Source organism: Cervus elaphus, chromosome 2 (genome assembly GCF_910594005.1).
Source record: "Cervus elaphus chromosome 2, mCerEla1.1, whole genome shotgun sequence".
Lineage (NCBI taxonomy): Eukaryota > Metazoa > Chordata > Mammalia > Artiodactyla > Cervidae > Cervus > Cervus elaphus.
In genome coordinates, this window is record NC_057816.1 from 41,495,942 (window position 1) to 41,640,120 (window position 144,179).

General features: G+C 41.6%; 1 long non-coding RNA gene and 1 other non-coding gene across 2 annotated transcripts; both read right to left on the reverse strand.

Moving 5' to 3' along the window:
* Nucleotides 1-16,106: 16,106 nt before the first annotated feature.
* On the reverse strand, nt 16,107-93,380 carry LOC122676827. The gene is made up of 5 exons (XR_006335645.1): nt 93,212-93,380; nt 86,955-87,180; nt 57,008-57,187; nt 21,470-21,623; nt 16,107-16,509 (listed from the first exon to the last, which is right to left on the reverse strand). It is a non-coding gene; the product is annotated as an uncharacterized LOC122676827 (long non-coding RNA).
* LOC122677507 lies at nt 50,500-50,605 on the reverse strand. Its single transcript, XR_006335816.1, has one exon. It is a non-coding gene; the product is annotated as a small nucleolar RNA U13 (small nucleolar RNA).
* Nucleotides 93,381-144,179: the final 50,799 nt, after the last annotated feature.

Below are 144,179 nucleotides of genomic sequence, written 5' to 3' on the forward strand. Positions count from 1 at the left end.
TGAAGCTCAGCAGAAATGGTGGTTTTATGGGTTGAAACTCGACTCCACTCTGAGCAGGCTCATCTTACAGTTGATCCATTTCACATTTCATAGTTCACTGGTGCATGGGGGCCCTCCATAGCACCCCAACTGTTTGAAGATGGCCCAGGGATCAGTTTTTGCCCAGGGACATGCCAGGCTCCTAAAGGGGATACTCAGAAAGCCTGGATGGCTTCCTGTTTAAAAACGTATTTGACTATTCCCTTGAAAAAAACAAAGGCGCTGGAAAACTAAAGTCTATTAGATATGCCACAGCAATGGCAACAGAACATGTCACTCCTCAGACTTCTGAGACTGATGAAGATGCATTGATAACAATAACTGGCATCGGAATCACGAGCCACCTCGTGAAACAGAGCAATGCCACGGGCCTGAAATGGGAAGGACTATTCTTCTTCCTTTATGTTTCATTCTGGATCAGAGGCCCCGGTCTTTATTAAAATACCAGAAAATGACGTCTCCATCTGTTATGGACTGCATGCTTGTGGCCCTGCCCCCAAATTCATACACTGGAATTCTAACCCCTCATATGCTATGAGGAAATGAGGCTCTGGGTTGCAATTCGGTCCTGAGTTGGAGCCCTCATGAATGAGATCAGCACCCTGTAAGAGGATCACTTAAGACGTAACAATTTGTCCTCTGCTACTTGAGTAGACAGTGAGCAGATGGCCATCTACCAACCAAGAGGGAGAACCTTCACCACAAAGCGGTGTGTCCTCACTTTGATCTTGGACTTCCCAACCTCCACTACTATGAGAAAGAATGGTTGTTGAACCAACCCAACCTATGCTATATTGGCTGTTAACAGTCTGAACTAAGTCACTGCCCCTCTTCTAAATGGATACTGTTTTGAGGGAGTGCAAATATTTCCCCTTTCTACTCACATCTTTTGAGTATTCTTGTTAAGACTAGCAGACTCATAAAATAGCTTCTCAGAAAACAAGGAGAGACAGAGGTGAGGAATAGTACATTATACACGTAAGGTGGCGCAGTAAATGTTGGTTGAATGAATAAATGGTTGCAAGAGATGCTGAACCCTAGGCACTAGGAAAATGCTGTTGATGGGGGTCAAGGCTGGCAGAACACTCCTGGTAACACAAGTTAAGACTACAGGTTTAGTTTTATATATATTCTGAATTATGAGTATAGAAGAGTATGGATATAATCCCATATGGGATATATGTCCTTCAGAACATGAGAATAAAGCAGGCCAGCACAAGAAATTGTGATTGGATCTGTGTTGCTGCTAATAATATGAGGAAGGTATTCCATTAGTGAAAAAAGTGTTGAAAGCGTCAGTTGCTCTGTTGTGTCCGACTGTGACCCCACAGACTGAGGCCCACCAAGCTCCTCTGTCCATGGGATTCTCCAGGCAAGAACACTGCGGTGGGTTGCCATTCCCTCCTCCAGGAGATCTTCTCGACCCAGGGATTGGACCTAGGTCTCCTATACTGCAGGCAGATTCTTCACTGTGTGAGGCACCAGGGAAGCCCTGTACATACGGAAGTCCTGGAACATACGGGCTGCGAGAGAAACCAGGCGACACCAGGCTCCTGCCCACAGGCAAACAGGAGGCTGTGGTGCAGGCAAGATAAGCAAGAAGAACAAAATACCCAGACAGACAGAACATAAGCAATCTTCCATACTTACAAAAATACAGAAAGAGGCAAATGACCAAAGACTCAAAGGAAGAGTGGGCCTTTGTTTATGACAGAATCCCTCCAGATGTTTGGAAAACTCTTGAAAAGATCTATGAGATGTAATAAGACAAGACCATTATGAAACAAGAGCAGAAAGCTAGAAGGGAGAATCTGTGAGAATCATCAACCCCATACCATGAGGATGATTTGTAAGACAAGTGGAAGTGCTGAAGAAATAAGATGAGGAAGAACAACAAGTAAAACTGGGTAGCAAATTAACATGCACATGGGAGGCATATGTATTTCTTAAAAAAGAAATATGAAGAAATGATACAGATATTAAGGAATTACATAACAGAATAGGATTGAATCCAAGAGCCATTTCTTTGAAAAGAAAAAGAAAATCAAACTTTTGAAAGTGTCTTTTGAGAGAGCGAAAAAAGAAACAAAAAGGACTTATAATAATAAACAGAAGCATTTAAATTCTGAAAAACACACTTTATAAAGCTCTGTGACAATAAATTGGAACTTTGGTGAAATGGATGAATTTTGCCTGAGAAAAGTGTTTTATTAGACTGACTTAAAAACAAGTAGAAAATTTGGATATATCAGCAACCAAGGACTAAATGGATGAGTTATCAAAGAATTACCTTCAAAAATATTTAGATGGTTTAAAACTTTGAGGAAACAAATGATTCTTTTGTAATCTACCATTATTATGTATACTGTATAAAAGCTTAGAAAAATATGACAAGATAACCAAATCATTTTATAAAAATACCATATGCTTATTCACAATTCTGACAAACAAAACACAGGCCAAAAAAAAAAAAACCTTTTAAAAATGGACTTGGGTTTCCCATGTGGCGCTAGTGGTAAAGAATCCTCCTGCCAATACAGGAAATGCAAGAGACATGGGTTTGATCCCTGGGTTGGGGAGATCCCCTGAAGTGAGAAATGGAACCCCACCCCAGTGTTCTTGCCTAGAAAATTCCATGGGCATGGAGCCAGGCAGGCTATAGTCCACGGGGTTGAAAAGAGACAGAAATGACTTAAGAGACTAAACAACATCTATAATTTCTACCCCAAACAATTTGTTTTTTACACTCATCCTCTGCTGCCCCCTTCTCCTCCCACCTTCAATCTTTCCCAGCATCAGGGTCTTTTCCAATGAGTCAGTTCTTTGAATCAGGTGGCCAAAATATTGGAGTTTCAGCTTCAGAATCAGTCCTTCCAATGAACTTTCTGGGTTGGTTACTATTGACCAGTTTGATCTCCTTGCAGTCCAAGGGACTCTCAAGAGTCTTCTCCAGCACCACAATTCAAAAACATCAGTTCTTCAGCATTCAGCCTTCTTTATGCTCCAACTCTCAGGTCCATACATGATATTGGAAAAACCATAGTTTTCACTATACTGACCTTTGTCAACCAAGTGATGTCTTTTCTTTTTAATACTGAGATGATTGGATGGCATCACTGACTCAATGGACATGAACTTGAGCAAACTCTGGGAGACAGTGGAGGACAGGGAGGTCTGGTATGCTGCGGTCCATGGAGTCGCAGTCGGACATGACAGCGACTGAACAACAATCAAAAATTTCAAACAATATTAGTTGGCTCTGTGATAGCCTATATTCTCAGATTTCCCTTTACCTCTGTGTATCTTTCCTATCTCCTTTAAGGGTCATCTCATTGTTGGAATGAATGTATATGATGCATAACCTTTTGATTTTCTTTGTTTTCAAGATAAATGCACAGAAGGATGGCACTGAAGCAGTGGAGTGGTCACTACTGCTTCCAAACAAGGGAGCATGAGATTTAACATCGGACACTTCCAATTTCAGAGTCTGGCTCTGCAGCTTCTGAGTTCTGACCTTAATTATTCTCTCAGCCCATTTTCCCAATCTGAACTCTAATATGTTTGCAGTGACAGTAGTCGACAGCACTGCTATCCACCTTACGGGTGTTTGGAAGAGTAAATGCTTCCCAGGTGGTGCTAGTGGTAAAGAAACCACCTGCCAAGGCAGGAGACATGCGATGCAGGTTTGATCCCTGGGTGGGGAAGATCCCCTGGAGGGGGAAAAGGAAACCCACTCCAGTGTTCTTGCCTGGAGAAGCCCATGGGCAGAGGAGCTTGGCAGGGTGCAGTCCACAGGGTCGCAAAGAGTTGGACATGAGTGAAGCAACTTAGCCAGCACACACGGACATTAAATGAGACAGTGTACATACAGTAAGTAGGTGGGTGATTGGTAACTAGTAAAAGATCTATAAATGTTTATTAAGTAAAGATAAAAGTAAATAAACTCTTCTAGGACTTGAAGGATAATCTTTTTGTTATATACTGATGTGTTCTCAGATTGATAACAGAGTATATCACTTAAAGTAATATATAATGTGGAAAATCTCCAAGCTGCACTCTTTGTCTGAAATACATTCTCTTGTTTTTCCTCTCAAAGCAGTTTTCTGTTTTCTTTGAAATTTACAGATTGAATCCTTAGTGAGGGCGTCCCAGATATCCTACTCTTCTGGGATAGATAGTCAAAGCTCTGAAAACAAAGGAAGGAATGTCTGGAGGAGAAGAGCTATGGTGCTTGCTGCCTGAGGGAAATCTTCCCCTTTTCTTGGCATTCTATGGCTAACAATGCTTGTGAGTCGCATTTCAGATTCTGAGTCTCCTGAGAAGACACAATGCTTCTGAGTCTTTCAGGATTGAAATTAGGCTGTCTGCATCCATGGTTCTGTGATTTATAACAGAAGACATAATCAGACATGGAACAACTTGGGTCTTCTTGTTTAAAAATTTCATTTATTTTTGTCTGCACTGGGTCTTTGTTGCAGAGGGCGGGCTACCTAGTTGCGATGGCTTCTCTCATTGCAGAGGGGCTCTAGAACACAGGCTCAGCAATTGTGGTGCTTAGTTGCTCTGTGGCATGTGGAATCTTCCTGGACCAGGGATTGAACCTGTGTCCCCTGTATTGGCAAGCAGACTCTTAAACCACCGGACCACCAGGGAAATCCCAATTTGAGTATTCTTGGAGGGCTGTGTGCCAAGGATCTTTCAGTGTCCAAGATGAAGGGAGGTAGCAAAACCCCAGATAATGAAGACTGTACATTCATGTATTCATTCAACAATCACTTACCAAGCACCATCTAGCCAAGTGCAGGTTACCAAACTATTACTGTCAACATAACCTGCTTTTTCAATGATTTTAGAAGACAGATTTCCTTTGACACATCCAGCTCAGCCTCATGGCTAGGGATAACAGAGGTGTTTAACATTCTGCAACACCGCTGCCCTCTTGCTGCCAGAGAACTGACCATGACCCAGCCAGACCCTGCTTATGATCTGCCCCTCACCCTCCTTCCTGCAACTCTAAGTAGAGACTCTAGCATACTTAGTATATCTGTATATGTAGTATATCCAACATGTAGTATATCTGTTGCTGCTGCTGCTGTCACTTCAGTCGTGTCCAACTCTGCGACCCCATAGACGGCAGCCTACCAGGCTCCCCCGTCAGTGGGATTCTCCAGGCAAGAACACTGGAGCGGGTTCACTGTAACCCAGCCCAAATAACAAACTGTATGGTGGTGTCTCCATAGTCTAGTGCTCAATTCATGTGCTAATATTTGCGACTTGAGTTTGAGAGCAGTGATGAGTTCACTAAAGAAACTCCATTTGTGTGTGTGTGTGTGTGTGTGTGAGTGAATCTGGTATGATTGCATAATTGTGCTTGTTTCTTTCAATTTTTTAATGTATGAATGTCTCTGAAATCCCAACTAGATTAATGTTCTTTATGAATCTGGATCATATTATAACCTCAAATTTTGATGCCTCCTGCAGTTATCTACTGTGTTTGGAGTACATTCAGCTGCATGATTCATACATGGTAGGCACAGAAATATCCATTTAATGAATGCAGCAATGATTGATTCAATTAAAAAAGAGAAAACAAAAGAGAGAGTAGGAAATAGGATGGATATAAAGTCGAGGTGTGGATAAGATGGGAGAAAGTGATAGCAGGAGCTCTCAATTAGAAGGTGGAGGTCAGGGAATGAGGAAGATTTTCCTAGTGTTTCCAAGTCATATCTTGGATAGTGAAGGTTGGGAAACACAGATTTAGGGAAGAAAAGTGTATTCTTAAGGAACTGGAATTCTCACACACCAATCACTTCCACTAAGTCTAGGATTCTTAGATCTTAAGAGGCCATGGTACATAATTTTAAGACATGACTTTCAATAAGACATTGCCTGTCCCTATTACTGGACCAAACGTGGAGTCCTGAGCAGCTGGAGGGAACTTGCAGGCCCACAGATCCTGGTAGATGATTGCTGATCAGTAAGTTCTTCTTTAATGGGTGGACCAAGGATGCTGAAGGGATGCAGGCAGATATGAAAGTACTCTGAAAGCAACTTTCAGTGTTAACCTTCAATCGGTTGACTTGGGCAATTATCAGTTAACTCTTTCTTCTATACGTTGCTCTTTCATCACATTGGGCTGCCTCTGTCCATCAATCAGACTGGACTATGGGTTAGGGGCAGATAATAAAGAATTTCTACCCACAATCCACTGCCATTCTGTGGTCTTAAACTAGCAACCACTCAGACACTAAGCAGCACTAAGAACTTAACACGGATTAATGCATTTTATTTTTGTGAGAGAAGTGCTACTGGTATCTGCACTATATAAAAACAAACAAACCCACAACCAACACTCAGAGGGAAGTAAAATTCGACTCTTTTTAAAGATTTTTGTTTGTTTGCTCGATGTGGACCATTTCTAAAGTCTTTATTGAGTCTGTTGCAATATTGTTGTCTTCTGTTTTGGTTTTTCAATCTCTTCCATGTGGGATCTTAGCTCCTCAAGCTGGGATCCAACCTGCATCCCCTGCATTGGAAGGCTAAGTCTAACCACTGAGTTACCTTGATTGATTGACTGGGAAGTCACCACTGGAAGTCACCTTGATTGACTGATTCCAGGGGAAGTCTCATTGATTCTTAATCATACCCAGTAAGAGACATAACCTGTTGGGAGATAGTTCCCCATGGTCTTCTATGTGTTTGTTCATCTTAGGAGCAGAGGCACTGATTGCCTCTGTTCTGGACTATCTTTTCCAGGATGTCTGTATGGGGAAGAGCCTTGAAAGATAGGAATTGTGTTCTTCTCTGAAATAAAAGTCAGGCAGGCTTACTATCCAGCATAGTAAAGTGAGTAAGACAGTGTCTCCCTTTGGACGGTGGGCCAGGCAAGCTTACTGCACATTATAAAAGATTTGGGTTCTCACACCCAGAGTCCCTCTCCTGTAACACAACCTGTTGTGTATTCAGGTGTGAACAGACTCTCTATCACCCCATGGCAATTGGGGCTTAGAAAACTGACAAAAATGTTAATACTCTAACAATTGCTGTTGCTGTGAGTAGTAAATTGGCCTTTGTCTCTGATACAGGAGTCTTATGTTTCATACCAATACCCGTTAAACTGTGACCAGCAAACTTACTAGCTTACAAGTAGAGTACAAATCTCTGAACCTTCAGAGCTATATCAAATTCACTTCAGTCCGACTCCAAAACCCATAGCCTTTACCATTGCACTTTTGTGCTAGCTGTTGTGTGCTTAGAGGTAAAGTGATATAAGCTGAATAAAATTATCTTTTCTCCTTCCACATTGAACCACCTTTTTCATTCAAAATACTTCCAGAGGAAAATGGCAGTTTTGACTCTTAAGCCAGCTCTGATTCTGTTTTCCTGTCCTTTATACCACTTTTAGAAGGTGTTTTGGACTCTGACAGTGAACCCCCTTCAGTAACTAGATTTGGGGTATGGAGGAAGGAGTCTGTGGTCTGCTGACTCTGTGGGGATAAAATAGAGAACTTTATCTGGGGTCAAGGTGGGGGCAATTACCAAGCAACCTGACACTCATCTTACTTGTCCTTTACACACACACACACACACACACACACACAGCAGTAAATTACAGTTACTGGCTTATATACCCAGTAGTTTGCAGTCTACTGGCCTATCTGAACTTGTCCTATGAGCTGAATTTACCAGCAATAGCCTGCATATATATATATAATTCTTCACTATTAACCAATTACAAAAAGACAAGCATTAGTTGTCTATTTGAGCATAGTAATCATTTTATAAGGTTCAGAGAGGTTAGGTGACTTGCCCAGAGTCACACAGTTCTAGTATTAGAACTTGAACCAGATCTACTGATTTCCAGCTTAGTGTATTCTCTGCAAAGATCTCTCACTGAATTTTTTTCGGTACAAACTGGCCCTCATACCCTTTGTAAGGATGTCCATACTTTAACAAGAAATGAGCCCTCAGCTAATCTCAAATGAGCAACAAACAAGATAATTTCAGTCTATAGGGAAGTGATAAAAATCTTGCCTCTCCAATATTCCAAACTAAAGGAGAGCATGCAAGGGCAATTTGGAGGTCAAGGAACACACAGTAAGTATTCAATTTATATTGATTGAGTCACAAATTAATGGAATTTCTCTCCATAGAATAATATACACCATCTCTGTCTCCCACCTTCTTATTATTAGATAAGTATGGATTCCCAGGTGGCTCAATGACAAAGAATCTGCCTGCTGATGCAAGAGAGGCAGGAGCTGCAATTTCAATCCCTGGGTCTGGAAGAATCCCTGGAGGAGGAAGTGGCAACACACTCCAGTACTGCCTTTTTCTTTCCCCCCAATTTCTGAGAGAAAATTCTTAAATAAGTTAAAACGTACAGAGACCTATATACTCCCAACTTAAACTATTCCAAAGTTACAAAATTTATAAATAAATCACGGGCAAGCTCTGAACTACATGTACCACAAATTCACTCCAGACACAGATCAAAATACCAGGAAAGCTGATTCACACGCAACAGACTTAAACACTAGAGGACACGTGACAAACGATACCAGCAGGAGACGCAAGAGATGACCTGACCCCATAAGGTGAAGCAACTTCGATGAAAGCTGCTGGGTTGCATCACACTGCAAGTCTCCAAGTGCCAGGGCCCAGGTTACATGGTCACGGCCCTTGGTGCAGGTGGATGGTCAGGACGGTGGCTGCAGGGCACACTGTCCCCTGCCCCGACGGGGTTGGTAAGTTTTCTTTGGAGTCAGGTCCTGCGAGTCCTGCCAGCTCCACCCTCGGGCTCCTTGGCACCAGCCTGGGAGAGGCAGGGAAGTGGACATGCCCCAAGGGGCTGCCTGCTGACGCGCCCTAGCCCGGTCACATACTTAAATCCAGGAACTGGACATTTCATGCCTGGATATGACGCTGGCTCCAGACCCAGAACAAGATGCTCTTGGGTGGGTATGGACTGGTTCTAGGGCCTAGGAGTCGATTCACCGCTGCTCGGCGTCTGCTCGGAAGCCCGTGGTCCCCAGGTCAGCTGGGTCCTCTCGAGGGCCAGCCTCTCGCTGAGGACCGTGCGGAAGATGTTAGCTTTGCCTGCAGAAGGCGACGGGAGGCGTCCCAGCACCGCCTCTCGCGGGGTCGAGACCCCGGCGTCCCGGGGGCGTGTGGGCCGGCTCGGTCGTCAGGGGATGGACGCCGTCCTAAATGAAAGCACGTTGAGGGCGGCGGCTGCACCTCCTGCCAGCACAGGCGGCCCTCGCGCGTCAGGTCCGGAGCTTCTGCATCACGTCCTCCCGGCTCTGCCTGTCCGTCACCAGGGACGGCTGTGGCAGCGGCGGAACGTGCACTCGGCGTCGAGGTCGTGCTCGCGCGGTACGTTCCCCGCCGCCAGTGAGGCGCCAACGACGAGGCCTCGCGGCGCAGGCGCGCAGGTCCTCGCGGCGCAGGCGCGGGTGGCGCGCCAGATCGGCCGAGAGCACGTGGCCGCCGCCAAGCGCCTACGGGAGGGAGTGGCGGCACAGCTGCCCGCGGCCCGGGGCTGGCCACGGCCACGGCCCCAGAAGAAGCCCCGGTGGAGATGGCGGCGGCGGCGGCGGCGGGCGGGGTGGCGGGCACGCGAACGAGTCTTCGTCCACTTGAGCGCGAAGCCAAAGGCCACGTGCTCGTTTAGCCAGGCCAGCATGGCCGGCACCTTGGCCGTGAGGCTCTCTACGCGTCATGTGGCCCGGGCGGGGGCAGCAGCAGGTCGCCGCGCCGCGGGGCGCCCAGCCAACCACACACTCTCACACACAGGCACACACACTCTCTCAGTCACACATACGTCATTAGAAATTTTATTTCTACCTCATAGAAATGTCACTCAGATAATTTTCAGAGCAAAACTTCCTCCAGATATGCCAGTGTCTTTAAGAAGTGTTCTTTACCTTTATTTTCTTTCTAAATTCCTCAAAACTTTTATGTGAAAGTACTGTTTTAGTGGTTGAGGAAATGAGAATGATCAATTAAAAAACCACTTCTTTCATTGACTATTTTGCATTCCTGAGGTGATTTCAGAAATACATGCAACCAGCTACAACTCAAAAACAAAACAAAACAAAAAGCATGAAAGATGACCGTTGCAGAGAAAGGGTCAAGTCATTCCATGGGAACAGATAAATGTTAAATGATGTCCAGTCAGTGCTGCTGGTGATGGGTTTATTACAAAGACGTGTTTGAACCAACTGAGTTTTCCTGGGTGGGTAGGGTTTTGGTAGAGAGGAGACCATTCCTGGTAGAAGGAATAGCATAGACATAAGGGATGGAAAATAAAAGTGAAAACTAAATTATAAGGAAACGTAGAATTATGGAGTTTGGGGGAAAATATAATGGACAGTGAAGATAGGAAAGTAGGACAGGGTTAGAGTGAAGAGTTTTCAATGACATTTGTGGACACAATGCACGTTAATTTATAGTCTTTGGCGAGTCATTGAAGTTATCTGGGGAGAGGTGTAGCATGAATCATACTCTCCACACCACGAATTACATGTATTGGCCGCATTTTGCAGAAACAGAAATGGAGACTTAGAAAAATAACCATATTGGTGACAAAGCAAAGCTTCCATCCCAAGTCTTCTTTCTCTTACATGGCAGCCTCCAGCATGGAAAATGACCACTTTTGTAGTCCTTTCCATCACTATTAAGAAACAAAAACAGAGTGCTGAAGGTAAATGGCCTGGTATAATTGCAGTGGGGATAACTGGCAGTCTCTTTTCATTTTCTAATTCAAGGATTCTTAAATTTTAGAGTGCACACAAATGACCTGGGATTCAGATTCAGTAGGTGTGGGAAATCACCTGAGATTCTGAATATCTAGTAAATTTGTTGGGAATCCTGGTGGCTTTGATTCTTGAACTAAATTTTGCACCGCAAGGCTCCCCAATGTGCCTCTTGCCTCCTAGCCCTATATTGAAGACACACATGCACTTCAAATTTCACATACCTTGCCCAAAATGAGCTCGATAACATTTCTTTTTGTGTGTTCCTCTACCTGGGTTGTTTCTCTGGCTTGTGAAGGAGAATTGAATTTGTGAAGGAGAACTGACTTTGCGAGAGCACCTAGTACTGTCTGACCCATTTGAGGAGCACAAAAGCTTGGCTATCCATGTTCTTATTGGTAATCCCTCCTTTCTTTTGTAAGGGAGGTCCCCAGCCTTTTTGGCATGAGGGACCAGTTTTGTGGGGCAGGATGGAGCACGCAGCGTAGATCCCTCATGTGAGCAGTTCACAGTAGGGTTCCATGCTCCTATGAGAATCTAGAGATCTGACTGGAGGCAGAACTCAGGCAGTAATGTGAGCCTGGGAGTGGCTGTAAATACAGAAGAAGCTTTGTTGGCTCCCCACCTGCTCACCTCCGCTGTGTGGCCCAGTTCATGACAGGCCATGAACTGGTACCCAGAGTTGGGGACCCCGGCTCTATACTGTCTACAGCTCACTCTCTTCTCTCAGTGATTCCTTCCAAATGAAAATACAGATTAATTATTTTAGGGGAAAAATCAATGAAAAATTAGGATTTTCTTTCGAAAGTTCAAATTTAAAGAACTTTATGAATTACCATTTCTAAGCTGAACTCACTTGGTGATTTAGAAGTTCAGAAAATAAGCTATGATGCTCTAGGCAGTGTCTGCTTTGGAAGATCTGAGCCCCGTTCAGAGCGGCCTCGGCCCCGCAGGTTTCTTTCCGCCCTGGATCATCTCTATGAGTTCTGAGAAGCAGGTCTCTGGGCTGATGGTCCCAGCAGCATCACGGTCTCAGCCTTATTTGCTGTCTGCCATTAGACTCCATTTCTTCTGCAGCATCCTTTCTTTTTTCCTCTCTCTCTCTCTGCACTTTTTTTTTTTTTCTCTCTGCACTTTGAAGCCCGTCTCATTATTTTTCTTTGATCTCTAGTTTCCCTAACTTCTTTCTATCGTCTTTTTGTTGGTTGTCACATAGGAATAGTATTAGTTGAAAGGGCCAAATCATGAGGCTATAGGCAGACCTAGTCTGTATTCAAACATGCATGGAATACTTGTTGCACCTGGAGAAAACTAAGTGATCCCTCATCACTGACCAGTGCTTCTTGGGTCAAAGAACAACAACAGCTAAACCTCAAGACTTAGTGAGAAACTGACTTTTTCAGAGAATCTGTCTCCTGACTGATTAGACACATGAACCTTAGTTTACGCACGTTCCTTTATCTTCACTGATACGGAGATGAGGAAACGCTGACAACCATGGATTCCTTAGAGTGCACCAGATGCTGTGAAAGGTAACTTACATCTATAACTCATTTTAGCCACACAAAAGCTATGTAATGTGGGAATCACTGTTTCTGTGGTACAGAGGAAGAGACTTAAGTTTCAGAGAGGGTAAGTGGGTTTCTTAGAGCTGCTCAAACTAACCAGTGGCAGAACTAAAGTGAAAACCCCAGGCTATATAATAACAAATCCATAGGAATGATAAAGATTAAATGGAGATCAATGAAGAACAAGGGAACAAATAGCAGAAAATATCAACAAAAGAAAAAGTTCGTTCATTAAAAAAAATCGATAAGCTTCAAGCCGGGTGAGTCATGAAAAAATAAGAGAAAACACAAATGATCAACATCAGAAATGAAAGAACAGGCATCACTAGCAGTGCTACATAGATAATGAATGCATAGTAAGAGACTAGCATAAATAGAATGCCCACAAACTGGATACATTAGATGGAACTGATAAGTCCCTTGTGAGATACAAATTATCCAAACTGACACAAAAATAAATCCTAAAAGTGCCCTGTACTTATTAAAAAAATTGATTTCATAGTTAACAATCTTCCCACCAAGAAACTCAAGGGCCAAATGGTTTCACTGGTGAGTTCCATCAAACATGTAAGGAAGAAATAATTCCAGTCTTATATGAACTCTTTTAGAAAATATAAAAAGAGGTCTACACTAACCTGATACCAAAAGCGACAAAGATTAGAAGAACAAAAGCTACAGATCTATATAACTCATGAATGGGGATGCAGAAATCCTCAAAAATATGTTACCAAATAAAACTTAGTAATATATCACAGGGAGAATCTATCAGGAAGAAAAGCAATTTATTATGGAAATTCAGGTTTGTTTAATATTTATAAATAAATCATTGCCACTCAATACATTAAGAATAAAAGACAAAATATTTTATGATCACTTTAGTAGATGAAACATTTAGTAATATGTCATACCCTATGACCCTGCAATTCCATTTCTGGGTGTTTACCAAAAACAAAAACTAAAAACATGTGACAGGTCAAAATAAAAGCCTTGTGTGCACACAGAAGAATTTGTATATATATGTTTGAAATAGCTTTCTTCATAAAAGCTGAAAGCTGCAAAAAGCTAAGATGTCCATTAACAGGTGGACAGATGAACATGTTGTATATTCATACAATGAAATACGACTCGGTTATAAAATGAAGCAACGTCTGATGAATTCAAGAATGTAGGTGAGTTTCAAACATACACAGAGAGAAGCCAGCTAAAAAAAGAGTACATACACTTCCATTTCTATAAAATTCCTGAGTAGGTAAAACCAAGTTACATTGATAGAAAGCAGAGCAGTGCTTGCTTCCAGAGAGATACAGTGATTTGCTTGAAGTGACAGGAGGGATCGTTCTGAGATAATGGGATGTTCTCTTTTGATAGGTATGTTTGTTATACAAGTGTATGTCTCTATCAGAACCTTCCAACCCACATACTTAGGCTGTGTATATTTCACTGTTTGTAATTGCACCTCAGGAAAAAAACAAATCAAGTTATTGTCAGCTGAAACATGTCACTGGTTAGGTAGACCACATCAAACCTGTTAAGGAAAACTCTTACTTTGCTAAAAGAATGAAATAAAGTGTAGATTCAGTGATGAGCAGATCTATTGAGAGAACTGCTTCCAAAGGTATGAGAAATATGGATGCAAGGGAAGAACCGAGGGAGTGGGGGAAAATCAGACTGCAAAGAGGGAGAAAAGCAGATGGTACATAGGACTGAGTAAAGGGCAACTCTAACCGTGGAGAAATTTAAACTTCTTGTTAAATCTAGTCCCTCTGGTGACTCAGATGGTAAAGTATCTGAGTTTGATCCCTGGGTTGGGAAGGTCCCCTGCAGGAGGGCATGGCAACCCACTCCAGTATTCTTGCCTGGAGAATCCCCATGGACAGAGGAGCCTGGCAAGTTGCAGTCCAGGAGCTGCAGAAGAGTCAGACATGACTGAACGATTAAGCACACATACACACACACACCCTCCTCAGGGCTTGCTTCCCAGGTGGCTCAGATGGTAAAGAATCCACCTGCCAATGCAGGAGACACGGGTTCAATCCCTGGGTTGGGAAGATCCCCTGGTGAAGGCAGTGGCAACCCACTCCAGTATTCTTGCCTGGGAAATCCCATGGACAGAGGGGCCTGGTGGGCTACAGTCAGGGGTTGCAAACAATCAGACTCAGCGACTAAACAACAGCATCCACCACCTCCGGGCTCAGTGACCTGTCTGTAAATATAGCATGCTGGGACAGGTGAATCTCCTTTCTCTACTGTTGATCTCACGGTCAGGAAGGAAAGAGATGATTCATGGGTTCTTCCTGCTCTACAGGCTGCGGAGGGTCCTCCCCCCGGATTGTGTTCATTGACCAAAGCATATTGTAGAGGAGGACATCTGCTCACTTAGCAGACGCTTATTGAGCTGCTGGTATATGCACAGTGCTCGTCAGGGAGCCGAGGATACGACAAAAACAATCAGGCAAAGTCCCTGTTTTCATGGAGAGTACCTTCCAGTGAAATGTAGAGACACCAGTCAGCAAGCAAGCGAACGTATACATACTGTGTGCGAAGCAACCAGGAGGTTTCTGCCTCCAGACTCCAGGGATCCAGGATGCGGGGAGAAGGAAGGTTGAACGGGGGTGCAGGGGGAACAGACTCCTGGACTGGTGCCTGGGGCTATCTGGCAGAGCCTGTGTGCTGCCCCAAAGGGCAGGGGGAGCCCGGAGGATTACTGGGCCATTTACCATCCAGACGGGTTCAATCTAAGAGTGAGGTGGGAAGGAGGAGTGTTTGGGGATTGCAGTCCTGAAGTGAGGCAAGTAGATTTCGGGAGTACCTTGTCATGCTCCAGGCAGTGGGTTAAGCCCTTTTTGGATTATCTTAGTCTCCATGGTGACTAAGTCTCCAGGTACTATTATTATCTCTGTTTTTACAGGTGAGGAAACCGAGGCACAGCAAGGTTAAACAACTTGCACAAGGTAACACAGCTATTAGGTGGCACCGCTGGGACTAGGTCCAGTGTGGGCTGGCCCCACTATCCATGCTCCTACCCACGTCTGTTTACCGCCCTCTGGGTTAGGGGTAAAAGCATGTGTCTGGACTTCATGTGAGATCTGAGTTTCCAAGTAACCACGGGCATGCTGGCTGAAGCACAAATATTAGCAATCATTAATTTCTCTGCAGGGAAGAAGAGAGCAGGGTAACCAACCCAAGTCCTACGCGATACAGTTCATTGATCTGTTGGCCTCTGTGCTCATCTGCCCAGTTACTTACTGATACCTGTTGAGCACTCACTTCATGGCAGGTGCTGCTCTGCACATTTTTCATGTCATCTCATCAGTTATCACAGTTCTATGGGGTCTCAGTGTGGCTTACCCCATTAAATAAAATATTTATGTATTTATTTGGCTGCACTGGTCTTCATGACTGTGTGTGGGCTTTCTCCGGTTGCAGAGAGTGGGCTCTGTCCACTAGCTGCAGTGCTCAGACTTCTCACTGCAGTGGCTTCTCTTTTTGCAGAGAACAGGCTCTAGAGTGCCCGGGCTTCAGTAGTTGTGGCACATGGGCTTAGTGTAGCCCTGCAGCATGTGGAATCTTCCCGGAGCAGGAATCAAACCAGTGTCCCCCGCATTGCAAGGCAGATTCTTAACCACCGGACCACCAGCAAAGCCCTGGTTCACTCAATTTTATAGAAAAAAGGAGACATTGTATTTTTACCTATGCCCAATTCCAAAGCCAATGTGTTTTTTAAAAAGTACTATGATATTTACATTCAAAGCTTTATTTCCTCATTTTCATTGCTCTAGTTATTCTAGGGGGTTGTGTTGGTGGAAGGGCAGAAGCTGGCAGGACCCTCTATCAGGTAAGGGCTCTATTAGCAGTGACAAGATAGGAAAACATCCCGGGAGGCTGTCTGGAATATGGAAGGTGAGTATGATAGATGACAAGCTCCTGAGTCTTCGCCAAACACCGCTGAGAGGTGGCCGCGGAAGTCGGGGCGAGGTGAGCTCCCCGGGCCATTCATGTCCCTGATAAATCAATACCTGTCAGGGCCCGGCAAGAAGGATGGAGGTGCTGCAAGGAGGTCGAACTTCTCAAGGTTCCCTGAAGTTTGCAGGCGGAGCTCTCAGCGGCAAGGATGCATTTTACAGCTCAAGGACTCAAGGATGCTGGGGAGGGAAGCAGACAGCATTATGACTTCCTTTCCCGCCTCCACAGTGGGGTGCAAATGGAGAGAAATGAGGAAAGTGTCCAGGACAATCGCCTCTCCCAGCAGCAAATATCTAGCCTGGGAAGGGCGGCGGCTGATGACCAGGAGGCTCATGTCTGTTTCAGGATGTTGCTCAGGGTCACAGTGATTCTCAGATGGGGGAGGGACTTCATCAGGGTGTGGGGGAAGAGGTCAGGTAAAGCCAGAAAACCACACAAGAAAATGACTCTCCCCGCCACTTTTCTGCCCTGTTTCGCTTCCTCTCTACCCTCCCAGCCAACATACTGTTTTCCCAACCATGCTCTGCATGGCCCTGGGCATCCCCCACTTTGTCTCCAGGCTATAGGAGTGACAAATGAAGGGAGGGAGAAGCCAGGAGGGCTCCACCATCACCTATCACCAAACAGGGAAGCTCCTTTTTGCTGGTTTGTGTTACCTATTATGGGTTACGGTTTCTGAGGTTTGGTTTGCAAAAAAGCCTTTTTGCTCTCCAACACCCATCTCCCAGCAAATCCAACCCAATCATGTGGGTTATTTGGGGGATAATTTTATTTATTTAGTTACGCTTGGTTGTGCTGGATCTTTGTTGCTGCATGGACTTTCCCTAGTTGCGGTGAGCAGGGTCTACTCTTTGCCGCGGTGCGTGGGCCTCTCATTGCGGTGGCTTCTCTTGTTGGGGTGCACAGGCTCTGAGAACATGGGCTTCGCTAGCTGCAGCACGTGAGCTCAGCCGCTGTGGAGCACGGGCTTAGCTACTCCGCAGCGTGTGGGCTCTTCCCGGACTAGGGATCAGACCCACGTCCCCTGCATTGGCAGGTGGATTCCTACCTGCTGTACCATCAGGGAAGTCCCAGGTGGGTTATTTTTGCCTTTTTGAGGGTATGGCACCTAGCGGGTACTTGGTAGTTGGTAGCCATTATTCAGGGCTTCCCTGGTGGCTGGACAGCAAAGAATCCACCTGCAATGCGGGACACTTGGGTTCGATCCCTGGCTTGGGAAGATCCCCTGGAGGAGGGCATGGCAATCCACTCCAGTATTCTTGCCTGGAGACTCCCATGGACAGAGGAACCTGGAGGGTTGTAGTCCCTGGGGTCGCAAAGAGTCGGACACGACGGAGCGACTAAGCACCGCACAGCACGTAGCACCGCCATTATTAACCACGGTGCCTCGCAGCGCCTGCCCTCCGGCTTGCCGGCGTCCGAGGACACAGACGGCGCGTCCCTCTTCCTGTTTCAGGAGAAGCTGTGCTGGGGTGTGCTCACACCAAACCCTCCCTGCTGTCTTTCCGGAAGAGGGTTTATACCCCTGCTTGTTCTCTGTAGCCTGACTTCCAAACCGAGTCTCTCCTATCCAAGGAGCAAACAGCCTAGGATAAGGACAAGACTCATGTCAAAGTGCTTTTTCAATTGCAAAAGACTAAAAATATGTGCACTTGTCACCCTGATTGTGTTTTTAGGAGGAAACAGACTCACAATGAATACTACTAGTGGGCAGTTTGAATCCCCCCAGCAGACCTGCTCCGGTTCTCAAGAGCAGCCTATGTTCCCCAGACACTTCATTCTGGGGCACTGACAGAGATGCTAAGAAGCCGGTGGGACAGGGCCATTGCCTCGAGAGCCCCAACTAGAAAGCCACAATTAACCAGACCCTTCCTGGCTGTGCCTTCAATTAAACAGAATGACAGTACTTTTTTTTTTTTTTTTACACTTTTATGAAAAAGGTAAATGCCAAAATGACATTATTACTTATTTTTATTTTTGCAAAAGTTTATTTTGCAAGGGTAAATTTAGGGTATGCCCCGTGGTAATTCACTGAGTGCACGTTTATGAGGCTGCACTATGACCAGGGCGTGGAGACCGGAGGGCGTCTGTAGGGTAAGGATGGAGCTCAGACCTCGGGGCAGTCTTCGGGGGAACACAGACATGCAGGAAGACGGTCGAGTGCAAAAGGATGACAAGTGACATACAAGTGGTACAGAAATCACATATTAATTTTTAAAGTAGGAATCGGAGTCATGCAGAGAATGACGTTAGGATGTTGCAACAGTGAGGGGTGAAATAGCTACTTTAGATACGCTGGTCAGGAGAGACCTCTATGAAGAGGGAACATCTGAGCAAAGACCTGAATGTAGGGATGTAGGTCCAGTGTTCCAGAAACAGGGAATGTGCAAGGACCTTGAGGCAGAAGTGAGTTTAAAGTCTGAGGAGTAGAAAGAAAGGCAGTGCGTTACAGAGGAGTGCATGAGAGAGAAAGCACCAAGGCAGAAAGTTAGACAGGCAGATGGGATTTTGAACTTTGATCTTAGTGTGATTAAAAAACAAACAACTCTTATCTATTCATCATCTATCTATCCATCTATCCAAAACAGTCTTTGAATACAACCTCAGATCCCAGTACCATTCCAGGTACATAGCAAGTGCTCAATAAATAGTGTCTGTTGACTAAGCAAGGGTCAGATCATAAACCAAAGTTATAAAGTCCTGATGGTAAATGAACAGGCATTTCTGCCGGGAGCTAGAAGACTGGAGGGGTCTTCCAAGTGTCCCAAGGAACATCCTGCGAAATGGCCACTGTCCATAGACCCCAAAGACATTCACCTTCTCCCCCAGCCCTCCTTTGTGACCCCATGGACTGTAGCCCACCAGGCTCCTCTGTCCACAGGATTCTCCAGGCAAGAATACTAGAGCGTGTTGCCATGCCCTCCTCCAGAGGATCTTCCCAACCCAGGTAGAGATGCCTTGTCTCTTAGGTCTTGCATTGGCAGGCAGGTTCTTTACCACTAGAGCCGCCTGGGAAGCAGACTATGACTACGCTAAGACACGATAGATTTCTAAAACATTCAGCACTGGTTCACACCCCATATGTAGCCAGGAAATTGGACTCTACTTTTTGGAAAGATTTTTCTTTTTCAGCCAGAGCGTTACAAAAGGGGTGGGGGATTTCTGCCTATTTAGACGTTAATCCGAATATCCAATTCCAGGACAATTTCATTTGATTAAATTTCATTCCATTTAGGAAGGGAGGGAGGAGGAGCACCTTAAGAGTTTGGGTAAGTTATTTTCTCAGTCTCTCAGGCTTCCCTGGATGAGACTGTTCCAGTCCACCAGCTTGTGGGGGCAGCGGGAGAAAGGCTCATTGGCATGAATCTGAAGTTTACAATGGCCCAAGCGAACCACATCTCTGGCATGCGATTGACCATTTGGAAGCAGACCTTCTGATCATTCTAATATTGCAGAAACTGTTGACTGGCTTGCTTCTGAGCCACAGGTAAGTGTACATTGATTTTAAACATTAGTAAGAACACGAATTCTGGCAAAGAGGCTGTTGTTCCCACAGGATGTTCAAAGCTTCAAAGGAACAGATGAACATTTGCATAACCTTCAATGTGAAGATGGCAGCTAGCACTAATTTTTAATTTATTTTCCCCCAGAGTAAGTATCTCTTGGTAACTCTTGGTCAGGTAGACAATAAGGGTTTGGTAAAATTGTTTAAAAGTCAGGAGGAGAAAAAAAATCCAAAGGTGCTGAAGGTGAAGGGAAAATAAATACCCACGGATGGACTGTTTTCCCTCTAAACTCAAGTGTAGAAAAATGAAAGTTGCTCAGTTATGTCCAACTCTTTGTGACCCCCTGGACTATACAGTCCATGGAATTCTCCAGGACAGAATACTGGAGTGGGTAGCCTTTCCCTTCTCCAGGGGATCTTCCCAACCCAGGGATCAAACCCAGGTCTCCTGAATTGCAGGCAGATTCTTTACCATCTGAGTTACAAGGGAAGCCTGAGGTATATAAATGGTACAGAATTCGGTTTGCACTGTAGACTTTATGGAGTGACACTGTGTGTTTGAATTTGCTGAGTTTTCTCTCTTGCTTTGGTATAACACTATTTGTTATGGATTGAATGTTTGTGTCTGCCCCAAATTCATATGTTGAAATTTAATCCCCAATGTGATGGTATTTGGAGGTAAGGCCTTTGGGAGGTGACTAGGTCAGGAGGATGGAGCCCTCATGTTCAGGACTGATGCCCTTGTGAGAGCACAGAGAGCTAGTTTGCTTCTTCCTGCCATTCAAGGATACAATGAACAGTCTGCAGTCTGTACCCTGGAAGAAGAGTCTCAACGGGAGCTGACCATGATCTCAGACTGCCAGCCTTCACAATTGAGAGAAATAAATATCTGTTGTTTATAACTCAGTCTATGAGACTTTTTATAGCAACCTGAGCTGACTTGGGCATTATTCCATGGCTCATTTAATTAAAAGAAAAGAACTATAACGATTGGTATAAAATGACTATAATGAGGATGAGATGGTTGGATAGCATCACCAATTCAATGGACTTGAACTTGGGCAAATTCTGGGAGATGGTGAGGGACAGGGAAGCCTGGCATGCCACAGTCACAGGATCGCAATGAGTTGGACATGACTTGGCAACTGAACAACAACAAGAACTATAATGATAGGTTTTTAATTACTTGAAGGATACTGTTGGTGATCTTTCCTATCTCTTATTATGGAAATTGTTTCAGATTTTTAACATAGAATGAAGGATCATAAGACTATTTCATGGTTTTGGCTCCTGGGTCTGTGCAAATAACTGTTTTGGGGAGGAAAGATGGTATATCTTAGCTTTTATCCTGGGAAATTTCAACCAACCACCATCTCACTACCAAATGAGTACTAAGTCCTGTCAACAGGGCCATGCAAATATTAATGACAAATATTTGTTTAGTGATTTATCATTTAGAGTATACATTTGTTTATGGTATCCAACCTCAGCAACACTTTAAGAAAACATCATCACATGTTGAGGAAATAATAAGTAATAGTAATGACAGTAATGATAATAATAATAATGAGGAAGAAGAAGAGGAGGAGCAGAAGAAGGAAAGAAGACCGTGGCTTGCCCTAAATCATACAGACCTGAGGGCACAGCGAGGATCCAAACTTCTTTCTTCTGATCCCAAATTTAATATTCTTTCCACAGTGTTTGTTTTTAGAAACAAGGGTAAATATGTTAGACTGATTACAGAATTTCAGAATTCTGATTCACAGTGTTGCAAGAAACCTTAGGGACCTAGAAAAAAAATAGCCAAAACCACCTTAGGAAGATGGAGATGAAAAGAATCAACACTTGCACCTGGACCTTTGGTGGGAAAGCCTAGTCTTCAAGCAAAGCTTCTGGCATCTGGTTTGGTGTTCTCATTGCACTCTCTCCTCCTCCCAATTCACGGCACATGGCAATACATGTAGGTATGCACTTATTAGTTATTTTTGTGCTTGCCTATTTATTTATTTTTCTTCATTACAGTAAGTGCCCTCCATATGACAAGTTCCATTCCAAGAGTGCGTTTGTAAGTCCAATTTGTGTGTAAGTCCAACAAACTTAGCCTGCATACCCAACTAACACAGTCAGCTTTGTAACACTGTACTCTGATAGGTTTATAGTACTTTTCACATAAATAATACATAAAAGTAAACACAAAAAAATAAAACATTTGAATCTTACAGTATAGTACCTTGTAAAGTATAGTAGTATAGCTGGCATAGAGGGGCTGGCATCGAGTGAACAGGCAAGAACAGTGACTGACTGGAGGGAGGAGAGGAGGTGGGAGATGGGAGAGCTGAGGGATCGTCAGCAGCAGAGACGAGGGCAAACTGCGCGTTCACTCACGCCAACTGATGCATTGATGCCTTTCAATACTGATGCAATGCAGGTTCGAACCTGTGAAAGTCCAAAAGTTGAAGGATCATACGTAGGAGACTTACTGTACTGTTTTACTTCCCAGTTGGTCATTTTCAGGAAGCCAGAATGACATTTTCCAATAGAAGACAAGGCCTTACGTTTTTTTATCTTACATACTTAACGTGGTACAGATTTAGGTTTTAGGTTGGGACAGGCATCATTTTCCTATTTTGGCTAAGAAAATGAGGTGTCAGAATTCTCTAGAAATTGTTTTCTTTATTCCTGTCCCACTTCCCCTTTTCCTCTTGCATCCCTGCTCAACGTTTAAACTTTTATTCTGCCGAGGTTTCTAGTAATATTCACATAGATCATGCAGGGTGCCAAATGTGAGTCAGTAAGTAAGGAAAAAAAATACATGGGAAACTGGCCAATTTGTGGGGTAAACAAACAGCAAAATACTTTCTTTTCTTTTTTTCTTTTGGTGTTGGGATCAGCCTGAATGCACTCCAAAGCTGGCTGTGACTTCTTTTCCCAGCCGAGCGACAGTATGTTAGTCAAGGTGGGAATGATGATTTATTGGAGTGGACATGTTTCAAAATCAGTTTGGCTTTAGAAAATGTTGCTGTCCTGTACTGTCATAAAACACACTGTGAAAATTATTAAGCTGGGTCCTGCAGAGATTTGAAGAAGGTACAATGTGAGGTAGTCATTTCTACCACAGGCCAGGGACCCTCAGGGCTGAAGAGTTACTGCAAATCTTTCACATTTCCACAGACTGAAAATATAGAAGTTGTTCATCGAGATGACAGGCTCACAATCAACTCAGGCTGCTTCGCCTACCCCAGCCTTCTCAGGTAAAAATTCTTGTATTTTGGTCTTGCTGACCCTGGTCGTGGTTCTGCTCAGGGAAGTGGAGAGAGCTTCAGCCCAGAAAGGGACTATGTGGGGACTCGATTCGGGGAAGGAGAAGGGGAGGTAGCCAGTGACATTGAGCGACAAGGGCAGAGACAGAAACAGCCCCTGAGGCTGAGTTTGGAGCAAGTTTGGGAAGTATAGAGACAGAGTAGAGAGCTAAGGCGAGAAATAAACAGAGTGAAGAGGAGAAAGCGATTTTTAAGATGACTTGCTGCGTGTAGTTAATGGCTCTCCTATGACTCGTCTCATGGAGACTTTAGACAAAATTTAAATTGCTTTGAACAGATTCTGTATTTTTCAAGCTATAATACCTGTGTTTTGAATCTGAGAACATCCTTGAATGTACCACTCAATGTGCAGATCATGACACACCCGACACTTCTCAAAAGTATGTAGATATTCTTGTAATTAATAACATAAAGTCTATTTAGAAGTGATCTTAAAATCACAATAGTCCAATATCACTATGTATTTGCTGAATCAGTATGTACTATACTTCTACCATGGGGGGAGGCGATGATTTTATTTTATTTTTTTTGTCAAGAGTCCTCCTGCACTAAAAAAGTTTTTAAAAACAACCATGATAATGGCCATGAGATCAAGTTTGCAAATCTGCAGAGCCGTTTGTAAAGACAAAGCCTTCTTATCATCAGTCTTGATAATATTTACTTCCTTAGAGTAAATTCAGATGCTAGAACCCATGTTTAAGAAAAGTTGTCTAATTAATCATAGACAGTGAGTTATAACTATGAAATGGGTATAAAATACTGTGGAAGGAAGAGTCATTCTGTCAGAGGTGGCCTCACCTTCAGAGAAGAGACAAGACCAGAGTGTGGTCAAGTGGATGGTGGATTCAGGAAGCAGACAAGATAAGTGGACAGTCTAGGAGAAAAGCTATAAGCAAACGTGGAGAAATTTACCCAGGAGGAACACTGTTTTTGCCATGTGGACTACTGAATAGCAATGCAAAATCCTACCTAGAGGCTGTCATACAAAGTGAGCTAAACCAGGAAAACAAATATCTTATATTAACGTATATATGTGGAATCTAGAAAAGTGGTATTGATGATCTTATTAAACAGAAATAGAGACACAGAGGTAGAGAACAAACGTGTGGACACCCAGTGGGCAGCTGGAGTAAACTGGGAGACTGGGATCGATGCATATCCAGTATTGACACTATGTATAAAATAGACGACAAATGAGGACCTACTGCAGGGCACAGGGAACCCAACTCAGTGCTCTGTGGTGACCTAATGGGAAGGAAACCCAAAAGAGAGGGGACTTATGTGTGTATACAGCTGATGCATCCCGACATCTGGCCCTTTAAAGCCATTTTGCTGTTGTTAGTTGCTCAATTGTGGCCGACTCTTGTTGATACCCATGTACTGTAGCTCACCAGGCTCCTCTGTTCATGGGATTTCTCAGGCCAGAATGCTGGAATGATTGGTCATTTCCCTCTCCAGGGGATCTTGCTGACCGAGAGATCGAACCCATGTCTCCTGCATTGTGGTGGGATTCATTACCACTGAGCCATCTGGGAAGCCTTAGACAGCGTATTAAAAAGCAGAGACATTACTTTGCTAACAAAGGTCCATATAGTCAAAGCTAGGGTTTTTCCAGTAGTCATGTACATTTATGAAAGTTTGTCCATGAAGAAGGCTAAATGCCAAAGAATTGATGCTTTTGAGTTGTGGTGTTGGAGAAGACTCTTAAGAGTCCCTTGGACTGCAAGGAGATCAAACCAGTCCATCGTAAAGGAAATCAGTCCTGAATATTCATTGGAAGAACTGATGCTGAAGTTGAAACTCCATTACTTTGGCCACCTGATGCAAAGAACTAACTCATTGGAAAAGACCTTGATGCTGGGAAAGATTGAAGGCAGGAGGATAAAGGGATGACAGGGGATGAGATGGTTGGATGGCATCACCAACTCGATGGACATGAGTTTGAGCAAGCTCTGGGAGTTGTTGATGGACAGGAAAGCCTGGTATACTGCAGTCCATGGGTTCGCAAAGAGTTGGACATGCCTGAGCCACTCAACCAGAGAAGGCAATGGCAACTCACTCCAGTACTCTTGCCTGGAAAATCCCATGGATGGAGGAGACTAGTAGGCTGCAGTCCATGGAATCGCTAAGAGTTGGACACGACTGAGAGACTTCACTTTCACTTTTCACTTTTATGCATTGGAAAAGAAAATGGCAACCCACTCCAGTGTTCTTGCCTGGAGAATCCCAGGGATGGGGGAGCCTTGTGGGCTGCCATCTATGGGGTCACACAGAGTCGGACATGACTGAGCGACTTAGCAGCAGCAGCAGCAGAGCGACTGAACTGAACTGATGCTAAAGCTGAAGCTCCAATACTTCGGCCACCGAAGAGCCTGCTCACTGGAAAAGACCCTGATGTTGGGAAAGACTGAAGGAAAAAGGAGAAGGGTGCAACAGAGGATAAGATGGTTAGATTACATTGCTAACTCAATGGACATGAATTTGAGCAAACTCCAGGAGGCAGTAGAGGACAGAAGAGCCTGGCGTGCTGCAGTCCATGGGGTCATACAGAGTCAGACATGCCTTTGCCATTGAAAAACAACAACATAGCTGATTCACTTTGCTGTGCAGTAAAAACTAACACAATATTGTAAAGCAACTATACTCCAGTAAAAATTAATTTTTTTAAAAAAGCAACATCCTCAGCAGAAAGGACTGTCTTGATGAAACACCTGTAGGTATCCTAAGGAGCTCAAGCCCTCAATAGGGAGCTTTGGTGATGATTGGAGTAACTGAATTATCACACAATCCTTGGGGTGGGGACAGGAGATATAATTGATGGAATTACTGTGAACAGCTCATTTAGTTATATTTAGTAAATTTAAATATATTCAAACCCTGTGTTATGCACTTCTATTTCATTTTTCCAGAGGACACGATACAAGAATCTTTACTACGATATTCATGATAATACTCAAAACCTGGAAAAATTTCAAATGTCCATCAACAGGAGGACAAGGAGGTAGACTGTGCTATCTTCTTTTGGTTAAACATAGTTCAGTTCAGTTCAGTCACTCAGTCATGTCCAACTCTTTGCAACTCCATGGACTTCAGCACGCTAGGCTTCCCTGTCCATCACCAACTCCCAGAGCTTGCTCAAACTCATGTCTATCGAGTTGGTGATGCCATCCAACCATCTCATCCTCTGTGGTCCCCTTCTCCTCTTGCCTTCAATATTTCCCAGAATCAGGGTCTTTTCGAATGAGTCAGCTCTTTCCATCAGGTGGCCAAAGTATTGGAGTTTCAGCTTCAGCAACAGTCCTTCCAATGAATATTCAGGATTGACTTCCTTTAGGATGGACTGGTTTGATCTCCTTGCAGTCCAAGGGACTCTCAAGAGTCTTCTCTAACACCACAGTTCGAAAGCATCAATTCTTCAGCACTCAACTTTCTTTATAGTCCAACTCTCACATCCATTCATGACTACTGGAAAAAACCATATCTTTTGACAGATGGACCTTTGTGAGCAAAGTAATGTCTCTGCTTTTTATATGGTATTTAGGTTGGTCATAGCTTTTCTTTCAAGGACCAAGCATCTTTTAATTTCGTGGCTGCAGTCACTGTTCACAGTGATTTTGGAGCCCCAAAAAATAAAGTCTGCCACTGTTTCCACTGTTTCCCCATCTATTTGCCATGAAGTAATGGGACCAGATGCCATGATCTTAGTTTTCTGAATGTTGAGCTTTAAGCCAACTTTTTCACTCTCCTCTTTCACTTTCATCAAGAGGCTCTTTAGTTCTTCAGTTTCTGCCATAGGGTGATATCATCTGCATATCTGAGGTTATTAATATTTCTCCTGGCAATCTTGATTCCAGCTTGTGCTTCATCCAGCCCAGCATTTTACATGATGTACTCTGCATATAAGTTAAATAACAGGGTGACAATATACAGCCTTGAAGTACTCCTTTCCCAATTTGGAACCAGTCTATTGTTCCACGTCTGGTACAAACTGTTGCTTCTTGACCTGCATACAGATTTCTCAGGAGGCATTCGACTGAATATAGACAGCAGTTAAATGATCTGAAACTATCGTCATCATAGTTAAATCTCAGGAACATAGTATGTAATGAAAAAGCAAATTGCAAAATGACATGTACAATATGATGTTGTTTCTATCAAGTTTGAAAGTCTGAAAACAGTGTAACATTTTATTTGTAGAGGTGAACTCACATGACGATGGTATAAAAATATACAAAGGTCTGCAGAATAGCAATTTTTGCAGGGAGGGAAAGAATAGGAATGGGATTAGAAAGTATCCCCAAACTTCAACAATATATTTTTAAAAATCTGCCACAATTACATGAATTTAATATATGAATTCTCTACCTTTATATGTATGATTGAAATAATTTAGAAAAGAAAATTAGAAAACATTACATACTGCAACCTAATTATTGAAATAATAAAAAATTAAAAAACATTAAATAATACAAAATGATTATTAAAGTAAACAGTCCTTGGTTCTTCTCCTTAACATCCCTATTTCTATTCCCCAGAGGTAACTGCTCTGAAACTGTTTTGGTATTCATGTCCATATTTTTGAATCATATGCTTTTACTGCTATTTTTTCTTTATAAAATGTAGGCATTATCTACTGTTGTCTCATCTGTGACTGAAATTTAGCTTCCGCCTTCAGGTTTGCTCCTCCTATTCCTTTAAAATAAATACATGCTTCACAGTTTGGGATTAAATCACTAGTCAATGTTTACTTTATTGCGATCACATAATTAGTGTTTATGGCTGAGCCCGGTAGTATTCATCTATAGTACTATCTTTTATTTTGAGCAAAAAGTGACTCTTGTTGACTTATATTATGTACCAGTTTTCTCTACACCTACTGGTAATTTTCTCAATAGGCTTATAGAGTGCCTCTTCATAAATTTTCCAAATGCTCTAACAGACAAAATAATTTTTAAAAATATTTCCCTGGAGACCCTAGAAGTCTGTATTCTCTGTTCCATTGGGGATTGAACCCAGGTCTCTTGCATTGCAGGTGGATTCTTTACCGTCTGAACCCACCAGGGAAGCCCCACTAGGGACTAGTGTATCTCTAAGCCTGGTGCATAGTTCCCTTAAAGGGGCTGCCCTAAGCCCAGACTTTCACTGGAACTCTTGAGTCCCGGTTTTTCTGTTCTCCGTCTAGATTCATTCTTCTGATTTGGTGTAGCAACTTTTGACTAGTTTCCTGAGTAAAGATACTTACTCATTTGATTGACAGCTGGATAGCAAACTCCTGTGAGAAATTGTTTCTCTTAGTATACTTTTTTAAGATATTGTTCAGCAGTCTTATAGTTACCATGTTTGCTGCTGGAATATCCACTGCAATTTTGTTTTTGTATTTGTGTGTGTGACTGCTTAACCTTGGGTAAATATTTTAGAATCAATTCCTTACTCCTGGTTCTGTAAACTTTCACCATGATGCTACTCGACATGGACACGATTCATTCATGTCAGATACTTGTGGGCACTTTCAGCTGCAGACAAGGGAAACTTGTGTTTTTTTGTTTGTTTTATAATTTCCTCTCCTCTATTTTCGCTTTCCTTCTGGAATTCCTGTTCATTGGATAGTGGACATCCTGGATCAATTCTCTGGTTTTCTTAACTTTATTTTTCTCTTTTGTACACTATTTCATGTTTGCTATTCTTCCTGCAGATTGTCTCAATTTTATCTTCCAATACTTGTTTTATTTCTAGTATTATTATTATTATTTCCAAGTTACTTTTCATTTCATTTTTTTAAGGTATCTTTTACTTGTTTCATAATGTACTCTATCTCTGAAGATGATTTTTCTTATTATTCCTGTATTATCTTCTCTTCCTAACCAGTCAGCCTTTTTTTCTTTTCCCTTGGTTTTGCATGTTGATAACTGGTGATATCAAATATTCTTACTAAACAAAGAGACACTCCAAAGTTATGAGAATGCCTCCAAATGTGGGGAAGATTTATTAACAAGTGGGTTCACAAGGCTGGATGGCGTGTCAGCCTTCCCAGGAGGCCCCTCAGTGGCGGCATCTGGAGATCTTTTCCTGGGCATGACTGCGTTTCTCCTGGCTCCTCCCTTGGGGATTCAGTCTTATAAACACTCTGGTGTCAGGATGTGTGCGGGAGTCAGTGGCCCGTTTCTGTCCGTCAGCCCTGCTTCTTGCTTGTGTGTCTGACTCTAGCTACTAGGGCCCACTTTCTCAAGCCCATGCGATTCATTCTCCTCCCTGACCTGGAACTTATTCGTGCAGCTGAGAAAAGGTGTGGACTGGGGCCCTGGCGTCCTGTTCTCAGGCTCAGCCTTCACCACTTCACTGATATTTCGTACCTCCAACTCCGGAGCAGCCCAGAGTTCTGCTGGGGTTTCAGCTTCTTTCTGTATTATGCCTAGGAGTCCACATCCTCTGCCTCACAGTCAGTCACCTTACCCTTGTCGAAATAAAAGACAGACAGACTTGACATCTCCTATCAGCTGTTCTGTCTTACCTCCTTTTCTTTGTCATTAGAAATGTATACCTTTTTCTTTTCTTTTCAGTGGGGTTTCTCGAAGGAGTGGAGATAAATTCACATGTTTAATAACAGAGGTGAGTAAAGCAATTTACTGTTCCTCAGCATCCTTTTATACAGGATGGGAATATAGCATCTACCTCAGAGTCGTGAGGAATAAATGAGTTGCAGGTGTGTGTGCTAAGTCACTTCAGTAGTGTCCGACTCTTTGCCACCCTATGGACTCTAGCCCACCAGGCTCCTCTGTCCATGCGATTCTCCAAGGCAAAAATATTGGAGTGGCTTGCCACTGCCTTCTCCAGGGGGTCTTCCCGACCAAGGAATCAAACCCACATATCTTATGTCTCCTGTTGGCAGGTGGGTTCTTTACCACTAGTGCCACCTGGGAAACCCAATAAATGAGTTACTACAGGTCAAATGCTCAGAACAGTGTTAGCACATGGAACATTCTCAGTATTTGCTACCATATTTTTATTAGTATTATTATTCACTGTTTCTTACTCAGCTAACAATTTCTTAGTTGGTTCCTTGCACCTCTCTTGTAGCACACATGACTAAAAAACAAACAAAAATGATGCACTGAGAATTAGAATATTTGATTAAAAAAACTAGAATAGTAGATAAAAAACTGGAACAGTATAGAACACATAGTAGGTTCTCAATAAATGCTTGCTAATTCTGGATCTGTATCTTTGTTTTCTCGTCCCAGACTCTGATTGACCTTTGTATATCCCAAGGGCCCGATTTAGTACTTAAGCTTATAAGCCGTTCCCAAGGCTATATCAAGTTGAACCAAACTGAATTTGTATTGGCACCCATTTTGGGAAACAGAAATATACTACAAAACCTGATTTAGATGTCAATAAGTTGAGTTAAATACAGATTTTTTTAACCAAAATTTTAGTAATGCTGCCTCAAAAATCAACATATTTTGAGGGAACATTTTTATTACTTTATTTCCATTCGATGAATGTCATAAAAGAATTCAGCCAGCAAAACATTGCCTTGTGTACACTGCATTCTTTGTTTACATTTTATGAATTTCTTTGGATGAATTTGTTTCAATGCTGCTTACCCATCATAATGTTGAATTTTCCCTCTTAGATGAATTATCTTTAGCAAATTTGAGTCTGCGACAGTGCTGAAATATTTCCTTCTAAGCTTTCCTGATTTGGGACATTAAATCAAGATTCCTTCTTCACGTATTCTTAGTAGACAGATGCTGTTTGAAATCCCAGCTCAGGCTTCCCTGGCCGTCCAATGGGTAAGACTTTGTCTTCCAGCATAGGGGTGTGGGCTTGATCCCTGGTCCAGGAGCTAGGATCCCACATGCCTTGTGGCAAAAAAACCCCAAACCCAAAACAGAAGCAATATGGTAGCAAACTCAATAAAGACTTAAAAAAAAAGAATAAGTCCCAGCTTAGTTCCCAAGAAGACTGTTACTATGTCATGAGCGTTTTACAGAGCGAGCCATGTGGTATATACTAGGGCCAAGGCAGATCCTACCCTTCGGACTCTCACTAGGGACACTGCGGTATAATGTCAGACAATCCAAGGACGTGGGCTCTGCCGTCTCAAGAGCCAACAGAGGAAGGGAACCTAAGGCCGTGTGCTACCGTCCGCGAAGGTCACCAGTGACAGGGAAGGATCCCGCACGGGCCTCTGTTTCCCTCACTGAGTGCCAGGCTTGGTATGCCTTTTCATTCCTCTCCCCAGTGTATGCAAGATATAAACCAAGATACAAAATTCTCTTTTTATAGCTAGTTTCAAAATGTTTGGACATACTTGCACATCGTTCCCCTGTGAACTTGTATTTGATAGCTGTTTTGTTGTTTGTTTTAGTCGCTAAGTCGTGTCTGACTCTTCTGCAACCCCATGGACTGTAGCCCTCCAGGCTCCTCTATCCATGGTATTCTCCAGGCGAGAGTGCTGGAGTGGGTTAGCATTTTCTCTTCCAGAGGATCTTCCTGACCCAGGGATCGAACTCGAGTCTCCTGCATTGCACATGGATTCTTTACCACTGATCCACCAGGGAGAGCCTGAAAGTTATCTCAAATTGCTTTAAAAAAATAGTCTTCTTGTCTTGACTGCTTTTCATGTCAAGTAAGGTTTAGGGCAACTGATGCCAGAGAAACTCATATTTGGGAGAAAAAGAAATAAGACTCTAGAAGCTAAATTCTGCAGTTTTAAAAAGAGCCCAACATGAGCCTTTCTCTGCCTGCATTTGAAAACTGTACCAAAATATGGCACTCTTCTGCACAGGGGCGCTTTCTGTCACTGGGCTCAAGTCTGCCTGAGCAAACCATCTGCATGACGCAGGAGGCCAAGCTGCCTAATGCTTCTGACAGATCCTCTAACAAACATGCTCTCATATGGGTCCCCCTTTCCTCTGCTCTGAGGGTAGCTTTAGGCTGCAGGAAATAAAGCCTGAAATGATATAACTGGCATATTGGTTGTGAGACTCTTTGATCTAACAAAGTCCCTTTGGAGCCAAATAAAACAACTCAGGCTCATTGTACCTGAGAGGGGCCTTAGCTTTCTCATGAAGTCTGTAACTCTTAGCTATCCCAGCGTGATGCTAGAAATATTTTCACTTTGAGTTTCTGGAACCAATCCTGACTTTAAGACAAGTTAACCCCATTGTAGAGACCTGGCAAAGAATGCCTGTGCCTATAATTTCCTGGATCTTTCCCTGGAAAGATTTTTTTCCTTGGTTGGTAAGTTTGGGAGAGTAAACTAGAAACCTGAACAACTAGGCCATGTGGGATGCACTTATGAAGGTATAATATTTATTTTTAGGCCCAGTTATGCAAATGTTTGGCACTGTATTCTCCCCACATAAAAATAGACATAGAAAATAAGCTATGGCACATTTCAAAACAGTGCATACATCGGCTATTACCAGTGGGTAACACTGGCATACAAGGAAAGAATCTCTGCCCATCATGAATCCATGGCTTGAACTGGCAGGGCCTGTGTGCTCAGAGGGAAGGCTGACCTGTTTTTGTTACTCAGAAGAAATGAACTGTTACCTTTTATAGATGCATATTTTAACAGGGGCTCAACAGAGTGGCAACCCACTCCATTGTTCTTACCGGGAGAATCCCAGGGACGGCAGAGCCTGGTGGGCTGCCGTCTATGGGGCCACATAGAGTCGGACACGACTGAAGTGACTTAGCAGCAGCAGCAGCAGAGAGGCAGACCTATGCACTGACGTGGAGGCAACATTCCACAACCCCAATAGAGGATAAAGGATAAAGCCACATGTACCCTCACTTATTTTCTGATTTCGCTTTCTCCAAAGACTGAGTATCTTCAACATTATAAATTACATTAATATTTCTGAACAAACATAAGATCGATCGGTGTGTGGGATTTACACTTATTTTCTTATGATCAAAGGGAGCTGAATGCTCCATGTTAAATACAAATTACTGAAGTATGAGAGATGTATCCAAACAATACATATCTAATGAAGACTATCCATCACATTTCAGATCAAAATTAATGTCTGTGCAACCAATCTGCAAGTGTGTAATATTTTAGAATCCCTTTCAACGCTAAGCCCTACTTCACTCTAGCATTTGTTCCTATTTACTATATTCTTAGTAAGAAGTACTTCATTCTTCGTGTTTCAAATAATCAGTAATGGAAAAAGAAAAAAACCCGTAAGAGTTTACTCTGTCACTCAAGGAAAGGCAAGGGACAATATCTTTCTTCCTATGAAGAGGTTTTTTATGCTAATATCCAGAGATTACTCAATAATCCCATGGACCTTCCAAACACTAATAGCAAACGTTCATGTACTCAATATTCATATTCAATGTGACACTTGAATTAAGCTAATTTATTCAGCACAAACATGACCTTGAATTATAGCATATTTTAATGTTGTGCTTAGGAACTTAAACCACTGGGAAGAATTTTAATGAGGGGATAAGAAAAGGCACTTAGTTTGGTTCATTGACTTGTTGCTGTTCAGGAAATAATTGGCACCGTTTGCTCACTGTGTGGAGGGTTTCACATTAAAGCATCATTCGGACAAATGGATCAAGCTATATTTTAGAGTGGGAGTAAGTGAGTCTGAGATTCTTAGTTCTCTTGCTCATCTGTGAATGAAATTAAACAATGCCAAAGGTTTAAAAAACCCTGTTTGAAAGCATATCTTTGGTAGAGATCCAATATTTTGCTGCTGGTTTTTTTTTTCCTTCTATCATTTTCAGGACATTCACATTCAATAAACTATCGAAAAGGAGTCCACAGGTCTCACTGTTATTTTCAGCCTACCTGTTCATTCAGAAACATTTTAAAGCTGTTTTAGGGTCTCCTCGGTACTGTCAGTAGAGTTTTATTGTTTTGGAGCATGGTAGTTAACCAGACCACCTTACCTCTCTCCTGAGAAACCTGTATGCAGGCCAAGAAGTAACAGAACTGGACATGGAACAACAGACTAGTTCAAAATCGGGAAAGATGTATGACCAGGCTCTATATTGTCACCATGCTTATTTCACTTCTATGCAGAGTACGTCATGTGGAATTCTGGGCTCTAAAATCACAAGCTGGAATCAAGATTGTCGGGAGAGAAATCAACAACCTAAGATATGCAGATGTGCAGATGATACCACATTAATGGCAGAAAGCAAAAAGGAACTAAAGAGCCTTTTGATGAAAGTGAAACAGGAGAGTGAAACAGCTGACTCAAAATTCAACATTCAAAAAACTAAGATCATGGCATCCAATCCCATCACTTCATGGCAAATAGACGGGAAAAAAGTGGAAACAGTGACAGATTTCATTTTCTTGGGCTTCCAAATCACTGCAGAAGTTGACTGCAGCCATGAAACTAAAAGACACTTGCTCTTTGGAGGGAAAGCTATGAGAAACCTAAACACTGTATTTAAAAAGTAGACATCACTTTGCTGACAAAGGTCCATAATAGCCAAAGCTATGGTTTTTCCAGCAGTCATGTATGGATGTGAGAGTTGGATCACAAAGAACAGTGAGCACCCAAGAACTGATGCTTTTGAGTTGGGGTGTTGGAGAAGACTCTTGAGAGTCCCTTGGACCTCAACAATATCAAATCTGTCAATCCTAAAGGAAATCAAACCCTGAATATCCAGTGGAAGGTTTTTGTTGAAGCTGAAGTTCCTATACTTTGGCCATCTGATGCAAAGAGCCAACTCACTGGAAAAACCCTGGTGCTGGGAAAGATTGAAGGCAGGAGGAGAAGGGGACAACAGAGGACGAGATGGTTGGATGGCATCACCGACTCAATGGACATAAGTTTGAGCAAACTCTGGGAGATAGTGGAGGACAGAGGAGCCTGGCGTGCTGCAGTCCATGGGGTCGCAGAGTTGGACAGGACTCAGAGGCTGAACAACAAGTGAGCAAGGCATACCCCAGTCTTCCAGAGGCTTTCAGCCTATAGAGAGAGACTGACGTAAACGGACATTAAAAAGCAGTCTGTGATAATGGGTGAGCCAGATTGCTGTGTTCATCTCAATATATCCCAAATAAGGTAAAGTCATGCATCTAAGATTATTTTAAATATCTGACTGGTTGTGGGTTTTAAAATAATTATTAAAACTATGCTTATTATAAAGTGTAAATTTCCTACTGATTGTGGGTTTTAAAACAATTATTAAAACTATGCTTATTACAGAATAAAGTTTAAATCTAGAAGAACACTGGAGAAGGCATTGGCACCCCACCCCAGTACTCTTGCCTGGAAAATCTCATGGATGGAGTAGCCTGGTGGGCTGCAGTCCATGGGGTCTCGAAGAGTTGGACAGGACTGAGCGACTTCACTTTCACTTTTCATTTTCATGCATTAGAGAAGGAAATGGCAACCCACTCCAGTGTTCTTGCCTGGAGAATCCCAGGGACGCGGGAGCCTGGTGGGCTGCCGTCTATGGGGTCACACAGAGTCGGACACGACTGAATTGACTTAGCAGCAGCAGCAGCAGCTAGAAAAACACTGGGGTTGCATCATAAATGTAGATAACTCATATAAATTCAACCATTCCTTTTTACCATCCTTTTTAGGTCTCACAAATATTTTCTTTGCCTTCCAATCTAGAGGGAGAAAACAGACTCTTCACAGGGCCTCATTCCCAACACTATGAAACCTTTCTTTCAGTGCTTTTGCTATTGAGATAGTTTTACATTAATCTGTGAGATTATTTGGTTAATGTCTACTCCCTATGCTATGTTATCAAGCAGAGGCCCAGTCTTTTTTCAATTTACTTCTGTGTTCAGTGAAAGTGACATCCCTCAGTCATGTCTGACTCTTTGCGACCCCATGGACTGTAGCCTACCAGGCTCCGTCCATGGGATTTTCCAGGCAAGAGTACTGGAGTGGGCTGCCATTTCCTCCTCCAATCAGAGTGCCTTGCAAAGTGCTTGTTTCATAGTGACTATTTAGTATTTGTTGGATGGATGGATAAGCAAATATATAAAACAGGGTACAGAGGTAGAACCCTGGTGCAGACATCATGGTGACCTAGACTAGAGAAGTGACATTGGAACTGTGGAAACATGGATGGATTTAAGAGATAGGAAGGTGATGCAGAACTTGGTTATTGATTAACTGTATGGAGTGAGAGAGAAAAAGGCGACAAGGACGACATGCAGATATCTGGGTGAGTAATTGGTAGGGTGGTAGTGGCCTTCCCCGAGACAGACAGATAAATCACATCCCAGTGCACCAAAAGGACTTGCAGATGTAATCAAAGAACAACTGTCAGTAGCTGGTGAGAAATGAAAGAAAATGAGAACCGTACTGAAACACAGGGATCAGATATGTTCTGAAGAGCCTCTGGGAGAACTGCTAAGAAACTCTGCAGCTTGATTTAGTCAGACATTTAATAAATCCACTTGTATTCATTTCCTAGGGCTGCCATAACAAATGACCACAAACGTAGTAGCTTAAAACAAAAGAAACTTGTTCTCCCACAGTTCTACAGGCTAGAAGTTTGAAATCAAGGTGTTGGCAGAACCGTTGTCACTTTGCAGGCTTTAGGGAGAAACTTTCCATGCCTGTTCCTGCTCTGGAGCCTTGTGGCAGCGTGACTCCAGTCTCAGCCTCTACATGCATCTCCTTTCTCTGAGTGTCTTCTTAGAAAGACACCAGTCACTGGATTTAGTCTGGACAAAGACACCAGTCATTGGATTAGAGCTCCAAGCTCTGATAATTTGGCCACCTGATGTGAAGAGCTGACTCACTGGAAAAGGCCCTGATGCTGGGAAAGATTGAGGGCAAAAGAGAAGGGGGCAGCGGAGGATGAGATGGTTAAATAGCATCATCGACTCGACGGGTATGAGTCTGAGCATACTGTGGGAGATAGTGAAGGGTAGGGAAGCCTAGCATGCTGCATTTCTTGGGGTCTCAAAGAGTTGCATACAACTTAGTGACTGAACAAAAATCCAATATGATCTCATCTGACATAATGACATCTGAAAAGATTCTATCTACAAATTAGGTCACATTGTCAGGTTTTGCATGGACAGAGGTTTTGTGGGGACAGAATTTAGTCTACTGCATCATTCAACCTATTTCTGTGAACTGGAATTATTAACTGATATATTTGTCAATTATTTTTAGTGATAATTCAATCATAAATGTTTATTATTTTTACCTGACAGATGGAAAAAGAATGTGAGTGTAGTAAAATGTAAGGAAGCCTCTTTAAAAGCTCTTTGTTGGCTATGTGGCTTGGGCAAGATACACATTCACATTTCAGACTAGGTAACTATAAATCTCTGTATTCAAATACCTAGAGATTCTGAACTAAATATAACAAAGAGCCTTTTAACTACATAGCTGAATTCATAAACAGGAGAAATTGCATGGGGCCATAAATGAAGAGGAAAGTGAAAAAGGTTAAGTAGGTGAGCCCAGAAGCCCGGGGTGTGGTTGTCTGAACCAAGCAGATAATCAAGCTTGGTAACAGAAGGGCTTAGAAAAGAAGATAAAACTTTCAGGCATATGAGGCAGGCTGTTAAAACTGAGACCTCTCCCTGCCCACTACCCCCACTCATCTCAGGCCATCGAAGCTGCTACACTTTAACTGAAAGGGTAGATTAAAAAAAAAAAAAAAAAAAAAAAAACCTCAACAAAGCCTCCATTTGGAGTAGCAAAAAAGTATCTCTGAGAATTTACAATAACTACCCTAAATCTTCTGTGGGTTGAAGTGGTCTGAGAAATTGATATGGAATTGGTCAGTGATGACCCTCAGGTGCCTAGAAGAGGCAATAAAAAACACATTCTGTACAGACAGTATTTCAATGCAGGCTATGAAGAAGTACCCAAGATAAAGTCTTACTGAAGATTAATTTATAATAAAAAATGTGAAACTCTCAGGAAAAGTCAACTATGAATAAGAATGAAAAGACACTCAAAAAAATGACATTAGACTCCTAAACCCTTTAGATAATGACATAATGCAATAGAAGCTATAAAATACATAGTCTATAAATACAATTTGAAATTTAAGAAGAGTTTTAGAATATATAAAAGTTGTGAGTATACTATAGAGAATTCCCATAGACTGTATACTATATCCTCTACTAACAATATCTTATATCTCATCAGTATTGATGTTGACTTTGATCACCTGGCTGAGACAGGTAAAATTGTAGAAGTCTTTTTTTCTCCTTTTCACGCTCTCCTCTTTAGAAGGATATAGTTGTATACAGAGCACATTAAGAAGTGAAAAGTTACATTCTACCCCTTTAACAGCAGATCACTCTTTTGCGTGGAAAATTTGTTCTCCCTCATTTACTTATTTATTCATTAAATTATATCAGTCTTGACTCATAGATATTTAATCTATAATTCATGTTATAAACAAATATGGTTTTATTTCTTCTTTTGCTCTAATTCTTCCGGCTTTGGCAACTGGAAGCTCTTTCAGCTGATTCTGTGTCCCTCTGGCATACTCCTATCATTGTGGGTCTCCGTTAATTTTTTTAAAGCAAGTTCTTCATTTTTGGTCCTACAAATGCTCCAGTATTTCTTATGTTTTCCTGCCCCAGTCCTAGAATCAGCCCTTTCTCTGAGAAGCCTTGCTTTCTTCAGTTGCAAATGACACTAGAAATCACAATCTTGATGCTAGGTGGGTTCATTACTCTGGGGCCGTCATTGCTTCTAGACTTTTCAGTTAACAGAACAAAGAAATATATGTACACTTACCTATGTGCAGACACTACCTACCAATATTTATATGTTAAGCTCTGCAACCACATAAAGCTAACCATATGCTCACATTGATGCCTCCACCTCTAATCCACTGCCACAGAGATCACTCTTGTTTCCTCCTTTCAAATAGTTATCCATATCTGGCGGGCATACGTCTGGTGATATCAGAACTGTTAACCTGTATCCCCCTGGGAAACAATTTTATCAAGTAAGACTCAAGGCTCATGTAGTTTCGTTAGCTAAAATACACACTTTAAGTGACTACATAAGTAAATATATTAACATATAATAAAAGAACAGGACATCATAAAAGTAATACACTGTTTTGAAAATAATCAAATACAAATTCTAGAAATTAAAAATACAGTCAATGAAATTAAAAACCTATTGCGTGCATTCAACAGCATATTAAACTCAGATGAAAAGAGAATTAGAAGTGAAAAATAAAAGAGAAGTTCAACGACATCGTGAATGGAATAAGAAAATTCGCTATGTGTTTATAAGGAGCTTCAGAAAGAAAGTACAGTGAGAACAAGAAAGAGAAAATATTTTACATTATAGTAAAGACTTTGTCCAGAATTTGTGAAATAGATGACTTCTCAGAAAATGTAAGCACATTGCAAGCAAAATTCATAAAAAGTAAGCTTCACCTTGACACACCATTATAAAACTGAGAAATACCTAGGGGAAAAAACCCTAAATGCAATCAGAGAAAACGACAATTTACTTAATAAAGAAAATAATTGTTCATCAGTCATCTTTTCAACAACAGTGATAGAAATAAAAATACAATGAGAAAGATTTTCAAAGTGCTGAGATGAATAACTGTCAGTGCAAAACTCTATACTTCAATGTGAGGTCAAAATAAATACATTTTCAAGTAAAAACTGAAGTGGCTTTCCATGAATAGATTATTGTTGGAAATGAGTCTACAAAATTTACTTCTTTTAAGTGGACTTACAAAATGTACTTCAGGAAGAAAGAAACTCAACTCAGAATGAGGAATAGTGAAGCAAAGACCTAAGTGTGGGCATTTACAAACATGAACCCCCCAGTCTCCTCTGTCCTGCAGTGGAGGAGGTCTTCCCAGGTGGTACACTGGTAAAGAACCCGCCTGCCAATGCAGGAGACGGAGGAGACGAGGGTTCAATCCCTGGGTCAGGAAGATCCACTGGAGGAGGGCATGGGAATCCACTCCAGTATTCCTGCCTGGAGACTCCCAGGATAGAGGAGCCTGGCGGGTTACGGTCCATTGGGTGGCAAAGAGTCAGAAACTACTGAAGCGACTTAGCACCCAGGCACGCATGTTAAATAGAGAAGATTGTCTAACGTTCAAACATGGAGGAAAAGAGAGGAATAAACTAAATGTGATCTATGCAATAGGAGATTAAGAAGAAACAGTAAGTAAATAAGGCACAAAATAAGATAAGCACACAGTGGTAACACTACAGTTAAAAGGATTTAAATTAACAGTTAAAAGATACAGATTATCAGAGTGAAATTAAAGAAAAGCTACTACTTATAGCTTATAGGAGACTCATCTAACTCATAAGGATACAGAACAAAATGAAATTTAAATGATAAAAAAATTAAACCATAAAAATACCATCCCTTGTATCTGAGGGATCTGCATGTGTGGATTCAGGGAGCTGACTGTACTATAGCATTTTATATAAGGGACTTGGCCATCTGCAGATATCGGTATCCATGGTGAGTCCTGGAACCAAAACCCTGCAGATACTGAGGGAGAAGGATGACCATACTACCTGAAAGAAAGCTGATACAATTATATAAATGCTAGGCAAAATTTGTTATAGCAAAGAGGGTGTATTCAGGATAAGGAGTGATGAAACATTCCTTATGTGCACATCTAATTTAAAAATACAAAGTGCATTGTGTATAAAATATTATACAAGTATTTAATATATTTTACTTACATTTTAATACACATACATTATGTATACACTGGATCATCAAAAAAGCAAGAGAGCTCCAGAAAACATCTATTTCTGCTTAATTGACTATGCAAAGCCATTAACTGTGTGGATCACAATAAACTATGGAAAATTCTGAAAGAGATGGGAATCCCAGACCACCTGACCTGCCTCTTGAGAAACCTGTATGCAGGTCAGGAAGCAACAGTTAGAACTGGACATGGAACAACAGACTTCTTCCAAATAGGAAAAGGAGTACGTCAAGGCTGTATATTGTCACCCTGCTTATTTAACTTATATGCAGAGTACATCATGAGAAACTCTGGGCTGGAAGGAGCACAAACTGGAATCAAGCTTGCCGAGAGAAATATCAATAACCTCAGATATGCAGATGATACCATCCTTATAGCAGAAAGTGAAGAGGAACTAAAGAGCCTCTTGATGAAGTGAAAGAGGAGAGTGAAAAAGTTGGCTTAAAGCTCAACATTCAGAAAACTAAGATCATGACATCTGGTCCCATCACTTCATGGGAAATAGATGGGGAAACAGTGGCTGACTTTATTTTTCTGGGCTCCAAAATCACTGCAGATGGTGATTGCAGTCATGAAATTAAAAGACGCTTACTCCTTGGAAGGAAAGTTATGACCAACTTAGACAGCATATTTAAAAGCAGAGACATTACTTTGCCAACAAAGGTCCGTCTGGTCAAGGCTATGGTTTTTCCAGTGGTCATGTGTGGATGTGGGTTTGACTGTGAAGAAAGCTGAGCACTGAAGAATTGATGCTTTTGAACTGTGGTGTTGGAGAAGACTCTTGAGAGTCCCTTGGACTGCAAGGAGATCCAACCAGTCCATCCTAAAGGAGATCAGTCCTGGGTGTTCATTGGAAGGACTGATGCTGAAGCTGAAACTCTAATACTTTGGCCACCTCATGCGAATAGTTGACTCATTGGTAAAGACCCTGATGCTGGGAGAGATTGGGGGCAGGAGGAGAAGGGGATGACAGAGGATGAGATGGCTGAATGGCATCACCGACTCAACGGACATTAGTTTGAGTAAACTCCGGGAGCTGGTGCTGGACAGGGAGGCCTGGTGTGCTGTGATTCATGGAGTCGCAAGCAGTCGGACACAACTGAGTGACTGAACTGAACTGACATATATATATATATATAAGATATAAAATTTGATAAATCCATTATCATACTAGTAGATTTCTCTCATAATTGGTAGTGACAGGTAATATTTATTAAGATTTTACTGTGTCATATACTAATTGCTTAATATGGGTCAATATATTTAATAGTCATAACTTCATAGATATATGTTGTTTTATAATAACTTTGTACTACTTTAAAGTAATAATTTTATACAGTAGATACTAGTCACTTCACTTTGTAGATAAGAAACTCGAGGCATATAGGGGCTAATGTAGACCATGTTATAGGACATGATTAAATTAAAAGTCAGTAATTAAAAACTGGGCTTCCCTGGTGGCTCACTGGTAACTAATCTGCCTGCAGATACAGTAGACATGGGTTTGATCCCTGGGTCAGGAAGACCCTCTGGAGAAAGAAATGGCCACCCATTCCAGTATTCTTGCCTGGGAAATCTCATGGACAGAGGAGCCTGAGGACTAGAGTCCATGTGGTTGCAAAAAGAACTGGACACAAATTAGCAACTAAACAACAACAAATTAAAAACATTGCCAATACAATTGAGTTTTTAAAATACATATTGCTAAGAAACATGTAGATCAAAGAAGGAATCATTGGATTTAAAAATATTTAGATGGAAATGAAAATGTTATCAAAATATATATGACTACATATACTACATGTAAAACTGTTACATTTATAGATATTATACATCAACTGATTGTAGAAAAACATTCTAAGAAAATCACTGAAATCCTTCATATAAAAGAAAAAAATCTAAAAATTAAATAAGCTATAAAATATCCAACAAACTAAACTGAAGAATTAATGACATAAAATAGAGCATGTCAAGAAATCCAAAAGCTAGTTTTTCCTAAGACAAATAAAATGGTTAAAACTCTGTCAAGATTGATCAAGAAAAAAAGGAAAGATATTTAGATATTTTAAAAAATCATTAGAAAAGGTATTAACAATTTAGTACAATAACTTGGAAATTTGGATATAATGAGTAATGTCATAAAAATATTAATACTAAATATATTTAATGATAAATAGAAAACCAAAATAGACCTCTGATAATTAAAGAAAATATGTAAGTTTTTAAAAATTCTCCAATCATCTTCCTTTCAAAATGCACCAGACCTAGATGCATTTTTAGGTGCGTTTTCCCAAAGATTCAATCTCAAGCTCATATACAGTTTTTCCCAGAGGATAGAAGAAGAAACACTCCTAACTTATTTATGAAGTAATATGTCATTAATAATTTGTTTCTCTTCTTTTTGGAAACATGAGAAATCTAAAAAAAAAATTATAGTAGAAAAAAATTTAGTAATGTCACACAATTATATGACATTAATTGGATTTTAAGCACATCACAACAAATAAATAAAAAATATAATCTGTGAAACAACCAAAACTATTTTTTAAAAATCTAGGATTCGATCTAAAAAGCATTTGCAAGGCTCTTAAAAAGAAAGTAAGGCACTGATGAAATAGATAAAAATGAGCCATATTAAATTTAGAGAGAAAGCACTGACAAATTGATGCTTTTGAACTGTGGCGTTTGAGGAGACTCTTGAGAGTCCCTTGGACTGCAAGGAGATCAAACCAGTCAGTCCTAAAGGAAATCAGTCCTGAATATTCATTGGAATGACTGATGCTGAAGCTGAAGCTCCAATACTTTGGCCCCCTGATGTGAAGAACTGACTCATTTGAAAAGACCCTGCTGCTGGGAAAGACTGTAGGAAGGACGGGAAGGGGACGACCGAGGATGAGATGGTTGGATGGCATCACTGATGCAATGGACATGAGTTTGGGCAAGCTCTGGGACTGAGAAGCCTGGCGTGCTGCAGTCCATGGGGTCACAAAGAGTCAGACATGACTGAGTGACTGAACTGAACTGCATTGATCATATTCATGGATAGGGAGACAATATCATGAATTGATTAGTCTTAAAATTAAATCGGAACATTAAGTAAAATTTCAGTAAAAACATACAAAGTATTGAATTATTTTAAATGAAGTCAGTAAATATAAGGAAGAACAAATGTAACAATCAGTCATGGCAAATGTGATGGGTCTTGCTTACAGAGTTTAATAAGACTGTGTGATATATATGTGGATATATATGTATATGTAACTATGACATGTATGAAAAGATAACTAGATGACTTTAGGAGAATAAAGAGCACAGAAACAGATCCATCATGTATGAAAACTTTGATTATAACATAGGTTGCCTACAAAGCAGCAGGAAGAAAATAGGTTATTTAATGAATGGCCATGAAACACTGGAAAGGAAGTTTGTTGACTTTTGTTAACAGTTTGTTAACTGGAAAGACATGAAATTAGAACTCTACATTTTTCCCTCTGTACAAATGACTTCCAAGTGGACTGAAGACACAATGAAAAGTCAAACGTAATAAATAGAACTCTCGGGGTACAAGATATAATATCTCGATAAACAACTAGAACAGAACATTTAAAATAATGATAAATTTGACTCCATTAAAATTTAAACCTTCTATGTGGCCAAGACCTACAAAGTGAAAGCTAAACCACAGATTTGGAGAAAATATTTATGATGCATATAACCAAGAATTAATATTTAAATGCATATGTAATGACTGTAAGTAAAAAATTTTAAAAGACAAACAACCAGAAGGAAATTAGAAAAAGGGATAGAACATTTCTGAAAGAGAAGAACCAATGTCTGATAAGCAATAATAGTCAGGGAAGGACAAATGAAACCATGAAGTTATACCATGTTACTCCAACAGATTGGAAAATGCTAAAAGACTGAACATACAAAGTGTTGGCAAGAATATGAAATAATGGGAGCTCTCAAACTTTACTAGTGGGTGTATAAAAATGTATAACACTTTGGATTTGGCAATATTTAGGAGTTAAAAGTAGGGCTTCCCTGATGGCTCAGATGGTAAAGAATCTACCCACCATGCTGGAGACCCAGGTTTTATCCCTGGGTAGGGAAGATCCTTCGGAGGAGGAAATGGCAACCAACTCCAGTATTTTTGCCTGGAGAATTCCATGGACAGAGGAGCCTGGCAGGCTACAGTCACGGGTCACACATAGAGTCAAATACGACTGAGTGACTAATACACACACAGGCGTTAACCGTGGTGTATACCCTTCAACAAAGCCATTCCACTAGGTCTATATTTTAGATTAGAACCATTCACACATGTGTAATGTGATACTTGCATAAGAATATTCACTGCAGCATCATTTGCAAAAACAATATAGAATGCAACCTAAGTACCCATTAACAGAAAAATAAAAAGACAAAGTTGATACTGCATACGAAGTCATATTAAAATGATAATGGATATACCAATGTTCCATGTATTAGATGTATTTCAAAGATCTAATGTTTAGTGAAAACAAAGAAAGTTGCAAAATGACATTTAGTTTGAATATGTGCAAAACTCATTTTATGTTGTCCATTATGCTGACTTACATAATAAGTTCACATAAATATATCTGGCAATAATACAAATCAAATTCAGGATACTTTTTGGATTTAAAGGGGAATTAATCACATCTGTTATATTTTACTTTTTAATGAAAATATATCAACTCATGTTCTACAAAGCTATGAACCATGTATAACATATATATTTTTTTGGTAAAGAAATCCTTTGTAAAAAGGTAAAAAATATTCTTTGAAGTATTTCACAATAAAGTATTTTAAGGGAAAAAATGATGCTTATTAAATGAATATAACAGTGAATAATGCGGGCTTGGAGTGTGGATGGGATTTTGCGGGCCGAGAGGGAGAAAGAATTCCAGATCTGAACAAGGGCAAAGGCACGGTGGCAGGGACAAGCTGGGCGGCAGGAGAAATCCTAAGCTCTGAGAGTGTGTGCAGTGGTGGAGGGCAGGCCCTAGAGTCGGGGACAGCCTTGCTTCTGCGCCCAGCCCCAGTGTCCACGTCTGTGGTCGTGTGGAGACTGAATCAGGTCCACAGGAAAGGTCTGAGCCCACACTGACGCCCCGAATGCCCCCCACAAGTGGCCACGGGGAGGGAGGGGGAGCACGCAGGAGGGAAGCCCAGGCAGCTTGGGCCCAGATCCTCAGCCTCGATCCTGAAGACGGTGGAAAGCCACTGGCGGCATCTCAGTAAGAAAAGAAGCTGAGGACACCATGGTGGACACGCGGGGGTGAGGGGATAGGGGACAGGAGACCTTCCTAGAGGGGGCAGTCAGAGTTTCACGACAGAAAGGGAGAGGGGGAGGCTGGCCAAAGATGCCGGCATTTTAAGCTTAAATGGACGAGAGGTACGGTGCTGTTAGCACGGATAAAAAAAGAGCATGGAAAGTTAGTTTCGATGTAAAATCTGTTTCACAAGACATGAAAGAGTTCCACTGGTCCAGTCCAGCCATCAGTAAAGCCTCTGAGTCCTCTCATCGTTTCAGCTTTCCATGGTAGGCGCTGTGTCCCTGTGAATGGTGTATGACTCAGGTAGGGAATATCTGGATTTTAAATCTTGACTCTGCTAACATAGTACCAATCTCAACATGTTCATCTGTTGAATGGGGATAATAACACCTCCTTTGCAGGAAAGATGAAGTGCATTTTGTTCCAGGCCCATGATTCTGCTTAGAAATGTGTGCTGGGTCTTAAATCAGAGAGGAGGATGAACTGTTGCCAAAAACTCTAAAGTGAATGGGCTCCCAGCTGATTGCAGGTTTACAGAAAAATGATGAAAATTTCTGGCTTAGACAGTAACGAAGAGGTTCAAAACAGCAATTCTTCTTTCACACAAGGTAGTAATTTAGCTTGAGTAAGTTAAAGCACCGGTGAATAATTGATTGCAAAATATGCGTTATAATGTGCATAATTTAGTCAAATAAAAGCTCATGAAAAAGTCAACTTCAAAAAGAGGCATATTAACTCAGGCTATAGGCACAGTGTTTCTATCTAGAACATCCTTTGAAATTTTAGAACATAAGTGGATTCAGGGAAATTGTCATTTACTTACTTGAGAAGAAACAGTTTTGTGTGCATGTGAAAATATGTACGCTACATAATTAAATACTATTATATATTCTATTAGCATAGACACCACATGTCCAATATATCATGTTGAATAGTTACCTTATCGTCAGTAGAAATCATATTTTTGTAAATACTATCTGTGATATGTGTGAGTGCCAAGTGCCTTGGTCGTGTCCAACTCTTTGCAACCCCAGGAAGTTCAGCCCACCAGGCTCCTCTGTCCATGGGATTCTCCAGGTGGAGTAGGTTGCCATGCCCTCCTCCAGGGGATCTTCCCAACCCAGGGATCGAACCCAGGTCTCCCGCATTGCAGGTAGAATCTTTACCATCTAAGCCACCAGAGAAGCCCATGAATACTGGAGTGGGTAGCCTATCCCTTCTCCAGATGATCTTCCCAAGCAGATTCTTTACCAGCTGAGCTATCAGGGAAGCCCCATCTCGATAGATACTATACATTAAAATATCTACTTGGTATATAGAAACCAGTGAAAACATATAAGTAAAAGCATTTTACATGCTTTAAGACATTACATCCACCTTACCATGCATATTATATGTACAAATCCCAATCTGCCAAAAGACTGTAACAGGGAAGAACAAATCTGAATCTATATTAAATCTGTTTCTTTTTCTTTAACCTTTGTGCTCTGTTGCCTGGGCTTAATCTGCTGACTCTGCACCGTTTGTAAAAGAATGTTGCCTATTGCTTGAAATACACAGAATAGCCCATTTTCAAGCTCTGACCTTTAAAGGTATAACACTCTTCCATTCACATAGAGATAAAAATTTGGAGAAGAGAGAATAACATTTGTCTTGCTGGAGGTTTACAGGAACATCATGACCTGACCTACCTGGACATCTTCAAGAACAAAGGATTCTGACATTATGAAGTTTGCAACCACTAATAACACACTCAAAGAGATAGGAATACCAGACCACCTTACATGCCTCCTGAGAAGTTTATATGCAGGTCAAGAAGCAACAGTTAGAACCGAACATGGAACAATAGACTGGTTCCAAATCGGGAAAGGAGTACGTCAAGGCTGTATATTGTCACCCTGCTTATTTAACTTATATGCAGAGAACATCATGAGAAACGCTGGACTGGAAGAAGCACAAGCTGGAATCAAGATTTCCGGGAGAAATATCAATAACCTCAAATATGCAGATGACACCAGCCTTATGGCAGAAAGTGAAGAAGAACTAAAGAGCTTCTTGATGAAAGTGAAAGAGGAGAGTGAAAAAGTTGGCTTAAAGCTCAACATTCAGAAAACTAAGATCATGGCATCTGGTCCCCGTCACTTCATGGCAAACAGATGGGGAAACAATGGAAACAGTGAGAGGCTTTATTTTCTTGGGCTCCAAAATCACTGCAGATGGTGATTGCAGCCATGAAATTATTATGACAAAACCCACTGAAATGTTGTGAAGTAATTAGCCTCCAACTAATAAAAAAAAAAAAAGAAAAAAGAAAAAAAAAATAAATAAAAGAGGCTTGCTCCTTAGAAGAAAAGCTATGACCAACCTAGACAGCATATTAAAAAGCAGAGACATTACTTTGCCAACAGAGGTCTGTCTAGTCAAGGCTATGGTTTTTCCAGTGGTCATGTATGGATGTGAGAGTTGGACTGTGAAGAAAGCTGAGCACTGAAGAGTTGATGCTTTTGAACTGTGGTGTTGGAGAAGACTCTTGAGAGTCCCTTGGACTGCAGGGAGATCCAACCAGTGCATCCTAAAGGAGATCAGTCCTGGGTGTTCATTGGAAGGACTGATGCTGAAGCTGAAACTCCAATACTCTGGCCACCTGATGCAAAGAGCTGACTCATTTGAAAAGACCCTGATGCTGGGAAAGATTGAAGGCAGGAGGAGAAGGGGACGACAGAGGATGAGATGGTTGGATGGCATCACCGATTCAATGGACATGAGTTTGAGTAAACTCTGGGACTTGGTGATGGACAGGGAGGCCTGGCGTGCTGCAGTCCATGGGGTAGGAAAAAGTCGGATACGACTGAGAGACTGAACTGAACTGAACCACACCCCTTCCCCTTTTACTATAAAAGAAGCCTGAATTCTAACTTGGGTAACAGGGTTCTTTGAATCATTAGTCCGGTATCTTCTCAGTCTGCTGGCTTTCAAATAAAGTAATTATTCCTTGCATCAACAACTCCTCTCCTGATTTACTGGCCTGTTGTATGGTGAGCAGAATGAGTTTGGACTTGGTAGCAAGACCAGAAATATATAGAAGAATTATATACTAGGGCTTTTAGTATTAGTCGCTCAATTGTGTCCGACTCTGCAACCCCACGGACTGTAGCCCGCCAGGCTCCTCTGTCTGTGGGGTTCTCCAGGCAAGAATACTGGAGGGGGTTTCTGTTTCCTTCTCCAGGGGATCGTCCCAACCCAGGGATTGAACCCGGGTCTCCTGCAGTGCAGGCAGATTCTTTACCATCTGAGTCACCAGGGAAGCTCTTATAACACATTTCCAATATAAAAAAGTGATCTACTCCCCTCTTCACAATTATTAATTTGTCAGGGTTCAAAATCTCCAATGAACCCCATCTACGGATCACAAATATTCTGATCAAAAGCAAATAATTTTTTTTAAGAATATGAATTACTTTACCAAAACCAAACTTTAAAATTTTTTATAGTTTATAGATTTTTTTCCTTTACAAATGTTTATTAAACATCAGTAATTTTTACAAAGCAAATATTCATAGCTAGAGGCTGTTACAAAATTTTTGCAAAATATGTACACATGTAAAAAGCCTTGATGACTAGTAACTCATTTTATCAAATCAAACCATCCTTTCTACTTTCAAACCTCCTGTAGAAATAATTTACTGCCAATCCTGAACTAAAGCACAGACAGAAAAAAAAACAAATTTACAACAGGATCAGATGATGTGCTCAGTTCCTGGAAAGTTATAAAAAGATATATGTATAAAAAATCCTAAGCCACAAATACTTTCATATAGAGCTAATATAAATCATGTTTTGTTAGGTATAGTATCTATGAGGTTGATCAAACTTTCATATTCTTTTATATATTCTAAAATAGCTAAGCCAAAAGAGGCCTTCTCAGAGGATTAAAATGCATGAGTTACTGCATGTGGTTAGCATTCCTGGGTCATCATAACCTACAGAGTGTTCCAAAGTCCCTCTAGTAGGGGCTGTCCTTCCCTTCACCTGCATTCTGCTTCCTGGGCCCTGGATCCACCGTGGACACACAGTCTGAATCTCTGACGGGTCAAACGTTCATGGCGCTGCAGGGCTTTGTGTTCATGGGCTTCAGTGACAGGCTCTCTGAATAAGAGACCATAGTAGATATGCCTTACGGACGGATTGTCAGGTAGAACCACCCAGTTTGAGAAGGCTGAGACCCTTCACCTTCAGCCCCAGCCTGCCCCTCCTGTGGCAGCATGCAGTCTTGTTTTCTAGACCTGGGATTGCCATGGAAACAAATGATCAACATTCTTTTTTTTTTTTTTTTTTTTCTTTTTTTTTCTTCGTCAGACAGGTAATGTGCCGATGTCGTAACAAGGTTTGTGAGGGAGGCACATGTCACGCAGCAGCGTGAACACCCAATCATCATGCTCATGAACTACAAAAGGATCTCAACATTCTTAAGAGGTGATGGATGGCAAGGGATGGTCAGTAGCACTTCCCCACTTTACTGTAATTGACATCATGTCACAATACCAATATTGTGTGTTTCAGAGTCTTTTCGTTCTTCTCCAGGCGCCTGAGTACTTGAATTTTCAGCTCTCCAGTACATGAACAATTACATTTTTGGGTAAGTGGCTAACAGTTAGTGAACACTGGCATTGCAGTAGACATGGTGGTAAAACCTGGGAATACAAAGATCAATACCATATACAGACTGTGTGAAATTAAAACAAAACTCATAATGTAGAGAGGGAATTAATGCAGAGTTAACTACAATATAAATGTGACATATACAATACTAACGTTGCAAGGAGAGTAATCAAGCACCAAGGGAGCGCCGCGGAGCTCACCACGGGAGAGAGGGAGAGACAGCATGCCACGGGAGCATCAAGGAGAGTAAGCAAGTCTATCTGGAAGACTTCGCAGCATCCCTGAAGGACGGTTGGGTTTTGGTGAGTTAAGAAGGGAGAAGTGATTATGCAAGGCAGTGTTAGCGAAGCGTCCGGTAGACTTACAGGGCTGGACTGCAGCAGGCAAGAAGGGGCAAAAGATGAGCAGAACAGGTTGCAGGAGATGGGAAGGAGCCTAGTGCGGGTTTTTCCGATACACTGTGAGGAGACTCGAGTATTTTGTGAAGGAAGGCGGCAGGAAAGGAATTCCGGCTTCCCTGGTGCTCTTCCATTTGGAAAGCAAGCTGTACTCGTCCCAGACTGACACCGAACACACAGGCAGTCCTGCACAACAGCACCCTCTGGATTAGTAGCTCCAAAGAAGCGAAGCCATAGAAAGGAGCTGCCGGCAGCCCTGACATCGCAGGTCTAGAGAGCTGGGGACTCCTGTCGGGCCTTGGAAAGTAATCACTTTGATGTTAATTGATGCCAATTGCAGAGTATTTACAGTGATTTGGAAGATCAAAGAAGACATATTGAAAGTAATTTTCGAGATCAGACCACATGACGGTTGTAAGGGAGAAAGAAATCAGTGCCCTTGGATTTAATATCAATCACTATTACACTTACTGTGGGGCTTCCCTGGTGGCTCAGTCAGTAAAGAATCTGCCTGCAACGCGGGAGACCTGGGTTCGATCCCTGGGTCAGGAAGGAATGGTCATGCCATCCCTGGGCAGGGCAACCCACTCCAGTATTCTTACCTGGAGAATCCCCATGGACAGAGGAGCCTGGCGGGCTATAGTCCCTGGGGTCGCAGAGCCGGACACGACTGAGCGACCAAGCACAGCACCCTTACTGTGGGGTCTGATAGTCACTGAGGTCATCTCCTCTCAGGGCCCTCGGTCAGCAGGCAAACGCAGCTCAGGGGTCATGGAGGGCACAGAGAACCCTGCTTCTGAAGTCAGGGAGTCAAAGAAACCTAGTGACAGAAAGTACCAGAACCCTCCTGTCATCCTGTTTCTGACAAGCAGAGGACTACAACCACAGGCTGCAAGGGAAAGAAGGCTTAATTTCCTTGCCGGAAAGCCAATGATAGTGGCGGCAGACTGTAAAGGACAGCTCTATCCTCTCACACCGCATTTTCCAAGTAAAAATGCCAGGACTCATCAGTACCATCTTTCCAGAGTCCATACATATGCTTTCATGTACGATATATGTCTTTCTCCTGTCTGACTTCACTCTGTGTAACAGGCTCTTAGGTTCATCTACCTCGTGAGAACTGACTCAAATGTGTTCCTTTTTATGGGTGAGTAGTATTCCATTGTATATACGTACCGAATTTCTTTATCCATTCATCCATCAATGATGAAGCTATCTGCAGGGAAGCAACGGAGAGGCAGACATAGAGAACAGAATCATGGACACAGTGGGGGGAAGGAGAGGGTAGGACGAACTGAGAGACTGGCATGGAAACATGTACATCATGATATGTAAAGCAGAGAGTCAGTGGGGATTTGTCGTATGATTCAGGGAGCTCAAACCAGCGTTCTCTGTCAACCTAGAGGGGTGGGATGGAGAGGTGGGACAGGTTCGAGAGGGAGGGGACATACGTCTACCTATGCCTGACTCATGTTGATAGATGGCAGAAACCAACACAATATTGTAAAGTGATCATCCTCCAATTAAAATTAAAAAAGAAAAGGTCAGGGCATGTACTCTGACAAAGAAGGCATTCCAACTTGTGATTAATTTTCATGGGAAAACAAAGGGAGAAAATATTTGCAGTGTGAACAGTCCTAAAAAATCCACATTGAAAAGGAATGCATTGTCTTAGGAGGACAGGGATCTGGCCACTGCAGCTGTTTCAAGTTGCAGCCCCACTGTTTGAAGGGATAGGAGTGCCAGCCACAGCAGGACAAAGGTGAGAGGGTGATACTGCCGAAAGAATGCATTTACTACGTACTTATTACTGAATAAATAGCTACAGACTGTGGGCCGTCTAGTCAAGGCTATGATTTTTCCAGTGGTCATGTATGGATGTGAGAGTTGGACTATAAAGAAAGCTGAGTGCCAAAGAATTGATGCCTTTGAACTGTGGTGTTGGAGAAGATTCTTGAGAGTCCCTTGGACTACAAGGAGATCAAACCAGTCCGTCCTAAAGGAAATCAGTCCTGAATATTCATTGGAAGGACTGATGCTGAAGCTGAAACTCCAATACTTTGGCCACCTAATGCGAAGAGCTGACTCATTGAAAAAGACCCGATACTGGGAAAGATTGAAGGCACGAGGAGAAGGGGATGACAGAGGATGAGACAGTTGGATGGCATCACCGACTCAAGGGACATGAGTTTGGGTAAACTCCAGGAGTTGGTGTGGACAGGGAGGCCTGGTGTGCTACAGTCCATGGGGGTCGCAAACAGTCTGACACAACTGAGCGACTGAACTGAACTGAACTGACAGACTGTGGAAGGCAATAGGTGATGGGAGGAGCAGATAAATAATCCTGTCCTCAGGCTGTGGAAAGAACTGCAGGCCTGCTCTCAGGCCTTCCTACTCAAAATGTGGGCCCTAAACACCAGCAATGGCCTGTTCCAGGAATTTGTTAGAAATTCAGAAGTTCCAGCCCCACACAGACCTATTAAGTTATCCTCTACGTTTTAACCAGCCTCTCCGGTGATCGTATGTCCAGTCACAGTCATTAGAAAGGAGAGATGCATGGGACACAGAGTCATCCGAAGCTAATCAGTCACTGTCTGCAGGCTGCGAGGACAGGCAGTCACAAACCACAGGTTTCATGAGGAATGAACACACACCATAGGGACGGACAGAAACACTCACAGGCTAGAAGAGATGATACAGTTAGAGATGACGTGAGAGACAAAGCAGGCCTAGGAACAGAATAAACGAGAACTGGCTAATGTAAGGGTATATATAAATCTTAAAAAAAAAAAAAATTGAATTAAACATTTCCCCTGGACTTCCCTAGTCCACTCAAGACTCCAGGCTTCCGCAGTAGGGGGTGCAGTTTCCACCTCTGGTCAGGGAATTAAGATCCTGCTTCCCATGTTGCGGGCTTCCCCAGTGTCTCAGATGGCAAAGAATCTGCCTACCAATGCAGGAGACCCAGGTTCGATCCCGGCGTTGGGAAGATACCATGGTGAAGGGAATGGCAACCCACTCCAGGATTTTTGCCTGGAGAATCCCATGGACAGAGAAGCCTGGCGGGCTACAGTTCATGGGGGTGCAAACAGTCGGACACAACTGAGTGACTAACACTTTCACATGCCATGCGGTACAGCCAAAAAACATTGAAATCAATAAATGACTTTATAAAAAAAAGAAAACAAAAACACAAAACATTTCCCCTGGTGCCAAAATTGAAAAAGAATTCCTCCTCCCTTTTCTTTTAGCATTCTTTTTAGAAAACTTGACATTGGAAATGCTTTCTCTATTTCCGATGCATTATACATGCTAACCTTTTTAAAAGCTAAGTAAGCCTGTGGTCAGTTTTGTCTCCCAAGAATGTGTTCCTTCAGTGCCTCCTGGCAGTCTTTGCAAAGTAAGCATGGTGGGGGGGGGGGGGGGGATGTACCCTTTACCCCTGTCTGTGTGGGAGTTTAGCTTAGACACCCAGCTCCAAGTTGTAACTAGCTGTTTTGTCATAAAGTTTTATTTTTCCTTTGGATAAAGATAATTTATATGTATGTAATGGGTTGTATGTGCCTTGCTATATACAAAGATGGGGTTTATTTCTGTCTTTGCAACTGTTTCATTCTTTTCTACGCTTTTGCAGAGGATTCTTTTGGGCTGGCAGGAGGTTTTATTTTTAAATTATTTCTCCATCACCAATCACAAAAGGCATGAGGATTGGGAGTGTCTTCGCCACCAACTGTGACAGGTAAAATGACTCCCATCACAACCGCAGGGAAAGGCAACAGAATCAAGGGTGGATTATTTGATTTGTATTTGACAGCTTAGAATATATAGTTGCAGGTGCTTATTATAGGAGTTCCTGCTCAGTCGCTCAGTCATGTCCAACTCTTTACGACCCCATGGACTGTAGCCCGCCAGGCTCCTCACGTCCATGGACTTTTCAGTTGCTATTTTCCTCCTCCAGGGGATTTTCTCAACCCAGGGATTGGACCTCATCTCTTAAGTCTCCTGCATTGACAGGCATATTCTTCACCACTAGTGCCACCTGGGGTATTCATTACATATCTTAAAATGGAATTAGGACCGTGTGACAATGGAAAAACAGGAACTGTTTTTAAAGCTGAAGTGCAAAATCCTGAAAGCATAAATTTCTTAAAACCCTTTTCCTTAAACTAGCAGAGAAAAAGCGGTCTAGTTCTAAACATCACAAATGATGATAGTGTGAGAGGAAAACCTGAGCAGTCTGCCTGTCCCACCAGAGACCCTGCCCACGAAGGCCTGGAATCACTGACTTTCCCGGGGGGCACTGGAGCCCAGGAGGGTGTAACTGGTCCCACAGCAGGTCCATCTACTTTAAAAGATCCCCACAAGTCCACTTACTTCATTCATTCCTATCCCCAACATTTATTGAACATCCGAGGGGAAAAGTTTCATCCCCAAGTGCTAGATATATAATCTGATTAAAGCTCAGGTCTTACTCTCAAGGAGCTTATGGTTTGTCGAGGAAGAAAAGACCCATAAAGGAAAAGGATTATAGCAGAGGGTGATAAAGGCTGCGACTGGAATCTGCACAAGAAGTGAAAATTCTGAGGATAACAGAGCCTGGGGGAGGTCTGGGAAGTCTCTGGGAAGCTGGGAGTCCAGCCTCTGTAACTGTGGCTCTCACATTTCTTCCCTTTGGTCTGGCAAATTCCTAAAACCTAGATCCTGCAGGTCTCTGCTTATGTGGCCTCCACTAGGGAGCCTTCAGGGGCCCTGCGAGGCCAGGATCGTGACCCATTACAGCATTAGTCTTCACTGTTAGCGCTCATTCACTGGTCTCCGCACACCGCGGGCCCCTCTAGGGCAAGGGCTGTGCCGTATTCACCTCTGCATCTCCGCGTCTAGCATGGTGCCTGGTGCAAAGGTTGCACCTGTGAAATGAATGAATGTGAGGTGAAGGGCAGTCATCAAGGTGGGAGAGAGAGGGAGTGGGAGGCGGGGAGAGGCATTACTGACAGTCCCAGGAGAGAGACTGGAGAAGGAAACGGCAACACACTCCAGTACTCTTGCCTGGAGAATCCCATGGGCAGAGGAGCTGGCAGGAAACAGTCCATGGGGTCGCAAAGAGTCGGACACAACTGAGCGACTGAGCACCAGTATGGAGAAGAGCATGAACATATGAAGGCGGAAAAGAGTTAAGTATTGTGATTAAAAAATGACAAATATTTTGAAGTTGCTGGATCATACATTGAGAAGGAGATAATGGCAGGAAATAAAAGTGCAAAGCTAAGCAGAGACCCTGCTTCAGTCTCAAGGTAAATGGAGTCGAGTGCGCTTTTCCATTGATCTCTGTTTCCCTTTGGCAGGGTCTCAAGGACTGCTCACTGAAATCAACGTTTGTCTAATATGAACATGGTACAGACAATTCTCCCTACCACGGGATCCACAGAGATGCAGTATTTATAGCAGTGGAATTCCAGAACAAATACAGCCCTAACTACAGCCCACTGTGAACCTCCTCTGGCAGACCCTCCTCCAGCAAAAGAGCTGGCCACCTGAGAGGGAATCCTCACACAAACCGGATCCAGGAATTGGGAACGACATGCAGGCACAAACATCTAATTAGTACCTGACGTGTGCCAAGTTGAAGAATGTCTAAGAAGCCCCTGCATGGCCACTAGGAGTTTTCAGCACAAGCTTGTCAATGGGTGAGGTCCACGGTGGTGGAGGGTAGGAGGCCAGCTGTGGGTTAGTATCTTTGTATCCCAGTCTGACTCTGTTTCGGGGCTCAGTACCATATAATCCTCACTGAGATGAGCACTGACCTCAGAGATGGTCTGGAGAGGAATGATGGAAATCAGTCAGCTCGCTGCACTGGGATGAGGTTTGGCTGAAAGGTCAGAGGACCTGAGGTCTGTCCCGTGCTGTGTCTCAAACATTTCGTGTGTTCACTAGCAAGTTTACTCCGGCTTTTGAGAATGCAGTGAAAGCTGGGATGCAGAACTCTAGAATAATAAACAATTATAGCACTTTATTACTTATAAAAATCTGTGCTGAAACTTATCAAGTAGTCACTACAAGCCCATTTAAATACAAAGGCAGGAGGGAATACAGAAAACTTTCTGTTCCTACTCTCAAGGTTTTTTTTTTTTTTACTTTGACAGGCAAAGACAAAATTGACATACACATAATGGAGAACAATTAAGCACTGATTCTTAAAGCAATCTGAGTTCAGACGAGAGGAATCATTGAAAGAAGGAATTTTTGAGGTAGGCTTCAAACTGAATGGACAGAATGAATTTATCCTCTCTTATCCTCTCCTTTCGTACCCTTTCCTATTCCTACATTAAAAAAAAGACAACTTTCTACACTTATTCATCATAAAAGCTCTCAGTAAGCTAAGACTAGAAGGGAACTACCTTAATTTGCCAAAATTCACTTATGAAAAACTGACAGCCAATATTATATCTACTGGTTAAATTCAAGGTTGTCTGCTTTTATATTTTAATTAATACTCCGCTAGAAGTTCTAACAAGGCAATGAGGCAATGGAAAGCTAATAAAAATAATTAACAGAACTATAATAATACGTGAATTCATCAAGGTTACAGGATACAAGGTCAAGATACAGAAATTAATTGTAGTTTTATATATTAGCAGCAAACTTTTGAAAAATGAAAAAATATTCATAGTAACTTCAGCGGAGGAATATAAAATATTTAGGCATAATTTTAACAAATGTATTCAATATCTATACACTAAAAATTACTAAAAATTGCTAAGAAAAACAAAGACTTAAATAAAAGCAATACATACCATATTCAAGGTTTGAATGACTCAATAGACAATTTTTAAAAATTTATTTAGAGTTCCAAAATAGGAAATACTAATCTAGAGTTGAAAGAATTCAGAACACTTTGGAAGGGTAAGACTGAGAAAAGACACAAGGACATTTTCTAAAGCTGAGGAACTAGTTCATGTATTAATAAGAATGTGAATCATATAGAGGTACACACTTGTCAAAACTCGAGAAATTTTATATCCAAGATTTTCATGTGCACTGAATGTAAATTTTATCTGAGTAAACATGCAGTCATACTGACCTCTAGCAAGTTTGCTTTCCACTGTGGTATGGGATAGCAATTCTAAAACTACTCTTTGCGTATTATAAGCTTGAACAAGTGAGTAAACGTAAGGAGAAAATGGAAATCAGGTTTCTCACTATTATGGGTATTCTTATTACTAGGCATTTGTGTGTATTTATACATATTTATATATTATATATAACATGTACATATACATATAATCCCTGGATATGTCCACTGAGATAAAGCCGTAACACATCAGTGATCTTGAACCCAGATCTTGATTTATAACCATCGTTTTCTAGGACTTCCCTGGTGGTGCAGTGGGTAAGATTCTGCCGGCAAATGGAGGGGACACAGGTTCAGTCCCGTCCGGGAAGATTCCCCATGCTGTGGAGCAACCAAGCCCGTGTAGCACAACTACGGCGCGCACGCTCGCAAGTCCTCGAGTCACAGCTACCGAGCCTGCGAGCTGCGCCGACTGAAGCCTGAGGGCCTAGCGGCCCGGCTCTGCAGCCGGAGGAGCCACTGCAGTGAGATGCTCACGCGCCGCAATGACGAGGATGCCCCGCTGCCGCAACTAGAGAAAGCCCGCCCACCGCAACGGAAACCCAGTGGAGCCAAAAATAAAAATACGTTTTCTATTAAATGGAGCCAAGGCGTCTTAAAGAAGTAAATGACTCTAGGACTGAGGGAGGGGAATTATGAGTTGATCCTAGAATATCTTATTTTGCCAGAAAGTAAGGAATTATTCAAGGACATTTTGCGGGTTTTATAAAGGGACACCAGAGAGGGATTGAAGCAGCTCTCACCGAACAGATATGGGACAGTTTAGCCATCAAAATAAATAAATAATGTATTTTTGCATAAGACAGGATAAACCCAAATTGAGAGACATTCTACCAAATAACTGTTCTGCTTTCTTGAGAACTTTCAAGATCAAAAAAGATGAAAAAGAATGAAGAAATGATCTTAGATGAAAGTAAACTATTAAAGGGATGTGACAAATAAATGAAATTGTATGATCATGGGTTGGCTCCTTAACTGGGGGAAAACAGTTATAGGATATATTGGAGCAGCTGATAAAATTGAAAAATGGATTGTGGATTATAAAACAGATTCTGGGAGTATTAATTATATTTCTCAACTTTGGATAACTGTATTTGATTATATAAGAAAGCACCTTTGTTCTCAGGAAATACAGTGATCTTGTTCTTTGAAAATAGACATATTTAGGGGTAAATGAGAAAAATGTCCCCAAGTTTTCTCAAATGGTTCATAAATGATACAACAAATGAGCAAAATGCAAACAAATGGTAAATCTGGGTAAAGTGCATATAGGATTTCTTTGTACTATTCTTGCAATTTTTTGTAAGTTGAAATTACATAAAAATTAAAATTACCCAAACGCTGGAGGATGACTAAAAGAAGTCAAGATGCTGGTTATATCTTGAGGGAAAGGGAAGATGGGGAGATCCTACTGGGGAAGAGCATGTTAGAGCATATGGAGATATATCATGTGCTTGGAATTTTCTGTTTCCTAGTCTGAATAATAGATATATGGTTATTTTTCTGATTATTATTGAAACTCTGAATATATATTTTATGCCTGTTTCTGTAGGTATGATTCAATTAATAATAGAAAACGAGAATCTGAAAGGATAAATAAATAACCATCCAAAATGGTACTATTTATTTACACTGCTGTCAGGGTTCAGAGGGTTCAATGGCACCCCACTCCAGTACTCTTGCCTGGAGAATCCCATGGACGGAGGAGCCTGGTGGGTTGCAGTCCATGGGGTCGCTGAGAGTCGGACACGACTGAGCAACTTCACTTTCACTTTCACGCACTGGAGAAGGAAATGGCAACCCACTCCAGCGTTCTTGCCTGGAGAATCCCAGGGCCGGGGAAGCCTGGTGGACTACTGTCTATGGGGTCACAGAGTCGGACATGACTGAAGCAACTTAGCAGCAGCAGCAGCAGCTGTCAGGGTTAAAACCCAAATCTTGGATTCCCATCAAGTTCATTTCTCTGCCAGGTGACAATGTTGGGAACCATGATGGGGTTAATATGTGCTGGGCTAGAGGACTCTCAAATCCTGACCTCACCTGCCATTCCTCTCCACGTGGTCCTAAAGGGAAATGTCCTGGTGACGGACAAAGCAAAACTTCAGCACTAAGTCCCTGATCTCTAAACTCAAGGCAGTCGCTGGTGAGTAATTTGGATCAAGTAGAGAACTTCTCTTCAGACTCCAGGTGGCCAGACCATCACAGCAGGCTGAATGGCCTCTTTATCCACCCTCACCAAGTACACCCAAGTCTCAGACTGTGTATGAACTTATTGGTGACAAAAGTTTTCACCAGGGCAGCCCAGCTGCTGAGTAGAAGAAAAAGCCTCTTTATGTGTAAATACTTACTCATATCCTGCTCAGGTCCCATTTAGTAAGAGCTGCCCAATCAGTATTCTTGCCCTCAACCAAGTAAAAATGATACTACTTACCCTTGAGAAAAGAGGGGAAAGTGAGTTGTGAGCTTGTTCTGGTCAACAGATATTGTCATCTGTTCTTATTTTAGGTTATCCTCAGGGTTTGATTCCTGGGTTGGGAAGATCCCCTGGAGAAGAAAATGGCAACTCACTCCAGTATTCTTGCCTGGGAAATCCCGTGGACAGAGGAGCCTGGCGGGTTATAGTCCTTGGACATGACTTAGCGACTAAGCAACAACAACAGGGCCAACAAGATCAGAGAGGCAGGTACATATTTGAGACCCACTTGTCTTGTGAATATAGACAACTAAAGGAATTCATGCCAGTGGCAACTTGTGAGCAAGACCAACCACAGTATTTCTTGTCTGCTTTCCTATTACATGACTATAAAAAGATATCCAAAAATACATTTAAATTTGCCTGTAGAGAGGAAATATGCAGATCATAATGAAGGTAAGAAAATGCTTATAACCATATGTTTGTTCTCACACACAAAAAAATGTGCCAATATAAGAAATGTTCCATTTTGAAGTTTCCGGCACCATGTGGTGGAGGTGGGTTGAAACTTCCATGGTGCGGTCTTTTGGTCTTTTCTCCTCCTCATATTATATATTTACACTGTACAATCTAAAGGTTTCTAAATACCACCTTCTCTGTGCCTCCTTCCTCCCTACCATCACCCTCTCCTTTGTATTAAGGTGCAGCCTGAAAACACATTCCAAACAATGTCATATTCCATATACTTAGAGACAAAGGATGTGGTTGCTTAGCAACAAGGCCCTGGTAAAAATTTTGAGCATTCTTTTACTTTCCAATTTAGGGCAATGCTCAGGAAGCTGTTTGCAAAGAGATCCAGGATTAGTAGAACTCTGTCTGAAACAGAGGGAAATAGCAAAGGAGGAAGAGAAAGAGGAGGCGGAGGAGGAAGAGGAGGAGAAGGAAGGATGAGGAGGAGGGGAAGAGGAGGGGGAGAAGCATTAAGGTCCTTTCATCACAACCGAAGTGTTAGACGAACGGGAGTGGAAAGACTTGGCCAAAGCGGAATGGAGCACTTCAATTATCCATGTCTATTCTGAGTTCCCTGATGTTTCTAAACTTAATCCCAATCCATCAGCTGAGACTAGAAGGCACTCTTAGAAAGGGACCAGCACTCGCTCAGCAATTCAAAGCTATCTGATCTTGGGGACTCTAGGCCCTGCCTGGGAGTGGGAACAGCTGAAAGTTTGTTTTGACTTTTACTAGCCCGCCTTGAGGGCTTCCCAAACGGTGCTAGAGGTAAAGGACCGACCTGCCAATGCAGGAGGACCTAGGAGACACAGGTTCCATCTCTGGGTGGGGAAGACCCCCGGAGGAGGGCCTGGCAACTTGCTTCAGTATTCTTGCCTGGAGAATCCCATGGACAGAGGAGCCTGGTGGGCTACAGTCCACAGTGTTGCAGAGAGTCGGACACGACTGAAGCAGGCCTCCTTTAAAACAACTATCCGGCCTCTGTAGGCTGACAACTGTTATAGTTCAATTGATTTTCTTTCAGGGACACTTTCCCACATTATTAAGTATTTTATGAAAATGTGATTGTTCAGAAACTTCTGCTGTTAGGTACCCCATGATTGGCCTTTGCATCCCATATTGTACATTTAGTTTACTCTGAGCAATATGCTTCCATTAATGCTGTTTCTATGAATTTACTCTTCTATAACTCTGTATCTCAAAATTTCTGTGGGATGGATGACTAATAGAATTGGTAGATTTGAAACTATGTTAAATTCTTAAAAATTTTGAATATTTAAAACAGTCTTGATATTTATAAACTAATTGCTTCTAGAAAACTTGTACTAACATACCAATAAGTGTTTTCTGATTTGATGGGAATTAACACCTTGATATCAGGTTTATTTAGCTATTACTTAGTTATTAGTTAGGTTGTGCACGTGTGCTAAAGGTTTTATATATATATATGAAAAACTTGGTTTATACACATATATGTATATTACATACGTACATATACACATGTATATTACATATATACATATGTATATATGTATATACACACAAACATATACATAAATATATATTACTTGGTTAACATATATTATTAAGTATATATATATATTTTTTATTTGTTTAGAGTCCAATTTTAAGTCTTTCTTCCTGAAACTTCTGATCATGTTATTATCCATTTACTTCCTATTTGAGTGTTGTCTTTTTTCATTGATTTTTGAAAACTCCTTAGATGAACAAACACATAACACACTTACACACACATGCAAATGTATTCTTAATACCATGACTACTGAAATAAGGATGGAGTAAAAGGACTAATATAAAGGACATATCAGTTCAGTTTAGTTCAGTTCAGTTCAGTCACTCAGTCACGTCCAACTCTTTGCAACCCCATGGACTGCAGAACTCTATGCTTCCCTGTCCATCAACAACTCCTGGAGTTTGCTTAAACTCATGTCCATTGAGTCAGTGATACCATCCAACCATCTCGTCCTCTGTCGTCCCCTTCTTTTCCTGCCTTCAATCTTTCCCAGCATCAAGATATTTTCCAAAGAGTCAGTTCTTTGCATCAGGTGGCCAAAATATTGGTGTTTCAGCTTCAGCATCAGTCCTTCCAATGAATATTCAGGACTGATTTCCTTTAGGATGGACTGGTTGGATCTCCTTGCAGTTCAAGGGACTCTCAAGAGTCTTCTCCAACACCACAGTTCAAAAGCATCAATTCTTCAGCGCTCAGCTTTCTTTATAGTCCAACTCTCACATCCATACATGACTACTGGAAAGACCATAGCCTTGACTAGATGGACATTTGTTGGCAAAGTAATGTCTCTTCTTTCAATATGCTGTCTAGGTTGGTCATAGCTTTTCTTCCAAGGAGTAAGCATCTTTTAATTTCATGGCTGCAGTTACCATCTGCAGTGATTTTGGAGCCCCCCAAAATAAAGTCTCTCTCTGTTTCCATTGTTTCCCCATCTATTTGCCATGAAGTGATGGGACCAGATGCCATGATCTTAGGTTTTTGAATGTTGAATTTCAAGCCAACTTTTTCACTCTCCTCTTTCACTTTCATCAAGAGGCTCTTTAGTTCTTCTTCATTTTCTGCCATAAGGGTGGTGTCATCTGCTTATCTGAGGTTATTGATATTTCTCCCAGCAAGCTTGATTCCAGCTTGTGCTTCCTCCAGTTAAATAAGCAGGTGACAATATACAGCCTTGTTATACTCCTTTTCCTATTTGGAGCCAGTCTGTTGTTCCATGTCCAGGTCTAACTGTTGTTTCTTGACCTGCATACAGATTTCTCAGGAGGCAGGCCAGGTGGTGTGGTATTTCCATATCTTGAATAATTTTCATTTGCTGTGATCTACAAAGTCAAAGGCTTTAGCATAGTCAATGAAGTGAAGTAGCTATTTTTCTAGAATTCTCTTGTTTTTTCTATGAGCCAATGGATGTTGGCAATTTGATCTCTGGTTCCTCTGCCTTTTCTAAATCCAGCTTGAATATCTGGAAGTTCTTGGTTCATGTGCTGTTGAAGTCTAGCTTGGAGAATTTTGAGCATTACTTTGATAGCATGTGAAATGAGTGCAGTTGTGCAGTAGTTTGAACATTCTTTGGCATTGCTTTTCTTTGGAATTGGAATGAAAACTGACCTTTTCCCATCCTGTGACCACTGTTGAGTTTTCCAAATTTGTTGACATATTGAGTACAGTACTTTCACAGCATCAGCTTTTAGGATTTGAAATAGCTGGAATGCCATCAAGTACACTAGCTTTGTTCAGAGTGATGCCTCCTAAGGGCCACTTGACTCCACACTCTGTGGTCATATTTATTGAAAATACTTCTCTCAATTTGTTATTTGCCTTTTATTTAATGGGATTTTTAAAAATTTTGTTTTTTTTTTAACTTATTGACATATTGAAATATCAATATAAGTTTAATATTTACTAGGCCAACTCTGACCTCATCATTTTCAAAATTCTCCTATCTATTTTCCAGCTGTGAAGTCGAGCAAGTGATTATATAAACCATTTGAATATGCTAAAAATATCATTGGGATTTTGAATAAGATTACAGCAATCTATAAACTGATTTGGGAAAACAGATACTTTTGAACTATTTTGTTTCTTCTTTTACAAATCCTTCATATATCTCAATAGATTTTATTTTAGTTTTTTCACAAAGTTTTCCACACATTTCTTAATATTCTTAGCAGTTGACATATTTTTTACTAATTATAAAAAGAATCTTCTCCCCTAGAACAACTAGATATAGGAGGAAAAAAGCAACAGTGATAGTTCTTGACTCAACCTGAACTTTTTCACCCATAGGCTCTCTGTGTATACTTTTTGTAAGATATTTATCTGACTCAGGAACTACTTGCCAAATGGCATTTAAATCTGAAATGAGAATACTTGTTTCTAAAGGTTATTTTTTCCTAGTCTAACCAATTTTTATAGTGTCCCAAATGTATGTATGGTTTACTTGCAGACATGGGAATGAACCCTGTTATAGAACTGACGTTGGAGAACTGATTCAATGGCAGCTGTGATGGGTTCTAGGGAGAATGACTGGGGCTGGAGATGAGGGTCTAATCTGAGGTTTGACTTCCCATGGGACCACAGCAGGTGATCTCTAGGAAGTGACATTTGAGCTGAGCTCTGAGAGACGAGTAGGAATTAACTAGGCAACCTATGGATGCTTCTGACAGAGAAGTAGACCAGCATGCAGGAAGCTCAAGAAATTAAGATAGGATTTCTGTGGCTGTCACATGGAAACAGGGAGAGAGGTGGGAAGTAACATTAGACCAGAGAAATCACTGCGTGTAGGGTCACAGTAAGGTTTTTAGCCCCAAGAGGAAAACAGAAATCACTTGTAAAAAGTTAAAAACAGAAAAACTATCAAAATTTGGAGTATCATATATATATTTAAAATAAAATCTTATATAAATATACACACTATTTATCTTTATATATTCCCTTGGAAACCAGGGTTGTTCCCATGGTTATATTGCCATAGTCCCTGAGAAAATAGCTCTGTGGCAATTATTGTTCTTTAGCCTGGAGGGAAGAAAGTCTAGCTTCTTCAAGATTTCCAGACAGAGTTTGTTGCCATAAATGAAGACCAACCAGGCCTGTGTCTGCCGTGAGATGGATAGGTGTTGAGACATTACTGACTGATAGTCCTGTTTGCAGTTCTCTTGTTAGTATTGTTGTGAGAAAACCACCACCCGTTTTGTAAAAGTATTGGGATGGCCAAAAAGTTCGTTCAGGACTTATGGAAAACCTGAACAAACTTTTTGGCCAATTCAAAAGTTTTTTGTGGAATAATTGTATGGGCCCTTTTGCGAAGCTGCAGTCTGCTAAAATAGGTTTATCAAATAGGCTTATGGAATGTTAAATCACCCGTAGAACCTGGAAAGTTTGACGGTAGTGTTTCTCGATTTTGGACCAGTAATTATTTGTCTTGGGGGCTGTTCAGTGCCTTGTAGAGGGTTTGGTAACAATATCTTGGCCCTTACCCATTAGGTACCAGTAACACTCTCCTCTAGTTTTCACAACCAAATGGCCTCTGAGGGGCAGAATTGCCCAGGTTAAGAATCACTGAGTTACAGAAAATAGTAAAGTCATTCTTCCCAGTTAAAACTATTATACTCATTTTAGCGTTACCATGAATTCACTCAGACACTAACATTTAACAAATGAGATTCAGAATTATTATTAACAGTTAATTCCTATACTGCAAAAAGCACATAAAGAGTATATTATATTCTTTGAATATAATATATTGTTTATTCACTTATTTCAGCAAACATTCATTGAACACTTGCTTTTGAAGCCACTATGCTGGTTGCTAGAGCCACAAATTCCAATGAGACAACTCTGCAAGGAGTCTAGTCTACAGGGAAGACAAAAATAAGTGAATATATCATGGAAGCCTGATAGAAATTCAACAGAAGTTTACTGAGTAGAAACCCAGGTGAGGGGAGGAGCTATCAGGGAATGGTAAGAATTAGGAAGTGACACCTGAAACATGATATTTTTTAGGCTAATGGATTTGGGAAGTGTTTGGAGAACAGTAAGACTTACAATAATATTCTAAGGCATATATTATGATCCTCTTTTAAGGATGAGAAAACCATTTAGCTTAGGATCATTTAGCTAAATAGCAGCAAAATTAACCTATGAATTTAACCATTATCTGGATTAACAGTATTTGTCTTTTCAAGTTGAATACAATGGAATAAGAGAGATTCGGGGAACATTCTTGACGAACAGATCTCTTAAAACTATAGTGACAAAAATAATACTCCCTTATATGAATACGGGACTTCCCTGATGGCTCAGAAGGTGAACAATATGCCTGTAATCCAGGAGACCGGGGTTCGGTCCCTGGGTGGGGAAGATTCCCCTGGAGAAGGGAATGGCTACCCTCTCCAGTATTCTTGCCTGGATAATTCCACGGGCAGAGGAGCCTGCTGGGCCACAGTCCATGAAGTTGCAAAGAGTCAGACACCCACTGAGCGACTAACGCATTCACTTTCCCTTCACTGTATGAATGCATCTCACAAGACACATTCACAGAAATGATCCCTTGTGATCCTTCCGTCAATCCTGTCAATTTGACAGTAGGCATGCACATCACCTCTGCTTTCTAGAGCGAAAGCAGACACTCGGGGAGTTTGGTTATAGAGCTCACAAAGTGTGTTGCCCTTCTCAGCATGGACATGTGGTTCCCAGAGGGCAATGGAATGCATCGTTGTATTCTAGCTTGTCATTGTATTTTAGCACCAGGATGCTGCCATCTTTTTTTGCTATACTTGAAAGCAGTTCAATTTCTGCACTTAGAGCTGAAATTACAGTGTCTCAAAGCTAAATTTAAAAGAGCAATTTACTGCAGTCCCTATGAAGAAACAGAACCAATCAATGTAATAAAAAAAAATTAAGATCATTCTGTATTTTGTATGGTTGCTATTGTGGTCGTGTGACTCATAGGGAGCAGCAAAATGCCTGTCGTTATGGAATATTTAGAAAGCAGAACAGTGCTTGGCTTGAGGTAGGTACTCGGGAAATTTATGTTAGAAGGATGAAAATGAGTGTTATTTGGTCAGTCCTGTCCGACTCTTTGCGACCCCATGGACTATAGCCCGCCAGGCTTCTCTGTCCATGGAATTCTCCAGGCAGGAATAATGGAGTGGGTTGATATTGCCTTCTCCAGGGGATCTTCCCCATTCATGGATCGAACCCATGTTTCCCACAATGCAGGCAGATTCTTTACCATCTGAGCCAGCAGGAAGCCCTGTTAGAAGGATAAACAGTGGAAAAGTGAATGGATGGATAAGAAGGCAGATGGAAGGGTGGTCACTTCCAGAAATGATAAACGGTGAGCTGTTGGCAACATCTACCTCCATTTTCTGTTAGGAACAATTTCCTTGTCGCTGGCTTCCACAGGGTTTCTAATCTCAGTTCTTATCTAAAAGAAGAACAAAGAATAGGTTAAAAAAAAAAACAAACACAACATTGGAACTGTAGAGGAGCAAAACTTGCCACCTCCAAATAATCTCTTTGGTATGCATATTACTTGAGCTGAAAAACCAAACTCAAAAGACTTAGGAAGAAACTCTGACCTCCCTCCAAGATCCCCTGGAAAAGGAAATGGCAACCCACTCCAGTATTCTTGCCTAGAGAATTCTATGGACAGAGGAGACTGGCAAGCTACAGTCCATGGGGTCACAAAGAGTCGGACACGACTGGGCAACTAACACTTTCACTAATTGCCTAAAGAGTGTCGATGGAGGACTTGCTCCAAGAAGGGAGCTGTCACCACAGAGGTCTATAGGATCAACTAGGTGTGCAGACAGGGATGGACCTGGCAAAATCTGTCAAAATTCTTCTCTGGGTCCTAGTGTCTCTACAGATCCCAGCAAATATTGGCTTACAAACGTTTGCTTTTCCAACTCCATGTCAGTTGCCTTCCTCTCCTCTGAAGTCCCAATGCACGACCCCCACATCCTCTTTGGTCTCTAGCTGAAGACAGCATTCAAGGTGATGGGGGTCGGCTGTTTTTCTGAAGATATTCAGTTCTTCTGAGTATCTCCCATGTATACATTACTTACTTGACTTCTGTTAATCCATCTCATGTCAATTTAATTCTTCTATTAATACCAGCCAGCAGAACCTACAAGGCTAAATTTTCTTTCTCCCTGGCCAAATCAAGGGTAGCCTTTGAGTCTGGAAACCGCCTTCCTGAAGGAGAGGTACTCAAGACATTTGAGTTGTTTATCCGCGAATACTGTAATGATCAGACTCAAACTTGGCCCCTCCCCTTCCTTTCCTAGTTTTCTACCATATCTGGTGAGTTACCAAGTCCTGTCATAACTTCCTCTTGCAGAGCATTTCAAATCAGTCCCTTAGTTTCCATTTCTATTCATGTAGCTTTAGCTTAGACCCCTATCACCTCATTTCTAGGCTGTTATTCTAATGTATCAACTACTCTATCTTCACATTTTTCCATTCTCTCTTAAGCATTGTGTTAAACTAAAATTAAAATACTTCTTTTGTTATTTCTTTTGTCTTTGGTGACTATACATGATTAAGTTTAATTTTCTTTTTCCAGCGTGCTAGACTTCCCATAATGAGGCCCTTCTTATTTAATCTCTGCATGGAGCCACCCAAACCTGAATGGTCTTCACTGTACACAGAACGTGTTTTACACGTCACCTCCCACAGTTCACTGTTTTCTCCAGTATTTACTGAGAACCTTCTATGTAAGCTGCGTGTTAGATCATGAGTATTCAGAAAAGGACAAGAATATGAAAAGGCAAACTCCTGCCCTCCAGGTCTGTTTCCTGGGATAAATAGACAACTATTTTATTAGAGAGTGAACATGCTGCATTAGGATAAGAACAAGATTCTGGAGGAGTTCAGGGGAGGGACACCCGTAGACTAAATCTCAAACTTCTTTCTGTGGGTCACTTCTGTATCTGTATTTCGATACTTCTTGTATTATAATTTTATATTTACCCTAACTTGCAATTATTTACTCCTGAACTTCGAGATAGACTCTTACTTACCTCTGGCTTCTAAAAGCCCAGTTTAGTGCCAAACCACCACATATCAACATATACAACAGTTGCTAATTCTATGAGAGGTGTCATGGTGAATGCTTTGTTCACATTTTCCCAGTTGACTTCCAGAATGCAGTAGGTGTGATTAATGTATTATAGTATCTCTATTTTATATAGTGATATCAAATAACACATCTAACAACCATTAAGTGGAGGAGCCAGGATTAGAATCCTGTCAGAGTGATGCCAAAGCCCATGCTCCTAACTGCTTCCAAATAGTAACATGTAGATGATTTACTAATGAATGAATGAATGCTCTTCTTTCTCTTTATGTGGTTCTTTTGAGACTCCATGAAGTCTGGGAAAAAGTCAGACATGTTCAAACATTATTTTCCCTTTCCTTTAAAATGAGAGTTGTGGAAGTTGAAACGACAAAAATGAAATTAGTCATCCCAGGCAAGCTGCAAGTTCCAGGCACATGCAAGGTTTTGGGCCAGATAAGTGTGATGAGAATTGAACGCTGATCCTGGAAGTTCTGGGAATGAGGCCTACACAGTTATCTAGAAGAGATAAAAGCTAAGTACAGTATGTGTTTTGCTTTATGTGACCAATAAAATAATGGAACCAGGGGAGGGGGCGACACGTCCAGGGGAGGGGGACGGCTGCTTTCTGGAGATCGCTAGGGCTCCTCCCCTGGCTGATCTGGCTGCCTTACATTGTCCTCTCTGCTGAGAGAACTTCTCCTTCTTCTCCAGCTGCAAGCCATTAAAGAGACGATTGCAAGGGAGGAAGCTTGTCTGTGCAGAACAATGAGCAGCCCTGGGTCTGGCAGGATTTCTTCACCAGCCACCATACAAGGTAAGAGATGGGGGACTGAGCTAGTGAACAGTGTCAGCTTGCTTCTGCCCCCAGCCCTCTCCTGAGCATGTCCTGGGGCTCTGCAGAGGTTTCATGGACCAGACTTTTAAAATCCTCAAGCTCCTGACTTAGCTGAAGCTAACCTTGAGGATACACCCGAGGTCAGAGCTATTGAGAGGAAGGAGCTGTGATAAAGTAGAAAGAACATGGGCCCTGACTTCAGGTGCTGACTGTGTCTTGGCTTCTTACCAGCTGGGTGTGCCTTTTTGAGTTTCAGCTTAAGGTCTGCAAATGAAGATTAAATACCCACAAAAGGTTATTTTAATGATTACATGGAATTTTGCTTGTGGAAGAGTCTAAAACTTAAGAGATACTCCATAGTTTTTTTATCTTTAAATCCCCAGTTGAATACTTCTCTCACCCTCATACCCACTCTGGGTGGATTTTGATGGAGACTGATCTTTGCTGATCTATAGAAACAGCTGATGAAAAAGCAAACAATGGTATGATAGGGCCATAAACTATAAATGTACAATTATTTCTAGCCTCTTTCCTTGGCCAGTAAGGAGAATTCTGGCATTTTTTGCTCTTCTGGTATGGTTGGTCAAAATTTCCTTCACAAATCTGAAGATTTCCTGTAATTGACCAAATAATTAACAATTTTCCTCTTTTTCTTGTAACTCTTTAACTGTCATCCATTGTACTTAACAAGTGAAATCTCATCCCAAATTAATTAATGAAATAAAGTACAATAAGAAATGAGGATATGTAATGATTTCAAAATACTGTGAGAACTGTCTCTGTCCAAAACTTATATTTTCTTTCTGTTTGGAAAACGGCCCTCTGGAGGCCTTGCTACTCTGTACTCACTCTGGGTGGAAGCAGACTGATAACTTGGTGAGCAGAGTGCAGACTCCATCCTAGCCCTTCCCAGGTCAGTGCCCTTGTGTGACCCCAGGACCACTGTTCCTCACGGCCCTGATTAATGGGATTACAGCATCCCCTCCTCCTTTAAAGCCTTCATCTGCTGATGTCACTAGACAGTGATTGTAGACTGCATGCACACCTCTATGCCCTCTTCCAGTATCAAGTAACTATCAATTGAGAATTGTTCAGAATTATAAAGGAAAATACTGATTAAAGTATCAATAAAAATTTATTGAGTACCTATAAATGCATTAATCATTGAGACTGATGCTTTTAAAAATATTGTTTCATTTAATCCCACTGTAGACCTGGAGGAGGTTATTATTGTCCGTATTTTACAGCCGAAGAAATTGTGGTTCGGAGGTGAAATAAGACCACATAAGAAACAAATATCAGAGGCAAATCTGAATCTGCAATCTTTTTATGCATTGCGTGCATGCTAAATCACTTCAGTTATGTCCTATTCTTTGCAATCCTGTGGACTGTAGCTTGCCAGGCTCCTCTGTCCATGGGACTCTCCAGGCAAGAATGCTGGAGTGGGTTGCCATGCCCTCCTCCAGCTGATCTTCCGAACCCAGTGTCTGAACCCATGTCTCTTTTGTCTCCAGCACTGGTAGGCAGGTTCTTTACCGCCAGGGCCACCTGGGAATATCTACCCTTTTACAGTATGACGCTGCCTTAAAACTACCCATCTGGGTGACGTCAAAGTCCCTTCACCTCAAGGCCTCAGCCACATCACAGTGTGGGCGGGTATGTAGATTATTCCTCCAGGATAAGTGTGAGAGTGGGCTGTGCCCTAAACTGAACAACAAGGCGGACAATAAACAGTACAACATGGATTTAATTTGAATAACTTCCTTTTCTCTTTTCTTGATTGATTAAACTTGTCAGTGAAGTGAGCTATTCAGAGAAAATAAACAATGATCCATTTGACCTACCAGCATCCATCAGGCAACGTGCCTAATAAGAAATCTATTCATTCATTACTTTAATCATTCATTCAACACAAATGTTTACTGATATTTTATTCGGTTTAGACTTGGCTGGGAGTCTAAAGAAGATGAATGGGTCTGAAATAAAGGGTTTTGCTCACGTAGGGAATACAGTCATGTAAACAAATAATTATGATACTCATCCTTCAAAACTCTGCCAAAATGTCTTCATCTCTAGAAGCCCTCCTGAGTTATATTAAGTACTTATCTGTTGTGTTATCATGGCAAACCATGCACAATTCTTTGTTAGCATTTAGCCATATAATACTGAAATTTGTTGGTTGTACATGACCACCTGAATAAATTCTGGGAAAGTTGTAACCAAAAACAGAAAATCTTTCTTCATTTTATTCAGTATCCTGGGTTAGTAGGCAATACTACCTTCTCTTCTTCCCTCTGTGTCCAGACCTGGCTCTAACTCAGCCTAATTATCAGGCTCATTTTCCTATAGGTTTGTTTGCTTGCTGTCTCTTGTTACCACACCACCATTTAATTACTAGGTCATATGAAGTTTTTTTATAGCATGTTATAATGAAAATATCATAGAGTTGATTCATCTGCACAATATGTAGTTTTATGAAATTGACCCATACTCTTGATTCTTATTATGAGTTTATCCTTAGGTACATCAGGGTAATGAGTGCACCAATTGTTATTAATAAGTAAAGTCTGAACATGTGTGTTTGAATCTCAGCTCTACCAGCTCATTCACAAAATGGAAATTATACTAAAATTGAAACTATGCTTCTTTTTCCAGCTCCAGGTATATCTGTGTGAAACACATGAACAGATGAAAAAAACTCTTTTGATTTACAAAGTACACACGAAGTACGAACTTAGTAATTAGGAACATGGGTTTTGAACTCAGAAGATGGATTCAAATCCTCGGTCTGCCTCCTTGTTGTTGCTGTTGAGCAGTTGCTAAGTCATATTCGACTTTTTGTGCAAAAGGACTGCAGCACGCCAGGCCTCCCTGTCCTTCACTATCTCCCCGAGTTTGCTCAAACTCATGTCCATTGAGTTGGTGATGCCATCCAGCCATCTATCCTCTGTCGTCCCCTTCTCCTCCTGTCTTCCATCTTTCCCAGCATCAGGGTCTTTCCCAATGAGTCAGTTCTTTGCATCAGGTGGCCAAAGTACTGGAGCTTGAGCTTCAGCATCAGTCCTTCCAATGAATATGTTGATTTCTTTTAGGATAGACTGGTTTGATCTCCTTGCTCTCCAAGGGAGTCTCGAGAGTATTCTCCAGCACCAGCTACTAGCTAAGTAATCCCAAGCAGACCTGTGCATTACTTCCCACATCTATACACATTCTTTAGTCCAATCAGTGTTCTTCTGAAGAACCTGAAGAGTAAATGTAATAACGTGCGGTGGTTGTAAAACATGTCTGCAAATTCTGACACACTCCCCATTGAGATGTGGTCTGTGTTCCATACCTTGGATCTGGGTGAGCTTATGAGCAACAGTGAAAATGAGCTACATAACTTGTGAAGTTAGGTCACAAAAGGCCGTGCAGCTTCATTCTTGTTCCTGGAATACTGAGCAGCCATGTAAGACTGCTAAGGCAGCGAGCTGGAGAGACATTAATTGTAGAAGCTCCACCAACAAGATGACAGACATGTGAATGAGAAAATTACTCTGCAAACCGAGTCTTCCAGTCTCAACTTTTATAGTCCCTAAACACTCAGCTTCCACCAGCCATTCAAGTCTTCCTAATTGAGGCTCTAGGTATGGAGAAGCAGGGGCAAGACGATGCTCTATTCAAATTCTTGACCCGCCGCAGAATTCATGAGCATAATAATGTAGTTGTTTTAGTCCACTAAATTTTGGGTGACTCATTACACAGCCACGATCCAAAGTTGGCTGAATCCACAGATGTGGAACCTTGAGTATGGAGGGACAACTGCAGATACAGAAGGCTGACTATAAGTTAAACGTGGATTTTCCACCGTTCGGAAGGTTGGTGCCCCTGTTCCCTGTGTTCCTCAAGTGCCAACTGTGTTTAGCTCAATACCTTGCACATAACACTGAATAAAAAGTGTCTGTCTACCTCATTTTGCTGATGTTACAAACATCGTTGGTTATGGCTTCAGAATCCTCCCCATTCACTGCCATGCTTTCTTGCCCTCAAAGTACACTAATTTTTTTTTTAGATTACCTGCCTCTCTCCCACTGCTAACAGATGCTAGGGACTGAATGTTTGTGTCATCCAATATTCATGTGTTAAGCCATAATCTCCAATGTGATGGAACTTGGAGGCAAGGTCTCTGGGAAACAACTAAGTTTAGATAAAGTCATTGTGGGTGAAGCTTCATGATGGGATTGATGTCCTTAAAACAGAAACAGACCAGAACTCTCTCTCTCTTTCTACCCTGTGAAGATACAGCAACAAGGCAGGCTGAAAACAAGGAAGTTTGTTCTCCCCAGACACACAATCTGCTGGCACCTTGATCATGAACCCCTAGAACAATAAGAAATAAATGCTTGTTGTTTAAGCCACCCAGGCCATGGTATTTGTTATCACAGTCTTTTTGAGCTGCTACAATAGAATATCATACACTGGGTGACTTATAAACAAAGAAACTTTTTTTCTCACAGCTCCAGAAGCTAGGAAGTTCCATGATCTGGTGGGCCCCCACTTCTGGGTTCATGGCTGGCCATCTTTCTACTGTGACCTCACATGGCAGAAGGGACAAATAAGGGCTCTGGGATCTCTTTTGTAAGGGTACCAATTTCATTCATGAGGGCTCTATTCTCATGACTTACTCACTTCCCAAAGCTCCGCCTTCAAACAGCATTACATTAGAGGTTAAGATTTCAGCATATGACTTTGGGGGACAAAAACATTCATGCTTGTAACACAGCTGGAGCTAAGATGACAGATTTACTGGGTGAGATCCTGTCCCTACTTCTGAAGGGAATGGGATTTGAACAGTTTAAGCCAATCACTGTATCCCCATTCCCTGGCACCAGGGATTGCTTCTGAGATAAACCTGAGACCTAATTAAGTTCTATCAGAAAGAATCAGTCTGATGAGAACCAATTTAGGCCAATAAATTCCAGGCCATGTGAAAAGTTACTGGAAATCTCTTCATTCTTTTTCTGAAAAGCAAGAAGTGAGTTATTTCACCGCAGTAAAGAAGAAAGGCTAAAGCTGCTGGCCTGAAGTTACAGATGTCAAGGGTAATGGTGTACCAGAATGAAGTTCACAGCATGGAAGGCAGAAGAGAGATGGGAGATTTGGGGCTTTTGTACACATTTAGACCACAACATCAGAGCCTTATTTGGAGTCTGTTTTCTGAATTGTTCAATTAGAAGCTCTAATAATTTTTCTCTTTCAGTTTAAGTCATTTGGGGGTGAATTTTCCATCACTCTACTCCAAAGAGTCCTTCTAATTTTGGTGGTGGTTGTTGTTGAATTGCTCAGTCGTGTCCAACTCTTTGTGACCCCATGAACTGCAGAACACCAGGCCTCCCTGTCCTTCACCATCTCCCGCAGCTTGCTCAAATTCATGTCCATTCAGTCAGTGATGCCATCCAACCATCTCGTCCTCTGTTGTCTCCTTTCCTCCTGCCTTCCATCTTTCCCAGCATCAGGGTCTTTTCCAATGAGTCAGTTCTTTGCATCAGATGGCCAAAGTATTGGAGTTTCAGCTTCAGCATCATTTCTTCTAACGAATATTAAGGACTGATTTCCTTTAGGATGGACTGGTTGGATCTCCTTGCAATCCAAGGGACTCTTAAGAGTCTTCTCAAATACAACAGCTTAAAACCATCAATTCTTTGGCACTCAGCATTTTTTATGGTCCAACTCTCACATCCATACATGACTACTGGAAAAACCTTAGCTTTGACTAGACGGACCTTTGTTGGCAAAATAATGACTCTTTTTTAATATGCTGTCTAGGTTTGTCATAGCTTTTCTTCCAAGGAGCAAACGTCTTTTAAAGTCATGGCTGCAGTCACCATCTGAACTGATTTTGGAGCTCAAGAAAGTAAAATCTGTCAGTGTTTCCATTTTTTTCACCATCTGTTTGCCATGAAGTGATGGGACCAGATGCCACGATCTTTGCTTTTTAAATGCTGAGTTTTAAGTCAGCTTTTTCACTCTCCTCTCTCAACTTCATCAAGAGGCTCTTTAGGTCCTCTTCCCTTTCTTCCCTTTCTGGGGCTTCCTTCATAGCTCAGTTGGTAAAGAATCCACCTGCAATCCAGGAGACCCCAGTTCGATTCCTGGGTCAGGAAGATCTGCTGGAGAAGGGATAGGCTACCCACTCCAGTATTCTTGGGCTTCCCTTGTGGCTCAGCCGGTAAAGAATCTGCCTGCAGTGTGGGAGATCTGGGTCCAATCCCTGGGTTGGAAGATCCCCTGGAGAAGGAAAAGGCTACCCACTCCAGTATTCTGGCCTGGAGAATTCCATGGACTGTACAGTCCATGGGGTCGCAAAGAGTTGGACGTGACTGAGCAACTTTCACTTTGACTTTCTGCCATAAGGGTGGTGTCATCTGCATATCTGTGGTTATTGATATTTCTCCTGATAATCCTGATTCTGGCTTGGGCCTCATCCAGCCCAGCATTTCTCATGATGTTCTCTGCATATAAGTTAAATAAGCAGGGTGACAGTATACAGCCTTGATGTACTCCTTTCCCTATTTTGAACTAGTCTGTTGTTCCATGTCCCATTCTACCTGTTGCTTCTTGACCTGCATACAGGTTTCACAAGAGGCAAGTAAGGTGGTCAGGTATTCCCATCTCTTTAAGAATTTTCCACAGCTTGTTGTGGAAAATTTTGGTAAAGCTGATTAAATAAATGATCTCTAATGCTACATTTTTGGCTGTTGTTTCTCAGCAAAGTTAACTTGGAATTTTAGCTGTCAATTTTTGTATTAAAGTTTTTTTTTTTTTTTTTCGTGAACCGTTTTTTAAGTCTTTACTGAATTTGTTACAATACTGCTTTTGTTTTATGTTTTTATTTTTTTGGCTGTGAGGCATGTGGAATCCTAGCTGCCCAACCAGGGATCAAACCTGCATCCCTGCGCTGGAAAGTGAAGCTCCAACTACTGAATTGCCAGGGAAGTTCCATTTAGCTGTTACAGGGTTTACGTGATCATTACATTGACAGTGCAAGTAGATAATGCAGAAGAGCATGTTCCTCTCAAATGGACATGAAATAACCAGATTCATTATTTTTTCAATTTTCAAATGCTTTTCTCATCACATAATCATACACTAAAATTTCAAATCATTGTTAATGTAGAATTAACTGTGGAAACTATTTATTTGTGTTATTTATTCATAATCTTTTAAACATTCCTGAGAAACAGGAGCTATTTTTTAGATATAGCTATGTATATGGAAAAGACCCTGATGCTGGGAGGGGTTGGGGGCAGGAGGAGAAGGGGACGACAGAGGATGAAATGGCTGGATGGCATCACCGACTCAATGGACATGAGTTTGAGTAGACTCTGGGAGTTGGTGATGGACAGGGAGGCCTGGTGTGCTGTGATTCATGGGGTCGCAAAGAGTCGGACGCGACTGAATGACTGAACTGAACTGAACTGATATATGTGTTTGTCTGTATATGTGTGTATAAACACATATATTTATATGCAATAGATACAACAGTCCATATAGATACATGGAAGATACACAAACCACTTTTCTGTGTAGCATTTTATAATTTTGGGAGTGCTTACATATCTATTACTTCATTTCATCCTTATAATAGCTGTAGATTGGTGTTTTGTCTTCATTTTATTATTCATGTTAGACTGGTACTAATTACATAAATAAGAACATGTACTAATTATTTCTGTTAATTATTAAACTAGTTATTGCTAACTATTAATGAATAATTATCAGCTATTTATCATTTATTGATTTAGTTATTATAAATTATTAATTTAGCTAGCTAATTATTAACTAATACTTATTGCAAATCATTAATTAATTTACTGCTAATTAAACTACTTATTCATGTACCAATTACATAAAGAAGTTACATAAATAAGAAAATTGGTTTCGGGGAATTGATGGGACTGCCCAATGACAGAGAAATACCAAGCAGTAGGATTTCTGCATCCAGAAAGACTGAGGAGATGTACTTTTCCCTGCTTCTGCTGCTAAGTACAGCTAGAAATCCTAGACGTTATATATAAAACAAACACAGGAAGACTTTGAAGAAGAAAGAGAAGGCAAATAGGCTAGGGTTTTCAGGATCCAAAGAAGCAACCTGGTTCCTCTGGAGTATGTTGCCATGCCTTCCTCCAGGGGATCTTCCCCACCTAGGGATCTATCCATTTCTTGCCTGGAAAATCCCATGGACAGAGGAGCCTGGAGGGCTAGAGTTCACGGGGTCGCAAAGAGTCAAACACGGCTGAAGCAACTCAGTGTGAATGCAAAAATAAGGTGAATGTGTATCTTCCACATGTATGCCTGCACTTTGGTATATTTATATATGTATTTATCCTATTTGCTGTTTTCTGTTTCTTAAAGTCCTCTTTATTATATATAAGTATCTATATACATATAGATAGATATAAAATATATGGTGTGTGCTCAGTCACTTCAGTTGTGTCCTACTCTTTGTGACCTTCTGGACTGCAGCCCGTCAGGCTCCTCTGTCCATGAAATTCTCCAGGCAAGAATACTGGAATGGGTTGCCATGCCCTTCTCCAGGGGATCTTCCCAACCCAGGGATTGAACTTGGGCCTCCTGCATCTGATACATTGAAGGCAAATTCTTTATCCACTGAGCCACCAGGGAATCCCCCCCAAAAATATATAAAAATTTATATATATTTTTAAAACTCCAAAAATAATGTTTATGGAAAAACACATTCCACTTTCTATTTAGTTACAAGTGCAGAACAAGTTTATAATTTGTCAGTCAAGAAAAGTATTTGTAGGGATGGATATTTTTGAGATATTTCACTTGTGCTATCTCATTAAATTCTCCACTTCCCCCGCCCCCTCCACCCCAGTTTCACAAGGCAAGTATTACTGACCAAGCCTTTATAGATCTGGAAACTAAGTTGAAGTATCTCATCACTTATTAGTAAACAGCAGATCTAGATTCAAAACCCAAGTCAGTCTGATACCAAGTCTCTGCTCTTTAGAAAGCAGAATGTATGTGTTGCAAGGAAAATCTAAGTTTCCCCAGAGCAAAAGAATATTTGAGTTTCAAACAAATATCCCCTTCAAATGCAGACAGTCTAGAAGGGTATTTTCAGTGTCTTTAGCTCTTGCATAGCTGTTCATATGTCTAGTATTTAAGATTTCAAAGTTTAGCCTAATCTTCTTGCCATCTGCTCTGAAATGATGAGCCCATCTGTCAAGATATTCAAGACAATATCAGATTTCATTTATTCTATGAGAAGACAATGACTTTTGAAATATGAAATTTGAGTATGTCTGATTACAACATTGTGTTATGCTTAAAAATTGAAAAGCTAGTTCTATATGGTTGAATGGTAGCTGAAGTCCCAGCATTGATTAACAGTGACAATGAGGCAGCCACATTGGGAAATCCAGACTATCCAAAGCTGATTTGGGGATTTTTCAGGTCTGGTATGATGGCCACTACCTCAACTGTTGTTGTTTAAAGGTTTGATTCCTAGGTTGGGAAGATACCCTAGAGAAGGGATAGGCTACCCACTCCAGTATTCTTGGACTTCCCTTGTGGCTCAGCTGGTAAAGAATCTGCCTGCTGTGTGGGAGATGTGGGTTTGATCCCTGGGTTGGGAAGATCCCCTGGAGAAGGGAAAGGCTGGCCACTCCAGTATTCTGGCCTGGAGAATTCCATGGACTGGATAGTCCATGGGGCCATGAAGAGTTGAACATGACTGAGCGACTTTCACTTTCATTCACTAAGTCATGTTTGACTCTTTTCCAACCCCATGGACTGCAGCCCGCCAGGTTCCTCTCTCCATGGGATTTCCCAGGGAAGAATACTTGAGTGGGTTGTCATTTGCTTCTCCAGGGGATCTTCCCAAGCCAGATTCTTTTACCACTGAGCCACCAGGGAAGCCCACTATATTAATTGTTTGTTAATTATTATGTTCAATAATACACATTCTCTAGATGTTTTGGAAGTAATATTCTTGTAGAGAATTTTACAAAGTGCTTTCAGCATCATTATTCCATTAAGGGTACTCATGTACCCTTCATGTAATATAAATATACATTATTATTCTTACCCTTATTCTGTTCTATCTATTCTATATATTTTGTTTATTTTTAAAGAAATAACCAAGTCATCTAAGTGGAACTGCCAATCACATGCTTCTAAAAAGGAAATACATGGACCATGGGAGTGTCCTGTCTGGAGACTAAACAAGAGATCTACACAGGAATAACAGGAGATACTACCACATTCTTCTTTCTTTTTTGGTCAAATTAGTTTAAACAAATAGGTCCTTGGGTTTTAAAATAAGCTGAATCATGAGTGTGTTTCTGGCCACCTTGATAGAGATTATCCTCTCTTTACTTCAATCTTGCTTGATTTTAGTTAATTCTACGGTCACCTAGATTCCAAAAACAAATTAAAATTCCTCTTAAACAAATACTTTTTCAATTTTCAGGACAAATGAAGTCCCCAAACATTATGAACATTCCCTATCCTCCTGTTGCCCCTTATTCTGTTCCATTTCAACCTTGGGTTGCCTGCTTCATGAACTCTGGTTTATTTTTGCAATGGCTGGATGCTTTTCTCACACTGGAATGGGCACCTCCAAAAAGCTAATATTTCCATCTTAAAGCACTTCTATACAAATTTCTAGAAGGCCAACAGGACATATTAACATGTCTCAAGAGGAACCTATGTGTGTGTGTATATATCTATATATACCACATTTAAGAAATTGCATCATTCCCAGAATCCTAAGAATGTTGCCATCTAGACACATATTACTATTACCAACTTTGGCCATTATTAAGATTTTGTGTTAGTGCTAGAAAGAAATAGATAAAAACCACAAGATAAAGAAAAAGGGAAAATCTCTCATGTTAGGGCTTTCCAGTCCATTGCTATCTATTGAGTTCATGATCCAGGTACCTAAGTATCAATGGAGAAAGATATCTCAGAAGGGTTGTACCTCGCACACCTTACTGAAGGCCAAAGTGGTGCTGAAAGCCCAGGCTGTTGGTGTTGGCACTTCCCTGCCCCCTTCCACTTCAGGGGCCTAGTTTACAAGACTGAGGAGAGTCTTGCCTCCCTCTGGTCCATCCTTAGCAAGTACAATCTAAAACCACGATTTCATCAGGTAGCTCCTCTTTCAGAGCTTTGCCTGTCCCTCATCATCACGGTGCAATGGGAAGACACTCCACTGTGGGGTTCTGCCTGTGGGTCCCCCTCCAACACTGGGTTGCATCCTTTCTTGCTCTCAGGCTGTGTTCAGGCAACACGACACGGGGTTCCCTGCAAACAAAGTGTGTCTTAGTCCTGAAATGCCTTCCAAAGGCTGCCTGTGACACGGAAGGTAAAACCTGATTCCAGACCCTGTATGATGGGGCCTCTGCCAATCTCTCCAGCCTCATCTTTTACTGTTTTCTGCCTGTTCACTACTTTAATTATGTTCCTTTTGCAGCCAAGCTCTTCCTTTATGCAAGGCTTTTTATCACATGCTGTTCCATCCACCTGGAATGGCCTTTTTGTCCTCTCTTAACATGGCTGGTGCCTCTCATCCTTCAGACCTCAGTATGAATATCGGGCTTCTCTGGTGGCCCAGATGGTAAAGAATCCACCTGCAATGCAGGAGAGCTGTGTTCAATCCCAGGGTTGGGAAGATTCCCTGGAGGAGGGCATGGCAACCCACTCTAGTATTCTTGCCTGGAGACTCCCCATAGACAGAGGAGCCTGGTGGGCTACAGTCTGTGGGGCTGCAAAGGGTTGGACACAACTGAGCACCTAAGCACAGCAACACAAAAATATCATCAGGGCCTCCCTGCTGGCTCAGTCAGCAAAGGATCTGCCTGCAGTGCAGGAGACCTGGGTTCGATCCCTGGGAAGATCCCTTGCAGAAGGAAATGGCAACCCACTCCAGTATTCTTGCCTGGGGAATCCCATACAGAGGAGCCTGGAGGGCTACAGTCCATAGAGTTCCAAGAGTTGGACACAACTAAAGTGACTGAGCAAATAAATGTCATCATCTCACAGAGACCGTCCATGTCCACTCTATTCAATGTAGTAATCTTTTATAAAGGAGTCAAATTATTTTTCTCATTAGCATCTACCAGAGTGTCACATTTAAAAAAAAAATCAATCAGGTAACATTTCTTCCCAAGAGTCTTCTAGAGTCTCTCTGAAGTCTTTGCTAACCACCCAGATGAAACTGGTTTTTTTTCAATCACATCCTAATGGCATAATGTATGTAGGTAATTATGTTGCATTTAATTGTTTATATGACTGTCTGTCCCACCAGTCTTTGAGATTCTTTAAGCCTATATCAGACATTTTTGTATTTCCAGGACTTGAAAAATACTGTTCTCAATCAGCAGCAGCTGAATACAGTGAATGAATGAATTCAAAGTTTGATTTCATGTTTGAATAACTCAGAATCTCAGGGCACCAAATGCATGTCTGTGCACAGGTCAAAGTATTGGGCCATGTTATAGGATTTAGTTTTGCAGACAAATCTGTCTTATGTTCATCTTTCTTCTTTTCCTACCCCAGCTCTTTCAAACATAACTTGGACCAAGAAACCTCTTTCCCAGTATGCTGAAGGGAAATGTCTGTGCTGAGCAACGCTAAGCAGATTCACTGCACCCTGCCTACCAGACAGACTTGCTATCCTCTTCTAGAAGCTTTATCTCCTAGTGTTCTATCTGCATTGGGCCAGTATTTAGGGTATCTCAGCCCCTGACTCCATCTCTGATATCATCTACCAGTTCCTGCTAAATACCAGTCAGCCTAAATAGCTGTATTTATGTATCAGCTGACCTCTGCATTTGACCAAAGATAACTGGACTAATGTGGAGACTGGCCCAAGCTAAGTCAAACAGGTTCATTTATCCTAAGGCACAAGGTCACAATCTGAACATAAGTTCTCCCACTTTCCAACCTAGACAATTGGATTTCACATCCCTATTTTCTTTTCCCTATCTCATTCATAAGAGAAATTGAGGTTGGCTGAGGATAGAGCGCGATTATGATCAGAAAACCCAGTAGTAACGGTGGTGTTTGCAGGGAAGAGTGACAGTGGTTTATGAGTTCTGAATCCCTCCAGAAAGGAAACTGCATTTCAGCTGCAAGATGCAGCTGAGCAGAAAGTGGAAAGAAGAAAGGATGCTATAAACAGCTCTAACACTTGGGAAGAATGGCCTAGAGTTTGCAGCCCGAACCACACTTGCATTGGTGATTCTGTCCTGCCCAAAGCCAGGTAGCACCTGCTGGTCCAGTGAAGCAAGTCCAGGGACTGGAGACACTAGCTTGCATGCCTGTATTATGTAATCTTGGGCAAAACCACTTGATTTCTTGAATTCTTTGTTTCATGTCAAGGGCAAGATATAATAACTGTCTCCCTTTCCTCACCAAGCCTTCTCTTTTTCTTAACTATTTATCTACATTATTTGGCTGGTCAGGTCTTAGTAGTAGCATGCACGATCTTCATTGTGTCACGTGGGATCTTTCGCTGTGGTGCACAGACTCTCTAGTTGTGGCTGTGGGTTTAGTAGTTGAGGTTTGGGTAGTTTGAGTGTTTGGGTCTAGGTGCTCCATGGGATATGGGATCTTAGTTCCCAGACCAGGGACTGAACCCGCGCCCCCTGCATCACAAGGCAGCTTCTTAATCACTGGCCCACCAGGGAAATCCCACCAAGTCTTCTTTGAACATCAACAGAAATAATGAAAAGTAAATAAAGCTTCTTAATGAGTAATGTAAAAATCTAGACTATTATCCTTAAGAAACAAAACAACCGAATGGATGGCAGACGATAGTAGGTGAAGCTGAATCTGTGCCTAAGAACATAAGGAAATGCAACAGGAAGATGAAAAGATTTTAAACGCACCCCACGCTTTGTGCGTTGCTGCATTGCCGAGGCGGTTAAAAACCCCAAGGCGTGTGCTAAGTCGTGTTCAATTCTTCACGACCCCGTGGACTGTAGCCCACTAGGTGCCTCTGTCCATGCAATTTTTCAGGCAAGACACTGCAGTGGGTTGCCATTTCCTTCTCCAGGGGATCTTCCCCACCCGGGGATCAAACTTGCATCTCTTGAATCTCCTGCATTGGCAGAAAGATTTTTTTTTTTTTTTTTAAACCACTGGTGCCACCAGGGAAGTCCCAGGTAATGACTGTTACATAACCAGAGGCCATTGTTCCTACTTTGCTTCACAGAACTAGTTCCTTTTATTATTCTTCAATCGGAAAGAAAGACATGGGTAACAGAAGAATATGATTTTACCCGAAGTGATTGTGCAATAAATTAAAGTCTGGTATTATATGCTTAAAATGCTGCTCCTTTTTGATAACTGTTGCTCTGTAAATAGAGAATGAGAGACAGAAAGGGTGAAAGGGAGACAGAGGGAGAGACAGAGAGAGCCGGGCAGACTTTTCCAAAACTTAAATCTTCCTTTTTCCTCCAGCACCAGGTTCATAGTGAAGTATTGCTCTTTTAAGTTTAATGTCCTAAATTCTTTCCCCTTGAGCTCAAGTACTTCTTCACCAAGTCACTTTCTAAAGGAGAGGAATACTATACGTCTGGACCTGATTTTTAAAACTCTAGATTGCATTTTGGATTTCTGAAAGTTTCACATTAAAGTTAAAAATCTTTGCCAGCCTCACATAATTATGTTCTTTTGTATTTCACAGTAAAAGAGCCAAGTAGTTAGAAATGCTTGCATGACTCATTTTTCCTATAACTCTGAAGTTTGGAAAAACTTCCCCTTCTAATAAATCCGTCCTGTTAACACATCCCCACCCCTAGCATCCTGTTGACTTTTACTTTCTTCTCCAGGTCGGGTGGCATATCCATGCCAACCTACTGTGGGACAGATACTTAATAAATATAACTGCACATCAGCCTAAGGAAAAACAACTTAGGATGTCGATATTTCCCTCTGACTTTAACGATAAGGAAGCCAAGGATCTATGGAGTTAAGAATTATACTGAAAGTCTCAGGTAGGAAACGGCAAAGTTAGAATTTGAACTGAGATTATTTCTTCCCTTCAAAGCTCTTTATACTACAATGGTCTTGCCTTCACCGGGGAATAAAGAGTTATTTATATTCTAACTGGAGACACAGCTGGAGAGAGAGTGCTGGGAGGGCAAAGATAAACCCTTCAGAGTCCCTTCCATCAAGACATTTATAGTCTAGTAGTAGAGATAGACGCAGACATAAATGATAAGTGCAAAATTCTGTGATAAAAAAACAATCATATACCACATAACTTGTATTGAGTGTATTCCATTTGCAAAACACTATCTTAAGTGCTTGTGTTGACTCATATGTATAAAAATAGAGAGATGCGTGAGGGACATGGTGCCCAAATAAAGGGAGGAGGCAGATCTGTTGAGGAGATTCATTTCACTTTGTAAGAGGGTATGTTACAACAGGCACCAAAGGTTGGTTAAGACCCCACAGTATGTTCAGGCAGGAACCCTGCGGGCAAATGGACATACATGCACAGGAACTTGACCTCTGGGTTTTGCCCAAGTAGAGGGAGAATGTAGGAAGTAGGATGGATCATCTGGAACAGGTACGTAGGGTTCAGGTCTAGAAAGGCCTTGCGTGCCATGTTGTAGACTTTGGACTTCTGTCAGCAGTAGAATTAAAGGGTTTTAAACTGTTGAACGACATGGGACCTCAGCCAGCAGCAACCAACATACGGGGGTGTCTTTTCCAACTACAATGCTGAGGTCAGGGGACAGGTTGGAGGACAGGGTTCTCTCTGCGTCTTGGGAGCCACAAGCCCTGGACTCCAGACCCCGATGACGGCAGTGCAGGGCCAGCACTTCCCCAGTCACATGGCCTAAAAGTCCCAGTGCCTGAGGATGATGGCCCATCTCCCAGAGTCCAGGGACAGCCAGCTAGATCCCTGGGTGCTACCCCCTAAAGTGGTAGGAAACAGAGAATCTATACATTTGCTATTTCTCCGGCCTTCAGAATTTCCCCAATTTAGGGGGGAAAGCTTGGCATTGAGACTCACTCTGGCTTGTTTATCAGGTATATACTAATACAAACCTCTCCCTATAAGGCGTGGCAGAGTTCCTCGGCTACAAGCTAAGCACAGCTTTACTTCTTTCCCTGTTGGCTTAGACGTCATTCCTCCTGAAAGTAGGAGGATGGGACAGAAGGCTTTTATCAGTCCCTCTTTAACTCTATTTCTGCAACAATCCTCTCTCTATTCTGCGATACCCTCATCACTTACTTCAGAGAATAATGGTGTATCCGTCTCCAATTTACTCTTGCCATTTCCCCAGCTTCCATCAGTGGTCTCTTCAGAGCTGGCAGCCTCAGGCAGATGTGGGATCCTTGTGTCAGGCACAGAAGCAGCCGGATTACAGTCATGTTCCTTTAATGATCTCATCAAAGATCCGCCTTCAGGGCTCTGTCACAATGTCATGCTTAGATGTCTGTCCTTCTATTTCTTCTTCCTTGTGACAAGAGGCAGCAGTTAGAATCAGACATGGAACAATGAACTGGTACCAAAATTGTGAATGGAGTACATCAAGGCTGTATATTGTCACTGTTTATTTAACTTATATGCAGAGCGCATCATGTAAAATGCCAGGCTAGAAGACTCACAAGCTGCAATCAAGATTGCCAGGAGAAATATTGATAACCTCAGATGATAGGTATCATCAGATAGATAGATACCATCTACCATCTGATAGATACTATCAGAAAGTGGAGAGAAACTAAAGAGCCTCTTGATCAGAGGGTGAAAGAACAGAGTGAAAAAACTGGCTTAAATTCAACATTGAAATAATGAAGATCATGACATCCGGTCCCATCACTTCATGGCAAATAGATGGGGAAAAAAATGGAAACAGTGACAAACTTTATTTTTGGGGGCTCCAAAATCACTGCAGATGGTAACTGCAGCCACAAAATTAAAAGACACTTGCTCCTTGGAAGGAAAGCTATGACAAAGCTAAAAAGCATATTAAAAAGCAGAGACACCACTTTGCCAACAAAGGTCCATATAGTCAAAGCTATGGTTTTTCCAGTAGCCACGTACATATGTGAGAACTGGACCATAAAGAAAGCTGAATGCTGAAGAATTGATGCTTTTGAACTGTGGTGCTGGAGAAGACTCTTGAGAGTCTTCGGACTGCAAGGAGATCAAACCAGTCAATCCTAAAGGAAATCAACCCTGAATATTCATTGGAAGGACTGAGCTGAAGCTGAAGCTCCAACACTTTGGTCACCTAATGCAAAGAGTCTACTCACTGGAAAAGACCCTGATGCTGGGAAAGATTGAGGGCAGGAGAAGAAGGGGACGACACAGGATGAAATGGTTGGATGGCATCACCGACTCAATGGACATGAGTTTGAGCAAACCCTGGGAGTTAGTGAAGAACAGGGAAATCTGGGGTGCTGCAGTTTTATGGGGTGGCAAAGAGTCAGACATGACTTAGTGACTGAACAACACAACAACAAATTTGCGAAGCACCCGGCTGTTCAATGGAACAAATGAGTCCTTCTTTCCTTCCCTTTAGGGGAATTTGATAAGTTTGTTCTTTTTGCCCCCACCACACTTAGTTACCAGGCTCACTAAAGCAAGGCACTGCCTAGGAGGGTGCTCTTCTGCTGGCGACTTGCTCTTCTCTTTACACTAGGGACACTGTATAGGGACATTCCTTCCGAAGTCCATCTTATGCCATTATTCCTCTAACCTCATTTTCCAAGCCAATTATGATCCCATTATCTCTGTTAACTTGCTACATTATGCACACATAGATTACTGAAAATGAAGAGCTGACAATCTTAATATTTAACTGCTTTTCATAACATGGCATTTGTTTGGAAATGAAACTCTGATGTGGTGGCATTTCTCTTTTGTATACTGTTCAATGACAGTCAATTAACTGCAAAAGAAAACCAAACAAAATCTTAGTTGCGTTTTTCAGGAAGAAAGGGTACTTTTGCATAAGCCCAGATTACTGACATTCATCTATTTAAAATGAAAAAGGGATCGTGGGGACCTTAAAGAGAAACATTACCTCAGAGCTATGGAAAATATTCCTTCTCCAAGGAAACAGGGTGAATCTGATGAAGGAAATCTCATCCCCGTCAACACAGACTGTCCCAACATGGGTCAGAATAATAAATGGAGGTCATTTACTCATAGAAATCCATTCCATTCAAACACAAATTGATTGACAACAGTCATCCACTCAAATACTTAATAAGCACCAACTATATGCTAGGCACTGGAAGCTGAGGTTCAATAAGACATAACCAATCTTTGCCTTCAAGGATATCATGTCATAAAAGAGGTGGCAGAAAAGTATAAAAGAGCCACATTAGGAGAGAATGTATGCAAAATGAAGAGTCCTGCAATCAGAGGCAGTGATGATCAAGTTGAGCATTAAAGATTTAGTTGTAATGAGTGAGACAAAGTAGAAGAGGAACATGATCTTGTTGCTATATGAAGTCGTCTGTACAGAAACATCACAGCTATAATCTGGTTGCCTGCAGCTGGAATAGTTCTTCAGAAAAGTTCTGTTTGAGCTCAGCATCTCTCTCTCTCTTTAATCGCTAAGTTGTGTCTGACTCCTGCAACCCGATGGACTGTTTTCTGCCAGGCTCCTCTGTCCATGGGATTCTCCAGGCAAGAATACTGGAGTGGGTTGCTATTTCCTTCTCCAAGGGATGTTCCTGACCCAGGAACTGAACCTGGGTCTCCTGTATTGCAGGCAGATTCTTTACCAACTGAGCTATGAGGGAAGCCCTTGGTCTCAGCATAGTGTTTTAAATTTGACTTTCAGTGGGTTTTTGCACACTTGCCATAGTTTTCGCTGCTCCCTATTGCCTTAAACTCAGGCTGTTTTACACACTCATGTGGTCTCTAAATACATTGGCGTTTTCAAAGTGTGGCATGAAGAAAGCAAACAGAATGAGGCAGGCATTGGAAAAAGCTAAGTGTTAATAGCTTGGTGTGGGCAGAACGAAGTGTGGATGCAGTGTAGAAGAAGAAAGGAATCTGCAGACATGTGAGGGTATCAGATATGAAGGGCCTCGTATGCGCTGATGAAGAATCTAAGTTCCATCCAGAAAATTAAAGGAAGCAATTAAAGCAGATTAAGCAGGAAGTGTCAGGGCCAGATCCATCTTATAGAAAGATCACGAGGCAACAGTGGGCAGGATGGAATGGAAGAGATAAAAAATGGAGACAAGGATAAAAGTCCGAATGTTATTGATTAAACCAGGCTGGATATTGTAAAGGCCCACACAGTAAGCATCAGAAAATGTGTGGGACATATCTTTTGAGATATTAAAGAGGTTGAAAGAATACAACTTAGCGGATGATTGTTGTGGAAAAGGGAAATGTCTTGGATGAAGTCAATTTTCTGTCTTAGACAGCTAGACTGATGTTGCTGCCATTTACCAAAACAGGGAGGGAAGATTAAGTTGTGGGAATGAAAACTCTTTCTTTTTTTGTCCTCACTCATCATCCCCTTGTGTAGACATAAGTGCTCTGCTTGTATCTCTGATCCTGCAGTTGAAACAAGGCACCAAGGATGGAGATTGTTGTTTCCTTAAGAGCATATTAGACTCAATCAGATGATCCAGTTTCACACCATCTCTTTATGTAATCTTGGACATGTTATTTTTCTGTGCCTCAAGTATCTCATCTGTAAGATGGAAATACTAAAACTTTCTGCTTAATCCAGGTTTGTTGGGAGATTGAATATGCTGAAAAAAGTGAATTTACTTTGGGAAGTGCAAAGGGTGATGTATTACCTAAGAGGTGATTTAAGTCTCTTGGGCACATTAATGTCAGAGAATTAAGTATTGACCCAGAGGTTATCATACAGGCTGATTAAAATGCAGCAAGGGATATAACAGGCTTGCTGTGTCAAAACTGGAAGCAAATGAAGATAAAATAAGTAAAGTGTAAACTATAGACACTCAGACGCTCAGTTGTGTATGACTCTTTGCGACCCCATGGACAACAGTCCACCAGACTCCTCTCTCCATAGAATTCTCCAGGTAAGAATACTGGAGTGGGTTACCATTTCCTTCTCCAGAAGATCTTCCCCATCCAGGGGTCAAACCTGGGTCTCCTGCTTTGCAGGTGGATTCCTTACCAACTGAGCCACAAGGGAAGCCTAAGTGTAAACTGATGAGATGCAATGAAACCTTCAAAGTCAGATCAAACTGACAGGGAAACGATCTCTCTGAGGAGTCAGGGGAAAAAAGCACCTAGAAGCATTCTGGATTTGTTTTTAAGGTCCCCCCGCTGTCTCTGTAAACCCTCATTCAAACATTGCATTCAAACCCTAGAATGTAATGCTTATGCAAAAGCTCATGAGCTGCATAGGGCATCTGGAGATACCGTCTACCCTGTGTATATTTCAGGAATCCTGCCTCCTTTGGGGCTGGACATTCATTTGTGGATGCTGAAGATCCAATTTGACAGTAATCTCTGCCTCACATCCTTTTGGGAACCTCTTCTCAAGCAGATGTTCAGTGGAGCCCTGAAGCATGATCATAAAGAGTTTGCTTACACATGGGGTGGTTTTCTTAAGCAGGGTGTGGATGAGGTGGCTATTAACAAGACACCCCAAATACAGTAGCATAAAGAAGAGAGAGATTTATTTCTTTCTCCTTTAGAAGTCTTGTTAAGTGGCCCAGGGCAATGTTGAACCCAAGCTCCTTTTACCTTAATGCTCCATCATTGTCTTACCCACATGTCTAAAAGTAGTTCGATGTTATAATTGCTGGAAGTACATTTTGGCCAGCAGAGAAGGGTAACAGAGAGGAGAAAGCACTCTTTCCCTTTTAAGATCTTAATGCAGAAGTTGCTTATGTTCAACCAGGCAGAACTTCATCTTAGGTTTAGGATTCCCGGGTGGCTCAGTGGTAAAGCATCCACCTGCTAGTGAAGGAGACACTGGTTCCACCCCTGGGTCGGGAAGATGCCCAGAGGAGGAGATGGCAACCAGCTCAAGTATTCATGCCTGGAAACTGTTATTGAAGAGGAGCCAGGTGGGCTCTGGTCCGTGGGATCGTAGAGTCAGACATGACTGAGCATGCATGAAATCTTATGTCCAGAGCTAGCTTTAAGAAAGGCTGAGGCATGTGGTCTTTAGCTCATGGTTCATATGTAGCTAAACTTGGGAATCACAGAAAAGTAGGGTGATCGCATACTGGGAGGGGGATTATAACTACCAGTCTCTGTGTAGCAGTAAAAGCAGTTTGGTCTGGAACTTTAGCAATAAAAACTGTCTCAGAATTAGTCCTTGTGGATAGCCTTAAAATTAATCCTCAATCTGAAGCGATGAAGTGAAATACTACTCTGATGAAAAATCAAATTATAGCTTCTATTGCATTTTCTTTTTATCAAGGTATAATTTATGAGATCTAACTAAGGTAATTTATACCCAGTGCAATGTACAGATCTTACTATTACAATGAGCTTTGATGAATATATACCTGCTAAGACAATGAGCATTTTCATCACTCTAGATCACTCCTTCATGCCCCTTTAAGCCAATCCCCAACACTTAGGTGATCACTGTTTTAAATATTATCACAGAATAGTTTTACCTATTCTAGTGCTTCATGAAAATGAAGTCAAACAGTGTACACTACTTTACTTCCTTCACTCAGACAAATGAGTTTTAAGATGCATCTGTGTTGTGACTAGGATTCTGATATATGAGTTTACCAAAGCTTGCTTGTCCATTTTTCTACTGATGAACATTTGGGCTATTTACAAATTTAGATTGCTATGGATAAAGTGACTATGAATATTCATGTGTAAGTATTTTTATGGACATTTGTTTTCATTCTCTTGAATAAATATCTCAGAGTTGAATTGATGGGTCACAGGATTGATGTATGTTATGTTCATAAGAAATTGCTAGTTTTCTAGCCAGCAATTTATGAACATTCCAGGTGCTCTAAATACGCACCCATACATGCTTTTAGCAGAATTTTCAATGGAAGCTCTTCTAATGGTCCTACTGGGTTTTAAAGGGGGAAAAATATGATTTGATTTCTGATTTGCATGTTAGCATATTTTTCAACAACTCCTTTCCACACATCAGCAACACCTAGAAAATGTATATAAAATTCTTTGACATATACAAAATCTTGTATAGAAAAATGAGCCTATGACAATTTTTTAATAAAAAGGGTTCTTAATAAGACTTTATAGTATAATGAATGCTTGGAGCCAGAATACCTGGGTCTTATCTCTGAGCCCTAGATTTTTCATCTACAAAATAAATAGCCTTTTCAAGGATTTTGTGAGATCTAACTCGGGTAATATGCTCAGCAGTAGCATGGAGCCTAACAGAGAATAAAGGATGAGTGTGGTTTATTAGAATCTTATCACATAATCATGAACATGATCATCATCACCATCATTACCCTTATCTCCATCACTTCGTCATCACCCTTAACTGTTCCCCAAACTTTACCATATTCCAGGAACTGCTGTGTACTTACATCTTCTAATTAAAGTCTCAAAACAATTCTTCACTTCAGCACTGGTACTTTATAATTTGTTATGCGGCTGTTGGCCCTTCTATCCATGGGTTCCAGCCTGTGCCAAGTCATGCCCACTGCTTCGAGCTGTCTGTATGCTGGAGCAGCTACCGTTGTACCAGGAGCTTGCACAAACACAGAGGCATCACTTAACGCAAGCCGGAACTCGTGGGCAGAAATGTCAACTGCGATGCAGGTCCTTCATTTCCTTGTCGCCTGTTGGAGACGGGGTCCTTTCCCGGACCGGAAGTCCACAGTGCGTCCGGCTGCGGACTTCCGGCTGCGTCCAAGCGTGTTCTCTGCCCTGGTCTAGGGGCTCTGGGAGCTTGTGCGGCTGCTCATCCTTCCGACTCCAGGTTCCAGCCTGTACCAAGGGCCACTGCAGCTGCCGGTTTACATGCAACGCACGCACCATATAACAGATGGAGAGCCTGAGCTCGGAAGAAGGGCATGACCTGCAAAGTTAGCAAGCTGAAGAAACAACGTTCAACCTCAGGCTGTGTGGCTCAAAGCCACTACTCTTAAGTTGCTGTGAGACACAGACGCCTTACCTGGGATTTCAGTCACTTATCTACCGTAAACCAAACTGGGACTTCCCTTCTTTTTTGGATGCCAGAGTTTCTTCACGTGTTGTGTCTGTGGAAGCCATATGGAGAAATCAAGTGCATGTAATAAATTTGCACGCATGGTAGCATGAAAACTGAAAATGAGAGCATTGACCCAACGACAAACATCTGAGTATCTAGGTCACTGCAAAGCAGATCTTTAGGACACAGCTTTGTTCTAAAGATCAGAGGGAACAGTAACTTTGGTCAGACAGACCAAGATCAGAATCACATCTCTCCCACTTACTGGCTGTGTAATCTGGGACCTGACCCTGTTTTCAGGAATCATTTGTACTCATACGGCTAAAGGAAGGTTTCTTAGCATGTCTGGTTTTGCATGGCGAACTGTCACAATATCCATTTAGCTGGACTTAAGTGAAGATTTGTTTTTTTTAAGAAATTAAAGCATTTTCCACTGTTGTGAGTGAGAGCAAGTCAACAGCTGCTGTAGAAGTGTCAACACTCACAGATACCTTCCAATTACCCTTGAAGCTCTGATGACAAGAAAAAAGCAATAGTCTTTGCCTGAGGAGTTGCCTGTGGGAAAAGCACAGGCATTTTCAAGTGCACTAAACAAGCGGATTTGACAGAATAAGAGAATCTGAATGGAACCACAGTCAGGCAGAGTGGCTTTCATCACGGTAATCTCTGCCAAGTCCAGTCCATTACTCTCAGGGTACAAAGAGGCCTATTTCCACATGGCAAAGGATATGCTGTATGAGATTGGAAACAGTCTCAGGTTTCTGGAAAAAAAAAATCCATCTTGTTTCCCTGTATACAGATTGAGCACACTATTGACCAAAGTTGTGGCACCACCCTGGTTTTGATGATGATGATGGAGTTTTTTATATTAATACTTAGCCTGAAATCAAACCAAGTGAGTTTGAATCACGGTTCTATCACTTACTGGATGTGTTCTCTTAAGGAGATCCCTTAGTCCCCTGGTACCACAATTTCTTTCCCATTAATAAGGGAAATAATAGAGTTGTTCTGAGAATTACACCAGTTAGTTATTATACTTAACCCAGTGAGTTATACTACCACAAATCATTATTAGCAGCTGTTCCTACCTCAGCCTTCCTGTCTCTGACACTGTGGTTGACATTTGTATTCTGTGTCCTTTCTATCAAGGTCATGGTTGTCACTACTGTCACATGTAGGTAGGGTGCTTTATGCTCTTTTAAAAGTCTGCCTATTCTTTCACTTAGTTATCTTTGTAACAATCCATGGAGGCAAAGAAACTGCAATTCGGGAGCTCATCCAATAAAACATGTACCCTAACAAAGAACTGTCAGGCACATTAGGGCCTGAAATATGTACCAGGAGAAATGCAAAGATGTTTAGAGGGGCTTTCAGACTAGTAAGAATAGGCAGAGAGATTTAGAAACTAACTTTGTTGACTAGCTCCAATATTGCAGACTTTTTGTTGGGTGAATCACCAGTATTAGCTATTATTATCCTTACTGTGCTGTTGTTGTTGCTCATTTGCTAAGTCGTGTCTGACTCTTTGTGACTCCACAGACTATACAGTGCAAGCATAGTTTAAATTGAGGTTTCACAGGTAGTAATGATCAGAATGGAATTTTAGCCCAGTTATATTTGACTGGAAACTTCATGTTCTTTCCACTACACAATGATGTTCATTCAAATAATAATAGTAACTAAAGCATGCATAAGGGCCACCCATCACAAAGCAAAATGACAGGAGGAATCCATAATAGAGCTTGCACTGCTATGTCCAGTGTATAGATTCTTAGGTGAGTGACTGGGAGCCTCAGGAACTGGTATCAGAGATGAGGCTCTAATTGATCAGCTTTATCTCTCCAGCGCCTATCACAGGGCAGATCACGGGGACTGAGTATGTGCTGGTGTAATGATGGGGACAGAAGAGGCAATGCGCAGTCACGGGAAGGCTGGGTGCAGAAAAGGCCCACTGGTCTTCAATATCCCTATGGGTTTCTACTGTCCTTTTGACGTGCTTCCTAAGTCACTAAGTATTTTGCTCATTCCTCTTTTTGTGCTCTCTGTTTTTCAATATTCTAGATAGGAACACAGTTTCCAGGTGCTATATGCTGACAGACGATTGATACAGCCTGGAAAAGGATTGTTGTTTCTGTTAGGTTCTTAGACCTCTGAAGGCAAGAGCATTTTGGCAATAGTACCACATTTGCTCAGATCTATTACTAAGCTTCCCATTAGCAGTTATCTGAGAACCTTTTGACAGCAACCCCAACATTCTGCACATGCATGATTGATTTCTTAAAATGGAAACTCAGAACTTGACAATTACTTCTGCTGGGCTGTTCATAAAGAGACGGCTTTCTGAAAGATGTAGTTTTAGGGATTGTTTAGATGGTGGGAGTGGGTAGGTTGAATGTCAGTGTAGGTAGAGAGGCTTGTTAGGCTGAAGGTATGTCCAGGGATGGCTGAAGAGGTTGATAAGTAGCTTTTGGTCTGGGGGGCTGGCCCAGTGGGGGGAAGGAGACTGCCTGGGAGAAGACCCTGTAGGAGAGGGTGAGGGCCTTAGAAAAAATATGGCTGCAATGAGAAAGGTGGTCCTAGTGGTAAGAATCCTCCTGCCAATGCATGAAACGTTAAGAGACAGGGGTTGTATCCCTGGGTTGGGAAGATCCCCTGGAGGAGGAAATGACAACCCACTCCAGTACTCTTGCTTGGAGAATCCCATGGACAGAGGAGCCTGGCGGGCTAGGGTCCCTAGGGTCACAAAGAGTTGGATGTGACTGAAGCTACTTAGCACGCACACATGCATAATAAGAAATAGCTATAAGGCCTGGAATGGGCTGGGAGGAAAGAGAGGAAGTGAGCTCTGGGAGAACGTGGGGCCTCTCATCTTTCCCATCTCCTCAAACCCTTCCTGGCAGGACTGCCTGTACTGTGCTCAGAAGCACCAAAGAGAGGCTAAAGCAATAGGTTTTCTGTCTGCAGTAAACTGAGTGTCTACTTCCATGTGTTAAACCTAGGATAAAAATACCCTGAACAAGGCTAGCTTGATTCAAGAGCAGCATTTCTTCTATAAGTCCCATATACTGAGGATGATTCATAATTACAGTGGACGCTAGAAATAGGAATCCCATTGTGGTCCTGCAGAGTGTTCCTACATTCAATTATTGCCTTTCGCTTACCATGCCTAATGAGTCCCAGCAGTTAATAGCTAATATAAGAAGCAGAAAGCCACTTGTCACATTTTAAAAATATTCCATTTCTTTCTGGCTGCTCTTGTGGCTTTCTATTTGGAGAGCCAAGATTTACCCTCAGCACCTTCTTACTCCCTTTTTACCCATTCGAAAGAACTAATGTTCTAAGTGCCCCTGACATCATTTTTGGCTGAGGTCATTTTTTTTTTTCCCCCTTCTGGAGGGAATTTTACCAAGTATTTTTTTCACAGCCTTAAAATTTTGGTAGAGACACAGTGATAAGGGGATTAAAGGTAGGAGCCCAACTTAAAATGTATTTTTAAAAATGATTATTGAGTCCATCTGGTTTTACTAATCATAAGCAGAAGTTATTCTTGCTTTCTGTTATGTAGAATATTATCACTGAAAAATTATAGCAAGGACAGAGAACTTAGTGATTTTAGCAAGGTGAAAAGAAATGGGGTTCTTAGCATTTTGCCAGTTGCAGGTCTTCTGAGAACAGAACACCTTTACTAAAGCTGACCGGGACAACACGAAGGATGAAGCGCTTGGACATCCTTGGTCACTGGCCTCTGAAGCAGGGGAGGGGAGAATGCCAGTCTACTCCCCACCGGAGACCCCTTCAGAAGTGGCACAGGGCTTGCCATAGGCTGACTGTGAGGTTGCCCTTGGGAGTTACGGAATTGCAAGGCACCCAAGATCCTCATCTCAATGATAAGGTGTCCAGGCATAACATCTGGGAAGCCATCCTCTCAAAAAACACAGCAGTTTCTTTGTGTAGCAGTCTGTCTTCTTTTCCTGGCCTTGCCATCTCCCAGGACTCCCATCTAACCATACCAGCTTACCCCAAACTGTCTGGAATTCAGAATGTCTTTCCAACTTTGCTGTCTATAACTAGATCCCCTGGACTCTATAGAATTAAGATGTTAGGAAGTTGAAAACTGACCCGGCAGGTCTATATCTGTGATGGAGAAAGTAGGTTTGTACCTTATTGCTGCCTCATCCAGGAATATAAGAGGAGAGACCTATACATCAACAGTGTGCTATGAGACTGAATCCTAGGGTCTCTGCAATATTCCAGCTGAAATCCTGTAGCCAGAACTCAGCAAAGGCTGGAAGGAGCTTAGGATTCAGGAAGAAAGCACGTCCTGAATAGTCACATGTACCTGGTAGTTGGAGAAGGCCTATTTTGTGGTTCAGCGTGGGAAGCCGTCTGAGCGTGGAGGGCCCCCTGAAATGTTGAAAAGGTCAGGAGAGGAGCAAGTAATGTTTTACTTGCATAAGAGCATAATGGTTAGTTCTGCCTCTAGGAAAAAAATATTTTGAATAGTAATGTGTGCATCAGAGAACAGTGTTTTCATTATTAGAGCCATACCTGTAGAAGGAAAAGCTAAAGGCTAAACTCCATCAATGGCGTGAGAGAATAGCACTGAAACATGTACATTACCATGTGTAAAACACGTGACCAGCCTAAGTTCAAGGCATGAAGCAGGGCATCCAAAGCTGGTCTCTGGGACAACCCACAGGGATAGGGTGGGGAGGGGGTTTCAGAATGGGGGGGACACATGTATATCTGTGGCCGATCCATGTTGGTGTATGACAAAAACCATTACAATATTGTAAAGTAATTATCCTCCAATCAAAATAAATTAACTAATAGAAAAAATAAAAGCAGAATGAAAACACTAAAAAAAAGAAAAAGAAAATGGAGGATCAAAGAAGCAGAGTAACATTACCAATGGCACACAGTTCAGACTTAGTTCTGGATGAAATAAGTATCAAGAGTTAGACTCACGATAATAGCTTGCTATCTGAAAGAAATAAGCTACAAATAAAGTATTAATAAATATAATTAAAAAAATTCAAACAGAGTACTACATGTGAATAGGGAAAAGTTATTCTCTGGGATATCTGTGATTAGGTCAACAGGGAATAAATTTACATTTGCACAGAGAAGTTCAGGTTATACTTGAGAGATCGAGCGTCTTTTCTGGAATGATTATGTGATCCTGGAAAGTTTCAGAGGTTGTGAAATCCCTGGTTTAATATCTAATTATCTCTACTTAGGCCCCTGTCTTCTTTTTCCTTGAGTTTTCTTTGGAGGTTGTTTGAACTAGAAAAGTAATTTGTTTCATTTTGTTTTGTTTTTGAGACTAAAAGGCCAAATTTGGGTCAAGAATTAAGGACTCTGGTTAGTTTATTTTTAAATTTTACATGGGATGAGGCAGAAAGTCATTTTTACTTTTATTCTTGTTTAAAATCTTTTCAGGTTCTCCATGAGCCCAGTCTCTGCCGTAGCAAGTCAAGCATAGTGGATATCAGTAAAAACGATGTTGATTCCAGATTCTACAGTGACTGTTGTTTTCATTTCAGTCAACTGAGGATTCTCAAATGGGCCTGGTGACATACTAATAGTTGGTCATAAATGAGGTTTTGGTAGAGAGACACTAAGATAAAGACTCAGATCTTGACTTCAGAGTGTTTATAAGCTTTTTCAATTCAGTGCAAATCCCACGGGAAAAGACAATGCCTGAATGAAGGAAGAGTGAGCTAATGTTCAAGGTCAAGGAACAGGGAAAGACATGGGCTTCTTGCGTATTTGTGGTATAATCATGTTTCAGGGTCTAGTCCTAAAATGAAATTTAACTGCCAGCTAACCAAGGGATAAATAATAGGAGCAGTTTCCTCAGCAAGTCCCTCATTGTCTTGTTTTTCTGTTTGAAAATGGAAAGAAAATGTTAAGAAAAAGATACGGGGACTGCCTATAATCCTCAGGCAGTTTCTGTGGTGTTATACTAATAGTTGGTCATAATTGGTCATAATGTTTGGTCCTTAACTTTTGACCAAAATTTAGCCTTTTAGTCTCCATTTCTATGGTGAAATTGAGTAGGTGCTGTTTGAGTTCAATTTAGGCACATATCATTTAAATTTTCAACTTATATCTAAATACCGAAATGAGACAGTGAGACATATTTTGTATTGTTTGATTTTTACATTTTTAAGCTGTTCAACTCTTTCCATACCCTGCCCTGTTTCCCTGTGAGAGAACGTCAGTGTTTGAATAGCTGAGGATAAAAATTTAAGAGTCATGAATCCGTATGACTGCTTGGAAAATTATTCTCTCTTTGAAGCAAATTTTCATCAAGTTAAATTGCATACCCAACACCTCTTCTTGGTTTATTTCCTAAGAGTATATCTGGGAAATGTTGTGTCAGTCTGACCTGATTCATTAAAGAAACTCACGGGAGAGGTTTCTATGAAGGATTGGCTTCACGCCTGATCCTCGAAGGGTTTGCAGCATCATTGTGCTACTTTAGTGACATGAAGCCACATTCACGATCAAGCCTCAGAACAGGAGGTGCTGGTTGTCATTGTTTTAGGAGGGCTCCCTCCCTCTCTCATTCCTCCTCCTTTCCCCTTTCTTTGTTACTTAAATAAAGACAGATAAGTGGACACTAGCTAATAAGTTTGACTAAGCAAACCTAAAATGATCCAGTGCTGCTTATGTTCTGATCTTTGGTAGCTTCTGGAGTAGAAGAAGGTAGAAGGGGAAGCTAAACACAGATACTGCCATGTCAGAAGTCAACTCCTATTCTTCTTCTTTCAGTCCAGGCACATCTATCTTCTCAACTCTGCTCACGTTTGATATCTCTTCTGAACCTGGGTGGAGAAAAGGCAGGGAGATGCTGGTTCTCAGAATTTCTGATTTCATATCAGACTTCATCCTTGTGACTCACAATTATTATCTGTTCCTGGAAGACTTGACAATTTCCCCCACAGGGTCAATCTGAGAGCTGCATTCTTGACATCTCCAATGCCTAGACAATCTTACACTAAGGCACTCACCATTCTATATTGTATCCTTTTGATTATATTGCTTTCTTTTCTAGCATATTGTGGGCTACTTGATGGAAAGGAACATGACTTTTTCATGCTTGTAGTCCCAGTTTTACCAGCAGTGTATCTAAACGTAGCAGGTTCTCACTAACTGCAAATGAATATTGAATATATGAATAATTGCATGGGTAGGTAGGTAGATGAATGGGTGGATGGATGGATGGATTCTGACCTCTTATTTCCTAGGAACTTAACACTTCTCCTCTGAAAAATGAAGGCCTGATGAATACTTCTAAGACCTTTCTTAGAATTCTGGGATTCTATAACTCATTGACCAGGGCTCTAGTTTCAAAACACACCTCTGGATTCCTAGCTATTTTTTTTTTCCTTCTCTCCTTGGCAAGGATCCTGATTCCTATTGTTTAGACCACCTGGAATCTGAATCCTAGCTTTCCTATTGCATTTTCCTGCTTAAACCTGTCTTTGCTAACTTGTCTGGGTTTTGGGCCTCATCTGTTTAAGTCACATTGCCTCTTCGCCTCCCTGTTTCTCTCCCATCCAAATTGGGGAGTGGCATCATTCTCTGAAATGCTACACTAGAACTGGTTAATGGTTCATTGTCTTACAATAGCCCTGGGGTATGTGTTGTGGGAAGGAATGTTCATAATGCTTCTGTCCTTTCTTCCATCCATATATCCATTTATCCATCCTTTCTATGCTATTTTTATAAGCGGGTATTATTTGCCAGATACATTATATGTGTTCTTGTCTTTCAGAAAAAGTGATGAGTAAGTTGGCTGCCTGATCTCCATAAGCTTAGCATCTAGTAGAGATAGGCGTATAAATCAGTAAGTTTAATACAGATGTCTATACAGGGTATTATGGGAGATCAGAGGAGAGAATGATCAGTATTATCTAAAAGAGAAAGACAGATGTCTTGAGCTGAGCTAATGAAAAGCTGCAAGCAGATAAATATGGTTGGAGGTTGGAGCATTAGGGAAAGGAAATAAACAAGAGTTGCTAGTAGGCCCACTTCACAACTTAATGTTTCTCTCCACCCTCTCTTACCTCTTTCTCTTCCCTTCAGTAGGTGCTGACCTCAGACGCACTTCCTGTTAAACATCCTATATGCTTAACTCTGCGTCAGAGACTGCTTTACTGAGAATACAACCTACTACCTAAGAAGACTTCCTGTAAGTAGTGAAGAGACATGAAACAGGAGAGTAACATGACATCAGTAGTGATTTAGGAAGATCATTTCAATAACAGTTTGGATATACTATGCAATAAATCAGTTGGCTATTAGACTATTGCCATAGTCTTTATGGGCTTCCCAGATGGCTCAGTGGTAAAAAAATATTGCCTGCCAATGCAGGAGACGCAAGAGATGTAGGTTCGATCCCTGGGTCAGGAAGATACCCCGGAGGAGGAAACAGCAATATTCTTGCCTGGGAAATCCATGGACAGAAGGGCCTGGTAGGCTACAGTCCACAGGGTTGCAAAAGAGTTGGACACTATTTAGCAACTAAACAACAACAGATCAACTACTTAGTCATCTTCTGTCATGGACTCAATGGACATGGATTTGAGCAAACTCTGGGAGATAATGAAGGACAGGGAACCCTGGCATGCTCCAACTCATGGGGTCACAAAGAGTCAGACATGATTTAGTGACTGAAAAACAACAAATTATGTTCAGCACTCTGTCAGGACAGGATATTTAGGGCAGGATGATGCTAGGCCCTGCCTCATAGTAACCACAGTCCACTAAGGGATACATACAAAAATCAGGATGTTTCTGGGTAGTGTGATAAGAGCTCTGATGCAGATACATACTTCATCAAAATATGATGCTGGAAAAGCTGAGTAGGGGGTGGGGAGAGTCAACCTGGTCTTCCTGGAGCTACTCTTAGCTGACAGGGACCTTTGTGGGGGAACAGGGTTTCAGCAGGAGAAAAGCAGGAAAGTATTCAGAGAATGTGAAGTATGAAAGGGTCTATAGTAAAATGTCTATAGTAAAACTCATCATCTAATGGGCTGACATTTCTTGAGAAAGCATGGCACAGAGTACTCAGAACACATTCTCAAGCTTCAGAAAGCTAAATGCAACTCTCTGCAGCTCCCCTTCACTGTCCTCTGCAGGGCACCCTTCCATTCTCTCTAAATCAAATCACCAAAGCCACATCTCACTCAGGAGACTGGTCCAAAGAGTAGCGGATTTTTCAGAGTTTACTGACTGAAGCTTATGCTTGCTCTAGGGCCAAGTAAATAAAATTTTATTTGCAACAAATGTAGCCTTTAGTTTTCTACAGTCCAGGGACCAGAATTTTGAGCTTAGAAAATAACATTTTTCCCAAATTACATTTTCAATGCTATATGCTCACCTTCTTTTAAAAACAGCATTTTCTTTTAGATTTTATAGTCATACTTCTTATTTCCTGAAATGAAAAAACTGCACTCATTTAAGGAAGAAAAAAAACACTACCCATAGTCCCAGTACCCAGAAATGACCAGTTTTAATCATCTGAAGAATTATATCCACTATTTATTCTATTTGTGTTCCTTCATATTGAAATTGTTTCGTTTTGTGTCTTGCTTTAATCACTTAATGTATTTACAGAACATTCTATTGTATTATTTTCTGGCTTCTGGATAACTGGATTTTCCCATTAAGCAATGTCTCTCGGTAGCACACATTTTCTCATTCGTGGCCTTTTTAGGAGCTTTTCCTGGGTACCGGGCTTCCCTGCAGGACTGACATCCACCACCCTGTGCTTTATACTCTTCCCTGGCTCTTTTCATGGGGGCTTCCCTGGTGGCTGTGTTGGTGATATGTGTTTGGACAAAAGCCCTGTCTCAGGAATCTTTGTGTCCCTTATATTAATCTAAGATATGATTTTGTTGTTCAGTTGCTCAGTCGTGTCCAACTCTTTGCGAACTCATGGACTGCAATATACCAGGCTTCCCTGTCCATCACCAACTCCTGGAGCTTGCTCAAACTCATGTCCATTGAGTCCATGATGTCATCCAACCATCTCATCCTCTGTCATCCCCTACTCCTCCCGCCTTCAATCCTTCCCAGCATCAGGGTCTTTTCTAAAGATTTGGCTCTTCACATCAGGTGGCCAAAGTATTGGAGCTTCAGTTTCAGCATCAGTCCCTCCAATGAGTATTCAGGACTGATCTCCTTTATGATGGACTGGCTGATCTCCTTGCAGTCTAAGGGACTCTCAAGAGTCTTTTCCAACACCACAGTTTGAAAGCATCAATTCTTCAGCACTCAGCCTTCTTTACGGTCCAACTGTCACAAACAATATGATAACTTCTGTTATATCTCTACTGACTTAATAATGGCTTTAATGATTTCAAAGTCAATGACCTTCAGTTTTGAAAGCCTAGGTGGCAAGCTTGTGCCAAAGATTTTACCCATTTTATTGCTAATCTGCATCACAGATTCACAGGTGGGCATTACTATCCTATTTTTTCAGACAAAGAACTGGAGATTTAATTTCACTGACTCTTAAGTTATGAATTAAAAATCTTTCTCTGGTGGCTCAGATGGAATCTACCTGCAATGCAAGAGACCAGGGTTCAATCCATGGGTCTGGAAGATCCCTTGGAGAAGGGAATGGCAACCCACTCCAGTATTCTGGCCTGGAGAATTCCATGGACAAAGCAGCCTGGCAGCCTATAGTCCATGAGACATCCAGAGATGGATGTGACTGAACGACTAACACTTTCACTTTTTTTCAACCTGAACCAGGTAAATCACTATGGTGAGGAGGACCCAGACCCATTTCCCTCACTTAAACAGCGTCAGTGCCAGTCCCTAAGGGGCTATGAAATTGAACAAGGAGTGGAGGGTGACCTCTAAAAGCCTACAACAGGGCAGGAAAGGCAAGACACAGATATAAGGTGATGAATCAAAGAAGGGAGCAAAAGCAGGTTTTCTTTTGAGAGGGGAGAAATGCTTTATTACTGACATTATTTAGAAGTGCTGGAACATTATGATAATAAAAAATGGATAGCCTTTATACGTTTTATTACTTTTTAAAAATTCTCAAAAAAAATTCTCTACAGTTGATACATCCACTTATTGTCTGCAACTATACAGATATCTCCTGCCCATCTCACATCTGAGTATGTTCTGCACATATAAAAATATTACTGAAAATCAGTATACTAGCAATCCTTTTATAATGAAAGGCCTGTGTCTGGAAAGTAACAAACGAGTAGAGTGAGAATAAACAGCATCTCATATTTTAATCAAACATTACAATTTACTCCCTCCGTTCCATTATTTGCATATTGTATTCTTGGGTCAAAGATAATGAATAGAAGAGGCCAGCATCACAACGAGGACACAGCAGTAGGCAACTCTGAGATTGAGGATTGGGACTTGTGCAATCAGATTATCTGGAAACACACACATTCTGTGGTTGCTCCTGATTGTCTCTCAGCTGTGTTCTCTTAGGGGCATTCACTGTCCTCCGATAACTCGCCGTTAAATGTTTGCATTCTTGTCCCCAGTGACCCTAAACACATTCATTCTTTGGTAATAATAATAGGTGATAATTTACTAAGTACTCAGTTTGAGCTAGACACTAATTTGTTTAGCTTACCTCATTTTATCCTGACAGCAACCCTCTGAGGATGGCAAAAATAATATCCATAGAATAGCTATTAAGAAGGGGACCTAAGTTTGAACTCCGGGCCATTTAATGCTGAAATCATAGATCTCTCCAAGTATGCAAAGCCTCTTCCTGATCTTCTGAGACTTTGCTTGGGACAGATATTCTGCTTGCTGAACATTTATTCTCATTGCTTCTACTAAAAGCATCTGATTTTTCCATTGCAGAAGTACAGCTTTCCCATCAATTGTATTCCTCGTGAGCCCATCAATCCAAATGCCTCCCTCCCAGCTTTCCTGATGTAGGAGTGACCTGAGCTAGGCCAATCAAATTCTCTGGCCCCAGATTTTGAATTTTGAACAGTGTAAAATAGTATGGTCACTGATGGGATTTATTTATCCCTGTGGTGAATGAAACCCTAAAGAGACTTCCCATTAGTTTCTTTTGTCTAAATTCCAGAATATCTTAGTTCTCGGGGTATTTTTTTGGACCTATTTCTCAGCTTTCCAAAAAAATACATTTTGGCATAAATTAACAAGGGTTGATAATAGGGGATCTATCTATCTCTTGCAACCAGAGAACTCCAAAAAACATTGCCATGTACTGTGTTTTATCTATTAAAAACAAACAATAACCCTATATGCAAAACAGAAAAAGAGACACAGCTGTACAGAACAGACTTTTGGACTCTGTGGGAGAAGGCGAGGGTGGGATGTTTCCAGAGAACAGCATCGAAACATGTATATTATCTAGGGTGAAACAGATCACCAGCCCAGGCTGGATGCATGAGACAAGTGCTCGGGCCTGGTGCACTGGGAAGACCCAGAGGGATCGGGTGGAGAGGCAGGTGGGAGGGGGGATCGGGATGGGGAATACATGTAAATCCATGGCTGATTCATGTCAATGTATGACAAAACCCACTACAATATTGTAAAGTAATTAGCCTCCAACTAATAAAAATAAATGGGAAAAAAAAATAAAAACAAACCAAGACAAAAATAAAATATTGACAACTCGTCTCTATAGGGAACATTGCTTTATTCTATGCTGTACTCTTACTCTAGTGAGGATGGGGGCTTCAACAGGTTAATATAGAGATAGAAGAGGGCTCTAAAATACGTGTTGCAGACTTAGAAACGTCCATTGTATAGACATGGAAACTAAGAAAGTGATGAGTAAAAGATTTATCAATCTGTTAGAGTGAGTTAACGGACTAGAACCTAGGACCAGGCATCAGCCATCCCCTATATGGATGCAAGTTTACAGAGTGCTGTGGCAATACAATGATATCATTTCACTTTTTATTATTAAAATTTTTATTGGAGCATAGCCACTCTACACTGTTGTGTTACTTTCTATTGTACAGCAAAGGGAACCAACTATGTACACATCATTTGGGGCTTCCCCGATGGATCAGATGGTAAAGAATCCACCTGCAATGCAGGAGATGTGGGTTCTATCCCTCGGTCGGAAAGATCCCCTGGAGTAGGAAATGGCAACCCACTCCAGTATTCTTGCCTGGAGAATTCCATGGGCAGAGGAGCCTGGAGGGCTACAACCATGGGGTTGCAGAGTCGGACATGACTAAGCAACTAACACAACACATATATCTCATTTTAAACATCCCTTTCAGTTCAGTTCAGTTCAGTCACTCAGTCATGTCCAACTCTTTGTGACCCCATGGACTGAAGTACACCAGGCTTCCCTGTCCATCACCAACTCCTGGAGCTTGCTCAAACTCATGTCTATCGAGTTGGTGATGCCATCCAACCATCTCATCCTCTGTCTTCCACTTCTCCTGCCTTCAATCTTCCCCAGCATCAAGATCTTTTCTAATGAGTCAGCTCTTCGCATCAGGTGGCCAAAGTATTGGAGTTTCAGCTTCAACATCAGTCCTTCCAATGAACACTCAGGACTGATCTCCTTTAGGATGGACTGGTTGGATTTCCTTGCAGTCCAAGGGACTCTCAAGAGTCTTCTCTAACACCATAGTTCAAAAGCATCAATTCTTCAGCACTCAGCTTTCTTTATAGTCCAGCTTTCACATCCATACATGACTACTGGAAAAACCATAGATGGACATTTGCTGGCAAAGTAATGTCTCTGCTTTTCATTTTTTATTTTTATTTTTTTTTATATTGTAGTGGTTTTTGTCATACATTGACATGAATCAGCCATGGATTTACATGTATTCCCCATCCCGATCCCCCCTCCCACCTCCCTCTTCATCCGATTCCTCTGGGTCTTCCCAGTGCACCAGGCCTGAGCACTTGTCTCATGCATCCAGCCTGGGCTGGTGATCTGTTTCACCCTAGATAATATACATGTTTCGATGCTGTTCTCTTGAAACATCCCACCCTCGCCTTCTCCCACAGAGTCTAAAAGTCTGTTCTGTACATCTGTGTCTCTTTTTCTATTTTGCATATAGGGTTATCATTACCATCTTTCTAAATTCCATATATATGCGTTAGTATACTGTATTGGTCTTTATCTTTCTGGCTTACTTCACTCTGTATAAGGGGCTCCAGTTTCATCTACCTCATTAGAACTGATTCAAATGAATTCTTTTTAATGGCTGAGTAATATTCCATGGTGTATATGTACCACAGCTTCCTTATCCATTCGTCTGCTGATGGGCATCTAGGTTGCTTCCATGTCCTGGCTATTATAAACAGTGCTGCAATGAACATTGGGGTGCACGTGTCTCTTTCAGATCCGGTTTCCTCAGTGTGTATGCTCAGAAGTGGGATTGCTGGGTCATATGGCAGTTCTAGTTCCAGTTTTTTAAGAAATCTCCACACTGTTCTCCATAGCGGCTGTACTAGTTTGCATTCCCACCAACAGTGTAAGAGGGTTCCCTTTTCTCCACACCCTCTCCAGCTTTTATTGCTTGTAGACTTTTGGATAGCAGCCATCCTAACTGGTGTGTAATGGCACCTCATTGTGGTTTTGATTTGCATTTCTCTGATAGTGAGTGATGTGGAGCATCTTTTCATGTGTTTGATAGCCATCTGTATGTATTCTTTGGAGAAATGTCTGTTTAGTTCTTAGGCCCATTTTTTGATTGGGTCATTTATTTTTCTGGAATTGAGCTGCAGGAGTTGCTTGTATATTTTTTAGATTAATCCTTTGTCTGTTGCTTCATTTGTTATTATTTTCTCCCAATCTGAGGGCTGTCTTTTCACCTTACTTATAGTTTCCTTTGTTGTGCAAAAGCTTTTAAGTTTCATTAGGTCCCATTTGTTTATTTTTGCTTTTATTTCCAATATTCTGGGAGATGGATCATAGAGGATCTTGCTGTGATTTATGTCGGAGAGTGTTTTGCCTATGTTCTCCTCTAGGAGTTTTATAGTTTCTGGTCTTATATTTAGATCCTTAATCCATTTTGAGTTTATTTTTGTGTATGGTGTTAGAAAGTGTTCTAGTTTCATTCTTTTACAAGTGGTTGACCAGTTTTCCCAGCACCACTTGTTGAAGAGGTTGTCTTTTTTCCATTGTATATCCTTGCCTCCTTTGTTGAAGATAAGGTGCCCATAGGTACGTGGATTTATCTCTGGGCTTTCTATTCTGTTCCATTGATCTATATTTCTGTCTTTGTGCCAGTACCATACTTTCCTGATGACTGTCGCTTTGTAGTATAGTCTGAAGTCAGGCAGGTTGATTCCTCCAGTTCCATTCTTCTTTCTCAAGATTACTTTGGCTATTCGAGGTTTTTTGTATTTCCATACAAATTGTGAAATTATTTGTTCTAGTTCTGTGAAAAATACCATTGGTAGCTTGATAAGGATTGCATTGAATCTATAGATTGCTTTGGGTAGTATAGCCATTTTGACAATATTGATTCTTCCAATCCATGAACACGGTATATTTCTCCATCTGCTTGTGTCCTCTTTGATTTCTTTCATCAGTGTTTTATAGTTTTCTATGTATAGGTCTTTTGTTTCTTTAGGTAGATATACTCCTAAGTATTTTATTCTTTTTGTTGCAATCTGCTTTTTAATATGCTATCTAGGTTGGTCATAGCTTTCCTTCCAAGGAGCAAGCGTCTTTTAATCTCACAGCTGCAGTCTCCATCTGCAGTGATTTTGGAGTCCAAAAAAATAAAGTCAGCCACTGTTTCCCCATCTATTTGCCATGAAGTGATAGGACTGGATGCCATGATCTTAGTTTTCTGAATGTTGAGCTTTAAGCCAACTTTTTCACTCTCCTCTTTCACTTTCATCAAGAGGTTCTTTAGTGCTTCTATGCTTTCTGCCATAAGGGTGGTGTCATCTGCAAATCTGTGGTTATTGATATTTCTCCCGGCAATCTTGATTCCAGCTTGTGTTTCATCTAGCCCAGCGTTTCTCATGATATACTCTGTATATAAGTTAAATAAACAGGGTGACAATATACAGCCTTGATATACATCTCTTTAGATTATATATATTCTTTGAAACTAACCAAAATTTGCTCTATTGCCTTCAGAAAATTGTTCTGCAACAAAATCTTAAAGTAATTCATTATACTGATATAATCAATTTATTGTTTTTGAGAAAGAAGATGAATCTCTTCAGGTGTGAGATTATAGAGCCCATACTGGCTAATAGTGGCTTCATCTCTCTTTGAAGATATCTTGAGTATTAAACAACCCAGATGACTGGTTCTAAGCAGTATCTTATAATTCTAACCCATGTGCTAAAGGTAATTTGGACTTTGGTCAAAGTGTAAGTGTTTAAGAAATTAGCTTGTCTTCAGAGCATTTTACTTATCACTTCACAGAAGACTTCCTTTCCAATGAATTGAAAATAAAACGTGGCTAAAAAATAACAAATAAAAAATTTGTTTACCCATCCATATTTGTATGCATTTATTTATTCAATCAGGACATAATAGTTTAAAGCTTTGCAGGAAGGACCAAGGATGACAGAGATAAGTAACATTTATCACCTCAAAGAGCTATAACAAAGAGAAAACACATGAAACACATTCCCAAGGTAGTATATGCAGTCTGTACTTGGGTATATAAAAGGTGCTCTCTCCCAATCCAAAATAGCTCTTTCTATGTATTCTGATGTATTATTCTTAATCCAATCCTCACTGTTTGGAATTATGTATCCATGTATTTAATTACTGTCTTATTACATGGCCTACACCAGAATGTAAATGTATGAGGGCAAGAACCTTGGCTGGTTCATCTCTGTATTGCCAGCAATGCAAACAGTAACTGGCACAAGGAAGACAATCAGTAGATACTGAATGAGTGAATGAGCAGTGAACTTTACCTAGAAATTCTTGAGGTTTGTGAGACAAAAAGATGATTGAATTGTACCCCAAAACCTCAATTTAAGAGTAAAGTCAGTAGGGGTAGAAGGGCATTTCAGGAAACAACAACTTTGAGAGGAAAACATTCAAAAGCATGGAAGGAAAGGAAGGCGGGAGGGATGGGGAAGAGAGACAGAGAGCTGTGTTGAAGGAATGCTGAGTAACAGCTCAGGTAAGCAGAAAGATCCAAAAGGTTTCTTGGGACTGATTCATAAACTTCTCATTTTAATCTCTTAGAAACAGGGTTGTTCATTAATGGTTTTATGAAAAGGTAGTGACAGGATGCTGCCCACTGGGGAATCACTCCTGCAGTACTGCAAAAGTTGCTGGAAGAGCACTTGGGTTGGAGCAGGGAGAGCAGCTGGGAGGCTACTGCAGTGGTCCAAGCTAGAGATCATAAAGGTTTGAGATCTTGGCCCCACTGAAAGTGCAGAAGAGAAAATGAAAATTAATGATTCTCTGTTCATTGGAGTTTGGTTGACATGGGGCATCTCATTTACAGCACTTTATCCACTGACGGTATTAACTGCTACCAGGCGCACCTGCTTCTTAAGTTGAGCATCACTTGAGAGCAGAACTCAAGCCAAGTAAAATGCAATTTTCCCAGTATGGGACTTCAGCTAAAAACAACTGAGCACAGCAGTTCCTAATTGCTAGACTGGTGACTTTTTACCAAGGTGGGGAGATCAATCTGAAATAACATCAACAAAACAGGATGTATTCTGTGGTAAATATCTCTCCAAAGGCAATCTGGCCAAGGGGAAGTCTGAAAAATCCAAACCTGCGGCAAAGAGAGTTTTTTGTTTCTTTTCTTTTTCTTTTTTTTAAAGCTAAGTTATTGGGAATGGGGCAAGAATTTAGTGTAACTGACGTTACATTTCCAATCTTTTTAACATTCCCTGATTTAGAGAAAAGGTAGGGTGGTTAACTGCTGGCTTTTACTGTGGTTCCAAAATAAATCACTGATCACACAATGCCACTACCAGAAACCCCTCCCTAGTCATACACTCCCCAGAATCACAGTAGAATCATAATAATACAATAGTTTATGGGATGGCGCTAGTGGTAAAGAACCTGCCTGACAATGGAGACAGAAGAGACATGGGTTCTGTCAGGAAGCATTTAACAAAAGGCTTCCTGTGTGCTGTTTTGGATCTGTCAGGAACTCTCTGGCCCTTATTGATTCCTGAATATTCAGGAATTAAGAGGAGAGGCACGCTTTTCCCAGGGCTGAGGAATCCAGGCATTTCTCATTACAGTGATAAGTACCCTCTTCCTTCTTATGAAAATGTGATTGTTTGCAACTCTCTCTTTGATAGGGATCGTCTTATGTTTTGTAAGTCTGGAATTTTAATCTTTATCTTTGCTGAGAATAACCACCTTGTAAGACAGTATATATGCCCACGCCATGTTGATTAAAACACCTTTGCTCCATCAGAGCTTGGGTCCCCGTGTCTTTCTTTCTTTCTGTCTCTCTCTGTCTCTCTATTTCTGGTTAATTTCTTGGAGCGCAGAGGCCCGCTGAGCTCACTTTCTTCCCCGGGCTTCTAAGACCCTCTCGAGAAGGCACACTGCGCCTTCACCCACTCGAGAGGGCGCCTGGTGCCTACGTGCAGCAGCGTGAGCCCTAAGAACAGGACTCCATTGGCTTTCCACGTAAACCAGGGGATATCAGCCTCTTTCTCTCTCTTACTTTCTTATTGTTGACTCCGGACCACCAGGTTCAGGTCCATTAAAGGACCAACAGGTTCGATCCCTGAGTGGGGAAGATCTGCCGGAGAAGGAAATGGCAACCCACTCCAGTACTCTTGCCTGGTGAATCCCAAGGACAGAGGAGTTTGGCAGGCTACAGTCCATGGGGTTGCACAGTTGGACATGACTGAAGTGACTTAGCATGTAGCATGCACGAAAGGTAAGGGATGTCGTTGTGGTTGTAGTTTAGTTGCTAAGTCATGTCCGACTCTTGCAACCCCATGGACTGTAGCCTGCCAGGCTCCTCTGTGCATGGGATTCTCCAGGCAGGAATATTGGAGTGGGTTGCCATTTCCTTCTCCAAAGGCTGTCATAAATCTTTATTATTAAAAATTACAGTATGGGGACTTCCCTGGTGGTCCAGTGGTTAAGAATACACCTTCCAATGCAGGGGATGTGGGTTCAATCCCTGGTCAGGGAACTAAAGATCCCACATGCCACGGGCAACTAAGCCCATGTGCCACAACGAGACAAGCCTGAGAGCCATGACTACGGAGCCCTCGCACTCTAGAGCTCGCCCTCTGCACATAAGAGGAGCCTGCATGCCACAACAAAGACCTAGGGCAGCCCCCCAAATCAAAGTATGGAAGCCTGAGACTATTTACTTAATTTTTACCATGGCAGACTCAATAAAGAAAGAAAGTAGCTCTGTCATGTCTGATTCTTTGCCACCCCATGAACTGTACCCCACCAGGCTCCTCTGTCCATGGAATCCTTCATGCAAGAGTACTGGAATGGGTTGCCATTCCCTTCTCCAAGGGATCTTCCTGACCCAGGGACTGAACCCTGGTCTCCTCCATTACAGGCAGATTCTTTACTGTTTGACACCAGGGAAGCCCTGGCAGACTCAAGGTGGTAACTAATATAAGACTATCCTCGCCCGGGGGCATCACACCACACTTTCTTGAAAGTAAAGGAAGCGGATTGGAATGCCAGGTCATTGGGGATTTCCAACATCCTGGCTATGCTCTAGGGATAAAGGTGCAAACATGATGACTGCAGTTAAAAAAAATAAGTTAATAATCACTGACCACAAGGTGGTACATTTTGGACTAATGATATTCAAAACCTTTAGAACCTTACCTCCAACCTTTTCTTCCTCCTCCATGATCAATACTCCCAGGACACACTTCATGTTTGACACTCTAGGAACATGCTGTACTTCTTTACCTCTGCCTCTTCTGCCCAGATTGTCCCTCCTCTTCCTCCCTACTCCAGCCTCTTCGAAGTACTTTCTGACTCTCCGACTGTGAGCCATGCTCCTCACCATTCTCACATACCTTGAAACTGCTGCACCTACCTTGCTTGACACGATTTATGTGTTACGGGGGCTGTCTCCCCTAAAAGACTGCCAGGCCCTCAGAGGGAGGGATGCTTCATCACTTTTGCAACATGCCTGACTCACGCCAGTGCTCAGTCAGTGTTTAGGGAAGGTTTTGTAAATATGGAAGCAGCAACATCAGGGAGTGTGAGATTTGTGACAGTTTTCTATGTCACAAGCTTAGTATTTGGAAAAACATTTTTTAAACATCCATTTTGACATGTATCTTCTGCTGGAAAGAGAATAACTTCACATCTTGGTCATGTTAATTTAGCAAATATTTCTTGAACATATTTCTAAGGCTAAACGTTGTGGGGATACCATGATCAAAGGTTAATAATACAGTGTCCTTACCCTCAAGTTGCTCACAAGAGACATATTTAACCCAGGCCTCTATGTCAAACAGGTGTGTGAACATATATGCACATTGCAATGAGCTGAAGAAAAATTATAGTTCATTAGGCTAAAATGGGGTCATGGGGTCAGCCCTAAGCTCAAAGAGCAGAGCTAAGGAAAGTAAGTTAATTCTAATGTTGATTATTATTCAGTTCAGTTCAGTTGCTCAGTCCTGTCTGACTCTTTGTGACCCCATGGACTGCAGCATGCCAGGCTTCCCTGTCCATCACCAACTCCCAGAGCCTGCTCAAACTCATGTCCATTGAGTCGGTGATGCCACCCAACCATCTCATCCTCTGTCATCCCCTACTCCTCCCACCTTCAATCTTTCCCAGCATCAGGGTCTTTTCAAACGAGTCAGCTCTTCGCATGAGGTGGCCAAAGAATTAGAGTTTCAGCTTCAGCATCAGTCATTCCAACAAATATTCAGGACTGGTTTCCTTTAGGATGGACTGGTTGGATCTCCTTGCAGTCCAAGGGACTCTCAAGAGTCTTCTCCGACACCATAGTTCAAAGGCATCAATTCTTTGGCACTCAGCTTTCTTTATAGTCCAACTCTCACATCCATACATGAATACTGGAAAAACTGTAGCTTTGATTAGATGGACCTTTGTTGGCAATGTAATATCTCTGCTCTTTAATATGCTGCCTAGGTTGGTAATAGCATTTCTTCCAAGGAGCAAGTGTCTTTTGATTTCATGGCTGCAGTCACCATCTGCAGTGACTTTGGAGCCCAAGAAAATAAAATCCCTCACTGTTTTCATTGTTTCCCCATCTATTTGCCATGAAGTGATGGGACCGGATGTCATGATCTTTGTTTTCTGAATGTTAAGCTTTAAGCCAACTTTTTCACTCTCCTCTTTCACTTTTATCAAGAGGCTCTTGAGTTCTTCTTTGCTTTCTGACACAAGCGTGGTGTCATCTGCATATCTGAGGTTATTGATATTTCTCCCAGCACTCTTGATTCCAGCTTGTCCAGTTCAACAGTTAGAACCGGACATGGAACAACAGACTGGTTCAAAATTGGGAAAGGAGTACATCAAGACTGTATATTGTCACCCTGCTTATTTAACTTACATGCAGAGTACATCATGCGAAAGGCTGGGCTGGATGAAGTACAAACTGGAATGTTAATTTTGATTAGAGATAATTAATTTCTGGGGGCTTCCTAATGTAGGTAAATAATGGCTTAAATGAGTCATACTCTGTTATAGGCTTAAAGAGATCCCTAAGTCCTCTTAGAAATGGAAAGAGGAAGTCCTCAATCCTGCATACAATCTTCTCTTCACAATTAAACTAAAAGAGCCCAGTAGCCCAGCAGACTTTAGGAGACTGCTTGAGGGAAGAATTTTCTTATCCTGAATCTGAAGCTCAATATCTGGGATTTAGTCAGTAGCAGGAGATGGGACTCTTAAGAAAGTGAGTGAAGTTATCTAATGATTACCATGTAAGAGTGAAATTCATGATGGCAAGGGAGGAGAAGTAAATGGTACTGATGATAACATCATTTAGAGTCTCAAAGCCTTGGTCTGAGATGCTTGTCCTAAGTGAAGCCAGTTTCCAAGTATTGTGACCTGGGTAACAGGAAAGAGGTCCTTGTTTGGTGATGCCACAGCAAAAGAGGCAATTTCCAAATGCTGGCTGGGGAGACAGGCAAGAACTGCATTCATTGGGGGAATTTCAAATATCTAGGCTTAAGGCATATTTGGAGGGTTCTGAAGGTTGCTCTTTGAGTTTAATCAGTCCCAGAATCCCTATCATGGATTAACTATGACAGGCTGTGGAGCTGCAGCAAACACACAGGCTTTGTGGTCTGGCAGACCTGGGGTGTTTCCTAAGCCACCACTATGTGCTTTTGGAGAAGTCATTTAACTTCTCTGAGGCTTCCTTTCCTCATCCATAAAAAGGATACAATAGTAGTTCACCACACTTTTGCTGAAATACTAGCTACTATAAGCTCAGTGAATGATGGCAGTTATTATTAATATCATATGGGTGGAGGTTAAGACCTAGCTCTGAACCAGAAATACCTGGACCCAAATCTTGTTGTTGTTCAGTCGTTCAGTTGCGTCCAACTCTTTGTGACCCCATGGACTACAGCAGGCCTGGTTTCCCTGTCCTTCACTATCTCCCGAAGTTTGTTTAAACTCATGTCCATTGAGTCAGTGATGCCATCCAACCATCTCATCCTCTGTTGTCCCCTTCTCCTCCAGCCTTCAATCTTTCCCAGCATCAAGATCTTTTCTAATGAGTTGAATTTTGGGTCATGTGGCCAAAGTATTGGAATTTCAGCCTCAGCATCAGTCCTTCCAATGAATATTCAGGACTGATTTCCTTTAGTATTGACTAGTTTGATCTGCTTGCAGTCCAAGGGACTCTCAAGAGTCTTCTCCAACACCACAGTTCAAAAGCATCAATTCTTCAGCACTCAGCTTTCTCTACAGTCCAACTCTCACATCCATACATGACTACTGGAAAAACCATAGCTTTGACTACCCTTTAATTCCTCTGTCACTCTTCATAGATTTCAAAATAAAGTTTAAGGTTCTGTAGTGCATTCCACAACTTGGCCTTTTCTGCCTGCCCAGCCTCCTCAACCACACCCCGCTTTCAGGCACCTCACACCAGCTTCCTGAGGTGCTTGCATTTTCTTGACTGTGTCGTGCACTCTCTGCCTTTGCAGGCTTTGCTCCCTCTGCAGGACTGTTTCTTCTTTTCTTATCTAGGTAACCCCACCAGTCCTTCAGTGCTCAGCTCACTCAGGCGTCCCATCTCTAAGAAGCCTTTTTCAATCACCCAGGAGGACAGGCTGTCCCTCTAAGCACTTCCATCATAATACTCACCGTCATTACTGCTTTACATTTTGGGATCTGCTCCATCTTGAGAGTTCTTTGAGGGAGCCACTGATGTTATATTTGGTTCCATAAGCCTCGAACACTTCTTGGAGGAAGCAAGGTATATAGAAACGTGTGTGTGTGTGCACATTGCGTGTGTATGTGTGTCTGTGTGTGTGTGCACACACACATGTGTGTCTGTGTGCACACGTGTGTCTGTGTATGTGTGAAGGTCGCTCAGTCGTGTCCGACTCTTTGCGATCCCATGGACTAGACAGTTCATGGAGCTCTCCAGGCCAGAATACTGGAGTGGGTAAGCCTTTCTCCTCTCCATGTAGTCATCTTTATATTCCCACCATCTGATATGAGCCCAATGTATATTGCGTTCAATAAATAGTGAATGGACTGAATGTCAAAGGTAATTCTAGAGATGAAAGTAATGTTCAGCAAGGAGGGGAAGGTTTATTTTAACCCAGACAACAGCAGATTCAGTATTTATTTCAGCTAGTGGTGGAGTTCAGAGGGAACGTATCTGTCAGGGAGCTCGTGGAAGGAACTCAAGCATCACGTTTTTAATAGGGCGTTGCATGTGGTCAATGCTCTTCAGCTGTTCTGACTCAGAGTTTCTAGGATTTTCAACACTGGGTTCTGTCATTCTGCTCTGACCCGTGCTGGTTCACACATACAAGACAGGCCTCTAGACCCTGATGCATAGGCATGCCTGTTGCAGCTCAGTCTCCAGAAAGGTAGTTTGGCTGTATATCCCAGGTGTGCCTCTATGACCCAGTCTGCCAGAATTCCATTCTATATGGACCCTTTCAGTTGCAAAGGGACTTGTCACTAGATAAGTGATGTATTTTTAATACACAGCAATTTGAAGCATTCTCTTTGAGTTTCTTCTGGGCAACAGTTGCAACAGTGTCTTTAAAATGCCAGTGAATCATATCTAACCACATTCTAAAATTATATGATGAAGCCATCTGTATTAAACTGGGGAAATATCATGTGGTATAATTAATTTGTTGGATGTGATGATTACTTAGAATCACTGAAACGTCGTGTTGGAAGGGCTCTCGTGAGGCCTTGTCAAAAATTCCTAGATTCCTCTATAGACCTGTATTTAAACTTAGCAAAAGCATAATTACTTCATCCTTTAGATTATCTAGTCACAACTTAAATATTTGCCATTAAAGAGCTAGTGAAATTAGACAAGTATCTTGACCTCCCCAGGCCTCAGTGTCTCATTTTTAAGAGTGGAATGCATCATTTTCTATGAATGCTGACACTGTGATGCTTAGGTTCTACATAGGACTCTTTACAGTTACAGGAGACAGAGCACTGCCTAGAATAGACAGCATTCCCCTCCCACATTGTTGTTTAAGGTAGAGAAATCTGCTGTTTTCTTGCATGTTTCTCAGTCTCTGACTTGACTAGAATAAAAGAAAAAAATATGACTTGACATTAAAGTCATAATCACCAGAACTGGCAACATCTTTTTTCTTACTTTAATAGTCATTAAATTTACCAACTTCATTGAGAAGTGATCTGGTGTAGAGACTACTAGGGTTAAATATATTAATAGTAATTTTGAGTCAAAAGATATGATTAGAATGATGGCTCAGACCATCACCATCTGTGAGTCTCTTAGGTAAGTCACAGATTTATTTCTCATCTGAACTGCAGGTCTAATAAGAGCTTTCTCACAGCGCATCTTCGATGGGTCTCCCAGGAAGCAAAGACTGGGACAGTTTATATGGGAGTGTTGATAATTTCCAGGGGATGTCACTCCAGCAGCAGACATGACGGACAGGGGTGCAAAGCAGGAAAGGAGTGGGAACCAGTACAGAAATGCATTACTGGCTGGTTGCTTGATTCAAGACCACCTGAGAAGCAGCACCAGTGTCTCAGAACTCTCAGGGCCACAGAGAAGGCGGCACTTGCCCATTGGCTTCTATTTGCTATTGTAAACGGTCACCTTGAAGGCTGTTAACCGTTTCATATTTCTGCTCTGAGCATGTGTAGGCATCAAGCAGCTCCCATAGGTGACTTGCTTCCTGACTGTGGGGCAAGGCAAGGGGTAAGTAGTGAGCTTGATGGGTCAGTCTGTAACTGCATGAAGCTGGCTGGAACTTGTGTTGAACTAGTTAAGGCAACCATGGCTGGAATGAGAAGTATAGCTAAAAAATTGCTAACAGTTTACTCTTTTCACTCCTTGTACTACTCCAACCCACCTGTGCCCACCCGTGTCCAATCTATTGTAGAAGTCCCTTCCGGATGGTGCATGGCCATAATATCTGCAGAGGCCATGTGAAAGGACCAGGGAAACAAAGTCAGCTATGGTCCCCACGGCTGCAGCAGTTTATGTGGCTTTAATGGTGCACATACCCTCCCCCATCACCCATTCTAGATACTTCTCACTCTTGGTCAGCACTTTAGCTGGTCTGGGTAATTTATCTGCTGGGGTGATCCAGGCCTGTATTCCCAAGTGATCTGAGCCCCTTTATTTCTTTGCATTTCTCCAGACTTGTTTGCAACAATTACCCATTCATCACTGGGCACAGAAGATTCACAGGCCTATGGCAACCCCCCTGGACTCCAGATAAAGTCATTCCCACCCTGTTTTACTCTGTGGCAGCCGCTCATCATGTTATCAGTCAGCAATCCCTTGTGTCAGGGACTTTCCTTGTCTGTTGGTACATGGATAAGAGGAGCCCCGAGTGTCCAGGCTGCAGTCACTGTCTCAAGTTCAGAGAGGCCCTTACTACATGCTTGGTGGAAGCATTAACCTGCTGGGAACCTGCCTTTTAATCTAGCAGACTGAAGATTTTGGAGATAGAAAAATCTTGTGAGTGGATCACTTGGAATTACAGTGATCAGAGTCAATACCCCTTCCAGCCCTTGATGACTGACTCATACACTTTGACCGGTAGAGATGTAGCGCCATGGGTTTAGTTCTGGAGTGTAATCTCCAAGCCTGAGCACTTTGAGTATTAATACCCTTATACTGTTCTAGGATGCTGCCTACTTATAGGGTTAGATTACAAAACTAGTCGATATATGCCTAACAGTCTCACCCCCTCAGCTGACCATGATGTCAGATGAAATATTTGGTAAGCCCTCAGATGGTGTTCTGGCAGAGTTACTGTGGGCAAGAGAGGCAAATACATATCCAGAGACAATTTCCATGCTGGTGAGGTTAAATTACTTTACCAGGCTTCAATTTAGGTAGGGTTAAATTTAAAGTAGAAAAAGTCTAAAGTATGCATGTTCCCACTTAGTTGACTGGGTTCTTTAAGAAACTGTCATTAATGAGGGTTAATCATTGGCCTCTGCTCTGGCAGGCTTGTTATTTCATAGTGGTGGTAGCTAAATCAGTTTCCTCCCTAATGAAGGAGCGTCAACAAGAAGATGTTTGTCAGATGACTAGCTGCCTATCCAGCACCAAAGGCTGTGCTGATCTGTTCCAGTACACAGACCACACCCCCCTCAGGGGCTGAGGCTGGGGCCACCTGAAAAAGAAGGGACGGCAGGGGATGAGATGGCTGGATGGCATCACCGACTCTGTGGACATGAGTTTGAGCAAGCTCCAGGAGATGGTGAAGGACAGGGAGGCCTGGCGTGCTGCAGTCCATGGGGTCACAGTGAGTCGGACACGACTGAACGACTGAACAACAACCACCTCCCATATCAAGCATAATCCACCTGGGTTTTCAGAGACCATTCAGGTTACTCAAATGGCGACCAGCCGTAAGAGAAATGCAAACCAAAACCACAAAAAGATACCACCTCATGCCTGTAAGAATGGCCGTGGCAAAAAAGACAAAAATAATGAGTGCTGGCTTTCCCTGGTGGCTCAGACGGTAAGGAATTCTGCGTGCTATGTAGGAGATGTGGGTTCGATTCCTGGGTTGGAAAAATCTCCTGGAGGAGAGAACAGCTACCCACTCCAGTATTCTTGCCCGGAGAATGCCATGAACAGAGGAGCCTGGTGAACTACAGTCCATGGTGTCACAAAGAGTCAGACACGACTGGGTTACTAAAAACAAAAGCAAATGCTGGCAAGGATGTAGAGAAAAAGGAATCTTTGCACAGTGTTCATGGATTTATAAAATGGTGGGGCCACTATGGAAAACAGTATGGAGGACCCTCAAAAAAAGAAAAAAAAAGGACTACCATACGAGCCAACAATTTCACCTCTGGGAATATATCTAAAGGAAATGAAAACACTACCTCAAAAGAAAATGCAGCCCTATGTTCATAACATCATTATTTATAATAGTCAAGGTGTGAAACAACCTAAGTGTCCATTGAAGGATGAATGGATAAAGAAGTTGTGTATATAACAGAATATTACTCAGCCATAAAAATGACAAAAACTTGCCATTTGTGACAATATTGATGAACCTCAAGGGAATTATATAAGTATGTCAGAGAGAGAAAGACAAATACTGTCTGATCTCACTTACATGTGGAATCTAAAAAAAACAAAATAAAACAAAACAAAACACAAAACCAAGCTCACAGATAAGGAGCTCAGATTTGCAGTTACCAGAGGTGAGAGGATAGAGAAGACTAGACTATTGGAGAAAGGTGGTCAAAAGGTAAAAACTTCCAGTTATAAGACAAGTAAGAACTAGTGATGATGTGCTATGATACTGCTATATGACATGTATAAACGATGTTGAGAGTAAATTCCTTGACTTCTTACTACAAGAAAAAATTTTTTCTTCAGTTTGGCTTTCTCTTATTATTGTATATAAATGACATGACAGGTGCTAACTAAACTGACTGCAGTAATCATTTCACAATATATGTAAGTCAAACCATTACACCACACACCTTAAACTTACACAGTGATGCATGCCAATGCAATTATGTCTCAGTAAAACTGGAGGAAAAGTAGTGGCTATCACCTCCTTGAATCTCTGATGTCATTAAATCTCAGCCATTTCTCCCTGGATAAGGGATTATTTCTAACTTCCTATCTTGGTTGGTGTGGCAGCAGGCAGGGGGATGATGGTAAACAGTTTCAGAAACTTTCACATGACTCTTCTACAATGATGTTTTTATTCCACAGGTAAAGGGATCAAAGAGAGGGTTCTCTCAGCTACTCTAAAACTTTGAGAGACCAGGGAAATAACCACAGGGTATGATCCTGGGGCCCACTGGACCCACTGTGAATGAGAACTGTGCCAGAATTCTGGCTGATATTAATACAAACCATCATTGTATCAAAACTTTCTGGATTCCCAGAATTTCTGAGCTCTTGTCTGTGCCTGATCCTAAATATATGCATTTCATAGCTTACAAAACTGGGAGTCTGACTGCTCTCTGAATCAAACAGTCTAAAGTTAAAGCTCTCAGTGATTCCACCTAAGTGTCTGCTGTATCTTCTGCCTTCATCTTAAAAATTTCTTTGAGCATTATTGGTAATGAACACTCACTGTTCTTACTTGCCTACCCTCCAGGAGTAATGTGATTTAGTCATTTTCACACTAACAGAAGATATATCTGAGCCTCATTTGTATAAGTAAATTAATACAATGCACTTCTACATTAATGCTAATTTTTTCTTTTGATAAATGCCCTAAAGAGAACATTGTGGGTGAGAAACCTGATGATCTTGGGCTTATTTGACAAATAAAATAATTTGTGATGAGAGGACATACACACAAGATTATACACACAAGATTATCTCTAGATGAAAAATCATAATCACCTCAAGGAAGCTAGAGTAGTTAAGTACAGATCTTAGGCAATTAAGTGGATTTCTGATAGTAGATAAATTATCTCAATCTAAGTGCTTCTTCACCTTTCCTCTCTAAAATCATAATAATAATTGGCACTTACATAGTAAATTATAATTAACAAAAACTTTCATAATCACATTTAATTTATAATTTTCAAAAACTTTTAATAATCATATTTAATATTCTAGCAAAATTTATGAAGGTTGCTTGCACTTTGCTTATGAGAATTCACATTCAAAACTATGACTACTTCTTTCTTGTTCATAAAGCCATCAAGTGGCTATCCAGAGATAAACCTTCTTACTCTATCTTCGATTATTTTTGCATTTTCCCATCCTATCTATCCAAAAATATCTTCAACACCCAGATAATCACAATGGTTTGATCACTCACCTAGAGCCAGACATCCTGGAATGTGAAGTCAAGTGGGCCTTAGAAAGCATCACTATGAACAAAGCTAGTGGAGGTGATGGAATTCCAGATGAGCTATTTCAAATCCTGAAAGATGATGCTGTGAAAGTGTTGCACTCAATATACCAGCAAATATGGAAAACTCTGCAGTGGCCACAGGACTGGAAAAGGTCAGTTTTCATTCCAATCCCAAAGAAAGGCAATGCCAAAGAACACTCAAACTACCGCACAATTGCACTCATCTCGCACGCTAGTAAAGTAATGCTTAAAATTCTCCAAGCCAGGCTTCAGCAATACGTGAGCTGTGAACTTCCAGATGTTCATGTTGGTTTTAGAAAAGGCAGAGGAACCAGAGATCAAATTGCCAACATCCGATGGATCATTAAAAAAGCAAGAGAGTTCCAGAAAAACATCTATTTCTGCTTTATTGACTATGCCAAAGCCCTCAACTGTGTGGATCACAATGAACTGTGGAAAATTCTGAAAGAGATGGGAATCCCAGACCACCTGACCTGCCTCTTGAGAAACCTGTATGCAGGTCAGGAAGCAACAGTTAGAACTGGATATGGAACAACAGACTGGTTCCAAACAGGAAAAGGAGTATGTCAAGGCTGTATGTCGCCCTGCTTATTTAACTTATATGCAGAGTACATCATGAGAAATGCTGGGCTGGAGGAAGCACAAGCTGGAATCAAGATTGCCAGGAGAAATATCAATAACCTCAGATATGCAGATGACACCACCCTTATGGCAGAGAGTGAAGAGGAACTAAAGAGCCTCTTGATGAAAGTGAAAGAGGAGAGTGACAAAGTTGGCTTAAAGCTCAACATTTAGAAAACTAAGATCATGGCATCTGGTCCCATCACTTCATGGCAGATAGATGGGGAAACAGTGGAAACAGTGGCTGAGTTTATTTCTGTGGGCTCCAAAATCACTGCGGATGGTGATTGCAGCCATGAAATTCAAAGACACTTACTCCTTGGAAGGAAAGTTATGACCAACCTAGACAGCATATGAAAAAGTAGAGACATTACTTTGCTAACAAAGGTCTGTCTTGTCAAGGCTATGGTTTTTCCTGTGGTCATGTATGGATGTGAGTGTTGGACCATAAAGAAAGCTGAGTGCTGAAGAATTGATGCTTTTGAACTGTGGTGTTGGAGAAGACTTTTGAGCGTCCCTTGGACTGCAAGGAGATCCAGCTAGTCCATCCTAAAGGAAATCAGTCCCAGGTGTTCATTGGAAGGACTGATGTTGAAGTTGAAACTCCAATATTTTGGCCACCTCATGTGAAGAGCTGACTCATTGGAAAAGACCCTGATGCTCGGAAAGATTGAGGGCAGGAGGAGAAGGGGACGACAGAGGATGACATGGTTGCATGGCATCATCGACTCAATGGACATGGGTTTGGGTGGACTGTGGGAGTTGGCGATGGACAGGGAGGCCTGGCATGCTGTGTTGCATGGGGTCACGAAGAGTCGTACACGACTGGGTGACTTAACTGAACTGATCCTATCTCTGTTACCCTCTTATGGTAGAGATACAATAGTACAATGAATAAAAATAACATTAAGAATAAGGGAAGTCACTTAAACACCCGAAGTTGTTGTGGAAAAGAATTGAGAAATGTATAGGCTTTTAAGTCATTATAGAGGCATAAAGAAATGTTATTGAAAAAGTCAAGAGAAGGTGGCTATGAGGGTGGATTTTAGTTAAATGATATTTTTAGTTTGTTTTCTAAGTATCTGGGACTTTGAAATACGCAAAGCAACACAGAGATGCCACATTATATCATCTCTGGAATTTAGAAATATTTATTAAATGGCTGTATAAGTGATTTAATTTTTCTATAATGTCAATAATTTTCAACTGGAGATTATATCGAGTTGACATTAAGAAATGCAAATTCCACAAATATTTATTGAATATAATCACTGTACCTGGTGTAGGTAATAGAGAAAACAACTTTAGTTTAAAAAAAATTAACAAACAGAAAGCTCAACTAAATAGTCAGGAGACCAGAAGAGGCGTGCACACTGCAGTGACAGCAGACCACAGCAGGGAGAAGAGAGACTCCTCTGCTTTTCTGGCAAGGACTCAGCCAGTGAAAAGCCAGGGACTCTGTTTCCTTAGCACTAGTTATTTAGAAATAACTAGCAGTCTGTTTATGGCAACATCTTTGTGGTTCGTGCAGGGTCCAGGGAAGACCCCTGGAGGCTGGTGAGCAAACAGCTGAGTCCATCAAACTCACAGCTTTTCTCAGCAACCCTGGAGTCTGAAGTTCTCTCTCTCCTGGATCCAAGATCATGTCCTCTGCATTTGAAGATCTCCAGGCTTTATCTGGGACCTATTTTAAGGTTTCATCCTTTTTGTTTAAGGCCTTGTTCTGTACGTGAATACTTGTTTGATACAAGCCTGATTCCGAGATCACACTGTTTCAAACGAAACTGGATGAGAAGGCTTTAGCTGAGTATTTTGGAAACAGGGGTTGTTTCACCAAAACTGTACCAGTTCAGCCTTTGGTCCTTGTGTTTGGAATAGGGGATATTCTATGGGAACTGCAGCCTGACTACTCCAGGACCAAGCTGTCCCCTTAGAACTAGCTACTATTAGACCTGAAGCTATTTGAGCCACAGACTGTTTAACTGAGTTGTGTGAACTTCAAATTGTTAAAGTGGTTTGAAGATTAATATTTTACTTTAGAGAAAAATCCTGGAGAAATGAGTTCCCAGTTATGTAAACATTTTGAGGGCATCCCTCAGAGGGATTTTGGTCAACTTTATGTTTAAAAATGATACAAATAAACTTATTTACAAAACAGAAAGAGACTCAGACTTGGAGAAGGAATTTATGATTAGGAGGGTAGAAGGTGGAGGAAAGGAGAGTTAGGGCATTTGGGGCTGACGTGTTTACACTGTTATATTTCAGGTGGATAACCAACAAGGGCCTTCTGTGCAGCCCAGGGAACTCTGCTCAATACTCTGCAACAACCTAACTGGGAAAAGAATCTGAAGATGAATAGATGTGTGTATATCACTTCATTTACACCTGAAACCGACACAACATTGTTAATCAACTATGCTCCAATATAAAATAAAAAAGCAAGCTCCGGGAGTTGGTGATGGACAGGGAAGCCTGGCAGAGAGTCAGACAGACTGAGCGACTGAACTGAACTGACAAAATAAAAAGTTAACAAGAGAAGACTGTGGTATTGCCTCCTGCACATTTCTAACAAAGGCCCAACCTGACCAAAGGCAGCTTACATCAGCGGCCATTATGGGGAACTTTCGAAATCCCCGAACTTAATTTTTTTAAACTGAATTGGATTAGTCCTAAAATTTCCAAAACTGAATGGTATGCCTGTTTCAATGGGTATTTCAAAGCTTCCAAACATTATCATGAACCTAAAATTGCCTCTCTGAAAATAAGGTTTTGAGGTGACCTGAGGTAAGCAGATGACTAAAGAAAGGTAAAGTGGCTCCTGAAGCCTCAGGCTCTTCTCCCTTGATTTCTTTAGTCTCGTGTTCCTTCCTCGCTTCGACGCTGCCTGTACCTCCTCTATACCCTCAGATCCCTCACACTAATTTTCTCCCTATAGCTTCCTTTTCCTGGAAATTCTTCCCACTCCTTTTTCCTCTGAATTCATCAAAACATGCCAGAAATTAAACCCTTAACTTACATTCCCAGGACTAAAGCAGAATTGCAAGTGCAGTCAAAGATTTTCCCAAGGTAACCAAAGACTCTCACAAACTCGCTAAGGAACTTAATATAGTCATTCAAACATCTCGATCTGGTTTCTCTGACTTACACCAGTTAGTTCATATGCTTGTTGGTGAAGGCCAGGCCCATCATTGGCTGAAAACAGCTAGTTGGGAAAATCCTGAAAAGTCTCTAGAATTACAACACACTAACTTATTTTATTATCATGCTTGGGCAGTTGCTAGGGAACCTCATCAAGCAATCCTAGAGCTTTTCCAAAGCCTGTTGGTTGGAACAAAATTCAGTCTTGCCCACAAAAATCTGATGAAACTGTTCATCATGACTATCACAATTGACCTCAGATTCTTTTAAACAAAATTTGGGTTGGTCTTCCTTCAGTTGTTGATTTCACCCAGGTAGCTTTCAATTCCATGTTTATTAATGGGCTGCACCAGGACCTGTCCCTTCTAGTAAAGAGGGCAAGGATGGAATGGAAAGCTGTGTCCACTCTAGAATGAGGTAATATGGCAAACCAGTGCTTCCTCGCACTCTGGATGAGTCACCTAAAAGAAAGACTGCTAAAATTCTTAACTTCCTCAACTGCAGCAAATGAAGGCCCCCAAATGAAACTAAAACCTTCCTAGCTTCTGCTATTATTGCCAAGAGTTCAGGGCACTGGAAAAGAGACTGTTACAAATTTAATCATTCTAGACGCCTTTGGCCTTCCAGCCATCCTTTCCAGCACCCTCCCAATTCTCAATGTCAGGGCTCTGAGGAACTGCAGGAGCTCTTCCCAATCTCCCTCTTAATGGGCTTGGAGAAACACGTCTCCAAACTGGGGGTGCACCTCTTCCCATCCTAATTAACACCAGAGCCACACTCTCGGTGCTCAACCTCATTACTGTGAATGAGTCCCTGCCTTGAAGTACTAAAACAGTTTAAACAGTGGAGACCTCTAATAAACCTCAAGACGTACCCATGTCTAAACCTATTCTCTTTTGCCAGGGCTCCTTGAGAGATATACATACCGCTTTCTCCTTAGTTCCTCTGCCCCTGTCCATTTATAAGGTCAAGACTTCTTTCTCCCCAAAGAAAAATCATTCTAGAATTCAACAGTAGTTATCAAAATAATTAATCAGGTGAATTAAATAAACCTTTGGTATATTTTATTTATCTCTCATGGTACTAAAGATGACTATGGAAAAACCAATCACTTCTCCCTATGAAATCAGATATCACCCTCTTTATGGGTAAAGTCTACAGCTGAAATTGGAAAAATTCACAGTGCACCTTCTATCAAAATGTAAGTAGATCCTTCAAAACCTCTTCCCAGTATTAATCAATATCCTAAAAGTAAAAGCTGGATCATTGAAAAAGCAAGAGAGTTCCAGAAAAACATCTATTTCTGCTTTATTGACTATGCAAAGCCTTTGACTGTGTGGATCACAATAAACTGTGGAAAATTCTGAAAGAGATGGGAATCCCAGACCATCTGACCTGCCTCTTGAGAAACCTGTATGCAGGTCAGGAAGCAACAGTTAGAACTGGACATGGACCAACAGACTGGTTCCAAACAGGAAAAGGAGTACATCAAGTCTGTATATTGTCACCCTGCTTATTTAACTTATATGCAGAGTACATCACGAGAAACGCTGGGCTAGAAGAAGCACAAGCTGGAAGCAAGATTGCCGGGAGAAATATCAATAACCTCAGATATGCAGATGACACCACCCTTATGGCAGAAAGTGAAGAGGAACTGAAAAGCCTCTTGATGAAAGTGAAAGAGGACAGTGAAAAAGTTGGTTTAAAGCTCAACATTTAGAAAACTAAGATCATGGCATCTGATCCCATCACTTCATGGGAAATAGATGGGGAGACAGTGGAAGCAGTGTCAGACTTTATTTCTTTGGGCTCCAAAATCACTGTGGATGGTGACTGCAGCCATGAAATTAAAAAACACTTACTCCTTGGAAGGAAAGTTATGACCAACCTAGACAGCATATTGAAAAGCAGAGACATTACTTTGCCAACAAAGGTCCATTTGGTCTAGGCTATGGTTTTTCCAGTGGTCATGTATGGATGTGAGAGTTGGACTGTGAAGAAAGCCGAGAGCAAAAGAATTGATGCTTTTGAACTGTGGTGTTGGAGAAGACTCTTGAGGGTCCCTTGGACTGCAAGGAGATCCAACCAGTCCATCCTAAAGGAGATCACTCCTGGGTGTTTTTTGGAAGGACTGATGCTGAAGCTGAAACTCCAGTACTTTGGCCACCTCAGGTGAAGAGTTGACTTATTGGAAAAGACCCTGATGCTGGGAGGGGTTGGGGGCAGGAGGAGAAGGGGATGACAGAGGATGAGATGGCTGGATGGCATCACCGACTCGATGGGCATGAGTTTGAGTAAAGGGAGCTGGTGATGGACAGGGAGGCCTGGCGTGCTGCGATTCATGGGGTCGCAAAGAGTCGGACACGACTGAGCGACTGAACTGGACTGAACTGAAAAGTAAAGAAATCCTTTAAGACTTAGAGCCCATAATAGAAAATTACAAACCTCAAAGCCTCTTTATCCCTCATATTTGTCCTACTAATATTTCTGTTTTACAGATGAAAAACCTAAAGGCCCCGGGTGGAGGTCTGTCCAGGACATCTGAGCAATAAACAACATCGCTTTCCCTTGACACCTTTTTCCTAACCTTCATTTGTCATTAACATCCATTTCTATAGAAAGAGAATTTCTTATTTTATTGTCTTATGCAGTGTATAAATCCATGGAAGAAAAACTACGACAAACCTGGGCAGTGTATTAAAAAGCAGAGACACTACTTTGCTGACAGAGGTCCGTCTAGTCAAAACTATGGTTTTTCCAGTAGTCATGTATGGATGTGAGCATTGGACCATAAAGAAGGCTGAGCAATGAAGAATTGATGCTTTTGAACTGTGGTGTTGGACAAGACTTTTAAGAGTCCCTTGGACAGCAAGGGACCAGTCAATCCTAAAGGAAATCAACCCTGAATATTGATTGGAGGGACTGAGGCTGAAGCTGAAGCTCCAATACTTTGGCCAGCTGATGTGAAGAACTGACTCATTAAAAAATACCCTGATGCTGGGAAAGATTAAAGGCAGGAGGAGAAGGGGATGACAGAGGATGAGATGGTTAGATGACATCACTGACTCGATGGACATGAGTTTGAGTAAGCTCCGGGAGATGGTGATGCACAGGGAGGCCTGGCGTGCTGCAGTCCATGGGGTCGCAAAAAGTCAGACACGACTGAGCGACTGAGCAACAACAAAAAGCAAGGAAGCCCTTTAAGACGTAAAACTCATATTAGAAAATTACAAACCCCAAGGCCTCTTTATCCCTCAGATTTGTCCTTCTAATATTTCTATTTCACAGATGAAAAGCCTAAAGGCCAAGGGTAGAGGTCTGTCCAGGACATCTGAGCAATAAACAACATTGTTATCCCTTGACACCTTGTTGTTCCTAACCTTCATTTGTTATTAGCATCAATTTCCGCCAAAAGCCAAATTTTTGTTGCATTGACTTATGCAGTGTATTCTTTAGTTGTCTCATTGGTGAAGCTGGCCATACATTTCTGCCTTTGTTTGGGAAGAAAAACAATTCACCTGGATGGTAAAGCCTCAGGGTTTTACTGACAGTCCTCCTTATTTCGCAAAACTGCCAAAGGCTGATCTGGATGGTGTAAGTTCCTAGAGGTCCTACTTTGCTGTAATATGTGGATAATTTGCTTCTTTGCTTCCCTTCTCAAACTTCTTCACAGGAAGACAGCAGCCACATGCTAAAGGTTTTAACCTTAAAGGGACATAAGTTTCCCCTCAAAAATTGCCCAGATCCTGGTTTGATATTTACGGCATCTGACATCAGAAGAAGGGCTACAACTAGGTTCAGATGGACTTCATAAGTGCCCCAAGTGTTCCCAAATACAAAGGTAACTGACTGCCGCAAGGTTTTCTTGAGAGAGTTCGTTAATCCCCAAACTGGAATCCAAATATGTCTCTTGCAGCTAAAACTCTGTGGGTTCTACTAAACAACAACAGCCTTGACCCAATCTAAGGGGAAGAACTGGATGACAGAGCCTTTAAAACCTTAAAGGGGAGTTTGATGGACCCACCTGCTCCTGGGCAGCCCAATTATCAGATGCCTGCAAAGAGGAAGAGAACGACCTTGGACTGCCACCCTAACACACGGGGCCCAGCGTCAACACGTACGGCCTAACAGTCAGCTCGCGGGTTCTGTGTCACAGGGATCTGCCGCCTTTGAGCCACTGAGTCCACCGCCTCTCTGGCTAAGACCACCAGGGAAACTGTTATGGGGCCCCGTGGCCATTTCTGCCCCTCACACAGTAGACGCGCTCTTACACTCTCATCATATTTCTCAGTCAGCCACCTTACTTCCTGTGAAGTGCTTCTGGTAACTGTTCTTCTCATAACACTTTGACATGGTGAAAACCTGAACCCAGCTACTCTTTCCTCTTCATCACCAGTGAATGTTTATGACAGCATAACGCCAATGGACCACCTCCTGACTCCTTGTGTTCATCTACAGGGAATACCTCTGGGTAACGCTGACTTCTCATGGTTCACTCACTGCACCTATTTAAAAGCTGACGATGGCAAACGTTGTGTTGGGGTAGTTCCTTTTAATGTTGTTGAGGTAGTATGCTTGCTAAGTCACTTCAGTGGTGTCTGACTCTGTGCGACCCCATCCCTGGGATTCTCCAGGCAAGAACACTGGAGTGGGTTGCCATTTCCTTCTCCAATGCATAAAAGTGAAAAGTGAAAGTGAAGTCGCTCAGTCATGTCTGACTCTTCGCGACCCCATGGACTGCAGCCCACCAGGCTCCTCCGTCCATGGGATTTTCTAGGCAAGAGTACTGGAGTGGGGTGCCGTTGCCTTCTCTGGAGGTAGTTTGCTTACCTATGGTTATTTAGGTCCACCAGGCTGTATTATATGTTCTTATGTGGGCTTGTAGTGCTTCCCTGGTGGCTCAGTAGTAAATAATTCACCTGCCAGTGAAGCAGATGCAGCTTCGATCCCTGGGTTGGGAAGATCCCCTGGAGAAGGAAATAGCAACTCACTCCAGCATTCTTGCCATGAAAATCCCATGGACAGAGGAGCCTGGTGAGCTACAGTGCATGTGGTCACATACATGTAGAGTTGGACACCACTGACTGACTAAATAACAATTAACGATGTGGGCTTGACCTTCTTTAGGAAAATACTCAGTCTGTTACTGGGATTTCCTTCCTGGTTTTATTTTTTTCACTTTTTCACCTCCTTCTGGTGGATGAGCTAAACTCCGCAGTGGTGAGAGGCAGTGAGTAGAGGCACTGTCCTGGTGTTGGGTAGAGACATCTGGTCCACTTCTGTCTTCTGTCCTGTGTGGGTGTCAACACCTTTTAGGCTTTCAGCACTGGTGTTTGATTGTATGCTTGTATACAGGGGCTCTGCTGAGGTCCTCCTGGGTTTACCATGGCCACTGGTCAACAGGCCCACATCTTCTAGTCTGCCTAATCTCAGTCTTTGTATTGCTCTCCTGGGACACAGAAAACCTTTCTCTACCACTCTGTGAGGGCTTGAATTCTGCTGATGCTTTAGGTCCATTTGTCAAGTTTGGCCACTCAGACTATTCTGCTCTTCCATAGTTACCGGGACCAAGCAAACAGCTTCTCTACAGGGCTTTCTGCCTGGGAAATGAGACAAACATCCTCTCTGGGGATTCTATCATTTCCCTTTGAGAGGATTTGCTCTAGAGTTAGGGACTGAAGACAGTGAACTCTCTGCCCACAAACTGTAAATCATTTACTGTTTTTCTCTATTTTCTGTATACATGAACAAGAAGTGCTTCCCTGATAAATTATTTTATCTCCTCATCTTGTACAAAGAAAACTTGTCTTACAATCTTAATGATTTTTCTCAAATTTATTTAGTTTCAACTTTTTACTTTGAGTTTAAATTCACAAAGTCCTTTGTCTCTTAAAGATCTCAGCCTTCAATGAAAACCTCTGGTTTCAAGGTTGTTCTCGCCTCCGTGAGTTTCGAGAGCCTTTTTGGAATTCAGTGTCAACATTCTGACTCCGTGCTCTAAGCGGCATGTGTCCTCCCTTAGAAGGGCAGTAAATAAAGTACCTTTTACTCTCTGAGTACTTTCTACTTAAACTGTGGCAAAAGGATAGTGCAAAAAAGCAGTAGTGCATCTGGAGTGTGAAAAGACCTGTTTAGTAACATTCAAAATTCTTTCTTTTTTCTCTCTTTCTCTCTTCCTTCCATCTCTCTTTGCTTCCTCCCTTTGTTCCTTCCATCCATCAATCATCTGTTTATATACACACATACATGTAGATAACACAGGTACATAAAAATTTTGGAAAACCCCAAATGAAGAGAAAAATCTTAAAACCGGCCAAATTACCTTTGAAGGGGCAATAAAACTGCCAGCTAACTTCTCCAATGTAGAACCCTGGAAGCACAAAGCAGGGGAATTGCATCCTTACCACACTGAAACAAAGTAACTGATAGTCTAGAAACCTGTTCCCAGTGCAAATACCCCTCATGAATGTAGGTAAAGTAAACACGTGGTAAGATAACAAAGCTATGAAATACAAGAGAGTTCACCTTCAGTAGATCCACTATATTAGAATTTCTAAACATGTAGCAGAAGAATAATGTAGGAACATTCTACCAAGAGAAAGTTCAGAAATATAGGAAGGAAAAAGATCAAATGAAATAAGAATGGTGGGTAAATTTAAATGAAAAATGACATTAAAATAACATATGAAACTTTGTATAATATATATATATACATAGGTATATAAAGCATTAATCTATAATATATTCTATTTCATGTATGATTAATGACAATAATAATGATATATTATCCATCAAGTGGAATGATAGTTCAAGTGTTGTAAACTCTGTTTTCTTGTGGTGTAAATATGTCAATTAATAATAGCCTTTAATAAATTAAAGATGTATGCTAAAGAGTAATCATAAAAAGCATAGATATGGAGCATATAACCCCTAAACTGGCAGAAGGGAAAGTGAAAGTGAAATGAAAGTGAAAGTTGCTCAGTCTTTTCAACTGTTTGCTATTCCAGGGACTGTACACCAGTCTGAATTCTCCAGGCCAAAACACGAGTGGGTAGCCTTTCCCTTCTCCAGGGAATCTTCCCAACCCAGGGATCGAACCTGGATCTCCCACATTGCGGGTGGATTCTTTACCAGCTGAGCCACAAGGGAAGCCCAAGAATACTGAAGTGGGTAGCCTATCCCTTCTCCAGGGGATCTTCCTGACCTAGGAATTGAACTGGGGTCTCCTGCATTGCAGGCAGATTCTTTACCAACTGAACTATGAGGGAAGCCCTGGTAGAGGGGAAGGAACTGGAATTGCCAAAGGTAATCAGTTCCATAGAAGGCAAGATGAAAGAGACAAAGTAGCCTAAATTTGGCATGACAAACAGTAAGCACATAATAAGATTTATGTGGATTTAAACCCATGTATGAGTAACTTCCCAGGGACCAGTGGTAAAGAACCTGCCTGCCAATGCAGGAGATGTGAATTCCATCCCAAGTTTGGGAAGATCCCCTGGAGAAGGGAATGGCAACCCACTCCAGTATTATTGCCTGGAGAATCCCATGGACAGAGGAGTCTGGTGGGCTACAGTTCATGGGGTCACAAAGAGTCGGACACGATTGAAACAACTTACTATCCACACCCCGTACTGTGTAATGAAGCACTGATGTGAACTTGGACCTATTGATAAAAGACATACATTCAAGTGGGAAAAAAGACAGGAAATCTTCCTCAACCTGGGTAATCTTTCCATTTTCAGAAGCCCAGTGACTGTATTTTTGTTTTTAAAAGAATGCTCAGAGGGATAGACATTTCCTACAGGGCAAACTCTGAAGAAAGTATTAAGAAGGTAAATGGTCTATTTCCAAAGCTATTTTATTGCTTTTTTCTGTCCTTTTGTCCTTCATTTCTTGCTATCTGTTTAATAATCTGGACACTAAATCCAGAAAATAAAATAACTTTGATGATAATGTTAATTGTTTCCTTTTCTCAAGCGTTTCCTATTCTTTATAAACTAGAAAAGATAAGCTTATCCAATTTCCATATATTTTCTCTCTTCTGTATTTAAAAGTAATAAAAATAAGTCAGATGTTAATTGAAATTGTGTGAATAACATACTATTTTAAACTGTATGCCTTTCAATTTCTCGCCAGTTTCTGTCACTTCTCAGACATTTAAAAAGAGTAGAAGAAAATGTATTTTCCCATTAATACATCAAAATTTCTGAAAAATTTAGATTGCCTATTATCCTACAGACACAGAGGGGATTTAAGCTGCAAATAGAGCTTTGATTTTAAGTTAGGCAGTAATCATAAAGCTGGGGGTCTTAGCTATGCCTTTGTTATAAGTAATTCTGTAACCCAGTGGTTATACTCTTTCCACTGTAAGGGCAAAGTTCTATTAGCACAGATGGAGATGGTAAGTACAATCTACTCATCAATCTTTCTTTCTGAAATGCAAGTAGCATCATACACCCACTGCTTAGATTTTTCAATGATACAATGCTGCATAGAGAAAAAAAGGACCAGATTCAGTGATTGGGCTTTTCTTATCTCTTCATGCATATTTTCTGACTCTATTCTCAGAAACTTTGTGGCCTACACTGTTTTGAAGGGTAGGCCCTCTTTTGGGAATGCTGACTCCATTTACCGTTTTCTTTGCTGTAGAATCTTTTAGGGGCAACTAGTCTCATCTCTGAAAATTTCTTTTTCCTGTTCTCTGGCTGCACATATATAATAGTTCCCTCATTATGATTGCCTTAATCGAGCCTTTGTTATACCATATCTTACCATGCTTTTTAAATTTCAGGGAAAAGGAGAAGACAACAGGGATTGTACTTATTTGTTTTAAAAACTCTAACAACACCTTCTCTAAATGAGTATTATTCCTATTATATATATTAAGTACCTGATATTTATAAAATGTAAGAAATTTACTAGAGGTCTTTCATGTGTATTTATAGACATTTGGGGGAGAAGGAAATGGCAACCCAGTCAAGTATTCTTACCTGGAGAATCCCATGGACAGAGGAGCCTTGCGGGGCTACTGTCCACGAGGTAACAAGAGCTGGACATGACTGAGCAACTAACACACACACATAGATATCTGTCTGGGAGACACTGAAATATATGAAATTTCAAATAGTACCTTTTCAGGTGGCAATTACAAGTGAGCCATCTGAGTTTCCTTTATTTGCTTCTGTTACAAAATACTTATATTTTGTATTCCCTTAGAAATTCAGATCAACCTGACTCTAATGCATTGCCATAGATCAAACTAAGAACCTTGAAGTTGTTAGAGAACTTCTAATTGGTTAGGATGCTATTCACTATAAAGTAGAGAAGAATTCAGTATTCAGGAATTAAGATTTCAAATTGACCACCACCAAAGTTGGGCAAATAACTTCCTTTTCTTATTTGTAAAATGAAATAGGTCACTCAATTTTTAAAAAAAATCCGTTTTTGCTTAGTACATAAGACTTGCCTGTTATCCATGGGGCTGTCCTGATTTGCCACTAGGGTGACCTCACGCCTCCACCCCCAGTGCTGAAATCACCTCCAAGAGTACTTCTTGTGTGTTTAGCACTGGTCTGAGCTTATTTTGTCCCATGTGATCTGCTCCACAAATATATGAAAATTCAGGTTATGAAAAGAGTAAACACAATTTCCATTCCTAAGACTGAATGCATTTAGTTGCATGTTTTTTTGTTGTAGAAACTGCTCTGTATATACCAATTACTGATGTTCAATCAGAATATGAACAACATAGAGTCTTTTGGGGATTTCTCAGTAAATGGAGCCGTGTATGTTTTTCCAACCAAAAAGCAAGGTCCTGAATATACAGACATAGGCTGTGTTCTGGAGTCTTAGAAGCAGTTTTGCTGGTCTTTCAGAGGTCCCAGGCTTTTCATCACACACCTTCCATTCATCTGACCAGCAGAACAGACTTCTCAGCTTTTGTGAAAAGTGCTGAAAGGCTGAATCCTCATGTCAGCAATTTCTGGTTGCTTGGAAACAATTCTCGATTTGCTACTGTGAAAGAATTTAGGTCAGCAGTGAATTAATCCTTTATAAATTAGAGAAATGTAGCCAATCATAGATTCTAAATTCTCCTGTTGAATACAAATACTGAAAAATTGATTCTCCTCCCCCCGCCACAGATGAGAAACAAATTTAAAGTCTATCTTCTAAAGAAATTCTCTGAAAATGAGCAAGATCATTTTATAGAAAAATGTCCACTTTTGTGAAAAAGAGCCAGTGTTTCTTTTTTTCTTTTTTCTTTTTTGAGCCAGTGCTTCTTATCACCCACTGCCAAAACCATAGTTTTTTTTTCCATCTCACATTAGTAATGTAATAGGAGTTAAAGGAAATAAAAGGGTGCTTCTGTGAGGTACCCTAATTTTAAGAAAATGCAGATAGTATTTCCCATCCTTCAGCCCAACGAGAGCAGCAAATGACCACTTGAAAAACCTCAGAGGAATTTATTTCAATGATAAATTTTGGTAGGATATGAGGAGGACGGTGATTCCTAAGCTCTTTTCAAAATCCACGTGGGCATTAAGGCAGCACAGCGTGTTGACAGAAAACTGTACCAGTTCTAAGGCTGAAATCAAGATTAAGACTCATTCAAGGCTAAGACTCTTTTTCTCCCTTTCCAGGAGGCAAGTAAGCAAGAGGGGGAAGTAGGGGAGAAAATCAGATAAAGAGCTCTTGTTCATCTGCCTGGGCGATGAAAGCACTTTGGGTAGATGAGCACCAGCACAAGCTTGCCCCCTGCCCCAGGAAGAAAGTCTCCTAAGAGCTGGAAAAGAGGGCTATGGTTGCCAAAGACCAATCCTCTCCACTTCCAGGACTGGGGAATCTTGTGTGGTAGAGCTAGATCCAACACGTGCATTCAGGCTCCTGATTCCGGAAGGACACTGTGCTCTCAGGAGGTCATGCTAGATTTTAACAGCTGCCCCCTTTCTGTCCCTCCTAATCTAGTTCTTTCAGGGAACTGGCTCGTCTGTGTCTAAAACCCTCTGCCACACTCAGTGCTCACACTCCATCTTGTGGAACCCCTTTAGCTGACTCCTGAATATGCTCTGATCTCTTCACTCTCAGCTCTCCTGGTTCCTCAGGTTTCCTGGTTTTGACTGTAAGTCTTGATTCTTCTTTTTAACTCCTCTGATGGAAGATAAATTTGCATTTCTTCTATCATGGTTCTCCTTCAGGTTATACCTGCTGGTACCTCCATTTAGCTCTATAAATTCCACAAATAGTAGCGATAGCCCTGTGCCCCACCCGGGGACCTATGAGATCCCTGTCATGGATCCTCTGTGGTCTGATTGTTTCTAACATAAGTGATAATGTACAGGGCCCGGTGGGACTCCTGGACACAAGGCCGTTCTGTGTCCCCTATTTCACTGATTATAGGAGACAGTCTTTATTCAGCCTCCATGACCTTCCCTGAGTTTCAATGGGCAGATTCAAGTTGTTGTTAATTAGGGAAGGGAGGGGATGTGAGACCAGGGAGAAACGGCAATCAAGAGCAGCCTTGGGACAAGGTCCTGTTTCCTCAGCAACAGATAAACGCAACTAATGGTGTTATTTAGTCGCTCAGAGGTGTCCTACTCTTTGCGACCCCATGCACTGCAGCACGCCAGGCTTCCTCTGTCCTTCACTGCCTCCCAGAGTTTGCTCAGACTCACGTCCATTGAGTTGATGATGCCATTCAACCATCTCGTCCCACAGCAGTATCTTTGAGTTATTCTGCAGATACTGAAACCACTTCCAGGTGGGAGAAGGTAGTGATTAACAATGGTACGCTTGCTGCCCATGGGCATGCAGACCCCAGACCAGCTGGACCTGAAGATTGATGATGCTCACTCCTATGGACCTCACCACTAACCCACCAAAAGAACATCCACGAGGTGACCACGCCTTCTTTGATCAATTACAATAAAAACTTCCTACTGTTTTAGGCAAATTGGGACACATGGTTTTGCGGGCACCAGCCCACTGTGGCTCCCTATGCCTGGTAAAGCAATAAAGCTCCTCTTTCCTACTTCACCCAAAGCTGTCTCTTTGAGATTCAACTAGGCCCCAGTGTGCAGAGAAGCTGAGCTTTCGGCATCTCAGGGAGACGGGGCAAGAGGACACTTCCCAGAATCCTTGGGAGAACGTGGTGTCAGTGTGGTTCACACAGCATTAACCCCATCAGCCCCCTTACAGCTGTCTTCTAACCAGCGCGTATGCGCCCAGTCACTCCATCGTCTCCGACTCTTTGTGACCCCATGGGCTGTAGCCCACCAGGTCCCTCTGTCCATGGAGTCTTCCAGGCAAAAAAACTGGGGCAGGTTGCCATTTCCTCCTCCAGGGTATCTTCCTGACCCAGGATCGAACCTATGTCTCCTGTATTGCAAGTAGATTCTTTGCCACTGAGCCACCTAGGAAGCCCCTTCTCAGTAAGGTTGACAATAATTAACAAAAACAGAGGCAATTTTAGTGAGCACTTATGAATGCAAGATATTATATTATATATATATTAGATATTTTATATGCATTAGTTTTCAACCTAAGTCCATTGTACACATGAAGAAACAGTCTTGCCAAAGATCAGACAGCTTATAAGTGACCAGGGAGCCAATACCTTAAATATTGGGCCTATATGATTCTATTTAGTGGATTTTCACTATCTTAGGAGCCTTATCAAAAAGAGAATGCCCTCTCTCCTCTGTTCTTCTGCCTCTTGCTCTGGCTTGACAAGCCTCATTTCCGTCCTGCAGCCTCAGACCTGGGTGCCTCCTCATTCCATTGGACTGACACCTTGGTTTGACTGATACCTACATCTCCTGACGTGAGGACTGACTTTCACATGCGTCTGCCTTCAAGCTCTGCAGCTCACAGGCCAGCCTTGCTCTTTCCCCACACCAAATCTTGGCTCCCAAGATCCCAGGCCCCAGGCTTTCTGGGATACTCCCACCTATTCACAAGAAGATGGGGCAATGAGGCTGAGCTAGTCTACGAGTCTATGAGAATCAGGCATGTCCAGGAAGGAGGGATTCAGAATTGAGAGGACCCCTGTGGACAGAAGCAGATTGGGCAAATTCGACACAGCACCTTCCCTCATGACTTCTGTTCCCTTCCTCTTTTCCCAAGGCAGAGTGATGAAGCATAGAGACAACGAGTTTTCAAGTCAGAGACCTGTATCTGAACTGTGGATCTACTACTAAAATGCTATATGACTTTAGGTAACTTACCTAAAGCATTTGAAATTCAAGTTTCTCATCTGTAAAAACCTGTAAGAAGCTGTTTGAACTAAATAAGATAATGTATATGACGCAGAGCATGTTTCTGAAATTACATCAGCTTGAAAATGTTAGTTTTGGCTTCTTCTCCACAACAGCTGACCCATCAGTCTTGGTTCCAGTCCCTGGGCAGCAACTGGGCACTAGAATCAGCTTCTGTGTTGTCTTTCCCCCTTGTATTCATTAGCTTTTACTCACAAAGAGCAGAACATATAGAACATTAAAGGTAAACATTAATATCTTTGCTTATTTAGGGCTTCCCTTGTGGCTCAGCTGGTAAAGAATCTGCCTGCAATGTGGGAGACCTGGGTTTGATCCCTGGGTTGGGAAGATCCCCTGGAGAAGGGAAAGGCTACCCACTCCAGCATCCTGGCCTGGGGAATTCCACAGACTGTATAGTCCATGGGGTCACAAAGAGTCGGACATGATTGAGTGACTTTCACTTTCACTTTCTTTTTGCTTATTTCAGCACTGCTCCTAGTGCTGAAATAAGCAACAAGAGTGCTTATTTCACACTCTTTAAATCAATCACTGATTCTTCCCACACCTTCTTCACCTTCTAGAGCTCTTGAGTTGCATTTAGGTTTTGAGAAGCAAAGGTTGAATAATGTTTAACCTTCAGAAGATTATAACATTGGTCTTGACATTTATGCCTAAAAAAATTATAAACCTTCCTACTTCTTCCAAGTCCGATCCAGGTTTATCATTCCTTCACCCTCTACCACTAGCAGCCTTCCTGGGACATGCAACTGTTAACTATAGTGGATTTTTCAAGCTTTTCATTAGTATTTCTTTCTCAGTCTAAAGATTGAAGCCTCAGCTTCATCTATACTTTCTCATAGGATCTAAACTTTTCCTGAAGTGTGATCTTATACTGTGATGTTTAATATTATGTGTCAACTTGGATAGCCTACAGTGTCCAGCTCTTTGGCCAAAAACTAGTCCAGATGCTGATGTGAAGGTATTTTTAAAATGTGACTAAGATTTAAATCAGTAAACTTTGAGTAAAGAAGATCACTCTTTATAATGTAGGTGGGCCTCACCTAATCAGTTAAATGACTTAAGGACAAAGACAAGTTTCCCAGAGAGGGAGGAATTCTCCTAAAAACTATATCATAGAAATCCTCCCTGAGTTTCTAGCCTGCTGCTTGCATAATCCAGGCTTGACATGGTAGCATCAATTCTTGCCTGAATTTCCAGTCTGCCAGTGTGTCCTACAGGTTTCAGTCATGAGAGCTCTAATAATCACGTGGATCAAGTCCCTAAAATAAATCAATCTCTCCCTCTCTCTTCATATATATATATATATATATATATATATATATATATATGAAATATTATGAAGTGAAGTGAAAATTGCTCAGTCATGTCCAACCCTTTAACCCCATGGACTATAGCCCACCAGGCTTCTCAGTCCATGGAATTCTCCAGGCAAGAATCCTGGAGTGGGTTGCTGTTCCCTTACCAGGGGGATCTTCCTGACCCAGGGATCGAACCCAGGTCTCCTACATTGCAGGCAGATTCTTTATTGTCTGAGCCACCAGGGAAGTATATATATAATATATATATATACACATATTTCTACTGGGTTTATTTCTTAGGAAAACCTTACTACATAAAAGGTAAGCTGTATTCTAAATATCTAGGAAGCTTGTTAGAAATGCAGGTTCGATGACTCCACTGTATCTGAGACAACACCTAAGCATCTATTGTTTTAAACAAGCATCACAGGTGACTCTGAGACATGGTAAAATTTAGAAACCACTACGTTAGAGTAATAACAGCATGAATGTGGGGCTCCTTCCCTACATGAGTTAAGCATCAGGTTTATTATCATTTATAACATCATGCAGGCCTTTAAGAACTTTATGAGGTGGGCAAAAATATAAATCAGATGAAGATATTTGGGGTCAGCAGGCCAGATAATTAACACCTTTAACCTAATTGGGATTTTTCCATCTGCTCAAATCGAGTTTCTACATTACTACTAAATGCAGCAGTGCTAGGAACTGCTATAAAGTTTACCAAATTGATAGTTTTTGTGGAAATCTCAAAGGACCTTGCTCAAAATTTTTATCTAGTTAGAACAGGATCTACTTCAGAAAGACTCCCAAAGGAATCAAACATTCTCTTCCTCACTATAAATAATAGTTTTCAATGTATTCATTGCACTATTCTTTACTCATGGCTATAAAGAAATGAAAAATCTATTTAAATAACCCTTTAGTCTTATAGATTAAAGAAAGAGACTTAGGAAAGTTTTGCCCAGTTGCTCAGTTGTAGCCAACTCTGCAATCCCTTGGACTGTAGGTTGCCGGGCTCCTTGGTGCATGAAATTTTTCAGGCAAAAATTCTGACGTGGTTTGCCAGTTCCTATTCCAGCAGATCTTCCCAACCCAGGGATCAAACCCTTGTCTTCGGCATCTCCTGCATTGCAGGCAGATCCTTTAGTTATGAGATATTGGGGAAGTTACATGACTTTAAAAATTATGGAGGCTGAAACATTTAAATCATTTAAGTATGCTCATTTGTTAAAAATTATTGATAAAAATGACTGTAGCTTAATTTCCTCTCTTTGGACTTTTCTAAAATAGAATTTCATTTTCAGTTTTGAGAATGATGTTAAATTAATCTTACTAAAACTCAAATACATTCTATAGAGTTTTGTTCCTGCACTGAATCAGGTTTAATTTGAAAGTTCCCCATAGGTCACTTTCTACTCATGAAACTTAACAAACAATGTGAAACTTAAATAAAAAAGCCTTACAAGGTTGATTCAAATAATCACCAGTTAGAAAAATTAATCAAATATTAACTTTATATGAAAAAATAGAAATCAGCTTGCTTTTGGGGGAAACTCAAATGTTCTGCCTGCTTCACTCTGGAGAAATTCCAGCAGTGTCTTCTAATGACTGTGATCATCACAGTGTTACATCTCATTCTACACGAGAAGAAACCGTTATAAAATGATTGGTAATTTCAAATGCTGTCAAGACAAAATGATTAACTATTAATCAAGAATCTTAGTGATCAGACGGGCTCACAGAACAAGGTGATTGCAGCATCCTTTTGGAGCTGTGGGAATTGATTCTAGAAAAATCAGCGTCTCAGGATTAATTCCAAAAGCTTCTTTTGGGCAGAGTTGGCTTTGGGTAAAATTGGGAAAGGCCACATTTTTTTCTCTAACACTAATGTCTCTCAAGGGCTTCCCTGGTGGCCCACTGGTAAAGAATCTGCCTGACAATGTGGGAGATGCAGGTTTGATCTCTCGGTCAGGAAAATCCCCTGGAGAAGGAAATGGCAACCCACTCCAGTAATCTTGCCTGGGCAACCCCACGGACAGAGGAGCCTGGTGGGCTACAGTCCAGGAGGCCGCAAAAGAGTCAGACACGACTGAGCGACTAAACAACACCGTCTCCAAACTTCTGTTACATCAGAATCACTGGAGGCTTGTTGAAACAGATTTGGCTGGGCTCCATCTCTAGGATTTCGTATTCACTAGTACCCAAGGTAAGGCTTGATAATTTGCTTTTCTAACATGTCCCTAGCTGTGGTAATGCTGGCAGCCTGGAACCACAGTTTGAGAATTACCACCCTAGTAAGCGAGATGCCCTAAAAGGGGAAAAAAAAAATTCACCCTTTAATATACAAAACTAGCATGCCATATTTTTAATCAAATGAGTGTGCACAATGATAGCAATTCACACATACTGAACACTTAAATAGGCACTTATTGGTCCCTGAGCAATACAGGGCATTTAATTCTCTCAAGAACCCTGAGATGCATGCACCCTCGTGTTCACGGAAGCACTGTTTACAGCAGCCGAGACGTGGGAACAACCTGCTGCCCACTGACAGAGGAGC